This window comes from Pezoporus occidentalis, unplaced genomic scaffold, assembly GCF_034315485.1.
Source record: "Pezoporus occidentalis ecotype Australia unplaced genomic scaffold, CSIRO_AGI_Poc_V1 ctg8, whole genome shotgun sequence".
NCBI lineage: Eukaryota > Metazoa > Chordata > Aves > Psittaciformes > Psittacidae > Pezoporus > Pezoporus occidentalis.
This window is the reverse complement of record NW_026916158.1, coordinates 1,784,981-1,929,159: the sequence shown is the minus strand read 5'-3', so window position 1 is coordinate 1,929,159 and position 144,179 is coordinate 1,784,981. Positions and strand designations below refer to the sequence as shown.

The following is a 144,179-nucleotide window of genomic DNA, read 5'->3' as shown; positions in this document are numbered from 1 at the left end:
TGTAGCTTGCTAAACATCGTAAATTTATGATTTTCTTTATAGTTGTGGCTTTGTAAACAGCAGCCTAATTCCAGGCAAGCTATCTTTTTATTTAAGTTAAACAGGGATCAGTAATGATTTCATGATAGCAAGCAGGGATTTTCAGAGGTGGCTAAATAACAAGAGCATAAGTCAATGGCATAGATGCTCTTCAATTACTTAGAATTGTTTTGAAAAGTTGAGATGGTTTAATTCTCTCTCTATTCCTTCACTACAATCTTTATAGAGTATAAGGATCAAACCTTGGTCCCTCTTGCTCTTAAAATCACTATTATTGGATAGTTTGGGCTTGGGTTTTTTTCTCAGATTGCATTATGCACTGAAAATTCTCACACTTTCATGTCTGGTCTTAAAAGAAATTGCATTTATTTCAAGTTAAGAGCTTGGGATCACTTCAAAGTGAAGGGAATCTAAACCTTGGGAACTCCATCAAAAGCAGTTGAATAGAAGTGTCAAAAGCAATAACAACCTCCCAAAACCCAGAACTCAATGGATGCAGATTTAGGAGATTGACTTTTGCTCTGGTTTTGTAGTACATCACATTTCTTGCTCTTTGTGCTGTTATTTGTGTAGCAATGCCAAAAGATACGACAGGCTCTTAGAAATCTTGAGAACAGCATATTACCAAAGCTTACCATATTGACTAGAATGGTTTCAAGGAAAAAGAGTGAATGAGTTGGAGGCATGGATACCCAACGAAAGTGAGGATGGAATCATTAGACTAACATCTCAAGAAAAAGATGCACAGCTTTCACCTGTAAGTATCTGCATCTTATTTTAAGTGGAGGTCATGACTAGTGACTATTTGAATCCTTCACTGGTCATGAATTTCATAAGTCAGTTTAAAAATCGTTGGAAGTAAATCTGCTTTTTAGAAGGTGTGGAAGAGTGTAGATGAATTCAGCGTTTCCTGGGTAAAGTGAAAAATTTGTTTATCCAACAGTTCAGTAAGTGTCTGAAATAAAAAATAATAGTATCATACACCTGATTTTTGTCATCTTTAATGCCCTTATTGGGAATAATATTAGTCTAAATATATCTGCTGTATGAACAGCAGAAATAGGGTTGTTAGGATGCAGGTCTAAGTAAGAAGGTAAAAAGTGATCTGGTAGCTCCTGAAGGAAACTCTGCTAAGGGCAGAGTGCAAATTATCCCATTGAGGAGGAAAGATAGGAAATACAGTAAAAGCCTGAGTTGGCTAAATCAAGAGCTCTTCACATACTTCAAACATAAGAAGGAAGATTGCACGAAGTGGAAACTAGGTCAGCTGGCTAAAGTCAACTGCAAGCATATAAATCAGAGAAGCTATTCAAGAGAGAGGGAAGGCTATTTGAGGGTGATAGTGAAAGGGCTCAAGTGTCATGCCTTTTGTGTCAGATTTCAATCTAAAGGTCAGCTACAATAAGGTGACCTAATATCAGCACCAACAGGAAAGTGTAAGGAAGAAACAGGTTACATAGTATGTATAAAATGTAGATATTTTCATGCTAGCTGAGCAGGTGAGCTTCGTCCTTGGTACTTAATGGGCTGATCAGTGAACTCCGAGAGCCTCTAGGAGTTACCTGTAGGAACTCCTGAAGGACAGAAAAGTTACCTAGATGATAGAAAATGCAAATGTAGTGAATATATAGAGAGGGTGGCAAAAGTGAGGAATTTATAGGTCACCCAGCTTTATTCCAATTGCTGAAAAGACACTAAAATACACAGACATATACAGAGCAAGCAGTTAACGGTTCACTACCAAAATACATGGTGGGTGAACATCCAAAGGTTTCTGTTCTGATATTATTCTTGCTTTCATTAATCACTAAAACGATGGGCTAGAGTAGCTTACTAAATTTGCAGCTGCCACCAAACTATGAGGACTTCCCAGTGGGGAGTGAGGCAGAGTTTACGAATATACATAACCTACATGGACAGCACCGGCAAAATAAGTTTTGTCAGAAATTATGTGGTGGGCATGGTAGACCACAGGTCAGAAGCAAATAAAACCTGGTGAGCTCTTAAAAAAAAAAAATTGGATGATGCACTAGGATATAAACATGAGGACTAATACTATATTGAGCACCAGGACTATTGTTTCCAGTTGTGGACACTCTACTTCAAATAAATTACAAGTCAAACAGAGGTAGTCCAGAGGAGAGCAGTGCGAATCTGTGGAGGTTGTGACCTGCAAGAAATGGTTGGAGGAGGGGTAATTGAGCCTAAATAAAATGATACTGAAGCATGTTTGTGTGTGTGTAAGCATCTAATAATAGGCAGCACATAAAGAAATAGCTTCTATAAAAAGAAAATATATTTGTTCTCTGCAGCTGTGAAGAATAGGCAGAGCAGGCTTAAACATGATGCAGGTGAGATATTTAAAAACTTTCTAATAAAGAGGGATGTTGATGTGGTAGTGTGAAAATCACTGAAATGAGCCATCAGGAGGCTATGGAATACCAGTGTTAAAGGTCTTTAGGAGCAAACAAGTATCTAATACGGGTGCTTTAAGGAAGATTATTCCCTTGGGAGGCTACAGCTTAGATGACATTATGTATATTTTCCATCTCTTTTATTTTCTTTTTTATTCTACTTTATCTCCTATGTGAGTGTAAAGTGAGTGACAAATTCTAATCTGAGCAATGCAAATCTAAGCACGAGGAAGCTGCTAGTAGCTCCCTTATTTTTCCTGTTGCACTCTTACTCCAAGTACTACTTCATGAAAGCATGAACTATGGAAGTATTTTCTAGTGCACTGTGGTGATGAATAAACAACTGTCTTTCCTTACTCTCCAGGTACAGGGATCCTACTCCTGCTGTACATATATTCCCAAGTATAACATCTGAATAATTTAGCTATGTGTATGATCTGTAGGCCATACCTTTCTACTCTGGGAGAGCATAGCGTAGGGCCAGGCACTGTGTAGTCTTACCACCACCCACAGTGACCACCTAGAACTCTTAGTTTTCCTTTTAGCTCTCTAAGGCTCTTGCAATTTGCTATCAGAATAGTCAGTACAGAAGGTTTAATTCTTGCTTATGCAATCCAGTGGCCAAGATGAGGAAACAGAAAATAAATGAGTTTACTGCTCAAGAATGAAGGCAGAAGCCTTTTCTCCAGTATGGTGTACTTTTGAATAATGGTTATATGACATTTGTCTCCTTATGTGAGAACTGTAGCCTGAAAAGCATTCAGGTTTTAATTATTCACTAAATATACCTTATACTCTAATGTGGCTTTAAGGAGTCTAAAAGAGCCATGAGCTGAACTTTTGATAACTAGAAACACCTTAATTATCTATTAGCCAGCACAGAGTTAGTCAAACCAATTCTGAAAGAAACAAAGGGGCCGAGGACAAAAACAGATAGGAATCCATCCTAGATAATACTAATGCTTCTGGACTACACAATGGGGAAGATATTAGTGAATACCTGAGGCTTATACCCACCTGACCTAAAAAATAATCTTTATCTGGACTAAGCTTGTTTTTCCTCAGTCCTGAACTTTACTTAAAAGAGACTAAGGCTTTGTCAGCAGGTTGAACAAGCAGACGCAGGCAGGGAGGGGAAAGCATTATAAGCAAGACAGCTGTGTCTTCCAGGAGAGGCAGGAATGAGCTGGATCCTTCTTCATTTGGAATAGAGTGGTTGCGCTGAGGTAATGAAATATTTAGATAACACTCTTCTGTGCTTTGGACCCTTTTTCCTAAATTGTGTATTCTTTGGCAAAGAGATAAAACTTCTTTAAAAAGCTGTTTCTTGTCTCCACAGATTCACTGGCAGGCTCTGAGGGGGTAAAACCATTTGTAGTGCTGAGCCCTCTGTGGTCTCCTGTCCAGAGCCAGGACTGTTCCAGAGAGCAGCTCTGGAAGGTGTCATGGGAGGCTAAATGGTTTAATCCCACTCAAGGCAAGGAGACAAATGTGAATTGAAGTACTGTATTTAAGAAAAAGGGAAGACTTCTGGGAAGGATGGCTGACCACAGACTGACAAGCACATTTAAAATGGCTTGGATAGTGGAGTCAGTGAAAGGACATTTGATTCAGAACTTCTTCTAAGGAAGAAATCTGCCATTTCTTTCACACGACCATAGTCTACTATGACTAAGTGTGTCATCTGTTAATATGGTTTTCCCAGGCTCTCCAGGATTAAAGAGGCCTCTTACAGCTTCTGAAGTCTCCAAGAGTGAACTGTAGGTGATCTTGTATTAGTCAGATGCCCCTGCTGTCCACAGAAGAAAAAAGTGCTGCTCAAAGTCTAACACTTCACACTGATCTGTGCCTTTGGAGCAGTCTAGAAGTCTGTGAGTTATCCTTATCTGTACTTGGCTAAAGTAGGGTGGTTTTTAGGTGTTTTTTTGGTTGTTTTTTTTTTTTTTCCCTTGATACCTGTCCTGGGTTCCGCAGTAGCAGTCATGTTTTTCCTTTGTGTTAACTGGTACAGTGCTGTGTGGGATAAAAACCTTAGCCCAAGCCCCACACTTGAAAAATACTAATACAGCAAGTACCGGATGGACGTAAGATATCATATACTGAAACTGTGAGAATACCACATGCTGTTTCAGCCTCAGCACCTCTTTGCATACATCAAAATGAGCTTGAGCTCTCGTTCATTTTGCAGTATCTGCATCTTCTCCTGTGCTAAGCAGACAGAAGAATCTTTTGTGGCCTCTGCTTCCATTTCACTGGGGCAGAATTTTGGCTGCCTTTTGAAGTGGTTCAGTTTGTCACTATAACCTGAAGGGCTCTTCAGGCCAAACTGTGGCATTGTATCAGTCCCATTCCAGGCTTGCTATTGTTAGTGAGCAAGTATGGACAGTCCTTTATTTGGTTAAGGCTGGAGTTCATGTGCAGTAATAACTGTTAAAGTAATTCAGAGTTTAGCAGATGCATTTTTAATTTTAGGGGATAAAACTCTACTGTGTGTGGTAGAAAAGTAGTAGGATGGGAGAACTGCCCCCTGGATGCTGAGATAGGGTGTATTACCATTTATGTATCTACTCATCATTTGTCACTGGCTACAAAGAAAATCAGTTTGCATCAGGTATCTAACTGAAGTTAGGAGAGATGAATCCCATCATTATTAGATAATAGTTCAATTCACTGACCACTAGATGAAGGTTAAGTCTTTAGAAATCCACTATGCACTTCACAGATCACTTGTTAGTTCAAGGCAAATGTGAGAATATCTTCAGAGCCTGGATATGTTGCCTTTATTACTGTTCTTACCCCACCTGCTACTTGCTATTTTGTTGCAGTATCCTGGCAGGAAGCTTTCCTTACCCTGCCTGAAGAATGAATGTGAATGTTCCTCAGGTATATTCTTCAGTAGAATGTCCTTTACAGGAGTATGTAATACTCCACTTCCTGTAATTTGCTATAAGCATAATAAGCATGCATTCTTTCTGAAAATCTCTTATGATCTGGATTTTTCATGAACTGTACATTTTAAAGAAAGAGTATTTTTTTCCTATCTCAGCTATAAACTGCAGATGCAGTTTGGGCACCTTGTCTACTGTCTCCACTGCAATGTGTGCTCTAGCATCGAGAGTTCAGTTTCTCTATCCTAATTAACATAAAATTAGTATCCCAGATACTTAATCTCCCTTCTGAATGGTTGTGTTTTCATTCTACATGGCATTTAGGCAGAAAAGCAACTGTCAAAGTGAAAATCATGGCATCTTTGAGCTGGGAGACGTTTAGCTCCTTTGGCTTTGATACAGAGCCTCCCTTCACTTACTTACATTGAATGTTAGTTAATCCTCTGGTTTCTGCAAAAATGTAGCAAAAATTGCTCATCTCTTCTGTGCTGTCCTGTATGTTTTACATAATCTGAGAGGTTTTAATCTCAGACTGTTTCTGTAAAAGCATGAATAATCAAAGTATGGTCTTTCATTGTATCTCTTAGACTGTTGATGAAAACAATGTTCTTAGTAGTGATCATCCCTTGAGCTGTGTCCCTTGAACAGTAAACAAGATCTATGCTCTTGGCACTTGGACTGGGTAGCTTGAAATGAGCAGGCTTCAGATGCAGTGACAGTTGCCAGTTTAGAAAATCACATTGTGTAAGAAATCAAAGAATCAAGCGGAAGGAGAGGGGTCATTTGTAAAAGAGCCACAATTTAAAAGGCAAGTAACTGTCCTAATAGTTTGCAGCATGTCTAATTGTCTGAGTTATGCAAATAAAATCTTTTGTTTTCTCCTTGTAATCTTACCACCTTGCTCCTTTGTGATCTGCCTTGAGTTAATGTACAGAGACTTATCAAACATACTAAGAGTAACATATTACAAAGTAATTCAGATTATGGACAGTGAGCTGGTTGTTGGGTTGTGGGGTCTTTTTTGAGAGGTTTTGCCTTCTATTTAGAAAAAAAAAAAAGCCTTTGTCGCAGTGGGTAAGACAGATAAATGTTCGCTTTCACTTATCATTATGGGATCTTGGAAGAGTTCAGTCCCAGTCTCTTATACTGTTCTTAGGGGAAAAGCAGAACTATATTCTTGGCTTGACGACAGTGCACTTTCCAAATGTTACCATGGTGATCACCTATGTAACATCACTACCACTTTTCACAACAGCTCAATTTAAGATTCAAGTTGAATATTTCCATGATTATGGGAGGGTAATTATTTCATTACTCAAGGGAAGAAGATTTAGGAGGTAAATAGCTCTTCATTAGTTCTTAAATGATTTCCCTAGTCTTTTTAGGCCACAGAAATGCCAAATATTAAAGTGACAAAAACAGGGGGTCAAATTCTGATCTCCTTATTCATCTTTTCTACCTCTAAGACCCTTCTAAGCAGCCAAGAAAGTCAGAATATGTCTAGCCATTAAATGCTTTTGAAACTTGGAGGCATGTCATGTAGTGCTCAGGCCTAAAGGTGCCCTATTTTCAAAGATGCCGAATTTTTCAAAGGTGTAATCAAGTTGAAGTCAGGAAAAATTGCAAGTTGGATCTCTGACAACCTGATGTAACTTTGAAAAATCACATAAACAAGGGGAGGGAAAGTGAAGCACTCTAAGTTCTGGCCCGTGACTCAAGAATTTCTTCCTTGTTTTGACCACAAATGACAACATCTGTTATGGCTAGGGTAAGTCAGAGTCCATTATCTGCTTTCCTTTTTAAAATTTTGTTATTCTTCCTCAGCATCTGGGGAACCAGGAACTTTGAGTACAGAGTGATTTTGTGGAGACTGTTGATACCTTGTGTCATTGGTGGCAATCTGTAATATATTTTGTGGAGTTTATGTTCAGGTTTAATTGAACAAAACCATCAATTCATAATTAGGAGTAGATTAAAAAAAACAACAACAAAAAAGAAATTATAAATTCAACTGTGAATTTGAAAGAAAGTTAAACTTCTTTACTGCAAAGGGACACTCTTCTAGTAGTTAAATCAGAGTTGAAACATCAAATAGGCTTTGCAAACAATTTAATAGCTTATAACAAATAATTGCCACAGCAAAGTAGGCGCGGATAACAGAAAAAAAATAATTATATTGTAACACTTCCTACTTTGTGCCTTCATGTTACAGAATATGCTATTCTTAGGAGTCTTTCATTAGAGAAAAAAGCTTGCAGATACATCTCTTTGAATCATACTGTTAGTTAGGAACCGAGGGGGGAATGATTCATGTATTTTTTTTTTTTGTCTGCATTTTAATGTTTTCTATTGAAAATAAATTACTAGATTTACATAATCACAATAAAACATTTCAAGAATAGTGGTGCAAATTTTTTTAGATTATGTCACCAGGCTGCCAGTGTTTCAGGACACTACTAATACGTCTAGACAAGCAGCTGTTTGTGTTGTTTTGGCTGACTATCATTGTGTTCCCTTGTTTTTTTATGGGCCAGGGTTCAGCAATGATGCAACTGCGTAATCAAGTGATTGGGGATATAAAAGACACAGAAAAATACTGCAGTGTTATGCTAAATCAGTCTGAGGTAGAACATGGCAAATCAACATTTTCCTGTTTTGTATGCCATTTCTCAGGGATATCTGCCAGAGAGAAAGTAAGACTAGGTCACAGTGGAAAGAACTGGAAAATGCTTAATTTGATTTTCCAGAAAAAATCTGATTTTCCAGAAAAAATCTGATTTATGGAAAGACTTTTTTCAAGACCATACCAGTTTTGTTGGTGCTTCCTCAGATGAAGGGTGATACTGTACATTGCGAGACATTCACTTCAGGATGCTTGCCTGGAAACCTCAAATTCCTGTCATACCTTGGTCAAAATAAGGATTTTCAGGTGAGTGGTTTGGATGCCACAAAGTTTTCTCAATATAAAATACCATTCTACATAGTTATGACTTATCCATTGGCTCAGACAAACAGCACATGGCCAACATCTGCCTCTTGGATAGTCTAAATATGATTCCTGGACTACAGTTGTATCACATGCTCTCTTGAGGAGTTATGCTGGACTCAGAGATTTGTTAAAGGAGTGAGCTTGAAGGGTCCCTAAGGTCAACAGTCAGCATGGCCAGCCCTCGCCAATTCTCTACAGTGGTGGATCCCCACAGGGTGCTCTTGCTGCATCTTGTTTGAGAGCCACCTGTGTTCCCCATCCCTTCAGTTCTTGATTTTCTCAGGCTCTTGACCACTTGGTGTGTGTTCAAAGTGAAAAACTGTAACTCTAGTTGAGACTTTTATAGGCAAGCATTAGCATAGAAGAGTGAGAGTAATCAGATACTGATATACATACTGTAGGTTTCCACAAAAATTAGCTGTTAGGACAGGGGAAAAAAAATCATATTTTATAACTTATTTTGATGTGGCAGCATTGCAATGCAGTTATATTCAGGAGCAGACACCACCTTGAATATCACATTATGATCAATCTTAAGTGCATGCATGTTTACTGATTAACATTCACTTTAAGATGATAATGCAAAGTTTAAATATAGCAGCTACATATAACATACATTACTGCAAAAATTCTGTTCGAGATCAATGCTAAATTAGGAAAGCTTATGAAAGGTGTATGCATATATATGTGTACAGGTTAGTGCAACACATTACAACGGTATACCTATGTTGTAAAATAGCATACAACACAGTGTATTGATTCTATGAAAAGTCACTTGGGTTGGAAAAGACCCCTTAACATCATCGAGTTCAACTATTAACCTAACATTACCAAGTCCACCACTAAGCCGTGTCCCTAAGTGCCACATCTACTTGTCTTTTAAACGCCTCCAGGGATGGTGACTCAGCCACTTCCTCGGGCAGCCTGTTCCAATGCTTGAAAAACATTCTTTTTGGTGAAGAAATTTTTCCTAATCTCCAATCTGAACCTCCCATGGCACAATTTGAGGCCATTTCCTCTTATTCTGTCCCTAGTATGGAAAAGTAATGGAGACGTCTCTAGGGCTACCTAATGTCGCTATGAGCTGTGATATACTGTAGTTATTAACAGTATGTTAATTTCATTTCATATTTTCCTAGCAAGACAACAAGATTCTACCAGAGAACTATACAACAAGACAGAAAAATACAGCAGGAGCAGAGAGATAATGGCTAGTAGGAGAGGAAATATTTAATTTGGAGTGTCTGCTAAACTGAATACTTTCTGTTGTCATTCCTGTGTAAAGTGGAATTTAGGCTGTTTATGCTATTTTTGTTCTGAAGAAGAATGAGTTAGTAGAATGCCGGGGTGTAAACTGAACAAGGTGTGATGTTGGAAATTAAGGAAAGAAAATGAGAAACTCCATACTTGAGTTTGAGTTGCCCACATCCGCTGCTCAGTTCAGGCAAGCAACCAATTTGAACAGAATTCAGCAAATGACTGATCACATGCTTATTACTCAGTATTTTCATACTGAAGTAAAGCATGTAGGAGAGAAATTAGACTTCATTTAACACAGCATTTCTTTCTCAAATTATTCTTCCTTTCATTTCCTAAATTCAAGAACTCAATTTTAAGGTAGCGATGAAATCCTGCTTTATCTTGTCATAAGAAGAGAACTTAATTTCCTACTGCCCGAATTCCTATGAAAAGTTTTCCTAGTTCTCTGTTGGTTAAAGTTTCTTCATGAATGATCATGTAAACTGGCTCATATCTCCACTACATTTTATGTCTTTTTCTTTCCTGTCACATTTTATGATATCTCATTCTTCTTGAGATACTGTAAGCCAGTTTTACCATTTTGTGTTCCAGGACTAATTACATCTTACTGCTTCTACTACTTTATACAGAAAGGAGATCATGACATCCACTCAGCCTAGTTTTATCATCCATAAGAATCCACAGTATTTAATTATCTAGCAGTTTCATTCATTATTTTCAATAGGTTTTTCCTTTCTCTATTAAACATAAAATATTTACAGTTCAGTTACAAAGACATTGAGACTTTCTGTCCCTTTCAGAAAGTTTCCTGACTCTTTTAAGATTCATTCACTTAATTCTAGATTAAATGTTCTTTGTATGCCCTTAATATCATTGCACAATCATTGAAATTATATTGTCATATTAGAAATCTTTCCAACTTTGTTTCTACTGTACGTTGTCTGTCTAAATCGAGTCTACATGCAACAATTCTACATGATTTCAAGATTTTAAAAGCCACATGTTATTGAGGCTTTACACTATCTGATGCCGAAAGAAGGCTTTTTTTCTGTCTTTCACAAAAAATCTCACAGATTTTGCAGGCCAGATTTTGCTTCTTTCTATTTCACTAGCCTCCTTCATATAGAAGGATTTTTTAACAGATCATTGTGGTGCAATAGACATAATGGGGTAGAAGAAATCTTTCCATATTATTAGTCTGTGGCATATTTTATTTTATTCCATCCAAATTTCACTGAGTTAGTAGAAAGTGTTTAATGTTGAAAAAGCTGTTAGGAAGAAGGTGGAGGAGATTAGAAGAATTGTTTTTCATGTTTTCTAAGTAGAACAGCTCACCAAAAGCCAGTGTGAAGACACATATGCATACTCTGTTCTGCCACCAGAATGAGGGTAGCTTTAGGAGTATTTCTGTGTCTTCAGTATGGTGAAAGACAATGTATGCTGCCTGAGAACCACTACTAAAACACTGCTTTACTGCCAGTTTACTTTTTTGGTTGACCTTCATCATTTTCAAACCTAATAGGATAAAAACACCATTTAAAATATTTAAATGTTCTTCAGTTTTAAAGCACATGCTGGTATCCTGGCAATTAGATGCAAATTCTCTTCAGTGTTACAACAGAAGGGAACTCACTCAGAACTAGTTTTAATAATTAAAAAAACATAAAAACCTTTAAGTAGTGTAATAAAATGGTTTTAAATCATATTCATAAGACCTGTGGTAAAAATTTTAGAAGAGAAATGGTGATTTTTATCTTTTCTGTCACTTTAGTATTTTTTAAAAGTTTTCATATCATTTTCCAATTTCATAAAAAATGTAAGCTTTAACTGTGCACACAAAATAATAGAAAAGATTTCTGCTATCTCAATATGTTGTTTAGAATAGAGTATTTCAGTTGAGAGGGACCTACAATAATCATCTTGTCCAACTGTTTAAAATCTGAATACATCATAAATATAAAAAATTGTACGAAGTTTTTTAGGAAGTTATTTGTCAGATTTGGGTTCTGTTTGTTTAGGCAACCCATCTTTATTCTCAGTTATGGTACTGCTGCTGAATGGTTTGCTTTGAGACTGAAGTTACACCTGAGGAGTTCTAATTGGGTAGTGAGAAATGTGGGCAGGTCACTGAGAAAACAAACCCTTTTACTTCAGCAGTATGTACTTCCTTTGTTGCCCATGACAATTTTGCCTATGGAAAACTGACCTTTGTGAATATCAAAGGGAGGGAATAAACCCTCAATTTTTTAAGAAAAAAGATATTCTAGTTTTTTTTTTTTTGGGGGGGGTGTTCAATTTCTGTTTTTTTCCTGGTAAATAAATACTTAACCCAAGGCCATTTGGTTTAGTTGAAAGCCCAGTTTCCCATTCAGACAGATTTGAGAAAAAATTGTGATTACCCATTATGTTGCCACCATGTTAATGACCTGTACATTTTTTTCTCACAAGGCTCTTGAATAGTTGTAGTTACTAAAACAACAGGCATCCTTTTTTCCCCTTCAAGAAGGAATATCCAGTGTGAGTAGAAGGGCCTTCACAAGGCTATCAAGCTGATTTCAGCTGATGGTCAAACAGGTCAGTACTGTCACTGGTTGCTTAACTGATGCTCCCATGTTGCCTGTTATTTTCCTGTAGAAAAATATAAGCCCGTGTGCCATGAAACTACCCATGGTGTTGAATTTATTGCATAGCATAGAGCTCAAACCCCAATTCATTTGCAGAACAGCATGCCTTGTGAATGTCTAGAGTTCTTACTTTACTTTTAGCATATCTTTGGTGTATTTTTGAAGAGAGATTCTAAAACTTAAAACTTTATGCCAAATGTTTGTGAATAGGACGGAATAACATTTGTTCTAGGGAAATAAGATCCCTCAAAGTAGCATTTTTTTAAGAGATTAGGAGCATTTGAATATTTAGATTAATTGGAGTGGATGATTTTGGCACGAAAAAAGAAAAATGAGGATATTGATTTTTTTTAGAATCTGTCAAAATGTTTCATTTTAATATTTTTTAATGAAACTAACTTTTCAGAGACTCATTTCCTGTTTAAAATCAACTTCCATTTGTGGAAAAAGGTTTTAAAATAGTTTATTTGGAAATGAAATGAAGCAATTCAGTCCAGATTGGTGCAGAGTAATTGCTGTTTTGATTTCTGTAATTTTTTTTTCTTGAAATATTTTTATAGCTCTATTTGGCCCAAGTAACCCAGCAAAACAAAAAGAGCTATTATTTGTCCAATTCTGTTAGTAAATTTCATTTAATTACTTGTGATAGACGCTTTTTTTGATTGCAGGTAGATCTGATTAGAAGGTATTTTTTAATGTTCTGCTTATTTTACAGAGATTTTAGTATGCATCATTAAAAAAAAAACAATCCAACAACAACAAAAAACCGAAACAAGACAAAGAGAACAAAAGCCCAAAAAACTAAGAAAAAAACAAAAACCACCAAAACAAACCACCAGCAAAACATTATAATGCCCAGGTGCCCATTGGTAAGGTATAGTAAATGGAATAAGGAGAGCAGATGATTTTATGAAAATTTAAGAATTTTAGCTCTTTCCTATAGCCTGTAGGCCAGTGAAGCTATAATCAGTTGATATATTTGTAGTAAATATTACTTCTGTTGAGATTAGTATGTTTGTTCTGTAGTTAGAAAATAAATAATTAAGATGTAGGCTGAAAAGATTGGGGAATTCATTCTGTATGCAATTAATTAGCTTGTTTGCTGCAGTTTATTTCTGATCAAATAGAAGATGCTGAAAGAAGTCCTTAATATACTCTAAGGGCCTGTTTCTGCCCCAGTTGACATTAAAGGCAAGTTCCCACTGATGTGATGGATGCCCTAATTGCCTGGCTTGACATTGATGGTTTCTCAATTCCAATAAGCTTTGCTCTGGAAAGGATGTTGGGACTAAGTCAGTTTTCTATGCAGTGATTACATGGAAAGTAAATATTTTAAATGGAAGATTAAAAAGTTGGAAAGAGAAAATTTTGCACCAAGAGATTGGTGACTGTCCAGCCACCTTGTTACAAGTGAGAATATGCAGGAAAATTGGTTGCTCTGTGCCCATTTTTGCTGAGGGAGAATGCATTTAGATTTCCTGGGTTTGTTGCTGTAGATTTCCTTGCTGGGAATCCCAGAATTTTACCTAATCATTTTAAAAGTACAGTACTACCTGAAGACAACATGGTTTTTTTTCAATCCAGTAACAGGCTTTTTAACATGGTCATTTTATACCTTGTTTCATTTTTCACCTCTTTTTGTTATTCATTTTATTAGGCTCAAATGCAGCCTTGCTGCACTATGATTCTCCCTTTCTTTTTTCCACATGGCTGCTTGGTTTGCAGAGGATGCCTCCTTACAGATGTGTTCCTTCCCCTGACAAACAATTACCCCTGTTCCCCTCTGCAGGAGGCCATTAGGACATCATCACGGGTTCTGCTAAGTCATCTCACAATCACAGTTTTGTGCAATCACCTCTCATCTGAGTCTATCTAGGCATATGCCATGCGGGGAAACTAGCAGTCACAAAACACAGCACCTCCAGGCATATTATTTGTTATTTTGGTCCAGGAGTGTGACAGATAATGGCTACTGTCTGGAGGTCTCATTGGCTGCAATGACTAGCATCATATGCAGAAAATGCAGAAAAGCTAGGATGAGCGATCATGTCCCTACTTGATAACAACAAAAGGAGCAATTTTGTATTTTCACTGCAGTTAAAAGCACTAAAAAAGGAGACTAAAAAGGTAATGTTTAGAGAATTATTCCACAGCATAACCTCATGAAACTAAATTTATGTTGCATCTGTTCTTTATTAGCTACTGTGTATGAGCTGTGTGTACAAAGAGCAAATGTATCAATAATTCGCTTCATATTTAGCCTGCTTATTATAATGGAGCTAAGTATTTAACACGAGTTTATTAAGAAAATACCATAAAACTAGGCACTTGTAAGCTTGAAGTGTGCAAATTATTAGGAGATGATACTTACACCTTAAAATCCAGAGGTACCAGGTGGGTGCTCCCATGCTTAACTGAGAAGAGCAGAGAGCTCCATTACCGATACACTGTTTGAGAAACTGTTCACACTTTTACCCTAGCTGTTCACACACTTCTTACTTGTGTTAAAAAAATCCTTAATTAAATGGTATGATTTCAAGGACTGTGCTAGACCTTGAAATAAATTCACCCAAACCTGTGTATTTCCTTGATAGAATGAAGCCAGCTGTTTTGTGGAAGGCTTTCAGTCTGTGGAAATTTTACAAACTGCTGAATTACTAAAAGGCCCCTTGATATATGATCTCATGTTGCTTAATAGGCCTCCGATTACTTTGGGGAAAAATGGGTTTTATTGTGTTAATCATATGAAAACGAAGTTACTAATCCCTATCTAATTATGAGGGGGTTTTAAACTTGTAATAATATCCTAATTATTTCCTCTTATTGAAACAAGTCCTATTCTAAAAGTAATCCTCAAGAAAGCATATGGAAACTCTCCAATGAAATATCTTGGCTTTAATTTAATTTACATGGGTTTGAACCATTTTTTGTTGTTGTTGCTTCAAGTGTTATCAATAAGCACTGTTTGGCATTGCACCTCTAATTCCCTTCCTTCCCCAGTAGCCCTCAGAACAGAACCTTAATTCAGGCTACATACAACATGTTTAGTTTATAGTAATATTAAATCAAGTGAGTATTGACTCTCCACAATCCATCCTGAAATAAATCACAGAACAATGCAATTTAAGATTATTTGACTGCTGGCAGGCAGATGATTAGATAGTATAATCACTTCCTGTGCTCTGTCTTCCTCTGAAAGTACTCGGGTTTGGGGTATTTTCTGTTGCGAGGTGAAAGAAATTAGAAAGCAGGAGGGGGAGGGGGAAGGATAAGACTATTGAAAACAGGAAAGGAATAAGAAATGATAAGTCATTGTACAGATACCACTGAGCAACATCTTAACCTCATGGCCAAGTTAAAATGCCTCTGCAGCAAATGAGACAGAACTGCAAACTGAACCTTTGAGTCACTGGAAGGGAAAAAAAACCCCATGCTTTTCTTGCAATGAACTCATCAGGAAGCTCCTCCCTAATTTAGGCTCTAGCTTGCAAAAAATGTCTTATTTTTTTCCTTTTTTTTTTCTCTGACACTATTAGATCAAAACAGTACCCAGGCATTAGACAGTATTTATTAGCTTGTAAGGCCAGACATAATGATCCCATTCAATCAGAACTCATGAATAATTCAGCAATCCCAACTCCACGTAATTTCTGGCTTTACTTTTAAAACCAGTAAAGCACCATTTGCATTGCCTTTTTGAGGGGAAGGATGACAGTAAGCAGGAAAGTAAAGCAGATTTTTTTGTGCCTTTGGTTCTGCTTCTTGAGCATACTGGGCTCTCTTAGAATGCTATCTCCCTTCCCTTTTGTTCCCTCCCATCTCGCAGAACAAAAACAACATCAGAATAAATATTAATCATGATACTATTGAGAAGATGCTGTACACTAATTGTTGTCAAGAATAGCACTACCCGTATTTATAGAGGATTTTGTAATCACTGCAATTTGTTCAGTATTGTTGCTTACACTAACTGCTATGAAGCAATTACAGGTTTTTCACTTTTTTGTTTTAAAAGAACACCCACACTCTTTCTCAGGTTTCAGGCAAACTTGCAAATAATCTTCTCCCAACACACAGTTTCTGTGAAATTAAACTTTCTTTTCTCTGAAATTTCTTTTGCACTGCTGAGCTGAACAAGCCCAGGCCTATGCAGTACCTCTGATGTTTGTGGAAAAGAACTGTGTTACGCATCCCACTGAATGGGAGACACAGGATGCATCTGAGGTATTCAGTATCTTGCAGCCTTTCTTTACCTCACCTGCTCAGCTTACTTGATATCTTATTGTAACAGTATTTTGCTTATATTTCGTGGCAGATACCTCACTGCTTTAGTGAATGTTACTTTACTGAACACCTCATTGCTTCTCCAGTTCCTGCTGCATAGCTGATAAAGATTTCTTCTGTGAGATTTTGCTGTTGCTTTATATAGCCACTCTCATATTTTATGTCTGCTGAATTGTCACAGTAGTGACATGACTATCATGTGGCTTGGTCCCTTTCTGTCCACAGAGTGGTTCTGTGATATGCCTACCAGAGAGAAAAGGTTGTTGTTTCCAGTGATGCTCCCATTGTGCGTATTAGTGGGATTCGTGTAAAGTAGCATGTTCCAACACCCACTACAGCAAACTTCCAGTAACCTATTAAAATATTCATTAACCTGCTTATTTATGTGAGCTTCTGCAGAGATAGGAGGATTAGCGATCTCTTATTAACAGATTATATTTTTGTTAGAAAAAGTCTTGCTGAACTGTGGGAAGGAGGAAGTACTATTAGAAAGAGCAAAGGCATTCTGATCCTGTGAATAGCACTCTAAAAGAGTACATGAAGTTATATCAACATTTGAAGAAGGCAGCAGCATTCTGGCCCCTTTTGAACCAAGATGTTTAGAGCAACAGCTCTGCAAGCTGTAGTTTAAGAAAAGACTGTCAATAAATCCTGAGGGACTGCAGATACATTTGTTAACTTCCAGTGTCAGAGTGAGAGTGTTTGTGTATTCATGTCAGTCATTAATTAAAGGTCTCTTGGGAGATTTTAAGATCTTCATCTTAGATCAGTGAAACTGTAAAGGACAAATTGTAGTTTGCAAATTGCCATAGAGATTGAGAGTAGTGAGTGAAAAGGATGTTCTGATATCATTGCTTTCCTCATAGTATATCCTAGTATAAGAAATGCTGATTTAAGGGAAATCATCAACCAAATATTTACAGTGCTAGTGGAAAGGCTGTAATGGTACTTGTACTAACAGTTGGTGCTGAACATTTAGTAACAAAACCCAGCAGGTAAGTTTAGGGTGAAACTACCTTCAGTTTAGCAAAAACTAACATAGCAGTCATGAACTTTTCCATCAGCATTTATCTTTGCAGCAGAGTTTGAAATTAAAGTATAAAAGAAACAATACATATGTAACTGAATGTTTAGGCTTGTCCTTGTATAGAAGAGGACCCTCTGATCAGTCCTCAGAGGAAGCATCGGTATTTGCACAAAAGTCCTGGTACATAGGAATATAAATAGAGTGAATGCAATAGGCAACCAAGTATGAGTGCCTGAGTGTTCTGATGAGCTCTAAAAGTAGAATATGATCTCTACAGTGGTGCTTTTCAAGCTGAGGACCCAACATTCATCGCATGAATGCTGTGTATTTTGCTTCAACTAGCTCTTTTCTGGTCCTGTGGGCTGAATGCCCAGTAGGAGCTGATGTACAGTAGGTGTATTCCCAGTGCATCTAGTTCTAGTCTAGTTTGTGGAACCTGGGAAGGCCCTGCAATGTGAGGCAAAATGTAGTGAATTGGGATGACGAGGAAGCAAAATGAGTTCCGGATTTGAAATAAGATGCTGATGTAGACATACCCTCTGACATTCTGTAATGCTGGTAGTAGCTCTAAGTGGTGTAACGTTTAGGCAGTTGCCACTGAAGTCAACAGGGTTTTACTTGTATTGATGTTTCTGAGAAAGGGGATCAGATGTTAGATTTTGTCAAAAAAGCAGAGTCAGGCTTAAGTCTGTGTAAATTTACATGTCAACACATGTGGCTCTGATTGCCAAATTGGAGTCTAAATGTGCAGCCACCAGATGTAATTCAAACCATATTAAATAGATCTGTAAAATAAATAGAGTCACACGTTTCATCCAGAGATGAATTTAAGCAGTTGCATCACTTGGTGTGGGAAGTGCTTATAGCTTTAAAATAATCACAACAATAATGTGTGAACAGAATCCAAGTGTGCTATTTTGCTTATTGTGAGCTGTATAATTCGGCACACAATTATCACAGCATTGCTTGCTGCTACAGGCTCTGCTTAGTAATGGATAATGATGTAGACATAGCCTGGCCCAGGGAGCTTGCAGTTGAAGTGATAATCCTAAACATAATTATATATATACCTAACTTCACATGTGAAGCCTGTCCAATTGAAGTCAGTGGGGCACAAAGGTGCGCACAGTTGATCAAGCATGTGAGTAGTGATTTCCCAGAACAGGACTTAAATCTTCATGCTCCAAAGGTTAATTATAATATTCCTTGAATGTCTGTATATGAGGTTTTTCGCTTTTTATTCGGTTTTATTTTATTTTAGTGGCTTGCTTATGGTGGTTTCTGCAGAACTAGCACAAGTTTAAGAAGGGATTTAGAGTCTTGCTCCTGACCCGTATAACGCCAGACGTATCTACTCCGCCACCCCGTTTCCTTCTGCAGTCTTAGATTACTCAGGTTGTCCTGCTGTGTGTATGAGAAATTCTGCCCAGCATCAGATCATGCACCAGGAGTTACTTGCAACAGTTTTATTTCTAGGACTTGCTGCAGCAGTTGCAATCAGTGACATGCACCATGGAATGCAGAAGTAAAATAACCTCCAGCTTTCACAGCATGTTCCATTTCTCAGAGTCAGAGTTCAGCATTTGAATGTGCTGATCTCTTGCAGGAAGTCTGACTTAAGCAAAGTTATGTTGTAAAGTCCATTCAAACTCTACTAATAATGTCTTTAAGCCTTTGGAAGTTAAAACCTGCTCCTGCTTCCTCTGAAGGCAATGGGAGTCCAGCAATTGAGTTCGTTGAGAACAGGATCAGGCTCTAAGTCACTAAATGACATTTTCCATGGTAATAATTAACAACAGCAGTTTTGAAGCTAAAGAAATTAGTAATTTTGTTTGTAATGCAAGTTTCAAAAATTGCTGGTGGATTTAGGAGGAGAATCAAACAATTATCTGAGGTATGTTCAGGGATGACAAGCTCTAAAATCAGGACACATCCAGAGCTGCAGGCTGAGTGAGGTACTGTAGGATGGATTAAGAACTATCAAATGCTGTAAGAGAAAGGTAAGTATTATTGATTGGGGGTGGGCTAGGAAAATAATATGCTAATAAGGTGCATTACACAGATCTTAAAACCTGGCAGATACATTTTTCTAGTGGAATGTCTGTAGTGTGAGGGGTTGCAGAAGATACGTCTGAAAAGAGACCCAAGGGGAAGTTTAGTCAATCTTGGATGCTTTCTAAAAATGTTGTCTTGCCTTGTGGTTAAATAATGAATGCAAATCTCCTTTCATGGATTTAAAGCTCTGATTGCTGACATGGGAAAACCAGAAAGTTGGAGGGGGGGGCATTCTCTTTTGTAAAATAACACCAAATGACATGGAAATCTCTTTGTTCTCGCATATGAATTTATCTTTGTTTTAGGATAAAAGGAACACCAGATGTGACCAAGACTGCATTAGTGGAGGAGAGCTGTGCAGAGCACTGTGGTTTTCATTTGTTAGGGTTATTGCAAGCATTTCCCTTAGTGTCTTTCACTGAACCCCAAGTTTTGAGCTTGGGGTTCAAGAAAATTGAAAAACATACTCAGATTTAGGAACCGAGCTGTGCTGTGACATGTACAGAATTGCACTCTGGCTATTCAGTTGAGTTTCATTAATTCTGGTAGTCCTTCTATGTGCAAATTTATAACATCACATGAAGTCAATCATATGTTGAATAGTTTCATCATGTTCTGTTGCAAACATTTCGCACAGCTCTGAAGAAAAACTTCTCAAACTGATCATATCACAGTATCACAGTATGCTAGAGATTGGAAGGGACCTCGAAAGATCATCTAGTCCAATCCTCCTGCCGGAGCAGGAACACTTAGATAATGTTACACAGGAATGTGTCCAGGCGGGTGTTGAATGTCTCCAGGGAAGGAGACTCCACAACCTCCCTGGGCAGCCTGTTCCAGTGTTCCGTCGCCCTCACTGAGAAGAAGTTTCTTCTCAAGTTTAAGTGGGACCTCTTGTGTTCCAGTTTGTACCCATTACCCCTTGTCCTGTCATTGTTTGCCACTGAGTAGAGCCTGGCTCCATCCTCGTGACACTCACCCTTTATATATTTATAGACACTTATAAGGTCACCCCTCAGTCTCCTCTTCTCCAAACTATAGAGACCCAGCTCCCTCAGTCTTTCCTCATAAGGGAGATGCTCCACTCCCCTAATCATCTTAGTTGCCCTGCGCTGGACTCTCTCCAGCAGGTCCCTGTCCTTCTTGAACTGAGGGGCCCAGAACTGGACACAATATTCCAGATGGGGTCTCACCAGGGCAGAGTAGAGGGGAAGGAGGACCTCTCTCGACCTACTAACCACCGCCCTTCTAATACACCTCAGGATGCCATTGGCCTTCTTGGCCACAAGGGCACAGTGTTGGCTCATGGTCATCCTGTCGTCCACTAGGACCCCCAGGTCCCTCTCCCCTACACTGCTCTCTAACAGGTCGTTTCCCAACCTATACTGGAACCTGGGGTTGTTCCTGCCCAGATGCAGGACTCTACACTTTCCCTTGTTATATTTCACCAAGTTATTCCCTGCCCAACTCTCCAGCCTGTCCAGGTCTCGCTGGATGGCAGCACAGCCTTCTGGCGTGTCAGCCACTCCTCCCAGCTTAGTGTCATCAGCAAACTTGCTGATAGTACACTCAATTCCCTCATCTAAATCATTGATGAATATATTAAATAATACCGGTCCCAGTACTGACCCTTGAGGAACTCCACTAGTTACAGGCCTCCAACTAGACTCAGCCCCATAGACTACAACTCTCTGGCTTCTCTCCTTCAGCCAGTTCGCAGTCCACCTCACTACCTGGTCATCCAGTCCACACTTCCTCAATTTAGCTGTGAGGATGCTGTGGGAGACTGTGTCAAATGCTTTGCTGAAGTCAAGATAGACCACATCCACCGCTCTGCCATCATCCATCCACTGTGTTATTTCCTCATAAAAGGCTAAGAGATTGGTCAAACATGATTCCCCTTGATGAAGCCATGTTGACTGCCCCTCATAACCCTCTTGTCCTTGATATGCCTTAAGATGGCACCAAGGATAAGGTGTTCCATCACCATATGTGATACTATACTAAATCATACAGTATTTTTTCCTATTCCTAGGATGGTGGTTTTGCCTTTCCAAGAATGCAGCTTTGTGAGAGATTATGGCCAATCTTTTTGCTGTATTGTTTGTTTCCGCTTTGAAAACAATGGGAGAACCCACAGTATGGCCATAGTAAACTAGAAATGAGGGATCAGCCCTTCTGTGGTTGTTGCCCACATACATAGAGCATATCTGAGACAACTTACTATTTCTTAGGAAATAAATTATCTGCTGCAAGTTACCATCCATCAGCTGGCTGTTAGTAATTGCTTAATATGTTCCCAAAACTGTAGAAATCATAAGATAATTTAGGTGACATCCTCAGTTGATGAAGATGACCTGTTATTCCCAAGTAATCTTGCTCTCCGTCAAAAGAGACACTATCTCCCCAAGGCACTTGAAAATGTAATACAATAATACTTTACCTGATTAAACTAAGTAACTGAGTATGAAGTAACTTATATTACATGAGTTAAAAGAGTCTATTAACTGCTCTATTATATTTCAGCCCTCATTAGCAAGATAATTCATCATACTAGAAAACGTGAACTGTGCTTTATGAATTAGTGTAGTAATATTCTGCACCTGATAGTTATTAATTCTACTTCAGTCTGTTTTATCATAACGTTAAACTATTCAATGTTAGATGAGACAAATAGAAGTCCATTTCATGTTGTTCTGAGGTATAGTATGTAAAACATTTCAGGATAATAATTAGATATTGGATGCTACTATATTTTCAGAGGCAGAGCTAGTGATTGCTTGAAAATGATATTTAAATGACCCTACTCTGCTTAGAAACCATATAGCCTGAATTGTGCCATCCACTGCTGCTGGATGAAGCTGTACAAGAACATTTCTTTCAATGAGAAATGACACTATTTTTGTGCTGACAGTCTCTGTGTAATAATAGTGTTAGGTTTTGCCAACAAGCCACAATTGTTGCTAATATGACAGTTTGTTGAATTGTTGAATTTTGAATATAGAGTAATTGAAAATGTACATTACTGTGGACTTCACTGGGTAAGGCAGGGGAGGGTGGAATTAGAGTTAGCTTCTGGCTCTACTCTTGCTTAAATGCACATGATGCAGTTTTGATTGTGCAAACAATTTTTTAATCCAGTCTTAGAAGGCAGCTGTTTACCAGCAGTTAGCAGGAAGATTATGCTGGGGAGATGATACAAAAATATTTATATTGACTTAAATTGAGATAGATTGCTTTAGCTTATTCCACATGCTATTTCTAATAATATTGAATGTTGGTAACAATTTCCCTCTGAGAAACCCAGAATTCCTTATAAGCATTTTATGAATTTTCTTTTGTAAAACAAACCATGGTATATCAGTGTTGCAAGTACAGGAACACATAGTAAAGTAACTGGTGAGAAGAGAGTCTAGGTTTACTGATCCCCCTCTTTAGCTTCTCTGTTGGGATGCTTTTTCCTTTGGGCTGTGACAGAGTCAAGGCAAAGTTTGATCTGTAGATACTGCAGTATATGTTAAAATAACGTGGCACATTTACTGAGGAGATGCCAAAATTAAGTATGAATGTATCAGAACTTAGTGAGCAAGAGAGGGCTCAATTCTTGCTCTCAGGGACTTGAGGCAAATTCTCTATTGAGTCATACCAGGTTTCATATGGATCTACCCTTGGTTTCTACAATGCTGCTCATGGTGTATACCAGGAAGCTTGGGAAGGGAAAGAAATGATGTGGTTTTTCATGTCTGTGTGTAACACAAAAAATACACTCGTCTTACATTCTCTGCCAAGCATGGAGGTCCTTCAGGTACTAACCCTCTGCCTCCCAGGTTAGCTAGCATCCACATTTTATTTCTCACACCATTTCTGTATTGTCTAAAGCTTGTTTCTGTGGTGAAATTTGTCTTTTGCTCATCTTTATGCTTGGGACTTTAAGGGAACAACAGCTTAGAATCTTATGCTTGCCCTGTATGCTTGCCAGTTAATTCCCTTATTCCAATGTTTTGGAGAGGCTGGTCAGTCTTTAAAAAAGCATATATGGACAGTCATGCCCATCTTTAATTCCCTTACTTTCCTGTATCAAGTTTTTAAATGAAATTGAGTGCTACTCTGCTAGTGTTACCAAATAAAGAAGCTTCTCCTTAACTGAACTATTATATGCTATGGTGTCATATGTTCAAAAAGGGGCCATTTATAACTAATATAACAAATATTGTGTCATTTTTTTTCCTTTATATTTTGCAAAATATACTTCAAGAGTTATTTTGCCTACATTGTTAAGTATCTCCATCTAAATATGGAGAGGTATCTCAAATTTATTCATGGTTCATGTCACAGAATCTTTTTTTCTTTTAAGAACTTACATTCCTAAACATAAATACAGATCTTTTTGATCTTGGTTGAATTTGGAGTAGCATTTTCTGCTTATGAATACCACATTGTTTAAAGGGTAATCATTTGTACACACTGGAAATACATAGTTTTTGATTGTGTTTTAGATGCTTCTGAGATTAGAGTGTATATCAAAGTCTCCATAAACGATCTGAGCTACAGAGCTGTGAAAAGAATGGATTTTCAATTTTCTGAACAAAATGAACCACCCCAAATTATTTTAGGTCAAGTGAAACATTTTTCCAACCTGAAATGTTTTTTTAACATCTTTTTGGTTATTAATTTTTGTCAGTTTAAAATACTTTGTGTGAAAAACTCTAACAATGCTTTCAAAATCATTGAAACAAAGTGATTCAAATTGTGTGTTCAGAATTTAATTTTTTCATTTTTTTTCAGCGCTGCCTGGTGAAGAGGTCCAAGTTTGCAGATAGTTCATCAGACCTCTGACTGCATTTCCGGATGAATAAATTATTTATCTGAAAAATTTTAGCCTGACATACTATTGGCAGAAATTCAGCCTGGTGACCAGTGATTTTTCTTTCTTCCAGTCAGGACCCAGGAGTGAAAGGTCGTTATGGCTTTTTTTTTCTGTTTACTGACTCCAGGTAGGTGCTTCTTTAGCTGGTCTAAATCAGCATAGCTCTGGTGGTTTTATACCTGCTGAGGAGCTGTCCCTTCTTGTTCATTACTAATTCTTTAAACTCATTCTGGCTTGATTTTCAGTTAGTTCACCTTGACTTATTGTCCTTCATTATTTTAATATTCATTTATGTATTTGATCACCTGCTGACTCAATCATTTTTGAGCCCTCGTATTTCATTGCAATAACTAATTTCAAACACTAACAATCTTGACTTTTCTAATCATTGTTTACTTTTTTTTCTCCTTTTTCTTTTGGTGTCCTCATTAATCTTCACTCACCAAAATTTTTTTCTGACATTTCAACTTTTTTCATGATGATGATTATTAATTTACATTTTGCTTATTTAAACTCATTCAATTTCTTTCCCTTATACCGTGAAAATTGCTGTAGAGTCCATTAAAATCCCTCAGCTAATTTCTGGTGGGTTCTGGTGGTCTGTACGAGTTCTTATTGCGAGAGTAGCATTTCTTGAGGATAAGTAATTCTGATCACCTTTCTTTGTTTTGGAACTGGCAGCATACATGAGCCAGTAGAAAGCAGTTAGAAATTTTGAACTGGAATTTCAAATGGAAAAATAGTTGTTTTCACTGTTTTAGTTGTTTAATGATGTTTTTGCTACTGCAGCTATTCTTCCTCCAAGGACATACTTCGCTGCAAACTTCTGATTTCCACCAGTACAGAGGAGAGATAGGGCAATATTGTTGGTGAAATGGTGCATCAAAGGTAGTCCCATGTATAAGATGGATCTTTGCTTTACACAGTGAATGAATTTCTGTAGGTGAGTGCTCTGAAGAAGAGAAAAACCTGCTACCTCATTTTAGCATTTGATGGTGAATAATTTAGTAATACTGATAGTCTTCTAGTTCTGTGAATATTTTATGCTAAGCTTTGTGAAGAATTTGTAACTTCAAGCATAAGATCAGCTTGAAAAAATAGTTTTTGTTAGGTTTCTCTGAATATATGCAAGTCACTATTTTGTAGCTACACTGTTACTCATCTGGTGCAATACACATCATAGTTATAAGTTAAAAACAATATTGTTACAGTACCCATTTCATGTACTTCACTAAAGAAAATCTTATTAGCAGTAGATTGACAGACATTCTTGATAATTTTGGACCCAGTCATTTAATTGCTAGCTATTTCAGTTTATCTGTAGTAAAATCAGTGTGGTGTGAGTGAGAAAAATTGAAGTAAAATCTTATGTAATATTTCACCTGAGATTTTTGTAGCATTTTAACTATGGCACTTACCTTAAACAGCTCCACAACAAAGATCAAACTGGTTTAATTCTGAAGTTATTGTTCCAATTTTCCTTTTGAAAGTGCTGATTGTTGAAACTTCAAATGTATCTGCATCTTATAAATGCCTGAGAACATAAAACCCAGCATGCCTAAAATCTGACTTTGGTGCTTTTATTGGGTAATATTTCGTGCTCTGGGTCTGATTTCTCACTCTGGAGCTCTCCACTGTAAAGCTGAATCAAAATCACAGATCAAATGCTGCTTTGGGACTAAAAGGGTATGCTGACCGAAGCTTAGAGAAGTGTGTGCAGAGGTGCTAGTCTCTACCTGTACAAACTAGAACTAACGCTGGCATTCACCTGCTGGAACAGTGGAATACACTACTCCTTACCACCAGGTACACCATGCTATAGAAAAAATCAGTTCCCCCCACCAAGTATTTTCAGAATGTTTTCTTTTTTGTTTAGAACATTTCTGTTGTGAAATGTTTCGAGATGATGAACTGCTGCTTGAAGTGGGAGGTAGAAAATTCAGGTATGGTTTTGATCTTGGTGGGGGCCAGGAGTCAGGAGCAACTGCTTCTGGCAGAGGTGCTATTCTGATTTTGGTGAGAAATGTGGGCTGTGGGGGTCCTAGCTCATGGTAATAGCTTGTATTCTTGCATGTCAGAACTGCCTGGGTTGCAGTAGTCCCTAAAGCTCAGGCTGGATGTGCCACTGTGGAAGGTAAGGTCTGTTGTCCGGGGGTCTTCTGGCTTTAGCTAGATCTGAACTCACCTGGGGATGCTGATGTCCAGCAGCCTCAGCCTTTGTCAGATGACTGGTGGAATCTTCTCTTTCCAATCAGCAGCTCTGGGCTGCATAGGTGAGCAGCCATCTGAGCCTGCACAGTGAGGGATAAGGGTTCAGTGACAGCCTAATTTTTGCAGGGGCTGCAGCAACCAAGATTCCCTCTCTCACCCAAATTCCCAAAACATACCAGCAGTTGAGGAGCATATCTTCGATTTGTGAGAGGCAGTAGCTCCCATGTCAGGCCACTCTGCTGTGCTTTTAGAAACCTGCAGAGACTAGTGGCTCTCCCAGGTAGCTGCAGGCACTGAAGCTACAGCTCTCTCTCCCAGAACTGGCAACTTGCCTGTCTTCCAACACAGCAAGAGATGGGGCAGCGTACCACATCCTCCTGAGAATAGCAAGGACCTCTAGAAGCAATGATGAAAACATATCTTTCTAATAAACTGACTGCCATTAGCAGTTTTCATTTTGAGGGTCTCTGGTGCTATGTAAAAGCCTGAATTATATTTAAGCATATTTAATAATGGTTAAAAATATCCAAGTATTTTAGTCTGTGCCTGAGTGATGGACTGAAATAAATCCTTGAGCAATAGTAAGTGTGCCATGAGAGTATAGGCCATTCCCTTTCCTCACATTGAAAAAAGGGCTTATAGTAAGTTTTTTTCAGTAGTAAAATATTTGTTCTCACAAGCCAGTGCAGAAACCATTCTAATTAGGACATGGCTGTTTTGCAGTTGAAACTGCTACCAGCAATTTTCAAACATCGTTGTGTCATCTCCATGAAGTCCAAAGCCTTATTAAAAAGATTTTCCTCGGTGAGGCAAGAGGTTGAGTGTGATCTTTCTAAAATCCGGCTGAAATGCAAATAAATCCAGATTCACTAGACTTCAAAGAAGTCATCTGGTACTGCCAGCCCAAAGAGAGTGATTGAAACTTTAAATAATGTTTGAAAGGGCCAAAATGGGAGCACAGAAGTAATTTTGCTTTGCTGATCCGGTAGTAGGAGGGGCTGTTTTAGGGAAGACAAAGCACCACCAATATCAGAACATATGAAGGCCAGATACAGTATCTCTATCTGAGTACCATTTACTCACCTGCAGGAATCCCAATTAACTGGAATTACCACCCCAATTAAGCAGCAGTCCTTGCCATTAAGTATCATTAGGCTTAATTTGGTTCCCTGGGAAATGTCCCGATTAAGCGGATTTCATGATTAAGCACCTGTAATAAATGTTTTAGCTTACATCTAAAATTCTTTTTTATTTCATAGGATCTTATCACTAGCACCCAAAGAGCAACTAATATGCCAACTATTACTTTTGTAATTTTCTTTTATTAATTGCCTTGTATACACTAACTTCTTATCTTGGCTTTGCAAAGTTTTGACAAAGAAATCTTTATATTTTTGCATAGTAATTTTGTTATGCAAATGTATCCCTGTATATCTCACTGCTCATGCTCTCTGACAGCCTGAATAATACTTTACCAGTATTTCTTAAGAGAGCAGCAAATCTCACATGAACATCAGCCATATTTCAAGGAAGTACCTGATTTGCTGTACTTTGGAGGAAGTTTACTTGGAAAGCCTTAGTTTTCTTCTTGGTGGAAGGATAATATTTCATGACCAGAAACAGGTTTAGAAAACATCTCCAATGCCAGTCTGTTCAAATGACCATGCATTAGGTATTCTTTCTCTAAAAACAGGTGGTAACAGATAAACTGTGTTACAGGAAAGATCTCTTGCCTGAGTCAGTGGCCTAATTTAGGCTCCACATCATAGATGCAGCAGAAGACAGAAGTACCCAAGACAGATGTAAATAAGGGACAAGATCAATCCAACCACAGCAATCCCAGTGCTTTGCTGGGGTTAATTTACTTTACAACTCCTGAAATAAAGCCCTCTAGAGGTACTAACTATATAATGAGAAATGGAGTGAGGAATTGTGGGGTTTAATGCTGCAAATACATGAAGAGCTAATACCAGCTTGTGGTAGCTCATTGAGATGTGTAGTCTACAGACAGAAAAGATGACCAAGATCCTTTGCAGTATAAGCTGACAGCTCCATATAATCATGGTGTCAGATTTGCAAGATTTGCCTTGAATAGCAAGAACAGTGCATTTGCCAAAGAAACTTGGTATCATTGAAAAGCATGTATTTGTGGAGCCCAGAATATGTTTTTTTGGAAACATTTCTGGTTCACTGACCCTCCACTAAATCCAAGGCTGGAATCCAAGAGATTCTCAGCAGGGATTTTGGGCCTTACAGCCAAAAGCAAATTTATACCGACTTTACAGTGAAAGTCATTAAATGGTCACAAAACCACTTCACTTCTCTAAAGGAACAGTTTAAATTTACTTTTTTTGCTGAATTTAAATTTACACATCAGATAAAAGAGAATATGTGTGTGAAAAATCTGTTAAAAGTAGTCAAAGAGAGAAGCAAGGAAAAGGAAGTGGAATTATTTTTCCAAGAAATCAAACTGTAAAGGAATAGAATGGAACTGAATAAGGGTCTCCTTTAAACAGCTCTCTCTAATGGTAATGCATGACCAAGGAATCTTTATTGCATGTGTGAAAGATCAAGGGGGTTTAATCACAAAATAATGATGGGAACATTCTACATTAATGTGTAGGGTCAGAAGGCACTGAAAAAAATGGGAGTTTCCTTCATGGCATTATGTACAGAGGGTTTAAACTTCTTGAGCTTGTGCCATGTACACATTCCTTAAGTGGACAAAAAAACGATGAAGAGGTCTTGTCAGGAAGGGAAACACTTCTAGAAAGAGTTATAAATATAAAGCAATATGTTTTTTGTTCCCAAAATGCTATGGAAAACATACCAAAAAGAATAGAAACTGTTTAAAAGTTTTCTATCCTGGCTCGCTATCCCCTTATTTTCCTCCAATCCAGGTATTCCGCAGCAGAAATAATGTGATAAATTTTGGCACTTTCCTATCCGTAATCCTGCAGTTGCACTGGTCAGAGAAAAAATATTCAGATTTATAAATTGCTTAAAGTAGGTTTTTCTTTTGATGTGTGAACTCCTGTAAATGTTAATGCTAGGTCTGGGCTTCAAAGGAGAAAGTACCCCTTGCTGTACTGTAGAGTTAAGACAGAAGAATATTTAGGAAATGTAAAAACCCATCTGGCTTGGCACTCCTGCTATTTATTTGGTTTTGGAGCTGTGAAGAAAAGAGATAATTAGATCTCTCCCATCTATATAATTTTACATAGTTTTTCTGCATACTGAAATACAGATTAGTCAAATTCTTTGTGTTTTCTTCCTTGGTTGCCTTAGTTTCTGTGTCAACTTTCCCCTCCTCCCCCCCTACTTATATGTAAAATAAAATAGGTCAATACTTCTCCAGCTGGGTTGTTTACACTGCTCATGTAACCGAATTGAGAGATGGATCACTGACCAAAAGGCTACCTGCACTGTGTGCTTGGAGTATGCCAACGTAAAATTTAAAAAGAAATAATTGTAAAGATTGGTACTGGGCCTAGGTACTGTGAGTAAGCAGGTACCTGCTTCCAAAGAGGAATTTTATGATCTTTTCGAAAAAAAAAAGTGTTTTTTCATAGTGTTTATCCTGAGCAACTTCAAGCTATATGAGTGATTTTTTTAACAGTTCCAGAGATGGTACTTCAGCTGTGACTGCAGATGTGTATAGATGCTTCCTACTGACTGAATTGCTTCAAATGTAATAAAATTCTCAGGAAAATTAAAGGTGAGGCTTTTGAAATAATTTCCTTAGCTGAGGCCTGTATCTTCCACAGTCATGAGAGGTGTTCTGTCTGCATGGGGAAATGCACAGGCATTTTCCTCTAACTTGGACATTACCCTCTTTTAGAAGCAGTGCTATAAAGCTGTCTAGACTCACTGAAAATAACCAGTAAAATAGCTTGCCTGGAATGAGTCAGTATTTTGGCCAGCATGCTAAGTAATATTCTAATATTTCCAGTAAAATAGCCAATGAAGGACTTCATATATCCTAAAGAGCTCTATTAAACAGAAAATTCTTCAGATTTCTGCCTTCAGTTATAAAGTCAGGCTGATTTCTGAGACCTCTGTATGCATCACCCATGAGAATTTGCATGTTTGCCATCAATCAAGAGCGTGTGAAAAAAAATATTTTACTTGTAAATGGAAGACTTAGTGATCAAGAGAATTGTATCAGATTAGAAATTTTTTTTTTGCTAAATGTTGTGTATTGGACTCTTCATGTCCTATTTTATTCTTATTGTTTGCTATAATATTTTAATAATAGCATGAACAACGTGATGTTCAAATGCTTGCATGTGTCTTCCCCCCTACTGATGAACTGACCTCAGTCGTTTGAATCCTGAAAAAGAGGCCCCTTTATTATTAGTTTTGTTCTTTCACATGGTCAGAAATCCTCCTGAGGAGAGAGCTGGTATCTGTAGAAAGCATCTGACTTCTAAACAGATTGCAGGTTAAAGGAGTTGCTTGGACAATAAAAATAAGTAGTCATTTATTATATGCAAATATAACAAGTTGGCACAAAACCCATAACTTCAGTCAAGTAGAAAATAATGCTATAACAGATATGTTTTTTGAAGTTGCTGTTTAGCTTCATATAAGGATAGAAAATCTCCTGTAGCTCAGATGGGCTTATTTGAAACCAAAGCTTTTGATGTTATAATGTGCAGTCTAAATTCATTAATCCCTCTGTTCAAAAAAAAAAAAAAAAAGTGTCTCTTAAATGAGTAATAAACATAATAATGAAAATAACTGGCAGGAGAACATGAGTTACATCACACTTAGTGTTCCAGCTAAAGATGAAAATTAACTTTGGAAACACAGGTTACGCTAAATGAATTTAATTTGTGTTTTGATACAGAATGTTTAAACATGTTGTTATTTCTGGCACCAGGGCTGATAGCTATTAAATGAGAACATCTAAGAACATCAAAGGAACTGGACCTTTTATACTCTTCAGCACCCCCTTGGAGATGTTTATCTGGGCTGTTATCTGGATCCCATACAAGCATCGAACAATGTGCCAGTCTCACCAAGTTACTCTCTTTTCCCAAAAGTTCTGACGCATGCATTTCCTGCACAAATGTTCCATATTTTAGAGTTCACTACAAGTGCACAAATAGAAGTAGTTTGTACTAACAGACTTGACTGTAGATACTCAAAGTTTTTCTTCTATAAAGCATTTGAAATAGAAAAGAAAACTTCCTTCTGTTTGACTCAAACTAAGTTTCCAGATGTCAGGGTCAGAGGTTGGAGATAAAAGTATCAGGTTTTGGCCTACTCTAACTAGACTCCAGGCCCAAATGTGTGAGATCTTCCCTGGAGGGGGTTCCTTTTGTACTGGTTCATTTTTCTTCTTTACCTTCTCCCAGTAAGAGGTCCCATTCCATGCTGCTGAATTATGATACTTCATCTCAATCGTTAAGACACTTAAAACTTGTATTTACTATTTAACACTTGGCTGCAAATCAAACCTTTTAAATATCTCTTTTTAAAACTTTTCCACTTTTGAAGGCTGTTAATTCTTTTCTTCCTGGGGCTTCGGTGACTGTGTGCGGGTCCTGTCGGCTGACATTACAAGACTCCTGCTCCAACTTTGCCAACAGTGTGCAGTAAAACAAGAGGCCTTAAAACTGACACAGAGACTCAGAAGATGTATAAAGGCTACAGGATATTAGCCCTGCTCTCCTCTTGGCATGTTCACTGGCTTTTTGGTTTGTTTATGTTTTTCAGCAGCTGAAACTCTTCAACTTACCTGAGGTTAAAAACACACTCCACTCTGGTGTGCAAATGAACAGAGGGGCCTGGAAAGTGAGTCAGATATTTATTAGTGTAAATATTGGGGTTTAATACAATAAAATGAAGATTGTGAGAACTAATTGTAGGTATTAAGGTTCAAGTCTAACCCATTTCTGGTCACAGGGTGAGTACTTTGGCTAAAACCTCATGGCTTACATGTGTGAAAAAAGCACCCTTCTGGTCACAGAGATTGTGGACCCAAGAGACCCTGGAGGCATTCCTCCTGCACTCCTTCTCCATGGGGAAAGATGTACCATTTGGTTACTGATTCTGACTTCTCCAGTCATTCTCTTCCTCTCTGCTTCCCTAGACATCTGCGTTCCCATGTGGCACACAAATGTGAATGTTCCCCATGCCTTCCCCAGCAGTGCTCTCCTGTCTTCGCTCGTGGAAGCATGCCAATTCATCCACATTTGGCAAAGAAGGCAGAACAGAATTTAAGAGGTGACCAACACTGTGGCATTCAGCATGTAGTTTGAAGAGACCAGATTCTTAATGGTGGCTTCAGAGCTGTAGTTTTGCTCCCATGACCTCTGTTGAATCACTCCAGTACATGGAGCAGGAAACAAAAGTAGATCCTTCCCAGGTGCTAAAGGAATGACCAATAAAACCACTGAAGATAGTTGAACTGACACTTGCAAATGAATACCTAAGGTAAGGAAGTAAAGTCACATGCTATATTCCAGAGCCATTATTTACATTGGAACAAAGTTTCACCTACAAGTGCCAATTGTTTCTACCTTAGGGCAGGATATGAGAAAATGGAGGCAGACAACACCTTTTAGGTTGCCAGGTTCAGTCCCTTGTCACTATTGGGTTTTCTCCGTGTGTATTGTGTGATGCTTTGTACTGTCTGGTTTTAAACCATTCAGACAGTAGGCACTTGACTATTTCCCTTGGATGGTAATGTTACAGCAGTCTGAAGTGTGCTTATTTTTTCTATGAGAGGGCAATTAGGGAAAGTCAGATTCCCTAGAGAAATGAGGCAGTAGGAGAGTCTGCAAGTTATGGTTGTGTGGAAAAAAGACTTTTTGTAAGCTGTCAAGGAGTTCCTTGCATGAGGGCAGTGATTCAGAAGCCAAATCAATGGTGAAATCAGTGGAGGAAATGGCTGCTGACAGAGCAGAAACATTGAGGGGAAACTTCACAAATGGCAAATCTAGCGTGGGTTCAGGTCAGTAATCACTAACAAGTTGGTGTGGTTGTAGAAATAGGATTTCCTGTAGATAGGGGACTGTCACAGTGGGACTATGATAAAGATGAGCTCAAAGAGACAAGAAATGGCCAGACATACAGGAATGAAAAATTTCCATAGTAAAATCCTGGGATCAGGATGTGCTGGAGTCTTGCTGGTAGTAAAGCAGCAGTAGTTGTGGGCTGGGGCAGGGAAGAAAGTCTGGGCTGGATAAGATGCAGACAAGGAAGAAAATAGTTTTATAATGAGACAGAGCAATATTTGGTATACTGTGCATGCATTAACATTGGTAAACAGGATTATTGTAATTGATTATTTTGTTGCTGCTAAAGCAGCAAAGAGATTTCTTGTCTGTGTTGCTCTATTGCAAATGCACAAATTGCTCCTTTGTGTTATATATTGCGTTATGGTAGATTCATTTTCATGAAGGAGCCCACATTTTAGTAGTTTTTGCAGCTGCCATTTTATGCTTTGCATGTTTACTTTTTGTGTATGAAAGTGCCCGAATGGCTGTTTTTGCTTCAGATGACTTGTCTGCTGGTTCATTTAGTTTTGGTTTGAAGTAAACCCACACTTGTTTACATGTGCTTTTTTGACTGAATTTTGTTTCTCCTCATTTAGTACCATTGTTCTGATTTATTTTATCCCATTCTGAAATGATACAGCTTCCTATCAGGTATTTATGTTTGTAAACTACCTATAGGTCAACTCTTCTGGAGATTTTGCTGCCTTGACCTTTGTGAAGTCAGAGTATTATGTGAGGTCCAACACAAAGCCACATGATCCCCTCCTTTTGTCCACCAGTAAACTCACATAGGAGTTAGTGAAGTAACCAGAGAGCTCAGAAGAAGTTGAGGACAAGTTCAGTATCAGTTCCTGCATCTCAGCTAAAGGAGCAGTTCAGTGCAGTGCTGCCACTGCTTCATACTTTTTTTTGGTTAATGAGGTCAAAATCATATATGCTTCCAATAATATTTTAAAAATTAACCTGGAGCTTTTGAAAGTGTTGGCTCAATTCTTTCTGAGGCCCATATGACATAAAATATTTTAAAATGCAATATCTGTTTTGTTATTAGGTTTCATAAACTTTGTCCCTTTACATATTTTTCTGTTCTAAGATCTGCTTTCAGTCTGTTACTAAAAACACCTGCCAGGGGTTATAGTCTTCTCATGTATCATTGTTAGGGCAGAGATTTCAAAGCGAACACCCTCAGATGACTACCTGACAGTGAAAAGTGAATAGAAGATAAAGTAAAATTCATATTTAGAAAAAAAAAATTAATTATTTGGGAGCTGACAGTTCAAAACATGACCCTTGTGGCCACTCAGAGAGAATCTTAATTGTATGTATGGAAAGGTTTTGCTGAGTCCTTTGACAGGAAAATGCTTGTGAATAGCTGGGCCATGTGCAGTGAGTGATCAGGATGAAAAACCGAAGTGTTACCTGCAGAAGCACTGCTAATGTTGCTCTGGGACAGAGCAGAGAGTGAGGAAGCAATAATGATGTAAGCTGAGCACTGCCAAGGAAGAGCTTGGATCTGTGAACAAAGAAACCACTTGCAGTTTGATTCCTGCTCTGCTTGCTCTCTGATAGTGTCAGGTACTGGAGGTGATGTGATTTGCCTAACAGTCCTGGGGTTGTATTTGGTGTTTTGCATCTAGAAAAAACAGCTTCAAGCAAGGTGTTATGCTGGGGTTTTTTTTCTGGCAAAGTTTGCATATTGAAGAGAAAATATGTTGTTGCTTTTCACTTCACTCTCCATTTTTACTTCCACTGCTTCTAATGGAAGTTGCATATGTAAAACTCTAAAGGAACTGGGGTAGGCCACATCCTCACTAACATGCAGTCAAAATAACTCAGTAATTGATATCACTAAATTACTAGGGGAAATTATTGATTCATCTCATACATATATATGATATATGTATTTATATAAATTATTTCTCTCATATGTTTCTATGTGTGCTTGTGTCAATAACTACTTTTATTTTCTTTAAATTGCCATCAAAGTATCTAAGTTTTAGACTTCCCTTGACAACAACAATTTTTTGACAGGAAGACCTGTAATGGGGTAATGTACTTTCTGTTTCTTTCTTTCCTCTGTTCCGCAGTTTTTATGTAGTTTTAAAATACATTAAGTATAATTGAATATAGTAGCTGTAAGAGAACCAATAAATACTTGAAATGAAAACCTACAGTTTGATCATCTCAAAGAGAACGAAGGAGAAATACACTCAACAAAGTCTTTTTGCAGATTTGTTTTTGGTTTTAAAGCCACAATTTCTTCCAGTTTGTTTTTAAATAAAAGAACAGACTGTTCCAGATTTCGAAATAAATCATGAGGTCACCTGAAAAAACAAACCTTCCCCCCCCCCTCCCCCAAACAAAGCCCCTCTTAACTCTTGTTTCACTCCCAAAATGTTTCTTTTCTCAAGCTGGACAAAATCTATTTTGAGACACCACGACCATTCTGATTGTATGTTTTAATAGTGCTGTGGTTGACCAGCAGTATTCATTTGATTATACTTGAAAAGGCTTTAGAGAGTCTATGCAGACATCTAAAAGATATTATTTGGAGTCATCTTTTGTGTATATCTGGATTCTAGCTGTAGTTTTGCTTTTCTAACTTTGGAATAACTCCATTAAGGTCAACAAGCTACTTCAAATTTAACATATTTTCTGATTTTATCAACTGGTTTTTGGTATCTTAGCAATTGCTGTAGGACTCGAGATGGCCAGAAGGTTGTCATTGACAGCAATTACTGTTTGTTATTGGTGTACAGTACACAAAGGGGTTAGTTAAGCTACTGCCCTCATTGGGCTGATTTTATAAAAAAACCTGAAGAATATTGTCTTTTCAGCTCCTTTTCTGCCAACTTCAGTTCTCCCACACTTGCCCTTGTGCTCAGGACAAATAGGATCAAATAGGAAATACATGGGGCAATAATAAAAACATAGATAGGGAATACATGGGGCCAGTGGGGAAGAAAGTGGATCTACCAGTAGCATTTCCAGGATTTAGTGTCAGTGAAGCACAGTAACTTCCTACAATATGAATTAATTGTCAGAATTGGACTCTCAAAGAAATTATTGAAAAAATTTGCTTAGTTTCTGCATAACCATGGCCTAGAACATGGCCTACTTTCTCCACTAGATACACTGGTTTCGACTGAACTGTGTGAGCTTGGTGAAAACACCCAAACTTGATCAATAGACTTCAAGTGGCTAGGAAATCCTTCAGTTATTAGATAAAGAAAGATTCTGTAGGTTGGACTATTCAATGACTCATATCAAATAACCAGTGCTACTTCTGCCTACACACTTTTCTTCCTGAACTCCCATAAACTGTGGGTAAAATCCTGTCACCACTGAAGATCAGTCAAGACATCCATGGTTTTGAGATGCCACCTTGTGATCCTGACATATATTAATCATATCTTCAGCTGCTTTAATCTCTCACTGGTGGCAGATTTTCCAGGCCCCCTTCTCAGAGTTTAACTATTTGCCAACCTCCTTTTAGAGTATGGTCACAAAATCTTTGTTAGTTGTAAACATTATGTTTGAAAATTTTGCTGGATTTGCACAAGAAACTTGGTCAGTGAATCAGAGATAGTTGTGTTTGCACATGCTTTGTAGGTGTTTATATCATGGGAGGGGTGGGGTGTGAATGTAAGTGCATGATGCACAGTGGACAAGCACTCAAAGAACCCAGCAGCAATTCAACCTTGTCCATGATATGCTGCTTTCTCCCCCTCACCACCTGACATGTTATCAGTAAATCTACCAATTAAGTACAAGTGTATATATATTTTTAAAAATCAAACTAATTTAAAAGTAACTCTTATAAAGTTCAGATGGAGCTATATGAGAAATGTAGTAAAAGTGTATCTGTATCTTTATTTGTATTGTAACTATATTTTAAAGTAAATGGAACTAAGCCATTTCCATTAATAATTTTCTGCTCAATAACACAGTGTATCAATGCATATAAACTCAATGAGTGACTTTAGGCTTGTGTAAATGGGTACGTTCCAGTCAGAGCTTTATAATAATTTTCATAATTTAAATGTTTTCCCCTGACATTTAGCAATTTTAAATGTAGCCTTTAACTGAATTTTTAAATTAGTATGGGTTATACTTTAATTTCATTAATGATCCTGATAGTTTCTGAGTGATCCCATTATATTAATTCTTTTAACACTGAGTTATTTACTCTTTATTTCTCTAATTTTCTCTGGGTATTATTCCTGACTCATTTGCAGCATCTAACGGATTCTGCTGATACACTGAAAAAACAAAAGGAAAATTAAATAGCTGCCTATTTCAGGCAAACAAAATGTTCTTACAAATTAGTCTGTAGCTAAAATATGTGGAGCAAAAAGTTATTGTGGAAAGAAAGAAAAATCTTTTTATGATAAGTAGGATCTACAAGTTAAACATGAAAACAAAATGCTATAGATACAGTTTTGCAGCTCACAAATGCTGAAGTAAATTAATAATCTAGGGGCTTAAATCTTAAATGGCTTTTTCAACTCTATAAAAGGATCTCTGCAGGCTTTACCCATGTTTACAATCTACCACCAGCTACCTGACTGTATAAAATAATAGAGAGAAAATGTAAAGGGAAAAAATGTACAAGGAGCTTTTATATCTAAATTTGGGCCAGTTTCAGTGAGGCTGGAAATGCATTTGGCATTTAAAAACCTTGTGGTTCATAATGTGTATTCTTCTCAAAAATAGTTTTTGTAATACTAGATTCTCTAAATGCTAGATGTCTTTATACAGGAGAGGAAAAAAAAAAGGGTATTAAAGACAGAAAAAGACTGGACAGCCAAAAAAAAAAAAATTACATTAATTTTTCTAATTGAAAGAATTATTTCATCACTCTGTGATGCGGCTTTCAATAACATACGCATTACTAGCAATAGATTATGGGCTGAGAATTACAGCTTTCTCTTTGACTGTGCTGTGAAAAAGGCAGGGATGGTTTATATGGGGAAGACTCATGAAGACTGGGACAAAGAATGGATCCTGCTTGTCCTTCATTGCAAAAATATTTAGCTGTACAGCTTTTCCAATTTGGGTATCAGGTCTTCCTCGAGTATTTGCTCGCCCAAGCATTTCCTCACTTCTCTCCAGTAGTGGCCTTCCTTGCATTACTGCTCCATCTTGAACCTAGAAGTTTGCTTTCTTAATGTCACCTGTATTCTATGTAGAAAATGCAGCTGTTTTGTGCTAGAGAGGAGGCAATAACTGCAGTCCAGTGTTGCTGTGGAGTGGAAAATTCTGGCCTTTGAATAATAAATGCTTAGTCATTCTCTTGAGTAGTCTGTCTTACAGTTCACAGTCCAGTTGCTGCAGTCCTGCTCAAAGTCTTGGACTGCAGGCCTCAAGAATGCCCTATCTGTGCAGCTGATACTGTCTTAATTCATGTGATCTTCAAGAGATAATATCTGTATCTGTATCTGTAAAAATATAGCTGTAAAGCATCATCCAGGAGTACAATGCTAGCTTGTTGGCTCCTCTACTGTCATAGAGTTTTGAAGTTTGTTAATGGTAATGAAAGTGAAAATGACTCCATCTGTTAAGAGAAATGTTTACTCTTCTGTACTAGGAAGCTTGCATCTCTCTGCAGCTTATTGTCAGCTTTACATCAAGCAGCAGGGAAAAGAAAGAATAAAAGTCAAAATGAGCTGAAAAATACCTTTCAGGCTGATTTACAGAATACAATATATTACTGAGAATGTTCTGCTTCCTTTGATGTTATCCAACACACCATACTGTGCATAGTTTATGGATACAAGAGGTAGGTGATTCTTAGAAAAATGCATGCTCTCCAAACAATAACAATTTGAACAGATTAATTCCAAACCCTCTGAAATTTACTCTCTGTACACAGCATATTATAATATTGATAGAAAAATACAAAAGCAAACAGCTCGGAGATATCTGAATTTTGTGCTTTGAATTTAGGCTGATACTGCCACTGAAATTGAGATTACAGAGTTTGCAAAAGAGTGAAGAAAAATACCCTTCACAATAAGGTAAGGTCAAAGACCTACTCACTTCAGGTCTTGATTTCTGCAGGAGGGCTCCAGCTAGATGCTCAGTTTTCCTGCAACATAACGTATCTGGTATTTGCAAGGAATCTAGAGCATACTGAAGTAAAAACAATCTTCTGCTCCCTTGTTGCTTTCCTTTTTCCCTGTGGCTTTTTGGACCATGTAGTTTCTCTTCAGAAAAAAATAACAGAGGGGAGATTCTAAATAGCTATCCTTCCTTTAGGATGAGGCTCACCTTTTCCCCTTCCTGTTCTGTATCCTGCTATCCTTCAAAGTGAAGGAGTGGTATCTCTGAATTCTTTGTTATTTAGCAGCTGTGGGAATTGAATTCATTTTGCCTTGAGTTACAGACAGCCCTTCTCATCACAGTCGCTAAAACCTCCTAATTGTTAGGGTCTGTACCCATCCCAACATGCCTGAGGAAGGGCAGTCATTGACATCACTGAGACACAGTATGACCATAAGAAGTTATCTGAACTGCGGGACTTAAGTGCACACCCAGTCTGTGATCCGACTCGTGTGAAGAGGGATTCAAGCTTTTGCCATGTGGTGGCTGCACTCTAGTTTTGGAGGGAAAGGTGACCCTGGAGCCAGGGTGGAGCAAGTCTGGCTAATGAGTGGACTAGTTGCTCAGGGAGCAGCACAGTTTAAGTGACCTGGAGGTTGAGCATCACCAGAGACTGATGTCCGAGGCACCAGTACTTTCCATAAAAGCACATAAGAGGACTTTGACATCTGTGGGTGGATGGCGCTTAATTCTAAACAATTCTGGTGGCTAGGGTATTTCACTGGGCATCATTTTACTTCAGAAGGAAAAGTTACTTACCTCCAGCCTCTGCATAAACACAGTGGCTACTGATCTGTCTTCTTAAGGAATGATAGTGAGCCTCTATTGATCCTAAATCAAAGCACTGACCTGCCCAGGATTGTTTTAAGGTGTGTCTGGGAAACTTGCAGATCAAACACATCAGGGCTTTCAGAGACTGGGAGGGGTTTTCTGGATTGCACTTCAGCGCTGAGGCCCTATGTACCATGAGGTGCAGGATCATTCAGTTGCCTCCATATAGCAGTCTAGGGCCATTTAAGGAGCCTTATTATTTTCTGCTGGCCTCAAGAGGCTATTCCAGGGAGTTGTGGTATTTGCGTGTCGGATATCATATCCACTATCTCCATGTGTTGGAGACAGAGTGATTTTTAGGGAGTAGAACTGAGTCCTAAATAATCTGCAAAAATCAACATGCTAGAGGCAAGCCTCAAATGTACTTTCTCTAAAGCCTAATTTAGTCCATACCCCAACCACTAGCCAAGTTGTTTTGCTCCTTGCCCAGAGTTTCTTGTTCAAGTGAGAGGCTTTTACTTTGCTGCTTTTCAGTGCTAAGTAGCTGAATATCCATTTCATACTTGATGTCTGGAAAGCCCTAGAAATCTTAATGCTGTGATCTTTGAAGCCTTACTCTCGTCCACTGCTTTTCATTTCAAGCACTCAGTCTTCTTTCACAAAGGACCCACAAACTGTAGCCAGAAACAGTCCTAAGAAAGATGAAGCTAAACTGATCAACGTTTTCTGTTTAGTGGTGACTTTTATCCTCTCCTTTCTGTTATATTTCCTCTATCAGGTCAATACTCAAAAGTAGATTTAATCCTACTGATATTGACAAAATTAGTTTCACAATTACTGACTTTGGATTTCACACATGCATCACCATTTGTAGGATAAGGCTGTAATATATTGAACTCATCAGAGCAAGAGATTCTCTCTTGTTTGCAGCTTGCTGCATAAAGAGTACTATAGGTCTGATCCATGCCCTTCTTTTTTTGTCAATATTGGAAAAAAATAATGTATTATGGAAACTGTACATAGACTTTACTCAATAGAACTGAATACAATATTTGAGTATTTTGGAGAAGTTTCATAATGTCTGGGTTTTTGTGCATTTATACTGTCAGCTGCTAATACAGCATATCAAGTTTTCATTATGTGTAGCTCCTGAATGCTTGGAATAGGCTCCTTAATGAAGTAAGCAATGTATTTTGATTGACAGCTAAAAAAAAAAAATTAAAAGTCTATTATTTTGTGTTGGTTGTTCAGGGTTTCTTTTTTGTGAGACATCTCCTGAATCTGAAAGGCATTTGGAAACTTGAGATGTGCCTGAAATTCAATGGGTGTAAGAAAAATTACTGAGTTCTCAGCATTATTCCTGTATCAGATTAGTTTATTATATTTGAAGTTTAAATTTTAAACAATTCATTATCATATTTTGATGATTCCCACAAAAGAATGAAAATAAAAAGTGCTTATAAACAAACATACACTTAAATTTTGGCAGATAAGTCCTTCTTAGTTAACACTTCACAGAAATTACTTGTATGTACTTGACAACAGCATACATTTTTCATAAATCTGATTCTTGTGTTCTCAGGCAAAATATTAAGAAAGAACAGCAAAAAGGAATATGCCAGAGATGACATCTTGGCAAACTCACTGAACTTATTATCATATACAGTAAAAACCTAGAATATCAGCAAGGCATATAACTTTGGGTCATTCTGTACTACTGTTTCTGCTGATCCTTAGACTATGGCCAGATGTGACCTTTTTTTCTCCTAAATGCGTGACTAATGTAGCACATCCTATTGGCCAACTGAGCCTGATGTTCAAGATTCTGTTACCTGTCAGTCAAGTGATAACAGTTGTCTGCCCCAGATTGAGTCCTGAAAACTTTCCAATTGCCAGAAATACTTTATTAAGTTCAGGGTGTTTTGGACCACATTTTTAAGCTTCACTACTGGTTCCTCCTTGGATGATGGGTCACTTAGACCCATTTTTTGCTATGTCATGAGGATATGTAATATAATTAGTGCACTAAAAACAAAATTTTGTTTTCCTCTGGTCTCATTTGTAAGTGAGGCATTACCCAAATGGGGGTGGTGGTACAATAACCTCTGATCTTGTGCTGTTGTCCAAGGTGTACTGCTGCTGCAAATCAAATCATCAGCAGAGAACACGTCCTCATTCTACCCAGGGGTACAGCCACTGCTTTTAGTAGTCTGAGCTGTGCTTAACTGGCTACAGAAATAGCCTATAATCCAGGATGTGAGAGTAAGGAAAAACTGGTATGTGACTCCTAAGGGATTCTAGTAACATGGGTGAATAAGAGAAAAAGGTGGGTGTCTTAATGCGTGCAGATCTCTACATATCATACCACCTGCCAGAACACAATGAACATGATATTGCTAAGCATTGAAAAGATTTATCATGCAGCAGCCATGAAGAAAGTATCCTTGCTTCTCAGTTTGGTTGGAAATTTGGAAAGGTATTTATATCTGCACCCTCCTTTTCGTAATGGTGTCCAGTTGTGGATTTAGGGTGCTTATTTTAAGAAAGCATTGGTGTTAAACAGCTATGGTATAGACAGCACCATGTACCATACAGATGTTCTGAATCCCATCAGTGCATATCATGCAGCTAGCAAATACTACACATCAGAAAAAAAATTTCCACTATCTGTTGTATATAAGGTAATCTCAGTTTTTGCTGAGTTCATCCTGTCGCCTAACTTTTTGTAGCACAAATTTACATGATGTGTAGGTACTTCAAAAATAACTTCTAAATTTGTTTTGGCTTTGTTTTATTTAAAAGCTTTCTCAGATTGCCCAGGCATATTTTTGTCCTGTATCACCAGCAGGACTCAAGCTCAGAATATATTATTGTTTTCTTGATGTGTTATGTGTTATCCAACATCTGCTTTCTTTGTCATGCCAAATCCTTAAGCAATATTTTGAAAGACCTGAAAGATATTTTAAGTAGTAAACATCTTCTAGTAACAATACTTAATTTCATCACTACTCTTAAAAATTTCGTCTGCATGTTAATTGCTTTTGAGTTTCCATACGGTCTCTCCATTAGTATTTAGGATTTTTTTTTTTTTTCCTTTTTACTACACACCTCATGTAGCCAGTGCCATAACATTTAGAAAGATAGTTATAAAAAGGTAGTAATCTTTGTGATTTTCTTTCCCTTACTGCCTTTAGGCCAGCCTCTTGAACAGAAGAAAAACTAAATTGTTAATGCATGGGAAAACAAATACAGTGATTTTATATGTACTGTAGTTTGAGTTTTTCTCTGTAGCACTCCTTTAAAAACACTATTGCATAGTTATCCTAATTACATGGTTGCTGTCTGGCCAGCAAAAGAAGAGTTCAACAAAATAAGCTTCAGCAATTCTCTGAAGACTGCATTGGACTTTACTATTATTTTCTCTAGTTCTGACCTTAACCTAGGACTGAAGGTTATCTAAAGGCAAAAATAGCCTCAATGCTGTCTACTCTGAATTTCCTGCAGTAGTAAATGTTGTTATGTTTCTGCTAAGTTTTCTACAGAGACAGCCTGAATTTCTGTCCAGGACCTCTTTTTTTTTCATAACCTGGGTTAGGGTCTGGATTTAAGATCTGTGGACGCCACATCCCATGTAAAATTTACCAAGCGTTATCATTCATGCGTTCATTTCACTGTTAAAAGGATGCCATCTTCTGCCAACTTTCGCTTGGAAGTATTTAGCTATGCAAGCCTGCAGAGAAACACAAGGGATAAAGAGCTGGTTTTTGCTTTTTGACAGTTCATTTTCTTCCTGCCTACGACGTGTATAGATCTGAGGCTCACAGGTGGAGCTATAGGCCATTGAGAAACATGATGCTCTAGTGTCCTTCTCACACCAAAGCAGAATACAGACCCTCTTGACTGGAGGACCCATTTCAGCCCACTGTGAGCAGTCCTACTTCCAGATCCCGGCCCATCCATACAAGAAAGACCAAGTGAGTGGTGAGGTGAGCAGCATCTGCTGATTTGCTTGCTTGTCTTTCATTTCAGCTTCCCAGAAAATCTTGGCTGGTATCAGATGCCAATGTTTTCCTGTAAATGTTCTATTTCTGTCACAGGATAGAAGTTAAAAATTAATATTCTGGATGTAATTGGTGGATCTTTGGGGGAGAAGCAAGAGACTTGTGCTTTAGGATAGCATGGGCTGTTAACTCTGCCTAACTAGCGAGGCAAAGTGTGAGCTGAATACCATGCTAAAATGACTTCTGCTTTCAGACCGCTCAGAGCATGGGCAGATCCTGTTTGCTCCAAAAACACATCAGAGACTTAACTTGTAGTCTGAGAGGAAACCAAAAATCTATTTCTGTAAATTAAACTTTCACATTTTTCCTTTCAAGTAGCCCAGAAGTCAAAGAACTCCAGCATCCAGACAGCTGAGTTTTCTTCCAGAATATAATTTTTCACTTCTCTGAATTTCTGTATCACTTTCCAAAAAATAGCCAGGGAGCTGGCTAGGGGAGAAGAAGGAAGAAAGAATTTCAGGAAGGAATGAAAAACACAGATTAATATCTGTAAAGCTGGACTACTGTACTTCATAGTACAAGCCAGCTTCGAAGCCAATGGACATAACAAGCCTAACTATCCCCTCAGGGGAATTATAGGCTGCAAAGTGAAAACGGGCTGTGTGATTATGTGTGTGCTGGAATCTCGGGTAGTGAGGAAAGAGAGAGATGATGCCTTGTTTAATAAACATATGCTAGAAGTGTGAAAGCTGCAGTAATTTGGTTTCTAAGCTCTACCCACATCTCCATTTCACAAATTGTCTCTTTCATATGGATATAGAGTTGACCTTGCAGGCTCTTAGGCTTCAAGAGAACAGGGTCGCTCAGGGCCCAAGTCACCGCTCAACCTCCCCCACACATACCCCAGTTATATCTTTTTACTATCTCTGCTGGACACCACACCTTTCTGTAATTATAAATGTCTGCTTTCTGTCACTTCAAAGGTTTCCCAGCACTGGGAGTCCTTCTTCAAAGACTTTACATTGCTGAAGAACCTCTGTCATTGACAGGAGGCCTGTCTTTGAAGTTTTTCATGCCATTTATTGATTTCCTCTTTTTAGGATGTTCATATTAGAAAATATTTCACTGTTTTTGAAAAACTGTATATTTTTATGTTGTTGAGGGGCTACCTCTTTGAAGAAACAACGCTGTTGCAGCAGTGCCTCTCTATGAAGAAATCTGATAGTCTGTCTGCTGTTTCTTTATGTCCCTTGAAGCTCTCATTTTTAGAAACTTCCCCTCTTTGTTTCTTTTCTAATTGTAGGTACTATTTTAGGTATTTAAGTCAGTGTGAAGCTGTATTATCAATGTGACTAGGCCTAATTATAGGTCCTATCAGTGTACTTAAACTTTTCATTGCTTAATATCCCATTGGATTAGTGATAAAAAAGTGAAAATAATAACTTTGGAGCAAATTAAAACAATTTATGCATATTTACATGACAACTGTTTGGAATGGTGTTATACTGTTCTCACAAATCTGAATTTTCTAAAGTGTATGCATAAAGGCAACAAAATTCTGCAGTTTTTAACAGGAGGATGTCTTGAATACTTTCAGGTAACCATCATTAACTCTTTTCCTAAATTGATAAAAAGATTTGTGTGAGCACCCACTGTCAGCTTCAGTGAAAACGTAGCATCAGCAAAAACTGCTTGGAGAGTGATGTGAGCAGGCATAGCACTAGCAAATTCATGGAAGCTGCTCTGGCAATTCAGCTGAGGCAAATAATGAACACCTGATGGGCAGAAAGGTCTTAAATCTTAATCTTCTCTGATTCTGTTCTAATGGACAATTTTGAGTATAATGGGCAATTTTAATAGCTCACATTTTTGGATACTCAAGTTACATTAAGTTTTTGCAAGTATCTGACTTTTTTGGGGGGGAAGGGGGAGAAGGGGAGAGGTGGTGGTTTGTGTTGTTTTTTCTTTTCCTAGAGGCTTGACTTGAATCCCCTTATCTATTCCAAGGATACAGGCTCTTTTTGTATATACCAAGGGCTTTTGTTGGCATTATCTGCAAAATATCTTTGAAAATTAAGGAAGTTTGGACATTTCAAAGGAGAGACGCCTCAAACCAGCTGCCACTTTGCTCATTTCAACCTTTGACACTATGAAGAGTTCCAAGGACTTGTCTTCTGAAAGTGTTTACCTTGTAAGGTGGCTTCCTGGGTAGGGTAAGTTCACATTGCTCATATATTCTTAAGAGGAAATTTTTGACCTTGGATTACTTCAAAGATCTGACAGATTCTCTCCCTACCCATTCCCCCTCCCCCCCCCCCCCCATTTTGTTCAGTCTTCTGTCTTTGCACATAGGTTAATGCAGGCCTTTTGGCTTTTAGGATGAAAAGCTAGTACTGCCTTATTCTTTGCATGCCCTAAAGTATAGTCTGCTCTGATTAATTGAGAAACAATGAAAATAACTGCCTGGGGTACATATGTGATTGAATTGAACATTCTTAAATAACCATAGTGTGTTTTAGAACAGAGAAGTATTTTCCCCTAGTGGTAAGGTTGACTTTAGATATGTTTAAGTCTGTCTTTGAGTGTCACTGGCAAAGACTGCAAAGTTCATTGTGTCTCAGAAACATGCTGTTAACATGGAGCTGATCCCTGTGTGCACAAGAGATCTGACAATTCTGTAGTCACAGCACATGTGGATTGGCCCTACATCACATACACAGTGAATCTTTTAAAATAAGGAAGCATTAGATCTGTTGTGTGGGGGGGATATATGCAGAGAATGCACTGGCAGTGCTGCGGATGCACAGGTTGAGATGCATGGTATGTTTTGCAGAGCTATCCTGCCTACCCCATGTTTTGTATTCCTGTGCTCTAGAGGCAAGCAATGCAGAGCAGGCATTGTCTCAAAAAGTCCATGTTTCTAGGAAACTACAGAGTCAGCTTGGCTGTGTGACACAGGAACTGGTGAGTGAATGACTGAAGCTGTAGATTTAGCAAAAAATCATTGCAAAATTATATGTGTTGCTGAAACACTTTGAGCTGTCAGGTATATTTAAAGGAATACACAGCTTTCAAATGCAGAAAGGTATGTTTTATCATTCATACAATACCTGGGCAAACAGCCAGATATTTATGGCTGGGTTTATTGTTTTATCCCACAAAGTTTTAAAAGATCCATTAAGTAAAGCTTAAGTATGGCAAAACTTCTGGGAAACTGACTGATATAAGTGGCATGGAGTACCCACGTCCATGCATGTCATGAGGCAAATAAAAAAAAAATCAGCCTCAATAAGACACCCTGAAGTTAATGTCATTACACTGTGGCAAATTGTGATCCAAGTCTGCAATTTGTTGCTGCAACACTTCTATTAAGACTTGTGATATCATGCTCTCACATTCCTCTTGTGATATAAAAATAAATTATAAAGTTACTCATGGATTTTCAGTTTATGCACAAGCCATCTTCCTTTTTTTGGGTGTTACTTATAATGACTAAAGAAAGACATTCTACAGGTATGTTGCCAAATTAAAAATCCAGCTCCTCTGCTGGAGCCAGGCAATCTACAGAAGAAAGCATGTATCATCATGTTATTACGATAAAATAATTCAAACTGAGGAGCTGATGTTGCCTGGACTAAATAAATTTTGCTTTTTGTAGGGGTTGCACCAAGAGAATTTCCTGACTTCATGCTCAGAGACAGGAGGTTATGGTTCTCCACAGATGCTTTAAGTGCTTTATATCTCTACAGTCTTAATTTGGCAGGTTCTGCTGAAACTACCCGCAAAGGTGCGGTTCCTGAAGTTATCCTGATTTCACAGTTTGCTTTACTAAGGTAACAGATTGACTTCTTTTGTAGCCATCTGGAACTGACTTCTGTTGTTCATATACCACATTGGGTGGACACTGTGGTAGACAGGGAAACAGTAACTTCTTATCTTCTTGTACAGGTTTGTCATGTAACTGTGTCTTCCCTACCTAAATTTTCTGAATATTGTCTAAAATAGTTTGCCTAAATCTAAAATTATGGAATTGTACTGCTTTACTGCTACTCTTCCTAATAAAAGTTATCCTTAACATTTGGTAGGACCTTTACTTCTTTGGTGTCTCCATCTGGTGCCAAAAGGACTCTTCACTTCTATTAATTTTCTGGGCTTATGTAGCACAGAAGTGCTTCATACTGTTGTATAAAAGAAATGACCAATTCTTTCTGTATCATAAATCTTTTTATAAGCTTTGATGACACTAGCATTTTATGAAGAAGGAAATTAATGTAAATGAGATTAAATTATTTTTTCCTTCTGATGAGTTGTCATTGACATTTCTTGAATATTAAGGAAAGAGAGGAAGTGAAAAAGTTTGGGGTATATTATTTATCCCATATGTTTACAGTTTGCGTAGAATAATTATATAAAGGATGGATGCTTGTAGTGCTCTTCTCTGTGCATCATTAATGTGATACTTCTTTCCTTGTCACTAGATTTAAACTGTAGCATTGTAAGACAAACATCCTCCTTCAGCTGCTTCCATTATCCTGCATACTATTATAAAATGAGAGGAGAATGTAGTACTTTATCTCTTTATATATTGTAAAAATAATGAAGAGGATAATTATCAAGGCTGTAGTGCAATTTCATGGCATTGCTGTCAGTTACAAACTGCTTGAGCGCATTCCTTTGGTATAAAATGTCAAGAAAATCCCATGATTGAAATACAGTATTCTGATTAATTTCTTTCTATTATTAATTTCATGGGCTGTGTCTGTGCAGAATACTTGCTAATGGTTAATAAAAAGAGAATGAAATGCCGACAGTCCAGTTTTAGCTTTTAAGTTGTGAGTATCTTTCCATGCCCAACCTTTCATTGTGCTGATAAACAGAAATTAACAGACTTAAAAAAAAAAGTCAAACGAAACTTTGGCATTCTGTGAAGGGCCTTTGCTGAATATCTGTTTTATCATCTCTCTCTTCACAAAGTCAGTTCAGAGCTGAATGTTTATATTTGTAACCTTACTGGTATTACCAGTTTCCTGATGTGCACCATTTCTACTTGTAACCGTAGGGTGCAATGTTGTCTGAAGCCCTCTTCCTTCTTTACACTGATAAATCATAATATTTGTTACTTGGTCACTGGGCCTATAAGCACCAGTAAGAATGATGCTGTTTGTATAAATACCAGCCACTTTCCTGATTTTTCACTCACCTAAATTGCAGTAATAAAAATTCAAAGGGATGTCTCCATCCAGATTTATCACTTTTTTTTTAACGTTATAAAGCAGGCTGTTTATATGCTACCAGTGGGTGGCAGCTAGCTCCAGCCTGAAGGTGGGCACTTGCTTCTACTTAAATATCTTGCTATTAAGAAATGCCAGTGCAGTCTGTGCAAGTTTGTGCAAAAAACTGAGAGCTTGAACACCATATACATAGAAGCTAAAAGAAGGACTGCAGATCTTATTTGAAGGGAAAAAATTTGAGGGTAAAAGCTCATGTTTCAAAACTAATGGCACCCTTTCCCAGTTTTATCCTAGACCAGGTGTTTTTACTAGACTTCTTGCCATTTTGCATTTCTTTTGAGAAAATCATAGTTTTTCAAAATCCTCTGCAAAAAATCATTAGCATTGATAAGTTCTGCTTTCCACACATGACACTGCCTCCTGCAGGCTAGTCTATAAGTACACAAAATAATTATGGCACATCATAAATAATGAATATACCTATCAAGGTTTTGCAGGATTGCTTGTGACATGAACATAAAACATTCTGAGAATAGGAGAGGAAATTGCTTGGAATTGGCTGTTGAATTGTCTGATTTATAGAGAGGAAGTTGAGCCTGGATTTGGGCCATGCAGGACATTAGTTAATTCTAGAGGTTTGTGCCTGAATGGGTTTAACTCCACTCTGGGATAGACATTTGTGAAAAGAAATCAAATGTTGCTTTCATTCCTCTGCTGCTGTTGCTGCTGTGCTGCAAATCCTCCGAGTTCTTCTAAAATCACTGAAATAGCCAGCTGTGTACCTAGAATGGCTGGCAGCATGGCAGGGAGCTGCTGCCAGGTATTCCTGGTACGTTTGGCAGCTCAAATGAGGAATGAGTTAATATCTTTTTCCAGGGCTCAGTGTTGCATTTAAGCAGAATCCTGCACTGGAGGGAGCTGCATCCCTTCAGTCATATTGCCTCAAGGAATCATGTCTCAAAACACAGAAGCCCTACTAGGTGTCCTGGCAGACTGAAGAAGGTGTTGCTTTGCTGCTCCACTTCAGGGGAAGAAAAATCTTCCTGCTAATATAATCAGCCAGTTTTGGTAGCCAAAGCATGGGCAAATTTTTGTCATGGTCCTGCTTTTTTCTTGCTGCTTCTGTCCCACATTTGTGTGCAGAAGTAGAAGGCATAAAAATGGACCTTGTTCCTTCTCTTGTCTGGTAGTAATAAATCTGTGGGACATCTGGACATCAGCTGGTCTTCAATTTGGACTGTGCAAAGAATAGTGAAAAGTATTAGATGTCAATTGGAAGAATGTAATTTTACAGGGTCATTTTCTTGTTAGATTCATAAATGAAAATGGTGGTGCATACAAACATCCATTTTATTTCCTTTTCACATGTGGCCCATTTAGTCCAAAGATTGGGAGGAACCAGAAGCACTTGCTTCTGAAGGAAGTAAAATATCTCTACCATCAATAGTTACAGGATAATGTGTCCTCAGAATGTTTTTCTCTAACATTCAAGAGACAAAACTGAAATTCATGTATGAAGTTTATATCTCTCAAAGTTATTATTGTCGTAGTCCAGCAGTATCTTCATGTTGCATCTAGCATGTTCAACAAACATTTCAAAATAGTTTGGGAGAGGATGACCTGGACCACCTGATTTTCTAAAGGTCAGATGTTTGTTTTCGTTAAACTAGTGCAGTCTGGAGTCATGCTACTGCAGTGACTTGATTTGCTCTTTTTTGAAAGTGATATTATGGAGGAAAACTAGTGTCCAAAGGCACTGCTTACTCTTGAGTGGTGGGAAAAGAAAGAATTAAAAAGACCCTAATTGCAATAATGCCTTAAGCAGGGAGCTAGATTTTGGTAAGAAACTCAAAAAAAATAAAGGATTCCAGCTTGTAAATAGAGATTGTATTAGGGTCTGATTTGAGAGTGCAGTTGGAAATTCATTACATATCCTACCATAAAACAAATCCTGAAATCAGTGAGGTTATATGGAATGGTTCTGTGATCTGAGCGTGGTATGGTGTTTGCAAATGACTGTTCTGTGTATTCTGCTTTGCCAAGTTCATTTTAAATGATCTTCAGTGTGTTTCAGGCTTGAAGTGCTTGGTCATTATTTTTATCTCAGGGAGTCTGTTGATTTTATGATCTGCATTCCCCTTATGAACTCTTCAAGTCTAATTTCTTTGCTTACCTTCAACTGAGGCATTTCATAGTTATACAAATGTGTGTTTATCTCTTTCTCTGCTTGAGGCTGTTCTAAACTGCCAGTATCTCTTGGAGGGCTAATTTCAGTAATGTGTAACACTCCAAATGCATCTGCAAAGATGGCAAGGGACGGAACAGCGAAAGCACTCTGTAATACTTTGGGAAGGGAATGCCAGTGAAGAATGGGAACAAGAATGTCAGAAAAGCCAAAGATGTCGTCTACCTCTAACAAATTCCACATAAACTTATATACAGACTGTTCTCCTGGCATGCAAAGGTAGTTATTTGAAGGACTTGCTCTGTATATGCAATTTATAACAAAAGTCACTATCTAAATGGCCCTTCTGGATCTATTTCACTTTCTTCTGATCTCAGCTTACACAGTGATCCTCTTTGTGGATACAATTTGCAGTCGTCAATTTCACTGATTCTATTTTGTTTCTTTCAGATGCCATTAAATGCATTTCTTTGAAAATGCTGACTGCTTTAGGTGTACTGTTTGATCCAATAGCTGGTACCCTACCTCACCATCTGGCAGTTCTGCCCTTGTGTTCATGAAAGAATAGTTTATCAAGAATGAAAATAAAGAATTTGATGTGTTATGGGTAGCTTTTCAGGAATCTCCATGTGAGCAGCTGGCGAGATAGCTGATCTGTTTTTGTTTATGCAGTTTTGGAACAATCTCTAAGTATCATTTAGTTCTCTTTTTTATTATTTATGACCAGCTTATGCAAATAAATAATCACTTTGACCTTGGTTAGACAACTAAAGTGGGTGGGTAGTACTTCGCTTTAGATTACTAGGTGCTGGAATGGCTAAGAACTAAGCAGTAGTAGGTTTTCCGTCTTTTGCATTCATACAAACATGGAGTGCTTAACACAGAAGAAAATAATTAAAAATTAAAAATAAAAAATGCCATGGCTTACTCTTGGTGCCCCAGAAGTGTCCATTGTAGTTATTTATAGTCCAAAACCAAAGTCAATGCTTTTCTTCACTCTGGAACCCTGGAACCTTTTACTGCTTGATATTTTTGTCTTTGCTGTTTGTGATGCAATGGTCAGTAAACCAGCTATATCTTGTAATTTCTATGATCTAAATGTTCTGTTATACACATAAAATGAGTAAATGTACATAAGTGCATACAGAAAAGAAGGAAGCAGAAATTTAAAATAGTGAGGTAAAGTTTTGGTACAAAGGTCTGTATAGCTACAGGGAAGGAAGAGTATCATCACATAGCTTTCACTTTTAAATTATTGTTTTGAAGGAAAAGAAATGAGAATGATCCGATACTAAAGCAACAGGATGGTGAAATTATCTAAACATTTGAATTTTCAGCACGCCTTCATACAGTGGTAAAGCCCATATCTGGAGCCTGTATTCTCACTTTAATGATTATGACAAGATCAAGAAATTTGATATGAAACTTCCTCATAAGAATGACTTTAAGAGCACAGCACTAGCTGTAGGATAGCTGCAGATGGGGAAGTATGTCTTTCCAAGTTCAGCATTGTTTTAATGCTAAACATGTTTCTTCTCTCATCTGCCTCGCTCAGCTGTATCATCTGTGCCACTGTGTTAAGAGTTGGCCTTAATAAATACAAATAAAATAAAATTAGACCCTTGCTTGTAAAATCTGAGATAACTGTAAAACTGGGATGTAACTGCGTGGCTCTTACCCAACCTATTGGGAATGAGAAAGGGTCATTTTATAATTTCTTCTTAGTATTTCTATTCTGGTTCCAACCAAAAGCTTGAAGATAAAAGAATGGAGAGGGGAGGGAGGGAAGGAGAGTGTTGTCCCATATGGATTGAAACATTACAAAATACAAGCTGGAGTCTGGCATTGCTGCAGTCCAGGTAAAACAGCAGGAGCTATTGTAATACAGTGAGAAGGATTCAATAAATCTGAAACTGTTACAGCAGCAGTGGGGTACTTTCAACATAATTCCTATTTCTTTGGGAACAATTTTGTAATTGAAAGTATTTATAAAGTAACTCACAGAAAGAAGTAAAAGTGGCAGTGTTTTCAGTTCTTAACTAGTAATCACAATCTAGTTCAATTCAGGGTAGAACAACTACAGTTGCACATGAGAAACACAAGATAATTGAACAGAGTCTGAGATGAGAATACTGAACACCTTGTATTTCTAATTGCATCCATCTTGTCAATGAACAGAAACTTTAACTGAGAAAAAACTTATTGTGGGAATCACTAGCAACAAAGAGCTGTCTTATGAGCCTTAAATAGACAAATATTATTTGTCATAAATCAAATTTTTTCTATTAGTTTGTTAAAGTGAAAATAAATCCATCGGTAGAGCTTCTTGGAGCTACAGATGTTTTGTATAAGTCAGTGTTTTCTTCTGATAAGGAGATATGTAATAACATTTTTTCTATACAGAATTTTGGGTTATGCTATAATAAAATTAATGTAATTTAGGCCATATTCAACAAATTACAGAAAATTTTATTAGTATATTTAGAGCAGTTATTAATTAAGAGTAAATCTTGGGTTAAAAAATTTGAAGATGAAAGGCTGAGGAATTGATAGCAAAATAATAGTGAGAAGGGGCTGAATGATTCAACATGATGAACATCTTTTGAGAAATACTAGATGACTTCCTAGACAGAAGAGATTGGTAAAACCTTAGAAAATCATATGATGTGACCATTGCAAATATTGTTGAAAATACATGGTAAACAATGATGCCACTTATTTTGAAATATATCCCAAACTGCATTTGATTTCCCTCTAGTGAGACAAAGGCAGAGAATGGATGATGAGATGATGTAAATTGTATGAAACACAGAAGTGTAAAAGAGTATTATTTATTGCATGTAAGTATCTTGCATCCAATTTCACAGAGTAGGATATTACACAGCCTTGCTATCTGAGCATTATAGCTCTCAAATATTGGGCCAGATCATGTGTGGTGTGAGAAAAAAAGGGTTTTATCCACTTGCTCCGGTGTGTTATTCTGCCACTATCTGAGTAGAAAGGAGGGAACTGTTTCTTCAGATATGATCACACCTTCCTTCATAAAATAGAAAGATTTTTTTAAAGAAAAGAACAAACAACAAAAAAAAACCCACAAAGAAATAGTGATTTGATTCTGCCTCTCCAATTTACTCTGCAAAATTGATATGCTGAGCCACTGAAGGGAGAGTAGTGGGTAAGCCAGGCTAGAGTATTGGGACTCTCCTCCCAGGTTAATAAAATCTGACATTACCATTTCCATCCTTCATCTTAAAAGTTTTTTAACAGTGTTGTAGGGTCACTGTCTTGGCATATTGGTCTTCAGTTTGATTGCATTGCATCACAAAAACCTCCTAGATAGTGGTGTTTTTAAACACAGACTGGCTAAAGCTACCCCATCAAATTGGCTAGTTACACTATATGCTCATCCAATTTCTGCATTACACACTTTACAGAAGAGTGGGCAAGGTCTCATCTACCATATCAGCCTCTATACGCTACAATAATTAAATCCAGTAATAAGCTTGGATGCAAATGTGACTAAATTTTGTAAAGAAAAAGCTTCTGATGGAAGAGCTTATTCATTGCCCTACAGCTGAATCCTGTTTTCACAACTCTGTGTATTCACTTACTTTAACAAACCAGCCTGAATGATGGGAGAATCGGAACTTGTCTATAATTTGATTTGTTCCTGGAGTCTGGGGGTACAGCTATTCCAACAGCACGGATTACGTCCTTTTTACACATGGAAATTGAGCAGAGGAGCACAAACTACTTCACAATAGCTCCCCTTGTGGACAAAGTGATTTGGAATAAAAGATACTTTAGTCTGGAATAATTAGTGCACTGATTATTCTAGAACAGAATAAGTGCGCTAATTATTCCTACAGTGTCCACACAGGGACAAACAGAAAGCTATTGAATAATGGCTTATTCTGCAACAGCTATTTTGGTCTATTTCCTCATATAGGCAAATCCTATTGGTGTTGTCAGCAGGTAATGAGCGTATAGATGGAGAATGTGGATGGATTGCATTAATGATCTCTTCCCATTAGTGTTTCTTTGTGCTTCACTTTTGTGTGCTTGCAGAGTTAATTGCTTAAAACTCCCTCTTAAATCAGACACATTCCTAATCCTAACTTCCTAGTTCTTTATATATAGAGACCCTCCAAACTCTTTTGTGGGTGATCTACCACCAACCAGCTGAGAAAATCAATGTTCATGTCTGACTGTAAAATTGCTGGTTTTCACTAGAATGTTTTTGTTTTTCTGCTAGGTGTTAAAGGCTGTGTTATGTGGAAGACCATTTATACGTTTTCCCCAGGATTACTTTGAGAAATAGTTTTGCAATCATTTGAAAAGCTACTGAAAAATTCACCCACGTGATTATTGTTTCAAGAAGACAGAAGATCCATCTGTATGGAAAGCTGAGGGAGTTACTGGTGGAAGGGTAAGAGAAGGGTCTGTTACATCCTGCACTATATTTCTGTCTTGTACTAAAGTAACACTCAGTATTCAGGCAGCACTTCATAGCTTTAGTTCTAAGCATGTTATCACCCAGGTCACATAACCATCAGTATCAATACTAATGTCTTTGGATTACTCTACATGGGCCCTGTGAAGTTTAGACATGCACATTTTCCTAGAAGAAAAATTGTTCCTCTTCTGGCATGTGAATGACAGAGAACAGCTTTCACCGGTTCTCTCTGAAGGGCAGAGAAATGCACTGGTGGTGCAGGGAGGAGAGGGACCTCACCCACTAACACCAGGTGTCACAGCACTTTGACCTCATCAGGTACACAGAGAAGCCAGTATTTACTTCCAAACTGAAAATGAGGACTCTTTTAGGGAAAGTTTTCAAAATGGATCTTAAGCACCTAGTTTGAGCCTTCTGAAGGTGATCTGAAACTGTATCCTTAGGAAGGGAGATGCAAATAGTTGCTGTCTGTTTAAAAAGCAATTGCCAGGCAAACACAGCAGACTGTTTGTCTAAGCTGTATGTAGTTTCTGTTTATGTTATTGTAGACACTGTGGCCTGAATGTAGAACTGAAAGGAATAAAACTCATTTTCCACTTCTCACACTAACTTCCTGTATGAACTTCAGCAACTCAGCCTTTTGAGGTCTCGGTTCTGCATGGGTACAGTGGGTTGAAGATACAGCCTGTAGGTGAAGCATGGTTTAATATACTTACAAGCAAGTCTGTTATGGGGCAGTTTTACCATTTGAAGGCAGGTGAGTTGCAACACTATGGTTGAGAAGCATAGTGGGATTGTGCTATAGCGACTGAGGCCTGCGTGCAGTCTATACGCACAGATTAATGCTTATTGCATTACAAAAAGTTGTTTGTAAAAGACTATTATTAAGGTACATGAGAAAATAGCCTGAAAGATAGCACTGTATCTGTTCCTCTAAGACAGTATGGCCTTTAAAAGCATGTTTTACTCGGTGACTAAATTTCCCCTACTAAATTGACTACTACGTTCCCAGTTAAAATCAGGTTTCACTGGGCATAACCTTTTTCTGATACTGTGTCATAAAACTGTAATTTAGGTGATGCTAGCTCACAAACAAGAGTTAGCAATGTGCCCATGTTATGATTTCAATAGAGCAAATTCTCTCATCACTGGTGAAGTGCAGCCTCTCAAGTGAGATGGTCGGTGATAATATTTAGAAATCTGTATTCATGTTAAAAGAGGGGGGGAAATATGAGTAATTTCTTTGTCTCTCCTCTGTTACTGTGCAGTTCTGCTTCTCTTGCTTTTGTGCAGTGACAATGGAGCAGGATGCAGATGGGTCCATAATTGGAAACATTCTAAAAATATACTTTTGATGCCAAACATTGGAAAAATTTCTCTTTGTTTTTCTCTAAATTTCTCTTCATTTAGAGGTAGAGAAATGAGCTGTTTGGTTCAATAGTAATACAGGCAATAGAAAACTATTCTTATTCTGATCATCTGAATAAAACATTATACCATAGCAACATAATGTCTTAAGTATACCATGACACTTTGTCCCTGAAAACTTAAGACACTATACATATTTGCAGCTGCAAAACTGCTCATAGTTTGTTCAGCTGAAATAACATTCTGAAATATAGCAAACCAACAGATTCTCTTGTGAAATACCTCTCTGATTTGCAAAGGTAAACAGAAATGTAAGTAACTGGAGGTTGGCTCATATTACATCCAGACAATTTAGGGACCTGTCCCAATCTTTTGTACTCACTCTTTCCTTCTAAATCTTTTATGATGCTTAAGGAACAATCACTTTCTGTATTTTGTCCATTACATGCACTCAGACCCAATCTAGGCAACTATGTGGGTTCAGACTTTCTCTGTAAGACCTCACTGAGTGCTACAGAATAATTTGCAGTTCCCTGTCCAGACCTTTGCAGAGTCACACATTGTCAGGAATTTTAAAAGATACTCTCTGTATTTGGGGAGGCCCAGAGATAAAAGGGAGCTAATTTTACTCTTCTCCTTAGGAGTTTACCATATGAGGTTTCATGTCCCTGGATGCTATAACTTAATCCAGGTACTTAAAAGCCCAGGATTGTTTAGATGATACTGCAGCAGGGACAAGGGAACAGAAGGTGGCTGACAGGGAGGAGGAAGGGCAAAATGCATCCTTGTTATTTATAACACAGAGAAAGCTGCAAATTTAACCAAGTGTTTCCTATCACATGTGTTCTCTTTGTGTTGCTAAGTGCAAAAATGTTTATAGTTAGGTCCCCAGCTGGAACATTATTTAAGACCTCAGAGAAGAGATGAGGGTCAGACTCTGCACGATATTCATAGGTGTGAAGCTATCTTCACACATGCCTCATAGGTGTGAAGCCCTACCAAGCAGTCATGGAAATCTTCTTCCACTCCATCCTCTTGGTAACATTACACATTTTTATATAATCAGGCCTTAGGGTGCCACAGATTCCTCCTTTGCAATGCTGCTGAGCTTGGCAATGCTGCTTTTTTCTGCATGAGTTTTAACTTGGAGAGAGGGAGGCTGCAGAACAGAAACAAAAGTGACTTAGAGCATCATGGGCCTTGTGGGAAACCTCTTTGTAAAGAGTTCTGAATGATCAAAAGATCAGAAGTTTGCTTTACCTACCTAATTACCTGCAGAATCTAGAATTACAAAAGAGAGAGAATTTTCTCACTTCAGAACAGAAACTTTTATTTGATGTGGTTAAAAGTTCTAGATCTGCTATTTTCCTATGGGCATCACTGGTGGGCATTCCAGTATTGCTTGTCTTTGGAACGTATAATGTTTGTACTACTTTTTAAAATAATTTATCAGTCATGGAACTAAAACATGGGGCGGGGGGTGTTTGGGTGGAGGTTGGTGTGGGTTTTGGGGTCTTTTTAAAAGGAAATATAAAATCTAGTCTGGAATGAGCAGGAACACGTGACATTATGTGGCTCAGGGAATGCGGGCCTCGTCCAACTTAGGCAACCATTTCAACAGTTGCTTGTGTTTTGACAGATCCACAAAAGCAAGGCAAGGTCAGCCATTCATAAATGATTATCATATTTTCACAGAAATTCTCAGTATCTTTGTGAAAGGCTTACCATGAAATGTGCATTCACTAAATACTCATCCTCATTCTGGCTGAACAAATGCTGATGTTTTGCCTTTTCATGGAGTCAGCTGTTTTTTTTACATGGTTTCAATAGAGATACCATTACCTGAGCTTACAGTTAAAATGAGGGAAAATTATTGAATATGTTTTTTGTGAGCTGGTGAGTATAATTTGAATCCTCCCAGCCTTTGAACTCCATTGATGAACTCATTTGCTGCTGTGCCACTGTAGTTCCATCTCCTGGGAAATGAATGTACCCTCTTGAGTTGTCTGCATGCTGGGCAAGGAGCAAGCAAGACTAACATGCTGCCACCCCAGCAGCGCTGCTCGTAGGGGTAACTGGCACTTCCTGTTCTATGCCACCATGGCCAGAGTGCACACAGTGTACAGGTAAGAGGAAGGACTGTAAACATGGAGGTCAAAGTTTCTTGTTCTGTAAGGGTCACCACCTTAAACTTCTGTGGGGACAGGTGTCTCTGAGACTCAGTTTTCCAATCTATAAAATGAGAAACATGCCCAGTGTGTATTTAGAACAGGTTCAGTAGTTCTCTTTCTGTCAACTATTCATTAACCTCAGCTAAAACTTGCATCTGACAAGAGAGCCGCCTCAATTCAGCTAGACTGAAGGCAAGCAGGCCAGATAGAGTGAAGGCAACCACCTCCAGCAATTTCAGCAGGCTGACAGCAGTGCTGAAAGCTAATCCCTTTGACTCTGCCCTGCTACAGGCTGGGAAGTAACACAGTTTGATGACAAGCTGATAGGGAATAATTCTGATTGTAGCTGTCTGTGCTGCACAGAAATACACTCTGGAAGTGTTTATATGGATGCCACCTGAACTTGTGATAAAACAAGGTGAGACAGTATGAGGAAGGGTGAAAAAATCTGACCTAATACAAAATGGTGGTAAATAGTGCTAATCCCATTTTAGCACTTGTTTTAGTTTTCCTAATTCAAAGATCTAATGTTTGGGGGTTAGATTTGGATCATCTAAATTCATAGCTTTGGGTCAAACCTGTGAATCATTCTCTGTGTTCAGGCGTAATTCTTTGTGTCTGTGTTTTTAGGGCAGCATTTTTTATTATCTGAACTAAAGGGCTAGATTCTGCTTTAAATTGCATTGGTTTAGACTTCTAAGGATTCTGCCGAACCCAGTGCAGTTGCTCCAGATTTATACTGATGCAAGCATGTACTGAAGTCAGCTCATAAATAACTTAGATTTGTGTGTTACTTTCTGAAGAATTCAATGATATCATAGTCTACATCTACACTAGGAACCTGGGAGCCTGTTCTTGGCTACATCCCAGCTCTTCACTGGAGCAAGACCTTGGCATTCACTGGCCTTTCTCCCCTCCTTTTCCTTGGAAGGGAAAGCTGGGGAATGTGTGCTGGATGGAGCTGAGGCACATTTTGACAGCTGCTTGGTTTGATGAAGAAACAGTGAAGACCTCAGGGCACAGGATGGCACACAGTGGCACATACTCAGAAATGCAGCCCTACAATGACAGCTTGTGGTAAAACTTTCTGTGAAGTGTAAGGTCTATGAAATGTAGAAAACTTGGCCGTTGTGTTTTCTTTGAAGCCTTGGTTAAGCACATGCAGCAACTAGACACTGGCTCTAAGAAAGAGTGAGGTTGGGAAACGGAATTAGCCCACCCAAGACCTGTCCTTCCCCTATGAGCTTTGAATTGTGACAATTCCTTGGTGAGCAGTCATTTACTGCAGAATATTCCTCACCTGCTGTCACCTTACCCAGGGTACAAGCAGTGCCTTTAGGTATAACTGACTTTGCCAAGCAGCACAACCTCAGTGCAATTATGGAGAAAACTTGTGAACAGACATTTAGAAAGTTATTCATTTGTGTATAACCTCACATAGAGTGGAGAATTCAATGTGTGTATAAAAATGTATTTTAGGTTACCTGAATGGTACAGGAGTAAACTTACCTGTTGAATACAGGTCACACAGAGGCTCATGCAGCTTGTGGGAACAAAAGATCTTGGCAAGTTATGGGGAAAGAAAAATGGAAACATAATGATGAAATATGAGCAAAAACTTTGGTTGTGATGCAGCATGAGGATGGTTCTTTTTACTTGGAAAACAAAGGTGAGGTTAATTCTTCTGCGGTCCCATGGTTGCAAAATGGTATGTCTGTATTTCAAGTGATCATCCCAGTGATGTCATGTCTTGATTTCTGTATAATTGCTTTGAAATGTTTAATTTGATCAGTATTAAATAATCTTCTGAATATAAGACTTTCAGCTTTGTTATCCACTAGCATTATTGTTTTCTCAAAGCACCTCCCGATTTCAGTGGCCCACTAATTCCAGAACCAAACAGGGTAAACTGGGATCTGAATGCCTTTCCCACCATCCTAAGTGTAGATGATTTCTGTTGAACTTAGTGTTGAAAACCTTGAGGTTGGGATTCTGATCATAAACCATGTTTTGTTCCATAGGCATGAACTAAAGCTCACTGAAGCTTCATTTGTGGAAAGCTATTTGTTTGTTGAAAATAGAGTTATTCTGTTGTTTCTGAAAGAGAGCACAATGCTGCACCAACTTGGAAGAGTAGCTTGCTCTTTCACTTTCATGCTCTTTAGGGAACTAGGGTGTTTCTTGTGTGAATTTAAATAACCTGACTACAGATTATAAGATTCCAGTTCTTATTCTTCTGAAGTTCACTTTTTCTTGTCTCTGAGGGGTCACCTGAAGTACTTAGGAAATATGATTGCTTCAGTGGAAAGGGGACTTCCATAAATGTGAGGAAAGAGAAGACATTTATTGTGTTTGTCTAATAAATAGTTCTCCCTCATGCATAAGATAAAGCTTTGTAAATGTAGGGAATGCATAATTTCAGTAGTAAAATGTCCTAATTGTTTTGGCATCGTCAAGGTGTATTTTATGAAGGTGGATATTGTTCCAGTTCTTAACTCTGGTTTAATTCCAGGAGACACGCAGTCTGTGTCTTTTTGAATTTCAGTGTTAGTCTTTCCTTTTCATAGTCAACTTTTTTTCCCTTTCTGAAATGTGTAGCTTAGAAACGAGGTCCTTTTAATGAAGCTTTTGAGTCTCACAAAATATGATTAATCTGATTAGTGGTTCAGACTCTTTTTATGCTTACATTAACTAACACAAAGAGCCCCCCTACAGGTTAAAGTTTAAATGTGGATTACCAGATAAAGCTAGTCCTGACGAGGTTTCTATGGTGCAAGGAAAAATTGAATTTGCCTTTCACCTCATTTCAGCCTTTGTCATCCTGGTTTTTGCCCTTCTCCCTCATTCACAGAGAGGATATTAATTTTGCAGTAAAATCTTTAAGCAATTATGCAGATAGCTTGGAAAAAGCAACACACAAATACAATAAGAAAAGCTTAACTGAAAAATGGACCCCAGATATTCATTAAAAACAGATGGCAACATTCCTAGCAGCATAACTTTGGATATTTGGACTAAATTTGTATTAATGTGCCACAACCAGATGACAAAAATGAACCACTGTCATATGATTATATGTATATATTGTACTTTATATTTACAAAGTAGTGAAGTATAGTAACTAGTCCATGAATGTCTTTTTTGATAAACAGCTAAGAAAGGCTATCCTTTCACTCACAAACACATCCATCTTTAGATAGCACTCCTCTGTGGGAGGCTTGCCTTCAATTTAACAGATAATGAACTTCTTCAGATGAATCAGAAAATTGATAGTGAAATGAAGTTTAGTATTTTGCAGTGCAGCATCTACCAATACAAGGATGTTTATAGTTTCAAAATGTGGTTTATTAAAATTGCTCATTTTTTTAAATTTCTTATCAGTCTAGTAACTCTAGCTAATTTTTATCCCTAATCACTTTATTTTGCAGATTATTTTTGTTATTGCTCTTTCAGAAATGGCTATAGGAAATTGGAGAGAAATAGCACCTGCAAATAGCACTTAATTAAAAGCATGATTGTATACAGGGGCTTCCCACCTATTTCTCTCTGAACAATGAAGATGGAAAAATGTTATATTGGGGGGTTTCTTGGGTTTTTTTTTTGTTTGTTTTTTGTTTTTTTTTGGGGGGGGGGGGGGCGTGTTGTGGGGTTGGGTTTTTTTTTTTTTTTTTTTTTTTTTATTTGGCATGCTTCATATGATCTAATAAAGCACAACTAACACAGCACACCAGCCAGGGCAGACTACAGTTTCCCCTCAGTGAACACACATAATTCCCATTACTGCTAATGGGAAATGCGTGTCCCTACACAGAGGCAAGAGGGATCTTATATGTACATGTCATACATATGAAAATATATGGCAGGGAAGGAGGTGTCTAGTCCTGACAAATTGCCAGAAGGCATTTTGTTTTTCTGTTAATTATAGTAATTATTTATCATGCATTAAAATAGTGCCCTAAATTTGCATGGCACTGTGTGCAACACAGATAAGCTGTATTCACTGCTGAAAGCAACATACAGTGAAAAGATGACAAAAAAGCACAATGTGAGGCACTGGTGTCTCATCTGGAGTAACAAGAAGTCGTGATCCACTTCTTCCAGATGAGGATTTTAAAAGATTCAAAGGGCAAGAGAGATGTCCTGGGACAGGGGGCAGTGCGAGCACAGCCAAACAACTCTCCTTTGCCACAAGTGAGGTGAAGAGTTTGCCAGCAGCCCAGGGAATTGAAACCAGAGGCTGGGGAGTATCTGCCTACCCTCCTGCTGGGAGTGGTGGCATGGGCTTTGAATCTGGTCATGGATGCGAATTAGCAAGGGCATCAGAACAGGCAATGTGCCCACAGTGCAGGGAGAAGGTGAACTCAGTAGCAGCTGAAAGGCAGGGCTGAAAGAGAGAAAGCAGCAGTATACAAGGTAAAAGATGAAAGAGTTTTGGCTAAACCAAATGGAAAGGTAGGCAAGTGTTATAGAGAGCAGTTTATCCAGGAGCTGGAGCAGAAATTCTTTTCTGCAACAAAGAGACAGGGACAGTAATGGTTCAGGGCTCTTATGTTAATTCTTGCTCATGTAGCCTTAGCCTTTCCTTTTTGTCAGTTCTGTCTAGAACCAGGAGAATGTAGTTTTTATCCTATTTGTAAATATGTTTTATATGATCATACATCTCTGCGTATATTTTATGTGTGTCAGATTCACTAGAGGTAGTGAATCTGGTGGCCACTTACTATAAGCTTTGTGGAAATTGTTAGAAAGGGAAGATGTGCTATCATTCCCACTGCAGCAAAGGCTTCTTCAATACCGGCAGTCCTTGCAGGACAGAGAATGTCCCACCTGGGGCAGCACGTTCCATTGGAGCTTTGCACCTCCTGAGGTGCCAGGGAATCTAACTATGGGCACAAAGCCAGGGGAGAACAGGCGTCTTTCATTCTGCCGCTTCTGGAAGTACTTGTATTGTAATTGAAATTTAATCTGAGTTCATGAAATGTTTATGAACCTGGAACAATTGTATAAAGTTTCAGTCAGTTGCACTGCAATTTCATTTACATATTTATTTTTGGGAAGGAACACAGGCCTTCAAATACTGCAAAAAGGAACATTTTTTTCTTATTTTTTTTCTTTTTAAGTTTGAACTGGTCTAAGGTAGGTTACTGGAAACTCTTGGGTAATCCTCAGGATTAAGAGGAGCTGCTTGGACTCCATTTTCTCAAAAGAAGTAGCTACAAGCTTTCAGCCCTGTGTTATCTTTGAATCAGTTGAAAAATAACTGATGGCAATAACCAGTGGCAGGCCTCCCAGATTGTCAGCTGAAGGCTTCGTTATGTATTCTTTTCCCCAGAAGGATTACCCAGGAGAGTGCAAGGGGGAGTGCAACTGCCTAAGTGCTGCTCTAGAGACGCTGGAATGTGTTTAATTCAGCAGAAGCTGAAGGCAGTTAGAAAGCTACACATTCATTTCCATAAGGAAATAAACAGCAGGCAGTGATACAATCTGAAGACTTGAGATTCTGTGGCTTCTTGAGCTGCTCCGGAGATGTAGGTAGTTTAGAAAAATCTCTTGACCTTTTCAGGCTTCCTCCGCCATGATGGTTTATATGTAGCTGTGTAAAACGATAGGTAGTTTATAGCTTGCCTTCCCTGCGGTGAAGCTGATTTACGACACGCTTTGTGTGTAATTTGGCTATAAAGAGACAGTTTTACACCCAGCTTTTGCTTTTTGGCTATGATGAGGACTGTAAAAATTCTGTGATCCTGGAATGTGCCTATTCTTAAATCATTTCTTCTTGAAGATGCAGGACTTGCTGAGACTGGTGGTAGGCTGAGGTAATCCACTGACCTAATATCTAGACCTAGACTGATCAGATAATCTTCTGAATGAATGCATATTTATTTTCCTGAGTCTATGGAGTTATTGTGTTTGAGCCAGTCCTGACTTCCACTCAGTGGAAAGATTGGGCAGCTGCTTCCCTTCCTTCTCCTCCTCCTTCTCCTTCCTTGAGGTCACTAGTGCTTCAACTTAATCATGCATTGAAAGATCCTGAAGTAGCAGGCCTTGGCAGAAATCTTAATTATTTTCTGGAAGGTGGACAGACACACATCCTTATTTCTCTGCTTCATCTGTCTGGCAGATGTATGTATGTAACAAATCTATACATCTAAACCTTTTTCCATACTATCAGCACAAAGTGAAATTCCCATAGTTAGCAAAGCACCAAAGCCTCACGGCACCCTCTCCTGCTAAGCTCGCCTATATGGGAGGAGCAACAGCATTATCGACACTGGGCTACCTCTGCTTGTCCTCTGTTGGGTACTCTGACCTCTTGCAGCATAGCCCTCAGCTGAAAGCCTGCTTATATGGCTCTGACAGCTGCTTACACTACTGATATCAATACTGTCATACTCTGGGAACTGGATCCACGTGATAACTCCTTGCAGCCACCTGCAATCAATATCCATTATCCTCTTACCTTATAGGGCACAGTGCTGGTGCTGAGCTGACCACTCATATTTGGGACCATTTGGTTGGTAAGGTTAGATAACTTGGGGGGATAATGTCCCACGTTCTCATTAGCTCAGGATAGTAGGCAGGGGTTTTATATTACATGAGCTCAGTACTGGACAGCTTGATCTGTAGGAAGGCTTGGAATAGGATCATCATCCACCATGGACCAAGAAGGACCAGCACTCAAAGCAGACTGAATTGCTTCTCTTTTCTTCACATACACCTTCCATCCATCAGAACTTCTAAATTTCTATCCAGAGAACTAATGTGGTGGGTGTCTCATGAACCATCCTTAAGAATCCCAGATGGCAACTGCAATTACACCATTATTACTGTGCTTAAATTTTAGTATCTGTTTAAAAAAATTAAAATAAAAAATAAAGTTAAGGGTCTGCTTATTAGCAGGTATTTCCAGGACAGCAAAACAGAGATGCATTGATTTTGGAGAAGAGTTCCAGGTTACTATTAATGCTGACATAAATATACATGCAAAAACCTAAGCCCACTAACCTGAATATTCATTAAATTATTGCCTTGAATAATAGATATGGGAAGAGTGATTTATATTATTGAAATAGAATAGAAATTACTGCAACACCTATGTTATCCTTCTCATTTTATATATATACACCTACAGATTTTTTACATGTGTAATGACAAAAATTATATCTATACATGGAGAGTATGTGAATCTGTCTCCCTGTTCCAGAGGAGGAAACTGCTGTAGGTTCATTCATCCTGTCCTGTTTGTTAATTTAATAGAAAAGTCAGCCTTTACAAAAATAATTTTCAATACGATTGTTTTAAGAAGGGATTTCTTAGATGATTTTGGAGACAAACTGTTTAAACCTATTTGAATCTGTCACAGTTAGGATAATTGATGTTGATATTACTTACAATGTTTTCAGCTACAGTTTAGAGAAATGGACATATGTTTTATATTTGTGACCTCATAGATTTACAGTTAAAGAGGTCAGGAGCAGAATTTGAAATTCTTTTCTTTGTAATACAAGTAAAAAAAATCAACTCAGTTATAGGAAAGTTTGTCCAAGCAAGCTCTATTGCTGTCAAGCTAGCAGTGTATCTTTCTTTCCCCTCCCCCAGACGGTTGATTTCTGGGTTTGAGGTTTCTTTCTATCTTGGCTTTCTTTTTTTTTTCTGTTCAGTTTCATATATTCACATTTCTCAGCTGATGTTTCTTATTAAATTACAGACACATGTTGAATTCAGTCATTTGAATCATTAAATCTCACAAGTTGGAGTACAGTTCACTTCTGTAAGAAAAATCTCTTTAGATTCTTTAGGACAAAAAGCATCATGTATTTGAGTTCTCCGAAAGCATTTAATAAAGCATGAAAAGATATGACATCAATCCCACAAAAACACAAGGGCAAATGAATGATGTTACTGTAAATCTTTACATCAATCATGCCCAGGACTTTTGAAACAATATAGTTTTGTTTGCATTTCAGAAGTGACAAACAACTCTTCTGACTGGCTTAACATAGTCACTTTCCATTAGTCAAGACCAGAAGCAAGTCAGAATTAAAATGTGGCCCTTGGTTGCCAGGCAGCCGAGTTGTCTTGACATGGTGGTTAGTTTCCTTTTCATCGAGTGACAACAGTGAAATGAAAGAAGTTTTGAAAAACTTGATAATGGTTTTCAAAGGAGGAGGATAATTGGTGGGGCTAGCTTGTGCGGCTCTGTGTGGAAACTTTCGTCTGCAGTAAGAGAAGACTGTCACTAAAAATTTAAACTCTTGTACACAAACTTGACCTGGAATCTTCTCCAGGTTTTCACTGGTTCATTTGTAGAACACTTCTCTCAGCACAAGGGGTGCTGGGATGAAAGCGTTAGGACAGATGGGTAAAGCCCCAAAGGAAGAAAAGAATCAATAGTTGTGATTTAATCCATCAGTGAAAGGGAGGAATTAAGTAAAATCCTTAAAATGGGGAATTTGTAAAAGATCTTTTGATAGTACCTAGAGCTGAAAATAATTTATCATCTGATCACTGTTAAAGTTAATGGCATTTGGACTTAACAAAGCATATTTTTGACACATTTCGCCAGATACTAAGCAATTTTCCTGCTGTTGTTTTTGATATTCTGTAGACAATAGATAACTTAATTCAAACAAATTTTCCTGAGATGACAAAAACCTAAAGCATAACAGGATGATTGCGAGGTAAACTTCTGCTGCTGATGTTAATGCAAAAACTAACGGGACTTTAATATTAATAATCAGATAAGTTTATATGAAGTAATATTTGTGTTAAACTGTTACAAAAGTCAAATGTATGCATAGCTGTCCATATCATTCATTTGTTAAAAGAAAAGGGAGGGGGGGGAGCTCAGTAAAATGTACCCATAATGAAAGAAGGGACCAATTAGGGTTGGATTAACATTCATGGTTATTTACAGTTGTTTTTGTACTTGTTCTTGTGCTCTGACTTCCTAAAATTTCACAACCCAAAGATTTAGAAAAATGGGGTTGTTTAGACGCGAGGTGCAATGAAGTGGCTGCAGCCATTGTGCAGACACCACCTCTCTCATTATACCCTCTCAATCAACACTCGGCACACAGGAAACCGCAATAAAGCCCATCTGCCACGGTTAATCTGCAGGCAAACCCACACCCATGTCTGTGCCCGTTACTCTCCAGCCTTATTATTCTCAGATCCAAAGCTTCATAAGGGATCAGCCAAAGTCCATTAAAGTAAATAATAGCTAGAAATGACAGGCTTAGCAAGGATTGGGAGGAAGTTGAAGACCAATCTGAGCTGTGAGCTCTGATTAATAGAGAAAAGCATTAGGAGAAAAGGGGAGAAAAATGACCTCAGCCTGCTCCAAAGAATTCCTGAACCTTGGTTGTTAGGGCAAGTGCTACCATCTGAGACGTTAGTGATCCTTGAATTTCCTTCACTTTGATGCAGCTCAAATGGGAAAATTTTGAAGGTTCAGCAAGGCCCCAGACCTCAGCTGGAAAGCCGTCTGGAGTCAACCCTGTCAAAATTCTCTTGTGGAAAAGAAAGCCTTTATTAGCTAGATTGCAACAAAAAAACCCACAGCCTCTAATAAGAAGAGAATGCATGCTATAGATTGCATATACATTAATTATTAGAGGGTATTTAATTGTTCTCATCTGTATCCGAATGTGTGCAAAAGATCTGTTAAAATACCAGCCAGAGTGTGTTAAAAAAAAAAAGCCACAAACCCTAATACCTTCTCTTACTGTTTACCTTTGTTCAACTTCATTTTTAATAGATGATTCAGTCCATTGACAAGTGATAGACTGCCCTGTTTGGAAGGACTGGTAGATAGTGTTGTTGGTCACGAGGATGTTGCATGTAATGTTTGCTCTCCATTATCTCAGCTGTGTGTTGTAGATGAACAGATTGTAAAGAAACCAACACCAGATCAACCCTGCACAAGGATTTATTTTTCTAGTGCTAAAAAAATCCCTGCTTTAAAACCAGGAACTTGAACAGTTGATAATATTTTCTGATGTTTCTTTGCATAAATTACCTATCTCTCTTCTGAGTGTATGGTTGCAATGTGTTTTATTTTGATTACTGCAGAGCATGAACAGTTGTTTACTATTCATCCTCATATTTACTTTTAATGCTTTGTAAAAAGCCGTTGTGCAATTAAGACAGTGCATGTGCCACTGCCTCTTTGCAACTTCAGCTGAGCAAAAACCTGACAATAAGGAGCCTGTAAGTTATTTTAGACCTAGCTAAGGAATCAGTGTTGAACTGATCAATCTCAGACAGCAGCCCAAGCAAAACTATTCAGAAACATCTGGTGCTGTGGTACAGGTGTTTCCCTGTCCCTGATGATTTGGAGTTGGGGAGGGAGATATTAATGATCTCAGTGAGGTCTTCTTGTCAGGGCAGCTCATGGGGTGATACCTTCCTTCTAAAAGTTTATGTTGCGGCATGCAGTTCTCATAAACAAGTTGGAGAGGATGGTGGTTAAAATTATGACACTGCCATGATATTGCTGATAACTTAGCTGATGCTCTGTTCATGTGCACGTGATGCAATTTTCTTATTTTAATCTTGAGTAGAACTAGAAATGACCATTATGAAAAGACAAAATAGATACTACCAACAGCTGTAATTGCTTTCTACACTGCTCAAGGATGGGCAAAATGCACTGTAAATCAATATTAAGATCTCTACATATGCAGGTAGGACAAAAAGGACATCATATAACATCATTATAAGAAAATCCTAATAAAATTTGGACAGGATGAACATGGAGTATGTGTATGTGCAGCTAACTAGTTCTCTGTAGTTTCAGTTGCTGTCTTAGGAGAAACCTGTATAAAAACATACTTCCATAGGAAAAAGAAAAAAAAAACACACCAAAAAACCAAACACATGTATTTTGGAAAACATACTGACAGTTTCAGCATTTTTGTGTTGACCATGTAGGAACTATAAGATTGTGAAGAATGAAGTAGCACTGGCATTCTTTCAAAATAAGTAAGCTACAGTGACTCTTTTTGTTCTGAAATTAAGGTGATGTGTTTTATTTGGAACATTGGGCCTAACTGCTCAAACTGTGTGCCTTCTCAAACAATTCCATATTAAAAATTAAAAATATTCCCATGTTCATGAAAATGTACATAATTTTCAGTGGAGTGGAAGCAAATAATATTATGATGCAGCTTGTGCATAAGGTTTTGTAGTAATTAAATTGCAATGAAATACGAAAATGTTGAATGTAAGCAAGATCTGTATGCCACTAAATATTCAAGACACTAAAATAACAAAAAAAAAAAAACAACAAAAACTGGATATGAACAGAAAAAGCAAGCAAAATGTTATGCATACCAACTTCATATTAAAAGGAACAAATAGCCTCCTTTGCTTTTTTGAATTATTTTAAAAGCAGCACCATGATATTGCAAGATAATGCGTAGAAAGTCTGCATATAAGGTCCAGCTTCAGCTAGAACATTGTAATATGTCTTTATTCAACTATTAACTTCCTTTTCTGCTTAATGTAAAACAGCCTAGCATGCCATGGTGTACATTTGTTGTTGCCCAAGGTAAGTTTCCTTTTGACCATACTCAAAGCTACCAAATGCAGTTTTCTGTCTTCATCTTCCCACAGTATTAAAAGCAGAGCATGGGTACCTTGGTTAGTTTTCTGTACTTTTCATCACTGAAAGCACTGCATTTCCACATCTACTTTTTCTCTTGTTTCCAAGTACAAGGCTGCCTAATACTAATTATGTGCACACTACCTTCCTCTAAAAGCTGAGCCTCACACTGGAGATACATTTGGTTTTGAATATAGAACTCCCCCAATGAATAAGGAGGAGCCGGAACTGTTCAGCAATAATGTTTGCCATTTGTTTAATGAAGGTATAAATAATAGTATGAATTTGAACAGGGTTTGGAATTCATTAGTTTACAAAGGAATAGAAATAACGATCTCTCTGCAACATTCAATCAAATAATCCATCAATCAAAAGAGTCAGTTGCTAGAACCAAACACCTTTCTGTCTGAGCCTATATTAAAAAACAAGAAACAAAAACCAAAAACCAAAACAGATTGTGGCACTGAATCCGTATTGCTCTGTTTATTGTACAGGAACTCCAGGTTATGGTTTCCTCTTATTTTGTTGGTCTCCCTTGGATATTTTCTTTTGCTCTTTGTACACTTAAATATATCTGCAGCTCAGATATTCCTATACATTTCATTTATTTTACTCAAAGCTCCTTCTTCCTTACTACAAATATTTTTAATGAAAGATGTACTGTAGGTCTTCTGCTTATAAACCTGAATTTGTGTGTGCAGAGACAGAGATTTGCTTAATTTCAAAATACACAGATATATAGAGAATAACAACTTGTACACTTCCATTATCTTGGATGCAGTTCACCAAAAAGCAGTGGGTTTTTTTTCCTGTAAACTCCCAGGAGTTTGTGTTTTCTGTAACACAGCCCACGGAATGATGTCACCTCATGTTTTGTTTAACACCTGGCATGTTGCAAAATGCCATATATGTTACACATAACTGGATAGTTTTAACAAGCAACTGTCTGGGTCTCTTTCACTGTGGTGCAAATGTACAAACTGGAATTCTGGTTAAAGTTTACTTCTTTTAGTGAATTTCTGCCAGAAAAGCAAGTGCTGGTAGATGATAATACTGTATTTTTAATAGAAACCATATTCCTCCCTCAGCGAATAAATCCTGCATGAAAATGTAGATCTATCATATCCAACCAAAAGCTAATGACTGTAAAATTTTCTGGGCAACCTTTGGCATAATTTGGGGAAGTTAGGACCAATTCACTGGCTATAAGGCATCTCTGGCCTTTAGGTTTCCTAGCATTTTCGACACCCATCACCTCAGGAAGCCAATTCTCACTTTGCCCTATTTACGTGTCGCAAAAAAACCCATTTCTCATTCTATTACACTGCAAGTGGCAAAGGCAAAGCCCTTCTCTTCCATTTTTCCCTCCTGTTCTTCTTTATCCCCAGTAGCAGAGAGCTTGCACAGGGCATTATTGCTAGAACCATTAGGAGTTTTTGCATGTGCTCCCTTCCTGAAATAGAAGGAAAATATAAATATTTGGCCCTGAGATAATTTATTTATATGGGAATAGAAATTCGTTTTAGAGAATCCATGTCAAGGACTCCCATGAGTCTTTTAGACACCCCAGGATTACCTCCAAGAGAGCAAGGACTTCATTTCTACTGTAAACACGCTTGCAGTTCACCACAAACATGTCAATAACAGTAACAAATAGCCCTGCTATGTCTCATACATAGAGAGCCAGGGGAAGTGCGTGAATGCTATTTTTAGAGATGAAGCAGGAAGACTTGTTTTATTTAGTGAATAACACAAAGATTAAAACAAATTTATTTTTTTTTTTAAATCATACACAAGTGGGGGGTATAAAAAAAAATCTGTGGGAGTAAAGGGGAAGAAATCAGAGAAATGAAGTGTCATTTATCCTCTGTTATCTTACCAGTCTGTGTTTCTTTGGACAGTAATCACGGGACCCAGATGCTAAGGGTAAGTGATATTTTCCCACAAGCAGTTTCTGGCTCGTTGGCAGCTTTTGTAGGCAGTTGTGCTGGCAGCCTTGGAGCTGCCTCTGGCTCTGTTTTGTGGCTTTGCTCTTGATGGGCTGCCTGGGCTGCCCTGGGCTGCTGGATGCCATTTCCCTCTGTCAGCCCGTGGGCTTTCTGGAGCTTTATACTGCACAAATCCCCTGTGAAATGGATAAATGTGCTCTTCTGAGGCAGAAAGGGAATCTGTTTCCTGGCTGTTGTAGACATTAGGTGAATTACTACTTCAGGTACTCAGAGCAACTTTGTCCCTTTTGCAATTTTTAGCTTCCCTAAGCTGTAGTATCAGTCAAAAACACACAGCTAGGTACAAGCCCAAGTGTTAGTCCTAGCTTCCCCTCTTTATTTAGCATGTGTTTTATCTTTCCTACTGCATCTGTGTTTTTTTACAAATTCTTTTTTTTTTTTTCAATTGTACCCTATTTATGCTATACTAACAGCACCACAACATCAGAAAATAAATGCGGTATCTCAAATATGACCATACGAGAAAAAAAGACGAGTGCTTTACTTCAGGCAGAAATGGCAGATATTTTCCCCCAGATTACCTGTAACTCAATCATGCTTTAAAAATTTTTAAAAGTATATAAAATAAGTTACTTCTAAGTCATTCTGCATATTCTCTCTGGAACATGTTGATACAACTATCTTAAAATGTTTTTAAACATTATTCCTTCTGTTAGATACGTATGTTGCTATGCAGCCAATATACAATATTTCTTTTACATATGTATTATTTTCTTGAACCAAATTGGAAGAATTACATTTATAAAAGAGATTTATAAGTAAGACTCTTGGGCTTTTTAATAAATCAGGGAATAATATTATACATGAGTTTGTACTGTTTCCCTTTTTGCCCATAATGTTCTACTTCATCTGCAGCTGTATTGAAAAAAATACATTTCTTGAGTAGTTATTAACTTCTCCTTTGTGGCTTTCTAACTTCAAGTTTATTAATTCTGGATTTCTCATTATAATCATTGAATTGCATATTTGTCAAATGATTACAATAAAAATTCAGAAATTCTATTCTAGCTTCACCTGCAAAACCAGATCTGTAGGAGGTTCTCCCCGTGCTCCCTCTGAGTGCTCTATGCACTTTCTAGTGTGCTAGTTACAGAAAGCTGTGAGATCACTTGTTAGATTTGCACACTGTGTATCATTTTAAAATTATTTTTGTCCATGGAATCATTTCCTGGAAATTCTTATACTAAAAATATTTATTAATTGGCTGTTCATACGCTATTTGTTTGGATTTTTACATAGAAATAATGAACTCACTAGAAAGAACAAAACAAAAACACTCTCAACCAATTTGTGTGAGCTCTTTTACACTTTGATGTCACCAAATCTGTGTAATTCTATCTCCATCAGGAAGTAACCACATACCAGAGATTCCTCTATGAAATGCTTAGAGTCCATATTCCTAAAAAAGTACGATTCTTTAAATTTATTTTTATTAGGCTGATATCAAAGACCACTTTGGATTTCTTGGCTGTTGTGAACTAATTGACAATATTTTTATTTACTATTAGATCTGAAAGAATCTAAAGGAAGAAATTTTCCTCTTGCAAAGAGGTGGTCTTGTTTTTAATTTGCAACTATTTTTTTTTTTAAATGTTTTAAGCCAAACACAGTATGAATGACCAGTAAAAGCTATTCTAAATCAAGGCATATTTAAGATATGTTTTTCCTCTAATCCATTTTTATTAATTTACTTTCAGAACACCGTGGCTTGTTATAAAATCTAATTCAGATGACCTATCCTTACTGGGTTTCTGCTGTTTGAAAATCTGTGTTCATTAACTAGTGTTTCCAGGACTGGACCTGTAGATCATGAGCTTTTTGGCCCATGGATTTAAAAATCTGGTATGAAATGGTGTGAGTCCAGTGGAAATTGTAATTTTAAGTGTTTCCAGCTTTTCTGCATAGGTGAGCTTGTAGTACACACAAAACCCCCAAACAGACAAATCCCACCAAAGCAAAACCAAACCAAACCCTAGTAAAAGCAAGAAAGGCATAGTGTCTAGTGTTAGCCATGCGCCGTGGGCACAGTTGTTGGACGTACCCCTAAACCATTGCTGGAACACCACTTCCAAAACTGAATCCCCTTTTTTTAATGAAATATTAAAGGACAGTATTAGTGCGTCATATTGTCCATCCCCATATCCAGTAGCTCCTGTGCTTTCCTCACTAAACTGATGTAATTAAACAGGATTGTTCATTTTCCTCCCTGCAGTGCATCAGTCCTGAAAAGTTTCTTCAAAGAAACTCTCAAACTGGAACTGGTGCAGCTTTGCAGAGTGAAGCTCTCCCTGCACTTCAAAGCAGAGAAAATCTTCAGCTGTCTGGAGCCCGCTTGTCCCAGGAGGTGTCACTGTTGGGACTCGAAGGGTGAGCTCAGCTCTGCTGTTTATTTTTTAAAGGCTACATTGACCATGAGGTAGGAATTGACCTGTATTACATCTCCTTCCCTGCCCCCCGACCTTCTGGAGAAAGATAATCAGAGGTAAAATTAGCTGGTGGCTTATATGGAGATGTAGGCAAATAAAAATTTTACAAAAAGACAGTGAAAGCTGGGTACCTTAAGAAATAAAAGCTAATCCAGGCTTGTTAAAATGGGGATTTTCCTATTCTTGCAGTGCTTGTATATTATACTGAGTCAGGAATAACTTTTCGTGAATACTGGTGAAGGACAGATGGATTTGTGATGCAAAGTTTATTGTATAAATGTTAAGGTTTCACTAAATAGTAGTCTCTTAAGCTATTTGATATATACTAAATCCTTTTCTATTAAAAAAAAAAAAAAAAGAATACTTTTAGGTCATCCAAGGGTTGAAAGTATTCTAACTGTAAGTATAATGCAAATAATGTGTGCATTCCTATGGACTTATTAGAGACTGCGGACTTTAAAAAAAAAAAAAGTATTAAGATTAGGAGTTACCATGATGTGTATTCTACACAGAAAAAAAAAAAACCTTAATAAATTAGTCTAAGGTTTTGAAGCAGCCTACTACTCTCAAGGTAAGTTGCTTCCCTGGTGAATTATATTCACCATTAATATTTTGCGCTTTAGTATTAATGTCTCCTTTCAGCCTCCAACTTTCACCGGATCTGTTATTTTTCCCATTTTCCATGAGTTTTGTTGTTAAGAAGTTTCCTATCTACTCAGCATTAAGTTAAAATCTAGCAAGTCTCATTTTCTGCCTAGTAGATATTTCTTATTCCCCTGGCTTGCGGTTGATAACTAGAATAACAAGAATTAAATAAAGTCAGTCAATTTAGTTTTAAGTATCTTCAAACTCACCCTTTATATTCTTGTTTAAAGGATACATCAGAAAATCGTTTTTTCCCAGCTAGAACTGCTGATATTAACACAAAGCATACTGGCCATAACCCAATATGTTAAATTTTACCTAAATGGGGGATTTTAAAGTTCTTTGTCTTTATGTTGTTACTGTGGAAAGCCCAGAGAAGCAGGGTTCCTCTATCATTCAATAACTTCCTTTTCTTGTGCGTGTGATTTAATTTCTCTGAGCTTTGATGTGTTTTACTGTAGTCGTGAGAAATGCATATATAAAATGCCACATCCACACGAGAGTTTCAAATTTAAATGGATTTAAGCCCCAACTTTAAGGGGAGCCCTGTGCACAAAGAAAAGTGATTACCCGTTAATTTTTAGACCTATAATCTTAAAATGTCTCAAAATGTCATAGAGGCAAATACATCACAGCCAGGATAAATCTTTCTAGTCTTCTTACTTTTTTAAAAAAGCAAAGTTATACTGTACATGATCGCTTCAAAAAAGCACAATTATCCTATGTTTTTTTGCCATATATTTATCAGTAATCCGTTCTGTGTGCAACTTTAAGATAAAAGCTTGTAGTTATTCCACTGCTTGCTTTCCCAAGTCACTTAAAAACGGAAAAATTGTAGATGGAGATGCTGGCCAGTAGAGGCCTCTCTAGATTTGCCTTATGATTAAGGACTCTTGCCTGCCTGGAATCAGTCGCAGCAAGTGAAAGTACTTGAAAAGATTCTGTTGCGTGGGGGGGAAAGATCACTTTTTAATGCCCTTTTAACTTGCAAGATGTTGATTAATGTTGCCCTTTACATTAATGATGTTTCAAGTAAAAGAAAACAAATTTTAAATGGATAAATTCTATTGAGGATGCATTAATTAAACAGAGACTTTACCATATGCTGTGGCTGGAGTGCTTGCTGGCCTTTCTGTTGTTGTTACCTGTGTAAAATCCACCCCATCCTCTACATGAATGCCCAAGCTGAATAGCCATTTGAATGAAGGCTTTAGTTTGATTCGCCATACAAGGGGTACTGTGTCACTGTGTTTTCTTTCTAGGAGTCACTAAGTGATTTCTATATCTGTTGTCATGGTGATATAGCAAAGCAGGGGAAAATGGGGGCAACTCTGGGCTTTCTCTACACCCTCTGCACTAAGAACTAAGATGTTGTTAGCAGGCCTATAAAACATTGGGCTTTATCTGGGCCTTCTTTTTGTTCTCCGATTGTCAATAAAACTCATTTTAAGGGTAACAAGGACATCTAAATGTCATCTGTCACAGTGTTAGAGAGATTAAGTTTGTTTAGGAACTTGTGCTGGACAAAAGGCCACTATTTGTTCTGTGATACAAAGCGATGTTGGCCATCAGCAATCTTGATTTAGAAGGAGGCCGCATGGAGCATCCAGGAAAGATCAGCTCAGTTGCAGGTGATAGTAAGAGGCTCCTTGACATGACAGCATTTAAAAAAACACCAAAACAAATATGTTTTTGAGTTGGGAGTGTTTTTATTGGGGTTTTGTTCTCTTGGGGAGTTGTGGGGTTTTTTTTGTTACTATCTGCATTGTAGACTGCATTACTGGAGTAGCTGCATAGACCTGAGGTAAGAAAACAGCCATTGACAACGGACAGCCTGTTTAAAAACATGACACACACACCTGATAGTCCTTGAATGAATAGAAAAAGAAGAGGGAAAGAAGGTTTTTCATGAAAAATCCAACAACAATAGGTGCTGCATTAACTCAGCATTTACTCAATAATGAGGCTAAATGGAAAGTACAGATTAATGAAGACATTGGTGTTATTAAAATCAAATCCTGTGGTTCATATGCTTTTCTTAATAATGAGCATTGTGGCTATTGGAGAGGAAGAACAGGATTTTTTCTATTAATTTGGCACACATCCCAGATCTCATTCAACCAGAACCTATCCTGTGCAAAATGCAACCCATGCCCTTTATGTTCCACAGTCTTTCCGTTTAATATTTGTGTTAATCCAGAAAAAAAGGTTTTTTTTTTTTCAAAGTAAAGAAAAGCAAAGGGTGATCTTTGAGCCTAGATATTAATTAAATAAGACAAAACAACCGTGTTCATTTTAGCACAAAGGTTTGTTGAAAAATATTCCTAGAAGGGAGATGTGATGGTGTTTATTGCACTACAGCTACATTTAATTCTAACATTTATGTTTGGATAGTAACACAATGCATAATGCTGAGTGAAATCTTTTGTGGCTTGTGTATTTACTGAGATCTACAGTAGTATATTCAGAATGTGTATCTTAAGTGGTAAAAATATTTTAATCTCATTCGATAAGATTGATGTAGGTCCAACACCAAACAAGCAGGATTTGAGATGCAGCTGAACAATGGAATTGGCAAAGCTGAGTGCTCATTTTGCAATATACTCAACGTGAAATATTTGTTTGACATGTGGAAGGAAGCTGCATAACTTACTTGGTGGTCGGTTGCAGGAATCATGGTAATATCAGCTCCTTAGTGAAGTATTTCCCATTATTTTGACCCAGCCATTTTCCCCAAGGGTCTGCAGAGTGAATGGTGGAGGCATACAGCACAGCACAGGAGAGGTGACCCATGGGAAGTGAGTCTTTGTCCTCCTGGATGACTAGAAGTGAAAAACATGAAAGAATGCTGCTTCTCAGTGAATTAGACCTCTGTAATGAGCTATCCCAGATCAATCCATCAGCTTGGTTCTGCATGTGGATGAGAGTAACTCCGACTGAAGAAGTAAGAGCTCCCAAAGCATGTTCTGTTAGCTTCTGTATTCCCTATATCACAAGGCTGCATTTATGATGAAATTAAATGCAAACACCATGGTAAAATCCCCCAGAAGGAAACCTTGTCAGGTATTGGGAGGTATATCTTCTCATCCCCTCTCTGGGTGTCTCACAGTAAAAATCAAACGTGCAACTGGGTGTATAGTAAAACCCACTAGAATATTTTCAGCCTGTGGACCCTGTTTAAAAAAAAATAAAAAATTGCTTGCCTAATAGCTAAAAGGTGGTGTTGAGGTTGTTGCTATAAAGGATGGAAACCACCCTCAGTATTTACTGAAGGCCTGGCATCCTTCTCTTCCACAGAGGGCAGCTGAAGGGTGCCCGATGGGAGATCAGCACTGCTCTCTTGTCTCTCTATATCACTATGTCCGGGGAATGCAAAATTGTGGCAGGGAGCCTCTCTACCACCTACAGCTTCCTCCTGTGAAAGAAGCTTTCCCATCCAAGCAATTTACATGGTTTTCTGACCTTTCTGTGACCAGTCTCTTGCAAATTACTTATTACCAAGAGGCCAGAACCCAGGCTTTAGTGTTCAGTATTGGAATCTTTTGGGAGGAAAAAACCTATACTGCAAGGACGTTGTAAGAAAAAAAAAATAGTGTTTTTTTTTCTTTGCAGGATTCTTTATAAACTGCCACTCTCCTGTTTTCTATTATTTTAGGCATGTAGTCTGCTATCGTTCAGCTATTCCCCACTCACTATGAGGCCAGTCTTGGTCCAAAAACCAGGTGATATGCCTCCCTCCTCCTTGCTCTAACTGGAGGAGAGTTGCCTCAGTTTTCTTCTCCCTAGAGCAGCAATTCTAGCATTTATGAAAAGTTCATGGGACTTTGTTGGACTCTTGTGCAAAAAACAGTTCAATGACATGAAATGTCTTCTGACTGTGGAGCAAGCTAAGACAGAAGAATGAGTGAGTGATTTTTAAGACTCAGGTATTTGATCCCTGCCTGTTTATTTTTATGCATAAATTTAATTTTTACATTTTTTCTGTCTGCCTCTGCAATGACAATTCTGTGCAAGCTGTCACCTTGGTGTCTATGGGACAGCTAAGTGCTACTCAGTGTGAGAGAAGGGCTCCAGAATTAGGCCTCAGTTAGGAAATGTTTTACGGCCATGAAAAGCCTGACCCCTTCTCTTGACTTTACAGAAGTTATTGCTAAGTATTATTAGACTGTTCAAACTGGGACACTCGTAATAGTGCTGGGGGCAGAAAGTGCTCCATCTTCAATAGGTGTTTTGTATTGGTAAGGTCTCCAGGAGCAAGCTAGCGGCCTTTGAGCTTCCTGTGTGCTGTTGGGAATAAGTGGGCAAAGATGCAGGGTGAATTTTCATGTGCATAGAGAACTGCTTCATCAGGGCCTGGATGCAGACACCCTGCCTTGCACTGAGAAGCATCTCCCCTTGTGCAGTGTATTTTTAATGGCGTGAAGTAAAGCCCAGAAGAGTCAGCCTTGCTGGTTGGTGAGTGCCTTCAGCATCCACTGAAGTGAGCAAGAGCAAAGGGCCTTTTCCCCCAGTTGGCAAACTTAGTGTTAAGTAGAGAAATTACCTGGTTGTACACCAGAGACTTGAAAGTTGTGGGAACATTTTATGTGTTTTTAGAGCAACTGCTCAGAAATTAAAAGGGGAATAATAAAATTACTTCTTCCTATTCTTATCTGCCACAGATATTAGATGTGGTTATATATGGCAAGATGATTTCTTTGGTAATACTTGTTTCAGTGTTATTCTTGCTTGTGGTTTAAATAATAAAAGAGCAATGAATTAACTGTCTAAACTGGAAGGAGAAAAGTGCTGCCATCTTCTATTGAAATAGCAGGGAGTCATAAAATATTTTATTTTCATTATTATTATGACTAATGATTGTATAGGGGATGTGGCTGTTCAAACTTCCTTATTACTAAGTTTAATGTTACATTTACAGAACCAGCCCACTTAAAGAAGTTACTGCTATTTAAAGTTAATTCTTAAAAATAAGAGAAAAAATTAGCAAGACAGCAAAAATGAGTTTTATTATATTTTTATAAGTGTTCAGTTACTACGAATTGCTAAGATTTGTAAAGATATTTGAAGATGAAAAGCCCTATGTAATATTATTATACTGGCTTGGAGAAAGTAAAGGCAAAAAACCCAGTCATCCTGCTATAATCCTTTTAGAAATTTTAACAAATCCAATGGCTTTCAAGTAGTGGAAATATTTCAGAAAGTGCTACCACCACTACTGCTGTTGCTCCAGGCTATATTATCATATACCATAGTGTGCATGGAAGGAAAGCTTAACTAAGGTCGTTCTAATGAATTTTGAACAGTTACATAGACCTAATTTGACTTTCTGTCCTGTATGAAAGGCAACCTCTTCATGCTGCAGCACCCAGCAGAAACCCCTGAGTCTCCTTATCAACCTCATCTGCATTTTTCATCATCTGAAAGAGCTGCAAGTAATGCTCAGTCTATGAACTCGGTGCACGTGTGTGCTTTTTCCATCTTCAGTACAGGGGCCGAACAATAGGATTTTTCAAACTGAAAGGGACTGAAAAATGTATTTTATTCTGATATCTCCACTTCTGGCTCCATTTTCATGCTCTCATTTTTGTCACCAGATTTGAATTCTCAGGTACAAAAGGATAGCAGTTTGCCAAATTCCTTTGTCAGTTCTCTCCTCCATTCACAAGAGAGCTGCAAGGCTCTAGCAGCATTCTAGGAAGCTGTTTCGCTGTTGTTGATTGAAAGGACAGGTTGAAATCCTGACCTCATGAACTCCCATCAGCAGTGCAGGGAGTGAGCCTTGATGCCATTGCACTCTTGTTGCAGAAGCCCCACCACCTGGAGGTCCTTTCAGCCTCATATCCTTCCTCCTACAGGTGCTACAGAACAGAGTATGAAAAACTTTTAATAGCTAAACACAATGCACTGCCCAAGGAACCAATTCAGAATGTCTGAAACTAAGGAATATCCCGGTGATTTAACATTCCTTACAAAATATTAATTCCCATTCTTTCTAGTCACTATGCATATTCTTCGTAGGAAGTTGTGGTAAATTCTTGCTCTCAAAAAATCAGTGTTGGTGAGCTCCAGAGCTGCAGGAAATGAGAATTTCTAACTGCAAGAAATGAAATACAAAAATTAAAATAAAAAATTTTCAAGAATTCCCAGTTGCTATTTCTTGGTGCAAAATGTTAATTCCTGATCACTGAAATACTTTGAAAGCATTTGAGTGTTTATTTTTTTTATCTAATATGTGATACAATAAAAGAAGTTGAATCAACACATTAAAGATGAAATGAAATATTTCTCTAAAAAATGTTTGTTAGATTTATATTTATAGGTATATATATGTTAAAGATACTTTATTTATGATGCTTCCATTTTCAGAAGCACTACATTACACTTTACAGTGGAAAACTGAAAAAAAAAATGTATTCAGCTGTCTATTATAGTTTAAATATGAAACAAAAATAAGTTTCTTTTTATCACTGTTGTGTTTGCCAGCTTTTCATTTCAGTAAATCCCTTTTCCTTGGGTGAAACTTTTCCAGCTATTCAGTTTGGAAATCTTTTCCAGCTATTCAGTTTTCATACATGGATCATGGCCTTCTTATATGTCTCCTTTCTAATGTAAATAACCTTTTGCTTTCAACTTCTCTTCAGGTGAGGGGGTTTGGTTTGAGGTGTTTGGGGTTGGGTTTTTTTAGGTTCTTGGCAATTCTTTCCTTAATTATCTTTTTTTTTATCAGCTCCCCATTTATCTCTGCATTATCCCATTTTCTCAGAAGTGATAAGAAATAATGCTGGATTATTTTAAATGGCTTTATCACTGATAAAGTCATTTAATGATATTTTTATTTCTGCTATCATATTCTTGCATCACATTTGCTGTTTTTTCACTGGAATTCAATACTACCATTCTTGATGTTTATGTCATCTGTCTTTCTGAATGGATGTTTAAGTGAAAACATTTTAAAGTTCACTGGAAAATAAAAATTAAAAAAAAAACAACAAAAAATCAAAATCAAAACACAAAACACTGGAAAATATATTTGCACAGTAAAATACATTTATTAGCATGGTACCTCTTCACTCATCTAGCTTACATCTCTCCTAGGGTGAACCATAGCCATCCTTGGCTTTTGAAGGTATTTAGCAGCTCATGGTTTCATTTTAAAATCCTAAGCTCCTAAACTCTTCTCAGTTTTTTTGACAGGTCTGCAAACCTTTTGACAAACCTATGCAAGGTTTGTGTAATGAAACCAGGTGCATCTGCATTGCTTTTGATTCTGCAAGTAGCACATAGCTATTATTTTACTCAAGTCCCCAGCACCATTTTGCTTAAATTGCTCTGCATTTGTATGCTAGCTTTTTGCAGTTCACATGTCTGCGTGTTCTTCAGGGTATACTGAATATTGCCAAGCTGCTAAGATGCTTAATGAATTCTTATTAAAATGTGACTGTCTTCCACAGTCTCATAGGAAATTGCAGAAAGACTGAAAACAAGAGTGTTTGAAGGCACCTGTGTGTGAGACTTAGAATAGTTTTGCTTAGCTTAATACCTCCAACTCTATTAGGAGGCTGATCTTTTCTAGTTTCCTATATCTTCTGTGAAGGACTAGTATTCCAAGTGCACCAAAGCAGTAAGCAGTAGCAAATGCACCAAACTCTTGTGTCTGTGGCATCTTTGGTCTTCCAGCTTCTGCAAAGGGAGATGTGATCCAGATTATAAAAAGCCTATCTCCTCTGGGGAGAAGAAAGGCTATGCACAATCCACTGCTCTATCCGTTCAGTCCCTACAAATCCTTGCAAAGGCCTTTGAGATGTTAGTAGAGTTTCATGTGATTTGTAGAACGGGATCACCAGTATCTGACTGTGATTCAATACAACCAGCCAGTAATCTTCGTTCTACCCCGATTCTTAGAGTAGCACCAAATAAATGGGAGAAGAGAATTTTCACTATTGTCTTCAATGTGATACACTAGATCTTTGGGGACCTATTATATAGCAGATGTTTCAGTGCTGCCATCCCTCAGACAGTGACTTGTCCTTTGGTAATGAGGGGATTTCTGGATGTGGTGGCTACTTTGCTTTTTTGTCTTTTAGTGCTTAAGCCTACAAATAACATTTAATAAGCAGTTTACAGAGAAACAATATAACATATTCCTATGAGTAAATCTCAGTGTTACAGGTATGGCCAATCTTAAATTCTCAATCTTGGTTCATTTCATTAAGTATTCATTTTAGTGGCCTTTATCACATATGCACCACTAAAATTGCATGATGCTTTGGTTTCCTTGTCTGTATTGCCATAAAATAGAGTTGTTATTTCCAAGTACCAAACATGAAAGAGCTTCATGTGTGGATACTTTTATTATTTTGGATCTTCGTGCCTTTGCCTACTTTCTATTTGTAACCAAGTTACTCAATGTGGCAATGTTTTAGTTCTCATCTTCCAACTACTACCTTAGTCACCCTGATTCTTTCCTAAATATTCTGTGGCTTTTTGTGTGATCTCTTTTCTTTAAATAATGAATCCAAAGGGCCTGATCCTAGATTTCCTCTCTCCAGTGGCAGCTCAGGGACTTGCTTGAGATTAAACACAATGTCAGTCCAGTGTCTAAAATGTCTATTGCTCACTATTAAGTCCTCAGAGCTGTCCAAAGAATTACATGGCAGCACATAGCCCCAATTTCTAAACAGCAACAAATGTTGAGCAAGAAAGATTTGAGAGCGCTAAATTATCTTGTTAAATTAACTGGAACATTTTAATTTTTACTAGAGTTGAGTGAGCTTGAGTAAATATGACGAATTGGAAGCTCACTTCATTTAGCAGACATCAAACACACACAGAACGTTGCCCAATTTAATTTAGCCCTGCCAAGCTGGGAAAATGTTTGTATAATGTTAGTGAACAAGAAAAGGGCTAAAATTTACTCTCAGTTGAGAATGCATGCATAAATTCCCTTGACATAAACTGGTGGTGTGTGTGTATGTATGTATGTATATATATCATAAAGCTTCCCTTAGGGAAAATCCTCCAAACACCTGCAACCAGAGAATTTGTGCTACTATGAGTTATTCCTGATGAAGTCAATAATAGCTTTGCCTATTGTTCTAAATGCAATATGTAAACTACTGTCTTACACCCCAAGGTTTATCTCCTTTTCCTCTACTGTCTCTTATCAAGCACATACCAGCACAGTCACTTGTTCAGTCATGATCAGTAGAGTGGCTGTTGGCTTTTTTTTTTGGCTTTATACCCTGAGCTTAATGGGCACATTTTGTGAAGAGTGAGCCAACCAGGTAAATAGCTGCTACTATGGAGCTTAAGAGCTACAGCTCTCAAATTAGGAGGTGCTTTTTGTCAAATAGGTTGCTGTAGCTCTAATATTAGTAACAAAACAAGGGCTTTTCAGACAAGAAAAAAATCTTTAGTCTGACTCTGTATCACATTTAACTCTGTTGCCTTGTCAAATATGTCAATGTTCATAATATACAGCAGCATTCATCTGTGGATGCAAAAGTGCTTTATAAATATTACCTCTTGAATAGTTTTAATTTATACTTAACAACCAGGTTTGTGAGATGCTACTTGAAAAGAATTAGAGCAAGATATTTAGAAAGTTATTATAAATAAATTATAGTGATTTATTTGCCCTTTAGAAGGGTGTTGGTTTGAGCTCCAGAACAATGCTACCCAAGTATGCTTCAAACATGCTTTTTTCCTCCTTTTGTTTTAATACCATGCCTGCATGTATCTACATGCCCCTTTCATTCCAGTTTCAGCTTCTCTGCTGCTGTAATTGGTAAGCATCTTCTGGTACTAGGATCAAGGTACACAGGAGGCAGAATACAACCCTGCATAGAGGCATTACGGTCTCAGATTCATACAACAGGCAAAAAATAGTTGTCCTTTTTATACAACTTGTTTATGAAATTTTATTACTTTTTCTCATGCTTCAGAAACATTAGCTAGAAACATTACTAAAGGAGTTCCTTGCCTTCAGGCTATGCAACTTCTGCCGGTGTTTTAAGGCATTTTTATTGGATTTTTAAGCAAATTTGCTTTGAGCTGTTTCATTTTACATTTTCTGAGGACAAGGCTGTAAGGCTGTTTGCAGAAGCACAGACACATGGTGTGAGTTTTAAACTGGTCTGTGAAACACAGTGCATTAGGATGGCTTGTACTGTTACCTGTCTGGAGCCAAAGCAATAACAAGTTACTTAGCTGCTCACTGATAACAAACTGTATAGTGATTTCTAACCTTAATTTATGAGCTATTTATTACTTAAAATTATTAGGCTTTGTGAGTATCCCATTCGCTCAGTATAGCTGTAAGAAATGTTATTTTTGTGTTAGAAGAATACATTGAGGCAAAGAGAAATGAAGGGAAGCTGCAGCAAAATTGTCTTTGGTGCTTTGGTTCTTCATTTCTTCATTACTGTGTTCTAGGTCTTAAGTGTCACAGCTGGTACATACTCACAGCATTGCTTTTTGTTTTCTGAGAACTGCAGGTTAATTTTTCCCTTTGGAAAATCAGACTTCTGGTGCCCAAATCTGGGTTCTCAAACTGAAACATTTAAAAGCAGAGTTCTTTGGGTGCACATAGGCAGTGAGTGAGGAGTGAGTGAGTGAGAAGGAATTTAGACTGCATATCAAAGAATGGTTGAACCATGTGAAGTTGTTGCTGTGAAGCACATTTATTCTTGCTGATGGTTTTGTGAGGGTGCTCTTGCATACTGAGGAAAAACACAGGGACTGCTCATCCTTGGAGCTCAAGGCTGCTTTGGGTGGGTTTTTTTCTGGTCTAGGATAATGATGAGGGTATTTGGGATAATAATTCTGCAGACACCTGGGTTGTGTAAGAAGGCTCCCATTCAGGTACATAAGCCTAAAATAATTAGATGTGTTCCTAAAGCTGTAGGTAAACATTTGCCTTCTGTTTTTTGAAAGCAGATGAACTTACTAGACCCACCTAATACTCCAGGGTTATGTCCTGCCCGATGGGTTGCCACAGAAGCACTAAAACTGTCACACACAAAAGCACCACAGGACTCCCACCATCAACATGAGCTCTCTGCCTGCCTCTGGTGCTAGCTGTCAGAACTGCTCCATCTGAAATCCAGGTAAAGAATCAGCAATGCTATATACTACAGGATAAAGGCATAAACTAGCTTTGTAACCCTGGGCAACCTGGATGTTTGCTGACTGACAGTGTGAATGACAGCCCAGTTGTCAGTCTAAAATATCATCCTCTAATCATTCCAGATGTCACCGACAAGATGATGGCTACTAAAATGGGGAATAATTTGGGAAAAGTCATAAAGCCTATTATCTCCTGCTGAAACCATTTCTTTTTGCCATTTCTGAAGTCTCTGCAAAATAGATCCAGAATCCTATATGTAATATGCAACTGGTTTATTAAGAGAGAGTGGCTACTTAGAACTGCATCAGGTACCCCATTACATTCCTTGGGAAATCTGCCCCCAAGTTTTCCCTTGCAGACAGGTTTGAAGGACTCCTTCGTGTCTTGGCAGGTGACTCCAATCCGACCATACAGTGTAACTGAAATGTTTCATCTGTTCCAAAATACAATAGGGAGCAGTCGCTCACACACATACTAGCAAATCAGAGAAAGAGGATGAAGTTGTTCACAGTGACAGGAGTGTAAAGTTTCTGGCTAGAATTCTTACTAATATTTTTTATACTTAATAAAGAAAGAAACATCTGAAGACATTGTTAAGGCATTTCCATTCTTGCTTAATTTATTCAATTGCATTTTAATTTCAGTATGAAGAGAGGACTATATTCTGAACTTCAGGCTGAATAATAGACTGCACATCAAGAGAAAATAACAAATTGAAGGAGAAAATATCTTTTGAGAAGAACAACAAAATATAGCAGAGGAAGCAGAGGAGGGGAGGACAGAAAAGGCAGAAAATAATGTCTATATCTTGAGCTTTATACTTTGCAAGCATAGTCTGAAACGCTGAAGTCAGAATATACTTTGTCATGCAGATAAAACAAAAAATGAACCTACAGACTGGTTCATTTTACCAGGCTGTTTCAGCAACATAAACTGGAAAGCATTCATTGATCATTGTGTTAATTCCTTCCAAGATACAGTGGAGGAGATTCCAGACTGTGAGCCAGAAAATTCTATACCTCATTCATATAAAATATCTCAAAGAATACACTGAAAGATTGCTGCTAAACTTTGCTGAAGAGGACAAGAGTATGCTAGGGGCAGCTGTTAAAAATCTGCCTATCTCCTGTATGCTGCATTGGGCTTGATTATGCCATTTTCAGTCACACTGGCCAATAACTGACTCTGATTAATTGCAGTGAAAGCAGTGGAATAATATATGTAGTAAGGATTCATTGAATTAATTTTAGACAGAAGAACTAACTATAAGTCAGTTGTCTTAATGAATAATTTCTAATTGCTTGTTATCTACCTGAACAATTCTAATACAGTCATTATGGCAATGTGGAGGCAGGGAAGACTCCCACCTTAGAAAAGGTAGATTTTCTTATTGGCAGTTAGATTTCTATCGTATATAATGCAAATACATTTCTTCTTAACTAACCAGCTCCCCTTGCAAAAGTTTTCATTTTATCACATGGTAGTTCCCAAGGTTTTGATTGTCCGAAGAGCAGCTTGAATCTGGCACCAAATGCTCGAATTTCCAAACAATGTTTTGAACAGTTTTATGTAAAATGTTGTGGTGAAAGATTACCCTGAAGCATCTTCCCATATCAGGTTAGATAATATTGTTACCTGCTTCTGTAATATTTTTGCTGTTGCATTGTATCATGCCTTACTTCAGCTATGAAAAGCTGGGAAACACAAAGCCTTGGTGGAAGCCTGTGAAATGTTGGAAAGTTGATACGGCTCCCATAGAGTATGAGACAAAGTCCATGAATGCTCTTGGTAATGGAGCAGCCCAGAACAACTTTGCATAAAGTATTTACTTCAGCTTCTGTGCAAACTAATCTTAATTCTCTTTTGAAAGTTTGTATTTTTGGTATTGGTTCTCAATAGCTGCAAGTCCTAATTGTAATATGCCTGTGTTTCACTGATAATGTGGGTATATACATGCATGTTTTTGTGCATTTACATGTTCTGGATTCCTTTAAAATAATAGAATAAATAAACTGTTATACAAAACTACGTGGATTTTATTATTATGATACCCGTTTTAGCTGAAATACATGTGGATTTTTTTTCTACTATGCTTTCTCCCTTATGTCCTGCTAAGCTTAGCTAACAGAAACAATAATGTAATGGTAACCAGTAATTCTTTTCTTAAGCTAAAGTTGACATATGTGCTCAGATTGTAGGAATATAAAATCAGGAGGCTATAAATTCTGCTCTTCCTTGGTAATCAAGTCCTGTCTGATAGCAGAATTGTTGCAGTAATTCCACTGCAACATAATAAAGTTTGAAGGCATTAGGGAATAGAAATGTGTGAGTGTATGTCTGTATATACATCTGTGTGCTCTGAAAAACTTGTTTTCTGTAGACAATTCTGGTTAACCTCTCTAGTGCTGTATATCATAGTAGAGGGGGTTGATTTTCTACAAAACTGTACATTGATTTTATGTTTATAAACAGGTTTGCCATGTCGACAAGAAAAATTCACTAAAAATAGTGGGAAAAAAATGCTTCTGCTTCACTCTTTAAATACAGCAGAAGTAATCTGTTATTTCACAAGATTGGGTGGATGTTTTGTTTTGTTTCAGAAACTTCAGTAATTTTATGTTTTCTGATAAAGTTTTGCTTAGACATTTGCTGTTGGTTACAAAGCTGAAATGCATAGTGAAGTCTCAGGTTGTAAAATCACTTAGAGTGGAACTTAAATCAGTGTTTGTATAGTCTCTCTGAACCTATGAGTCTTTTATAGTTCTGATCTAGATGGAAAGTCTGAAAGGAAACACCAAGCCTGTAAGAAGTAATAGTAAACAGCAGAGCTTGAAAAAAATATCTGTGAGGAAACAAAAGGCTATTTCAGTCAGTCAGTTATTACACTTATTGCTGGATACTGCTAGCAGAAGTTTTAAAAAATTTTTTCTCTTCCCTCTGATATTTGAGCTACCCTTTTCATATTATTCCATTGTTTTGGTCAAAACACTAATACCACAGCTCCAATGAGTCTAAAGCAACTCTAGGGCTGACTTGCATTTGCTGTTGATTTTCTTTAATGACATTTTAAAATTATTAAAGAATGCTGTTTGTTATCTTTCATCTAAGAATGCTGTGCCCTTAACTGTGGTTTAATTCCTCAACAGTATGTTTTAGTGCCATGTTTTGAACTACCCATTGTACATACCACTCAGTTTGCTATAGCCATTGCATCTGTCTATGCTTCCACAAGATCAACAACTGACTAGCCTTCTGAATACAAAAAAAAAAAAGTAAAAAAAAATCACAACTAAAATTATTATGATTTGAACTGCATTACAACTAGTTATGCTTTGGTATCCCTTAACTAAACTTAACGTAGCCTATAGGTCAGCCTTCAGTGACCAAACAATTGCATGGGGCTTTGCAATTCCTTATGCGGATTAAGAATCTGCCTCCCCTGGTTTGGTCCTTGAACCAGCACAGTACAATGACTGCTTTTGTAGAGAGTTGCCTCCTACGCTTTATTCATTGATAATTATCTCTGGTTTGTCCCATGCTATCCTTTGACAATAGTAACAGGCTAGTGACCGTAAAGAGAGGTCCATGAGAAAGCTACCAGATATTCTGGTTTACAGCAAGCTTCCACTGCAGGAAGTCCCAAGCATGCTGCCAACCAGGTGGAGAGGTACAGCCAAGCAGAGGGATGTCCAAACCTGGTTGGTCTCCTCATCCCCATGCTTCTGCCACTGGCCACTGCTGGAGGCAGAACTCTGCTTGAGGCCTTTGGTCTCCTCCAGTCTGGTTGTTCTTATGCTAAAACTTTTATGCTGTGCTTTGATTTTTCTTCTGTTTTCTGCAGATAGTTAGATTTCTAAAGGATAAAAGGACTAGAAGAAAGTTTTCTATTTCTTTTCATGCTTCTGTACTTCTCAGTTTACAGTCTCTTCACTGCCTATAATGAAGACAGAAAATGAAATAGAAAGCAAATATGGTATCCCTGACATCCTGAGGCTGCTAATCCAGCCAGTCACAGTCTCAGTCTCTCATAGCTCAGTTTTCGCAATAGTTTTAGAAGCATTTTCTGCAGCCTTGGCTCTCAGATATCAGAGCTGATAGAGAACTATGGGAAATGAGTTGGTAACTAGTAATCCCTATGGCAGCATATGCTTTTCAATTCACATATTTCTTCTGTGTGACTGAAATTAATGCAAAATTTACTATTTGTGTGAATGAAATTAACATCTTTGAGCATCGTAAGCAAACTTAAAGGACTTATATATTTATTATTGAGGACAAATCTGGCAAAATAATAGGGTCATAGAATGGTTAGGGTTGGAAAGGACCTTAAGATCACCTAGTTCCAACCCCGGTGCCATGGGCAGGAATGCTAACTAGACCATGTTGCCCAAGGCTCTGTGTAACCTGGCCTTGAACACTGCCAGGAATGGAGCATTTACCACTTCTTTGGGCAACCTGTTCAAGTGCCTCACCACCTTTACAGTAAAGAACTTCTTCCTTATATCTAACCTGAACTTTCCTTATTTAAGTTTAAACTCATTACCCCTTGTCCTGTTGTTACAGTCCTTGATGAAGAGTCCCTTTCCAGCATCCTTGTAGGCCCCCTTCAGATACTGGAAGGCTGCTATGAGGTCTCCACGCAGCCTTTTCTTCTCCAGGCTGAACAGCCCCAACTTTCTCAGCCTGTCTTCATAAGGGATGTGCTCCAGCCCCCTTATCATCCTTGTGGCCCTCCTCTAGACTTGCTCCAACAACTCTATATCCTTCTTATCTTGAGGACACCAAAATACTTGGATTTATCCTTAATTTTTTTTTTTTTTTAATTTTAGCTGTCCTGTTTAAGCACTGTGCTCTCCTGTGAAGTTTGGATAGCAACATGCTTAAGCACTTTGCTAATGTAAATTACAAGATTGGATCCACTGCTATAATGTATGGGTTCTTTTTAAAAATGTGAAGTTTTAACTCTTTTTCCTTTTTTAGCAATCCACATGTTAAGTATGATCAAATACTTTAAGTATTTGGTAGTTCTCCTTGGATATGTATTGTATTTAAAGGTTAAGTTATGCCTTGATGAAAAAAATATTTGCCTTTAGCCATTCATTGTTATTTTATCAATTGCTTCAAACATGAAAAGCTTTTTTTATTTGGTTGAGGTTTGTTTATTTCTCAGTGCTCAACTTTTCTGTAGTTTGCACCATATGCCACTTTGGTATTATGCATTACAGTCAGGTTTGAATTTTGGCTTCTCTTTGGAGTACTTTACAAGGAGAGAGATTTTACACACTAAAATGCTTTCCGTAGAACACAGCTGTGAAAAGAAAAAGAAAAAAAAAAAATGTGAAGTAGCTCAGTCTATACTTTGTCTCCTTAAAACATATTCCCTTTAAAAGGATTTATGTAATTTTACATAATTCTTTTGGCAGGACTGTTTATTGCCCAGCTGGGTGAAATTATTAATGTACCTCTCAAGCTGCATTTTCAAAGATCAGTAATATATATATATATATATATATATATATATATATATATATATATATAAAAACCTCTTTAAGGGTCCTTGATATGTACTGTTTTTATTGGAGACCCTTGTTCCACTTCAGCCAAAGGATGACACAAGATGTTTACTTAAAAAAGAGTCTTTGACATCCTCCTGAGAATGTTTTGATAGAATGGCATACATTTGGTTACAATTAGTAAGCCAAACAATTTGCCATTGTTATCTCATTGTGTTTGTCTAGAGCCTGTAAGGAGTTTCAGAAAATATCCATCTCCCTGTTTCAGTTAACTGATTGCATGTTCAGTAGGATTATCCTGTTTTATAAAACTCCCTGTCCTTTTAGTTTTACCAGAGAGATTTTACAATAGGGCATGTGGTAGAAAGCAAAAGGGAAATATTGGCACAGCTGAGCATAAAGAGATATTGTAGTTGTATCAAGGCTAATATTCGTGTATGTGGGAAAAAATACCAATGTGTTCCTGCTACTTCTGGGTGCAAGATGTTATACCCGAGGGCTGTAAGTAATAGTTGCTGGTGTGAAAGTATTCACAATATCAAGTGCAGATGAACACTTCTGGAGCCAGCTGAAAGCTGAGTTAATCATATTTTAACTTAATATTTGAACTTGTACTCTGGTATTATAAATGATGGGTGACTTAATTTTATTCAAACTTTATTAACAGTGTGATTAAAGGACTCAGATCTTTATCTGACACCTTGTCAGTGTTGTGATTTATTTGCTTATTTGCCATTTTAATGTAATCTAGAATTTCACTTTTGTGTGCTAGTTGAAATACATCTTTCTCTTGAATATTTTACTTTCTAAATAGAAATTGAAGAGTCTTAGCGAAGATCATTATCTTTTTAAGCAGCAGGCATATCTTGGTGAGTACATCCTATATTGCTTACAATTGTTTGGTGGTTACATTTTAAGCTGACTGTAACGTGAATTAGTGTCTATGTCACAGAAATTCCCTGTGCAATTATTGCCCCTTGAAATTGCTGCAGTTCCAGGCTTAGGCCTGATAGCAAGAACTGGTGCTTCTGTGCCTCCTTTAATCATCCTTTTTCGTTTATACTCTTATTGGAGAAACCACTGATCACAATTCCTGTAATAGTAGGTACACACTAGCAGCAGAGAAATGCAAAGCTTGTAGTGCTATTCTGCTTGATAAACCTGTGTCCTTGAAGTGTCCTGCCTGTCAGACTGGAAAAGTCATGCTGCTTTTATGAATTCTTGGTGGGAGTGGTCAATACTGAATTGCATAATTCCCTTTTGAATTGTATCTTTAACAAAACAATCCTTGAAAAGGTCTTCTAGGTTATGGATGGGTGCACAGGAAGAAAAGGGTAAGAAAGAAATTCCTCCTCCAGTGCATGGCTGGAGAAGAGATGGTACCTGAAGTGCTTTCCGCAGTTGCAGGCTCGGCTCCCTTAGCCAAGTGGGAAAATTCAGACTTGCACAGAGTTGCCCTCTTGCTGTCTTGCCCCATGCTGCCCTCTGAGCAGCATTGCAAGAGGAGTCAGTGTCGTGGGTCTCTGCACCCCTGGCACACAACTTGCATCTTGGCCAACTGCGCACCAACACTTCTGTGCAACAAAATCACACTGCCTGGTGCCTCCAAAATTGAAATTGAGAGTTTGGGCCCCTCAGCACATGTCAGAAACAAATTCACTCTTTTTCATTTCCTTCTCATCAGAGCTAAGTTATGTCAGTTCATGTTCTCTAGAGCAGTTTGAATTCAATTTAGCTGGTAATTAAGTTACTTTGTTCAAGTGAATTGGATGCTGCTAGGAATGTTTGTTCAAAGGGTTAACTTAACCTTCCCCAAGGTTGTAATGGACACTGGAAGATCAAAAGCTCCTCCAAACTCTCAGAGAAAAAAAAAATAAATAAAAACTGCTTGCTTTTACAGTTTCCAGTCAATGTCTTCCCTCTGGAAAGAAAGTCTGTGTTTAGCGTACTTAAACTCACAGTACAAATGATTCATTTTGTCTCTAATCGTAAACATAATTTGTCTGGTGTTGCAGTTCTTTAGATTTATGCAGTAGACATGTTTGTCAGAGTATTTGGCACCAGTGACATCATCTTTGTTGAAATGCCGGACAGCGTGATGAGTCCCAGATGTTACTCACCGAAAGCTAAAAAAGAATAAAATATAAAGATCAACTGTAACAGCTATGGAGGTAATAAAAAGTGATCCTGTTTTCTTCTAGTATTCAAAGATAATTATTTGTATTTTTTGAGGTTTGTTTTGCATAAATGATCGGGAATTGTGCTGAACACTCTGCATGTGCAATGTAAGGGGAGACTGAGATGTGACTTTGGATGAACACTGAATAAAGGGTGATTTAACTTCATGATTGCACTATTTCCTTTGTGCTTTTTCCAATCTTTTACATTTCACATGTGTAGATTACAATATATGCAGAATATGTGTATTGAGAACCAAATGTGCCTCTTTCTGAATGAACTACAAGGATTTAACGTGTCATTTGGAAAATGGTCATGCATGGTTATGTCAGCACATCATATTTTCTAATGTACTGTAATATGACATGCCAGTGTAACCAAGAGTAGCACCATTTTCTAATGACATGTCATGTCTGTGAAATGTAAAAAGGATGTGACTTGCTGAGAGTCAGACCTGGAAATGTTGTGGTGCTGCTGTTTGTTGTGGGGTTTTTTTTTAATTTTAAAATAAAATCATTCTCTGTGCATTTTTTCCATCTGCAAAAGTAGTTTTCACAAAAGTCTGGGTTAGGTGTTTTAACTGGAAAGAATCATAAAGTACACAGACATGGTTTCATATTAACTGCGTATCTACCCAAGCATTTCATATTGCCTACCTAAGGTAAAGAAAGCATTTACAAATAATATGTACATCTATCTAGAGCATCCTCAGCACTACATAAGATAGTCACAGATAGTCAGGCATAGGTGCTCCCTTACTTGCATACCAACAACAAATACTTTCTTGAGATCTTTCTGTCGTCTAGATACTGTTCACTGTCATGAAGAATTCCCATATCCACAGTTCAAAAACTGACCTGCAAAATGCTTACCTAGTTGTCAAATTTGTTTTCTTAATTTACTGCAGTCATTCTCTAGGCTTTATAGGCATAAGAAAAATTGTATTAAAGCTACAGGTAGAAAAATGAAATTTTGACTTTTTATACTGGAGTATTGTATCCTATAAAGATTAATAATCAGATGTATAATGCATATATCACTGTCTTCAGACTTCACATCAGAAGAAAATACAGAAATACACCAAAATTTAACCTTTCTTCAGTTCTTCTTAGTAGATTATTCTTCATCTGCTTACTTGGAGTAAAGGTTTTGGAAGTACTTGGCATTAGTGTCAATGTATGTTTTCTAAAACCTCAAAGAAGAGGTAGTGATGAGGTCTGTGGGGTTGGGTGGTGGTGCAATTTTCACTAGGCTGCTCAGTTTCAAGCCAGCCAGACCACAGTGACATTGCTGAGTATGTGGAATTTAGTTTGAAGTTATGTGAATTTCTCTTGCCTTTTTGTTCAGGCTGCATACTAATTTGGGAATAAATATTAAAATACAAGCTTATATTGTTCTTTCTGTTTATAGGACTCAGTTTATATTCTGATGTTGATACATGAAGAATATGACGGTTTGTCAAGGGCTCCTAAAGCTGTTAAAACTTACAGGTAAGTCTTTCAGATACCCTTACTAAAACCAACATGTGTACAGGATTTCGCTAGATCTCATTTTCAAAAGCACTTATGTTATTTAGGGGTCTAATTCACAGTTCTGAAAACAGCTTGGATGCTCTTCAGAACTGTGGATACTGACCTTCAAAGGGACATCTAAGCATCTATGGTCAGATACTGAATGTAAGAGGAACCTAGGAGGATTTTTTTATAGTGTTTCATCACCTCAATCCCTTTGAAACTGCTTTAAACATTTTCCTTCAATTTAAAAAATGGGGCATGGATTTCTAAATCCTATGTGTAGTTATGAAAATATTACCTGTAATTTATTTAAACCTTGTGAATACCACAGGAAAATGGTGTGTTGTGGATGTAGTGCTATAGCAGAAAATGCGTTCTATGAATTTTTGGATAAATCCTGTTTTTATCACTCATGTGTCATTTTGGTCATTACTTGCTGAGCTGTACCATTAGAAATTTGGGTCAACACAGGCCATGCTTAAATTACATATGAGATGACCCAAATGTTTAAGGCAAGCAGGTATAATTCAGCATCACTTTAAGCAATTCATGCCACTGAAGTTCAACCCCATAAAAGTCCTACATCTTCCTGAGCAGAATTACTTCACCTTCTCAGATCTTTTCTCACATCTTCTCATATTAGTCAGGACCCCTTACCTTCCCATTCTTGGATTATCTGACTGGCTTGTGGCGCTGATGCAATTGCTGTCTCCATATACACTATATTATTAGTCCTAAAACCATAAAAATTTCACCTGAAACACAAACATACCTGTTACAGATAGTGTGTGGAAATACTGAAGGAGAAAATCTCAGGGGGAAAAACAAAAAAAGAGAACTTTACTTAAAGGTCAGCAAAATGTACCTGTTTGTTTCATGTGGTTATAATAATGCAGTATCCTATCAAGTAATAAAATATCACACAACATAATATATCTTTGGTATGCTTTAGTGTCATTGGTGGTATGCTTTAGAACAATTAGCAGGTATGGAAACAGAATAATTAGCATTGCTAGTTTTGCTTTTCTTTTTTTTTTTTTTTCTATTATTCTTTCATCCATTTTCAAGCTGACATTCCCTTTCCTATGTCCAGAAAAAACTGTGCTACTACACAGTGGCAAATGTGTACTGCATGATTAAAAGTCATGTTCAGAGCTACTGATTACAAACCCAGTGACTTCTTACAGGGCTGCTATATCTATGCCAAACTGCGTTATCAGACTCTCTGCTAGCGCAGCTTTAATGCAATGGCTTTTCATCGGTTCTGTTTAAAATACATGGGAAAACATTTGCCAGAAGCCCTGCATGTGATGTTGAGCACAGACTTTTCAGCTGTCTCTGTATTCTTAGAAAGGTGAAAAAGCAATGGCTTAACACTCTGTACTACCCAAAGCCTGATTTTTTGTCTAAGGTCACCTTATATTTGTAGATCTTGGAAAATTAACATGAATATTTATGATGGCATCAAAAATCAAGCAGCTGCAAATTGTTTACAACATTTTTAAGAATATGAAACCAACTTCTACTGTACATCAAATACCTCTGTCAGAACTGGATGAAAATCAAAACTCTTTGGTTACCTTTCCTATCCCCTTATGTACCTGAAAATTGAAAAATTATCAGTAGCACAGTTTTAAAACACTAATGTGTGCTGTATAGATAAAAGGCAAAACTTGAACAAAAATATCAAAATAATAATTCTAAACACTGCACATGAAATATTAATTTGAATGAAATACTAATTTGAAATATATGTCATAAAACCTTTTATAGGAAGGTTCTACATTCCAAATGTAGAATTACAGTCTGCCAAAAATTTCACCTCCTTATGCTTTTTCCCTGCTTTAAAAAAAAAGTTCTTCCAGATACATATATGTATATTTGAAAAAGTGTACATTAAAAATGTGTGCAATATTGGCTTCAAATATTTGTTGCATTTGTCTTCTACAGAACCATGATTTGCAATCTGCCACAAATTTAATAGCTAGCTGAAGAAATACATGAAGAGAAATAGTGCTATCTTTGTTTAGGCAGAAGTAATCAATTTAAATCTTGGCACTACTGGTAAATAGGTATTTAGATTGCATTTATTGTATGAGAACATCAAAACACTTAGTTTTGCTCAAACTGGAGGAATAATGTATGAACTTTAGATGAGACACACTACTTCCCTAAAAATTAATATCTTATATGAAAGGGAAAACTGTTCATCTATCTCTTAGGACTAATTTTCAGTCTTTGTCTTGCCAAGTATTGCCATCCGCAGCAGTGGTGACAGCAGCTTCAGCCTGCACAGGCTCACATGTCACAGCACAGACATTTGCGTACAACTTGTGGTATGTGGATTGCAATTTGGGAATGACTGTATTGGAGCTCTTAATCCATTTAAATACAACTGTGCAAATAAATAAAGGGTCTGATTTAGAGACTAGTTTCACTTTACCTCTTTTTAGGAGGTTTCACATTTTCTGTATTTAGTTTCTCCAGTTCTTTCTAACAATTAAATGCTACTTGTACTATTCCTCAGGTTTTTGCTGAAATACTTCTGACTCAGGAAGCATGTGGGATTTCAGGGTCCCCCCATTTCATGTTTTAAAGATAATTCAAAGACCTCTATGGTCAGATGTACCCCTCCGCTTTGCAAGAGGATCTTTGTCAACTGCCATGTAGTTCTTTCCGTTCAATAAGCTGAACAATAAACTGTTCCTTTTTCTGCTGCCCAGTGTTACAGACTGTCAGAAACTATCAGTCCCTGAGCAGCACTGCATTACAATTTAATAAAGCTCCTACAACCAGCATGCAAGACTTCATCAGAAGGCAAAATGCTAGTCTGAGAGGATAATAACTATGAGACGTTCTTTTAATAAGGACCATTTTTAAATGTTAAGAATGACTCGTTTTAATTGAAGGAGAGGAAAGGAACTCCTACCAGGAGTTAAAGATATCCCCCAGAACTCTCCAAAGTCTTCAAATTGTCTTGTACAGAAATGCCTGAGAATCAGAAATGAACAAAGGTTATGAAAAATTTCCAACCATCTTACTGTAAAGTTCATCTGATGAGGTTATTCTCTTCTGCAGTTAAAAATTTGGCTTTAGTTTAAAATAAGACACCTGACCATCCTGTTTACTGAAGGCAAATCATAAGACTCATTTTACAGACGCAACTTTTGCTGGGTTTGTGTAAGCAGGGATGCAGAACAATTACCATTCAAACCATTCTTTTCAATCTACTACACAATATCCACCTGTTCTGTCAGACAGCAGGAATGTGCCACAAATACAGACTACTGCCGTGACAGCAGCAGGTGTATGGCAGCAACAACTAATCAAATCAGCTGAATCGGAGGTGTGAATCACATTGCACTTCTGTGCAATGAAAACGAGCAGAAAGAAGAGAGCTAAATAGTTGTGAAATTTTGTTTTGTTTTATTTGTAAGAACTTGCTTTAAATTATAGGCAGTACAACTGGAAAAGGTAAGAAAAATAATGATGAATTGAAAGGAAAATGACATTTCAGCCTTGCTGCAAAGGAAAGGCAGACTGAGATAGGTATAGGAGACACCCATTGTAATCACTCTGAGAAAGCGAAGCATGGGTTTTGATTTTCCTAAAGAAGCAAATGCAAAAGAACTCTTGTCTGTACCATATGACTCATGATGCTTCTTTACTAGGCTTAAAGAGAATTGAACTTGAGTAATAGCACTATTAGAGCTCTTTACCAGGAGCTAGTTCCTGTGGTTTCACTGGGTCCAGCTGCTGATGACTCACAGAGGAAGTGCCAGAGATTAGGTGCACAGGGAAAAAATCAGAACAGCTCAGAAATAAAGCAAATCAACCAAGCATTACCTTTTGTGCACAATAGAACAATGGCTTAACAACTAAGGTTCAAAATGATCCATCTTATTCCCCTCATTTGTGCTATTCCTGTTGGAAAGACCACCAGGAAACATGTGAACCACTGTGGAATACACACTGTAATCAATGGAACATCTCAATTAATATTCCCTCTTGACTACAGCTAGAACAATACATAACATCAAGCAGTTTAGTCTCCAGCAATAATACCTTTTGTAAGATCAAGAGGTCTTTCCCTTGAATTAAGTTTTAAGTGAGGATTTTGAAAATTAGGTATTCTGCATAACATACAGTGTAGGCTACAGGTTCCTTAAGTAGTAGCTAGGTAAAATGCATACAGGCTGAGTTGTCATTAGATATGTTTTTATTACTGATTTCTCCTTGGCAAAAGTTGACATTGGGTTCCCTGTAGAAAAGAGTTAGTCCTCCAACAGGCTTTGTTACAAGCAAATACATCCAAGTTTGTATAAAATTTTTAAAACTGCCTCTAATATTCAGTTTTGTGCTACAAAAAAAAGTGTGTCCCCAGCAGCAAAAAGTGAAAATATCTAACTTAAAAGGTGAAAGCATTCTGGATCTTTACTAATGTACAGTAGCAGTGCTGCTGTCGGCTCACATCATTATAGTCTCGCACACATAGCTCAGGGGATGTTTTCTTAGAAATTGCGAACATTTTAGGCTCTAAACTCCTTGGGGAAGAGTCCTGTCTGAGTTGCTATAGATTGATAAAGCAGCTTATTACAAAAACATAAGACTATTTTGATTAGATTGTGCTATTTCTTTAAAAAATGTTTGGAAAGGGTGATGTACTAAGAACATAGGAAAACATACTGCAAATTTTGCTAGGTCAGCGATGCATCCTTGTTGTTAAAAATAAATTTTAATAGATAATTTAAACTACCTTCCACTATTTCCCATAAGAATTTCAGAGGTAAGATCAGTTAGTGATTATACAGAGATGCATTTTATAAACATTTGCTTCAGTGATTAATATAAAACAGGTCACAACCATCTCTTTAGAATATTAAGTAATGCACTTCACATGTTTACCATCAGCTGGCATTTCAAACCCCACAAGGTGACTGTGTGATACTGGTACATGGTCTCTGAAACACAAACTGTTTTGAAAAGGCCCAAATACACTCAGCCATAAGCACTTCAAAAACATTGCCAGTAGGAAAGGTGCTTCTGCTTGTGCTTTCCTATATGGAAAATAAAACATGAATTCAGTACATGAATTCTGTGTTCCCCAAGCACCACAGTATCTGCAGTAAGCAATAATGACTGCATTTAAGATAATAATGCATTGTGCATATATGATAGCTACTTGGGTGCAGAGCAGCAGTGCGCTGCACTGTGGGTGGCCAGGGTGTGCATTGGGTGCTGTCACGGCTATCCCAAGCAGTGACCTGGGGCACCCTGGGCTTTAGGGAGAGCTGCACCAGCTGTCTTGAAAGGCATGAAATTCCTCTGCCCTGGCTGCAATCACATGGCCTTCATGCACTCAGAAGCGCATCGATGGAGCAGGTCAGTTCATTTATTTTCCTTTCTTAGAAGTCAGTTATTTTACGTTTAAATATTTTCATTTCTCTCATCCACGTTTACTCTTTGGCGCATATGTGAAGATGAAAGGGATGAAGCCTTGTTCCTAGCAATGGCATAGATATGGATTCTGGAGGAAAAAAAGGTGAAATGACGTTAATATGCATTAGAAGTTGTTTATTTGATACTGTTATACTATCCCTTTAAGATATGCTAATATGAACTGGCTGTCAATACAACATCACTTAGTTGGTTTTTGTGTGGACCTTAGAGCACAACAAAATTATTAGTACATAAATCTCTACTAATTTACTGTAGATTATGATTCTTTCATCAACATGCACATATAAATTATACCATTAATCATAATGATTTCTTTCAGTATTCATGTGGATGTAATATGTAATTTCTTGGGAATCCCACTGTAATTTAGCATGAATTAATGTCCACTTATTGGAAAGCACTACCTACATTGATATTTCTAGGGGAAAAAAACAACAACTGTGATGCATCTTAAACTACAGCTTAAATGACCAGGGTGCTGGTAAACAACCACCAAAGAAGCATCACTGCAGGTAAAGGAAAGTTGTCTTAAAGGCAGTTTGTTTCGAAGCTCATTAGGCCAGATGGCAGCCTGTCTTCTAGGAGCACATAAAGCACATGCGAGGGAATGGGGGGGACGTCTCCTTCACTCTGCCCTGGGGAAGTACAGTGTGAATACATGGACTGAGGGGAAAGCTGAAGCAGAGGGGCACTGCTAGACCCTGGAGAAGGCACTGCAAAACCATCTGCTGCAATTTTTGACAGAGTGGAAGCAATAATAGCTACATCATTCTTAACAGGTAAGACTTTCTAATTGGCCACAACAATAATTTTCACTGAGAGAAGCAGTAGTATTCATCCATTTTTCTGCAGACTATATTTTTCCAATGGATTACACTTGGAGGTGTCTGGCCCATAGACTGAATAGGTGGAGGACCCATGAATGGGCTGTTTTGGCCTCAGTTTCCTCTCCTAAGAAATGCAGCTGCCTCCTTGAGAAGTGTTGTGCCCTTTCTGGACATGAAGTAGGAAATTACTTAATCTAGCTAACAAATACATAAATGGAACATACATATATACATGCATGCTTCATAAGTGAGACAGTGAGGGGGAAAAAAAGAAACTTCTGACTATAACGAAAGATTCATTAGGAAAAATGAACTAATCAGTGCTCTCCAAGGAGAAATTCATTCTGTTTAGGAGTCCATACCCTCTGCTGCTGCACATACTTACTATAATTTATATTATTATTTAAATCACTGCGTAAATTTTAGATACTTTTTAAAATCAAGTTAATGGACCATACTTTACTGCTTAGCATCATTTATATCAAGAATTAGTGGCTGTGGAGATAATAGATGTGAACACAGAGGAGAAAACACAAACAAGCAAATATCATAAAACTAATCTGTAGCACGGGCTTAAAATACAACCACAGAAATGAGTCCTTGGAAGAGCTGTGTGTTTCGTGGTACAGGCTTTCCTTTCAGCTCTGTGCACTCCTGTGCTTAAATACAAGGTATTCTTGAAATCACTTACCACCCCATAGGAAGCCAATCCTTGCGCCAACCTATCATGGCAATATTTATTCCACTGGGAAATGCCTCCCTCTCCTCACCTTAGGTACAAAAGAAGATGAGAATACAGCACAACTTTCCCATAGCCATAAGAGGAAGCAGAGATGGCAAATTAAGGAATTCTTGGGGAGAACACAGGCATCTGTAAAGACTGCTTAGGAACTGAAGAAAGGGGCTGAAACACTTTAAACAGACACAGCCTAGAAACAGAGAAGGAAATGGAGAAAGAGAATAAGTGAGAGGGAGAGGATCCTGGCAGCTGAGATAAATCCAGGACCTTCTGCTGTGGGCTCATTAAAAGGCAGAATATATTCCCTAAAAATGTCTTACCTGTACCAGGCAATAAAACAGCTGTGCATCATTGCTTCCTTCGGGTTAGCTGTGCTGTATTTTATTTCTCTGCATGCTCGCAGCAGAGATATTTTGACAATGAGCCCAGTTGCAGAAGCTTTGATACAAAGTCTTTCTTCAGAAAGACTTCAGACAGACCCAGATTCCTGTCAATGTCATGCTGAAGCTCATGTCATGAAGCCATCTATCATGCTGCCACAGAAACAGGATGGCCAAAAGAGTCATAGCAGCCACAGGGGAGGAAGAGATGGATCCTGAGAGGTGGGCAGTATGTGTGGCAGCAAGCAAAATTGGGACACATATAGGGCAAAGGCCAATGTTAGCACTTCTTATTTTACTGTACTTCTCTAACTTATTTTATGATGCTCCTGAAAAACAGAAATTTAGGTAAAGGGAGAGTGATATAGCCCTTGGAGTGCTAAACAAAAAAAAAAAGAAACAAACCCCAACTAAGTCTGAGAGGTCTGAGAAGGGAAATCTGGAAGGGGAAGGTCAAAGCAGGGATGATACGTCTAGTCTCACTGGGGAAAATGTCACTTATCCCATCACAGAGGAGTGAGTCGGTGAGGAGGGTAACAAATTTCTTCAGATTTGAGCATTAATTTTGTATAATTTAATTAAACATTGTCTTCCAATACAAAAACAGCTTGAAGCTGAGAATGCTTTGCTTTTGCATCTCATGACTCGAACTTGAACTCGTCCACATTCATATTCCCTCACTTTCAGTCTGCTTTCTTTCTGCCTGACTTGTAAACTTTCTACTCAGTAAAAGTTGTGAGGTTTTTCCATATAGCAAATGAACCTCCAGGCATAGGCCCTTTGCTGCTGCCACAGTGCAAAGACAGATGAAAAAGTAAGCTTTTATTAACAGAGACAATCTTGGGTCTCTGGCATCTTACAGCAAGCCCTGACAAAGCAGCTGTAGTCAAAGTCTAATATTAAACACAGAAAGCAAATATCATAAACAAGATATTGCCACCTCCTCTTTGCCCTGGCTAAATTTACGTTCTGCCAATGGGACAGTGAGAAAAGCTGGTTTACCTGTGTTGTGATTTATTCCTTTATTTCCTTTCTTCAGGAAATGCAAGTCATGTTTTATAAAGCTGTGTTTTACATTGCAGTTTAGAACCCACAATTAATTCCTGGAAGTGATGTTGCATAAAATTGTTTTTCTTTAAAAAAAGAAAAACCCTAAAAATGCTGGTTTGGTTTGCTCATTTCTGGTAACTGTAATTGTCTAAATGATTACTGTACCTATATTATTAGTTGCTACCCGAATGACTTCCTGCATTGCTTGGTCATCTGACAGTTTTTTACAAGCATTTTTATTGCCTATACGTAAATAATTTTCTTTCCTGATGAATTCATAAGCTGCTGCCTCAGACTCTCCCTATGTATCATCTGTGTATAACTCAGGGTCTGAAGGTAAGTGGGTAGATTGCTCACAGCAACGCATTTCATCCACATCCTTTGGTTTCAGAGGCAGCATTCACTTCCAGCTGTCCAGGAGCACCTCCATTACCCAGCCTTGTGGTAGAGCAAATAGCATTCTGGCCTCAGTCTTCAAGCAGTAGATTAGTGACAGCAGTAGGCAGACAACTTTTGTCCCCAGGGAATATTAGAAATCTAGAGCTAGAAATAGATGGATTAACTGAAATGCAACCCAACCTCTGATCTACATTATTGCCTCTCTTCTTTATCTCACAAGGGAAGCAGAGATAAAGAGTGATAGACACTGATAATGATGGAAGTCCGCGATAATACACCGAAGTGATAAACTTCTTTGTGGCCCTCATTGTGCCCAGTTGTCTTCAGCTGGTTATGAGCTCTAGCCTCAAGCTATTTACACCATGATCAGGCTAGTAATTAGCAAAATGTTTAATATAATATAGAAGCAATTAGGAGGTGATAACATGCAATTAAGATGTGTTTTCAGATTAAAGATTTTATAGTGCTCTCTTTCTTGAAAAGATAAAGTGCCTATCTCAAAATGTCAAACTGCAGTGATTTAATCTGAGTTATTTTCAATTAATATGCATGTATTCTTGCGATGTGTTCACCGTTGTTATTGACATTGATAAATTAAGCTCATCCCAGCAGAATTTATCCTTGAGTCGCTCTATATTTCCTGAATGTCAGTTCTTTATTCGTATTTTTTTTATGCCTACAAGCTGTGCACGATCTAACTCTAAATCCCTAGATTCATCCCTGGGATTACAGTAATGTGTCAGTCTGAGTGGAACAATAATCTGAAAGGGCATTGTTATAAATAGTGTGTTAGAATATAATTGTTTGTCATGTCGTTTCTCCCCTTTAAATCCCTCTGAGTCCTGTTTAAGTAATTTAGACAGCTAGAATGACAAGAGCCTTGAGACTTCACTTATAGAGTTGTCCAACCAGTCTTCAGTCTACCTTGTCTTCTGAGACTGTCTCATCTGCAAAGTAGGAAATGCAAACAACAGATGAGTTCCAACTACAGTGCAAATTTGTTATGAGATTTTGCTCAGGCCATTTATAGAACAATGTAAATGCTACTCATACTAATTTTGCCCTAGCTAGTCTATACAAGTGCTTAGACAATAGACATTAGGGTGTTTCTTTCTTCATTAAAGAAGTTAGAATCCTAGAGAACTGCAATTCACATACTGTAGTTCAATGTCTGAAGGCAGAGATAATTTTTTTTCTTTTAGAAGCTTTTTGATAATTTTTCTAATAATAATATTTTTTAAAATAGATGAGGCAGGAAAAATACCTTTTTTTTTTTTTTTTCTTTTTAATGGAGCCAGCTTTTTAGCAAAAGCGGTAACACTTTCAAGGAAAAATTGCTAGAAATGAGAGCATCCTATTAGATCATCCAGTCCAGCTTCTGGATCCTGTAGTGCTATTTCTTGTAATGCATTTTTCTGCTCTTTGGTCCTCTCTATTTTTTTTAGACATGCAACAACAAATATCAGAGGATTTACATACAGCACATATGTTGTAAACATAAAGGTTTTCATGAATCTATTCATGAAACAGAAAGGTTTTCATGAATTTAACAACTATTTCATTTCTTATTTCTGCTAAGTACTTTCCCCATACTTAGTGCTAAACAGTTTTCAAATATTTGTGTTTAGGTTTCTTCTCTTGCTCTTTCTTCCACCCACTAAAGTTCTTCCTTGTGATACTTGGGTGATAAAAAGGCAAGTTAGCTGAGAGTTACTTCTGAGCAAAGCAATTTGTATTTGGTTTTGTGTCATCCAACTGTGATTAAACTCTTTGGAGACCATGGATTTAGCAAAGTAAAATGATACAACTCATCACAGCTTATGCTGACTGGCCAGTCGCTGTTATCATTTGGTCAGCTAACCCAGTTCTTCAGCAGACTGTTTGAACACATTGAAATATTGCCATTTGGCAATCCCTGAGCTACTGTTAGTCAAATTATGCATATTTGATTCTTACCTGTAATATTTTTCATTAATTGTGCAGGCCAACTTCCAGCCTCTCAGTGTCTCTCAGGTAAGTCACTTGGGTCATAGAACAAAATGGCACTCTTGAATGTTAACTGTGAATATCTCCATGTCTTGTCCTTCAACTTTACTTCACAGAGCTTTTAAAAGACAAGCAAAGAACAACCACAATTAAACCAAGCTGCCAAAACCTGTGGAAGTGTCTGCTGGCACCGCTACTCATTATACAGATTAAGTTGTTGACTTTCACATATGTAAGTGATCTGAGAAAAGCTGTGTGAAGTATTGAAGACTCTCTTTTGGCAAAAGGTAAAAGGGAAAAAAAAAAGTACTCAGAGCTTCTTCTAAAATTTATTAGTGAATAGGTAAATATCTCACTGTGCCTAGGCCAACGAGAAATCCCACCCTAGGAGTGAGATTAGCTTAATTTGTCTAATTGAACCCGTCAGTAACAAGGCCAGACAGAAAGCAGTGACAACGTAGCTATCAAGTCCTAATAGCGTGGTTTGTCTAGGATCAGTATTGTGGTTTAAACCCAGTCAGGTAACTCGTTCAGTCACTCCCCCCCAACTTCTTTCCCTCCCCCTACTCCTGGAGGGATGGAGAGGAGAATCTAAAAGAATGCAACTCCCACGGGTTGTGATAAGAACAGTTTAGTAACTAAGGTATAACACAAATCACTACTGCTACCACCAATGATAATAATGATAAAGGAAATAACAAGGGAAGAGAATACATCACCTCACCACCAGCCAACCGATAACTCGCCCCCCCAGCCCGACCAAGCTCTGACCCATACCTCCTCCAACCCCACAGTCTTCCAGCCCTTCCAGTTACATCCTGGGCATGACGTGCTGTGGTATGGAATACCTCTTTGGTCAGTTTGGGTCAGGTGTCCTGTCTCTGCTTCCTCCTGGCTTCCCCTCCTCCCTGGCAGAGCATGAGGCTCACAAAGTCCTTGGCCAAACCAAAACACCATTGTTATCAGCTCTGTTCCCGAGCTGAAAGTCAAAACACTGCACTGCACCAGCTACCAAGAAGGAGAAAAATGACTGCTACTGCTGAACCCAGGACAAGTATATAACCAGCTATGTCCTGTCTATGCAGAAAGTTTTGAACCAGAAAGAATTATGGTATTTCCTTCTCCTGGTCAATGGGGTAATTCTGTAAGAGTAGTTTTGCTCAGTGGACCATGGCTGGGTACAGGACTTGCTAGGTGCCCTATACAGAGGGATGGCAGCAGTGGGTGTAAGGTGGAGTCTGCAGCATGGGGAGCCGGCAGGGATGGGTATCACAGCCTGTCACAGCCTGTGTGCTTCAGCCAATCTCATGGTGGAGTGAGTTATCTGGACTCCAGCATCTGAGATTTTGGGAGGATTTCTTGTATGTCTGGAAGTGAGTAGAGCAGTCAAAGTCACCTTTACAAAGATCACCCCATTGTTCATCCTGAAGCTCATGATGTCTCTGACTGTCCATGATTCCCTCCCTGAACAAGTAGTGCAGTAGTCCAGAGGTATTAGCAGAGGGAGGTAGTAACTCACGTTGTAAAAATGCATGATAGGAATAAAAAAACCTTAATGTTGACAGTATAAGACTAATACATAAACAAACATAGCAGTAACACAATGTGTTAGTGCCACTGGGATATTAACTAAGAGGGGTATTTCTGTGCTGGATTTGCCTCTAGCTACAATTATAAGACCATTTGTACAGTATATTTTTGTTTAATATTTTTCTTCACAGGCACTCCATCAATGTCATATACAGAGCTTACTGAATTATGCCACTCACATATTTAATAACAAATAATCCTTCCAGGAACTATTATGGATTTAAGTGTGATTATAGTAAGGATATCCAATAGCTACTTTAACTTATACAAACATCCATTTTGCAAAGCTGCAGACTTAATTATACTATAGCCTAGATATGTATTGGTTTCAGTTGTGCTTCTAACAAGTTCTTTTACTTTTGACTAAAAATGATGTGCATTACAATTTTCTCAAATAGTGGATGTGATTATTATATTATCCACACACAGATGAGAAATGTGGCATTTAAAATAATGTTACAAATCGTGCTAAAGTGAGTTTTGGTTCTGCTTCTCTGGGTTAATTTCTACATTGGTGAAATCAGAATCAGGCCAAAAAAGAAAAAAAAAATCACTTGATCAACAATGTCAGCCAGTAAAAGAAATGGTTCTTTGTTTCTTGTGTTTGTTTCTCGGTTTTCACATTCATGTAATGCACATTTAAGAAAAGAGGAAAACAGATTTTTGCAGATCTACCTTTGAACCTTAGAGTTGCTTTACAACACTTATTGCATTACTAACAAGCCACAGGTGTACACTACAGGAGCGGGTGAAAATGTAATTGAGGGGTATGATGACAGTTAATTGTCCATAATGTATTTATCCCAAGATGCACTTACGCATCTGTTATATATTTAGGTATTTGTTACTAGTAGCTTTGGTGATACTTAAGCAGAGGGGCATCTATATCTAAAAGACAATAAAAAAAGAAAATGCTATCAAGGGGCTCTAAAGTGGCAAGACAAAGAAAGTTCGTCTCTTTTTCACTGTCTCTGAAATGAATAGGCCTATTTATTTCAATGGGATTTTTTTTTCTTTTTCCCACATACACCATGTTAAGGTTTGAGTACAAAAACACTTGACTCCTGTTTCTGGGTGTACTACAGGACTGAATTACTTGATTACCTGCAGGCATTTTAGGAGTGATATATTTTGATATTTGCCTTTCTAATATAGTTTCTTCTCTGTTTCAGCTTATTGTTGTTATAAAGCAGCTTTGCACAATAGATTAAAGTAGTGTCTATTCACCCATTGACACTTAGAGGATTTATGTGTGGGAGTAACCCACAAACTTCCCCTCCTCTTTACTGCCTCCCTCCATGCATGCCTTGAGAATAGATGTGATAATTAGTCATCTACTTTTATCTATATTTGTATGCCTTCCAGACATTTAAGATGGGAACAAGTCCCTGTATTGAAGTGGTGTCCTGAATTCGAAATGCAGTGATACAGCTCACATGACTTTGGGAGATTATCCATTTTCTGGGCCTGCTTCTGCTCTCTGTGAAGTCAACAGCAAAACTCCTGCAAGGGTCAGCAGTGAGGAGAGCCAAACCTCAAAAAAGGAGGTTATTTCTTTTGAGATTGCGCAGTGGGAGTCAAATAACTGATATGAAACTGCATATCTTTAAAATCCAGTGTAGATTAGATTAATAACAGCATCAGTTTTGGGTGATGGTTAATACCAAGCAGACACTCAGTGAATAGCTCATGCTTTCTAAAGGTTTCGGTGTAAATGGACAAGCTGTATAAGGGGAAGGCTCGCACCGTACCAGGCAGTGGCAGAGTTGAGACCCTAACCCAGTTATGCAATGCATTACGCTCCTTGGAAAGTTAACTTTGTAATCAGAGTTCATCTTTCTTGCCATGAAGCTGGCCCTGCGTTTGGATTTGCTTGTAAAGACTCCCATCAAATTTAACAGGCTTTTTAAGGGGCAGTAGTCCCACTACATATAAGATTGGGGTCTCTGTAACCACATTATCTTAAAAGACCAGAACTCAGTTCATATCAGAAGCTGTTTACTCATTTGAAATTGGCTAAACATTAGCATCTTAGAAATATTATCTGAAGTTGCTGAACGCTGATATTAACCTGCTGCATGCTTGGACTGCTCTGATAAAAATGCAGTTGCTGTGGTAATTGTTATATTATGTTCAGAAAAGTGCCAAGAATATAATTGCTTGCAAAATGACTGTGCATTTCAGCTTTAATCTACATGGCAAAACTGTTTACTAAAATTAAAAAATAAAAAAAAATCCAAGTCTTTGCATAAACAAATATATTCAGAAGTAGACTCTTTATTAAACTTTTAACACCAAACTTATGTTTATAGTGTATTAACCAGACACTATTTATAGTGTCTGCTGTTTGTTAAAAACAAAACCAAAAAGCACATAGCATCCAAGAAACCCCCCAAAAAACAACCCCCCCAAAACACAACAAACCTAAACCACCAGAGGATGATTTCCTTAAGAATGTTTTCTCAGGTATGTTCAGAATATTAATTAGGCCCATCTATTTCTGTCGGATAATAACAATGTCCAAGAACTGAATAGAATCTGTGACCTGTGAAAGGGCCATTCATATGCTTTAGTCTGCCTTAGCGCATTCCTTAACAAGTGAACATAGACCTTTTTCATAGTCATCCTAAATGTTTCAACTGTGTGTTTCATGGTTTGGTTCTTGTGTCTCCAAAACACATAGCTTTTTTTTCTTTCTTTTCTTTTCTTTCTCTCTCTCTCCCTTTTTTTTTTTTTTTTTTTTTTTTCAGTCTAGTGGGAAGTATTCCATGCTCTCCTCATTTAAATGCTTATGCCTTTATGGTTATTTTTACTGCCATACCTATGGGGCTTCTTACTGTACTGCCTGTAGCTGAAGGAGATTTTAAAGGAATTAAATTTTTTCAGTTTAAATCTTCAGGGGCATACAACAATATCTTAAACAATTAGCAATAATTAAAAAGCATCTATTCGAACTACGTAAAAAGCAAATAGATGTAATTTAAATACAGTAGTCAGGCCTAAAGGTTTCTTGCATTAAAACCAGGAAGGGTTTTTCTTCCTCCTCACCCTCCTTTTATTTTAGGCAACTTTTCAGCAGTTACTTTAAGTATTTTGTCAGTTGTTTGGTGACTTCCAACATGTGAAATCAGTTTGTTGGTTCAGAGCATTTCCCTGAAAGTTTGTGTTAAGCATTACCAAAGCCTCCACAGGGCTGACCTAGGTAGTCTGCTTGGTTGCCTAAACTGAGAACAGAGGTTGAGCTGCTTTGGAAATTTAAGAGCCTGCTCTGTTAAATGCAACCGTTGTGTTTCACACACTGACTATGAAAATATATCTGCAGTACAGTAATCTAATGGAGATACAATCCAATATATGTAATTGCTGTATAACCCAGTAACTATAATAATTATAATAAATAGTAAAATGACATTAGAAATATTTTAAGGTCTTAGAAACAAATCCTACCATCATAAATTGCTGGATTTGCTGTAGTAGCTGTCTTTTGGTGCAGTGCTGTATGTGAGCAGAGCAATCTTCACAAGTGGCACAAGTGCCTGGAGCAGCCTCTGCTGCTGCTGATCACCAGTGATGGGACTCCAGAAGATAGCTGTGGTCAGACCTCAGTCAGACCCCCTTCCCAAGGCAGCCCCAGTCCATCCTATGATGGTTGTAAGGCACACTTGTGAATTGATGGAATTGAGACATTTTAATTTGTGCTGTAATGACCAGATTAGCAAGTTCATCCCATCCCTTGCTTTTCATTGCTCGTTTCCCTCCCTCTCTGTTCAAAACTGTGTTCAATTTTTTCTTGAGGATTGAAAGCACAAAAAATGCTATTGGAGTACAGTGCCACTCAAGTATTTTTTTGTAGCAATTTTGAGTTAAAGATGCTTGTCCTTGCCTGATCTCTCAGTCCCACAGCACACAGGTCATTGATCAAAAAAGAAACTTATGCTGACATATGGAGGAGGCCAGTGTAAGACAGACAGGGACAAAGAAGAAACAATTGGGCTAAGGCAGAGCAGCAACTACTTGTTCCAGCAGAGAGTGATGTCAGCAGAACTGCGCCTTTCCTGGATTGTAATCAAAATAACATAGACTTTTAGACTCAAATTGAGAAACTTGTACCTGCATAGTTTATCAAGGTGCCTAAAACCACTTGGATTCGGGTAGCCCTCTTTTTTTTTAATTTACCCAAAAGTGTATATGTTTGACTAATGTGGTTTGGAGTTGTTTCAGCTTGGAGTCTGAGGACATTTTCATAAGGGGATGAAAGGGAAGGGATAAATTCTAGACAGTTTGTTGTAAGTGCCAGAGAAAGTGACATCTATCTACATGAGCAAAATTTCTAACAGCACCTCACATCCACTGGAAAATGCTTAAGAGTCCACAAATAGAAAAAGGTTAAAAACTACTGACCTAAATAATTGGTTCAATTTTCAAGAGTGCTGAGCATCCAACTGTTCTCATTGATTATAAACAGATGATGATAACGAATAACAGCTCCCATAGTTGATGAAAGGCATCTTTTCTGGGGAACTTGTCCACAGATGCTTAGAAAAGGGATACATCTAATACAAGTCTTTGATAAGGAGGAAAATTTCTCCCTTGGTTGTCTATTTTATATGCATAGAGTACACAAATATTTTTGCTTTCACACTATCTTGTTTTTCCTTAGAACTCAGTTTAGAATTGAACTGTAGCAGATAAGAGAAAGCATAAGACAAGATCTTAGTTTCATATGTGGATTGTATGCTGCTTCATGCTTCAGTCCTGAAGCTGCTTTCATATTTACTGTATTATTTGACCACCTTTTTTAAACTTAGTATATTCAAGATCCTATAATATAGGGAAGTTAGAAAAATGTATGAGTCATCTGTTCAATTTTATACCAGTCTTAGATCTTTTTTTGGTTACTACATCCAACAGGTTTTGTGTTTTGATTCCATATTGTTGTGGTAAATACAGAAGAGTTGTGCTGTTTGCTGGGAGGAAAATTGCACCAAGTGTTACCAGGAGAAAACTGAAGCTTGCATTTTAGTTGAAAATTCTGGACACCCTCCTTAAAGTTTTTGGTTTTGATGTTGATTCATATACTTCAGATCTCTGGGCCTTTAGAGCTTTGTTTTAATTAATCTTTTGAAAGTTTCTACAAGATTGATGTGGGCAATGAATTTAGTCGGTCTTGTTTTGCAGTGCTCTAGTGCTTGTGGCAGACAAGAATCCAAGCTGAAAATATGTGAAGTCCTCTTGTCAGAAAGGCTTATGAGTCTATTCAAAATATCTTCATTCTATAAAATAATATACTTTATAGATAAAATAGCCTTGGTCCCTTTGTCAAATTCAATACTGCTCTGATGCATCAGTGTTTTGGGTAGCTATTGTTACACCACTTGTCAGCAATGAAAGAAGATTCTTGCAAAAGAGTGTTTTCCAACACTTCTCATAATAAGTGAAGGCATTAAGTTGTAACACTGACATTCGCTGGAACCAGTTTAAGTTGTTCACACATGAAGCCATCTGATCCATATTCCACCAGGAGAGTATTTGTATAAATCTTGATTAAACCGGTAATCTATTCTCAGGAACTTTTAAGACAATGAAATGAACACCTTCCCCTCAAAATCCACAAGACCACTATTTAAAAATAAATATCCTAATCTTGCATGTTTGGATCTTTCATGGTCATTGTCCCATTTTCATGTGAGATGTTAAGCTTGTCTACATGAGCAATACTTAGCATAGCACACACCTCGCAGGGTTGCTCACTGTGCCTAGTACATGGCAAGTGGCAAAGTAGAATAAGATCTGGAGTCAGTGGCCCACTGTCTGAGTCATAATGGAGTGCAACAGAAAAAAGATGCTCAGAAGGAGAGGAGGTCTCCAAGCAGCTGCTAGTCATTGTGTCCAGCAAGTTAATGAAGCCATGCTATGGGCAAGGGCAGCAACAGTTGTGCAGGTACTGCATTGGCCCTCTTCATATTCTGCTCCTTTTAATGACACCAAATGCACTTAAACTCATCAGTTTCACATTGTAACATAATAGCTAAAGTAAAGGGAGGTTGTTTAATAGATACAGATCAGCATCTCCACTCAGAAGAAGGAGCCAGAAAGCCAAACTTGGGGAATCCTGGGGGCCATAGAAATGCGAAGGCTGCTGAGAACACACACATGCAAATGGCAAATTTGATTACAACGATGGGCTGTCTGCTTTGCAGCTCCTGGAAGCCCACCCTCAGCCATAAAAATGCAAAAATAGTGCAACAGGCAATGTGGCAGAACAGGGCGCTCTGTATTCATTCACAATTAGGTGTTCTATTCTGTTGTCACCAGATGCTGCCACGCACATTACACAACAGAAATGGGATTAGCAGGAATAACAAAAACCTGTCAAAGCACAAAACCATGGCCTAGTAGTCCTGACAAATTAAGCAGCCTACAATGAGTGCCAGAGCATGAAAATCACTCACCCTTCCTCTTCTATCTCTCAGAGGTAGGCAGTAAATGCCTTCTTAAAGGCAGGCCACCATGTAGCCAACACCAGAAGCAGAGGAAAAAGGGCATTTTCATTTCTCATTGAGCATAGATTAAGGACAAACCACCTGACTGGTGAATATCTGAAAGGCACATTTCATTCTGTTAAATACAGACTTTGCATGTTCTTGCTATGTCCTAAGTAACCCATGTTATAAATGCTGTTATACCTACCAATGGATTTCTGTACATATGAGCTTCCATGGAGTGCTGTTAGCATGATTTGTATCTGCGTAATGCAAGATCAAACAGGTCTAATATTGATGCGAAACTCGTTTTGCTCACCATATTCATGCTGGTAGGTCATTGCACGGGTTGCTGGAGGATTCAGAAGGTGAGAGAAGACTATTTGTACAGAAACTAGCTCCAAGGCTGGAAACCAGATGATGAGTTCTTTGTGTATTGCTCTGGGGCAGCTGCAGTGTTTGCAGGTTTTTAAGATAAGAACAGGAAACTCATGTCTGCTGTAGCCTGTTTTACTTATCTTGATTTTAATAATGGTGTCATTAAGCTGAGCAGCCAACTGTGCTTGAAATTTCTCTAGGGCTATATGACGAGCTGCTCTTCATTACCCAGTTGTCCACTCTGCATCAAACTCATGTCAAAAGCGGTGACTTGTAACAAGCCTTTTTATGTGCTTTTTCAAGGCATCTTTTGGTTTTGTGGACTGCCTGTCACTCATTCTGCCTTAGTATTCTCCATAGATGTTGATCAGTGGCCACTCTTATTAAATCTGTATAGTTCTTCAGTTGGAAAATTTTTCTCCCAGCCACTCTCAGATGGTATTTACTGGTCCTAAACTTGGTGAACTATTATTCTTGACATAACATCAGCTGTATGGTTCTTCATTTCTGCTATGTATGATTTCTAATAACAGAAGTGTATGGCCATGGCAGGGGGGGTGGAACTAGATGATCTTAAGGTCCTTTCCAACCCTAACTATTCTATGATTCTATGACATCAGCTGTGGGGAAATGGGAGATAAGTAGCTCGAAGATCAAAATCTTTAGGCAGCTTTCTAGATCACACTTTCCCAATGCTCCTTCCCCCACTGTACTTCATCCTCACTTTTCTTCCTCCCTAAGGGACGGCAGATAAGTCACCCGGCTTTAGTGCTGCTGTAAGTTTAGATGACCAATTCAGCAAGGGTGACAAATGTTACTTTCTTACCTCTTTCCTGACCCCATAAGATTTTCAAGATTTCTTCTGGGAATTACTTACAGAAGATGTATTTCTTCATCTGTGGCACAAAACCCATTTTTCCCCTTTATTTCCGCCCTCAGAGAAAGTCCTTGGAGTAATAGATAAAATGTCAGAAATAATTAAGAAAAATACTGATATACACTGTGACAGAGAATTATACCTTTTGAGATGGTCATTGCCATCATCTGTAATCAGTCTCTTGATAGATATAAATACCAGCTTTATCACTTTGGTTTAGATGGTGATGTGTTGAATCAATGTTGATGAAGACTATATTTTGGCAACTTCAGTTAAAGGGAAAGAATAGTTTCAGTTGCAAAGCAGAGGGTGTAAATTCAAACTAGAGCAAGTAATTGACACAGAATACAGACATTCCTTTATGTAGGATCTATTTGATCCTGTTCATAAAAAAAAATCTTATCTTTTTCATTCATAATTTTTCTTTTACTTACTTTCACATTAAACATCTCTGTGCTTGGCAAGTAAATATCTCTGTGTAAGAGTGCTTAGGCAGCAATATGTTTGACATATTAAACACTCTGAACATCATGTCTACAGTGGCAGGCAAGTGTCAATGTCTGAAGTCAAAGAGCTTATTCGTTTTAATGTAGGTTCTGGTTCACCTTCAGGAATTTCCTGTGATGTGGTGACTCTATAGTATATATACTGATATTGTCACAGCCATGTTCTATGGTACATAAATAAATAAATAAATAAATAAATAAATAAGAAGTGCTAAGGGACCAGAGACCTTTCCTGAGGCATATCTAGGAAATCTGCAGCCTTGGAGATAGACAGCCTTGGATAAAGCCTTGGGCATCCTGAGTGAGAAGACTGCACTATGAAGAGAGTAAGAAAGTGAACTAAAGGGGGAGTGATTTACAAGGTAGCAGAGACATTGGCACGTGATAATTGGAGATTTGATGTCAGCATGATAGAAAAGGAAAATGCAGAGGACAAGAAGAGCTACAGGAAGAAGAAGAGAAATTTCATGAAATATGAGGAAAGATGTACAGAGGGCAAATTTGCCTGAAATAAACACAAGGCAAAAGCTGATGCTGCTGTGGTGCTCTTGGCTGACAATAGTACAGTTCTGTCCGCAGAAATTCTGTCTTGTCTGTTCTGCCAAGATGCATCTGTGGGTCATGAGGGAATTGGCAGATGTAGTGGCCAAGCCATTATCTATCATATTTGAGAAGTAGCAATATGGTGCAGTTCTTGCTGACTGGAAAAGGGAAAATATTTTTAAAAAGGGAAAAGTGGAAGAGCCAGGGAACTACAGAGCAGTCATTCTCACCTTGATGCCGAGCAAGATCATGGAGCAGATCCTCTTGAAAGCTACGTGAAGGCACATAGAAAATAAGGGGGTGATTGGTGACACCCATCATGGCTTCACTAATGGCAAATCGTGCCTGACAAATTTGGTGTCCTTCTAAAATAAGGGGCCAAGACATTGGTGTATAAGTGAAAAGTAACTGGTGTCATCTACCTGGACTAGTGGACAAACATTTGACACTGTCCCACGCAACATCCTTGTGTCTAAGCTGAAATGGCACGGCCTGGATCGATGGGCCACTTAGTGGATGAGGAACTGGCTGGGTGGTCACTCTGAAATTGTTGTGGTCAACAGCTTGATGTCCAAATAGAGATCAGTGATGAGTGGTGCCCCTCAGGAGTCAGTATTAGGACTGGCACTGTTTAATATCTTTGTCGTTGGCATGGACAGTGGGATTGAGTGCACCCTCAGCTAGTTTGCAGATAACACCAAACTGTGTGGCTTGGTTGATACGCTGAAGGGAAGGGATGCCATCCAGAGGGGACCTTGACATGCTTGAGAGGTGGGCCACTAAAAACCTCATGAAGTTCAACAAAGCCAGGTGCAAGGACCTGCACCTGGGCTAGGGCAATCTCAAGCACAGCTACAGGTTAAGCAGAGAATGGATTGAGAGCAACCCTGAGGAGGAGGACTTGGGGGTGTTGCTTGACAAGAAGCTTACCATGACCCAGCTATGTGCTCTTGCAGACCAGAAAGCCAACCCTGTCCTGGATGGTATCAAAAGGAGTATATTCAGCAAGACGAGGGAGGGGATTCTCCCCCTCTATTCTACTCTGGTGAGATCCCACCTGGATTACTGCATTCAGCTTTGGGGGCCCCAACAAAAGAAGGACATGGACCTGTTGGAGCGAGTCCAGAGGAGGGCCACAAAGACGATTAGGGGGATGGAGCACTTCTCCTATGAAGACACGCTGAGAGAGTTGGTCTTGTTCAGCCTGGAGAGGAGAAAGCTCAGGGGAGACTGCAGCTTTCCAGGACCTAAGGAGAGCCTACAAGGAAGCTGGTGAGGGACTTTTTATAAGGGCATGTAGTTTGATAGGACAAGGGGGAATCATTTTCATTGAAAGAAAACAGATTTAGATTAGACATTAGGAAGAAGGTCTTTATTGTGAGGGTGGTGAGACACTGGAACAGGTTGCCCAGAGAAGCTGTGGATGCCCCATTCCTGGAAGTGTTTAAGGCCAGGTTGGATGGGGCTTTGAGCAACCTGGTATAGTGGAAGGTGTCCCTGCCCATGGCAGGGGGGTTTGGAGCTAGGTGATATTTAAAGGTTCTTTCCAACCCAAAACATTCTATAATTCTATGTTTCCATGAAAAATTTACTTTCTAAGAGCTTGCTTTCTGCTTGGCATAGAGAATATATATCTAGTGAATACCTATGCCCAGGAGCCATGTCTTTTGGTGCTAAGTGGCTATTCAGATTATTAGGAATTTATGTCCTTAATAAAGAATCTTTTTGTCCTGCATCTTAAAAGAAAGGGTTATATTTATTTTCAAGGGAAATGGATCATGACTAGATTTATAGTACCATGTACTCAAAGATCAAATTGCATGACCACAAGCATTTATATTTTTATTGATAGGAAATAATATAAAGGAGCAAGAAGCTTAGGTACAGCTTAAGTGTTGAGGATTTATCTTTTCCAAAATGCATTAGAAAAGCAAGTGGACTTGGAATGCCAGTTAAAAAGCTAGGATCACACACCATAATTTATTACCTTTTATATTTAGGTAGATTTGAAGTACAAGTTATAGTGCCTGCAAGATCAGCTTGAACTGGTCTGCTGTATTTTATGATGTACAAAGTAGCAATTGGTTGCATAAGGGGCTAGAGATTTGGCACTAAATCCTCTTCAACTTTTAAATGGCACTCTGTATTCTTTGATTTTTTTTTTCTAAAAAGCCTTAACAGCTATGTCTACATAGCAAGTAGGTACCTTAACCTGCTTTGGAATGGATCTCCACATTAAAAGACTTGAATCTACATGCAGACCTCTCAGTTCACTCAAAACCAAGTTACAGACCTTGGGAATTCTGGGATATTTCAGCAGTGCTCAGGGTCAGAGTTCTTGTGGTCTACATTAGACTTAAAAATTAGCTGGGCCCAAAATCCTCAGCAGGAGCACAATCGACAATCCCTTAAACCAAAACAATCTAAACAAAGTAATCTACTGCCTCAAAACCTTTCTATAAACCCCAGATTCTTCCTGAAATTTTTCTAGAGTTTTCTTGGCGTGATTTGACCTCTCTTTTTCTCTATCTTTAAATTTCTTTTCTCCTTGTCTATTCGTTCAAAGCAACAGTGAAGGAATTATCCTGGTTGCACCACAGTTAGAGTAAGTCTGATGACAAACAGTAGCTTAATGTTTATTTTGATTATGCAGGCGTGAAAATCTGTCGAAGCTGACTTGGGAAGTCTGAATGTTACTGCCTTCATAGAATTCTGTATCCTGAAAACATGGAAATCTCCCTGATGTCTGAGGTGTGCATGCAGTTTCACATTGTGCGATATGTGAATAGCAGCTAATATGTGCATCAGGGAGCTGAAGAGTACATTGTCTTTTCATGTAAAGGTATTAGCAAAGTACCCAGAACTAAGTTCTTCAAGCAGTTAGGAAAGCTGATGGAGCATAGCAGAGCTGGAGACTTTTCTTTTTGTTTAGCAGACCGTGTTGTGTCTGGGCTCAGCACACACCCAGTAAGTACAAATTGTTGGCATCACCCAATAATTATTGTTATATCTGGAAGACTGCCTGTCATGTGGATAGCTTTAGTGCACAATATGATGTGTGGTATGAAACAACTTTTGTATTTTTTCAGCCAGAATACAAACCAAAGAGCTGCAGAGCATATCTGTGCAGAAACAGCCAAGGAGACCTGGCAACCCAACAATAGCTCCTGGTGGTGCAAAACCTGGCTCTGCTGGAGCTTTTGAAAATGTCCCATCTCCTCACTTTACTGCTGGCTCCACAGAGCTTTAAATCAGGCACTGCCCAGCTGACATTGAGAAGCCTGAGTCTGCCTTTGCATTTTAGCTTGGATCAGGAGCAGATTTCTAAAGCAAATCTTGTGACCATCTTCTCTGTTTACGCTTTTGTTCATGTTGAGGAACTGCCTTGAGTACATGAACTGGAATTCATTTTGGATAAAAGTGAAACAGAACATGTGCTCTAAGACTACCTCTGACACACTCCAGCTAGAAATAGAACTCAGTCTGTGGGGTTAAACAGCAGAGAGTCCAAAGTCAAAAAGAAAAAAAATCAAAATCCAAGGAACCACCTAAGGAACCTGAAGGTGCACAAGTCCATGGGACCTGATGAAATACATCTACAGGTCTGAGGGAACTGGCAGATGAAGTGGCCAAGCCACTATTCATGATACTTGAGAAGTCATGTCTCTATGGTGAGGTTCCCAATGACTGTAAAAGGGGAAACATAAACCCCATTTTTAAAAAGGATAAAATGGAAGAGCTGGGAAACTATAGACCTGTCAGTCTCACCTTAGTGCCCAGCAAGATCATGTAGCAGATCCTCTTGAAAACTGTGCAAAGGCACATAGAAAATAAGGGGGTGATTGCTGTTGCTCACTAATGGTAAATTGTGCTTGACAAATTTGATGGCCTTCTGTGATGAGGTTACAGTGTTGGTAGGAAAGGGAAGAGTGACTGATATCATCTGCCTGGACTAGTGCAAAGCATTTGACACTGTGCCACACAACATTCTTGTGTCTAAACTGGAGGGGCATGGGCTTGATTGATGGGCCACTCTGCAGATAAGGGATTGGCTGGGTGGTCACTCTGAAATTGTTGTGGTCAGCAGCTTGATGTCCACATAGAGATCAGTGATGAGTGGTGCTCCTCAGGAGTCAGTATTAGGACTGGCACTATTTAACATCTTTGTCTGCAACAGTGGGATTGAGTGCACCCTCAGCAAGTTTGCCAGCAACAGCCGCTGTGTGGTACTATCAACATGCTGGAGGGAAGGGATGCCATCCAGAGGGGACTTTGAGAGATGGGCCACTACAAACTTCATGAAGCTCAACAAGGCCAAGTGCAAGGACCTGCACCTGGTTTGGGAAATTCCAAAGCACAGCTACAGGTTAAGCAGAGAATGGTTTGAGAGCGACCCTGAGGAGGTGCGGATCTAGCATGTAAAAATGTGCTAAGGTTGACAGCAGTGCAAGTAATCAAATCCTCTTAATATAAGCTCTGCTTGGTCTCCCATATGGTTTTTAGTGCCTGGTAATTGTCTGTGGACCAATTTCCCCTGCAGTGTATATACAGTATGTATGTATATATAAAGGGAAAGGAGAACAGCAGCCTCTCTTGGTGTAGCAGACAATGGCTAAGTAACACTGTACTAGATAGATATTCACCCTAAATTAGGCATAAATCATTAATCAAATCTTAGAAATAATGATACTAACTAGGGGAGTGTGGCATGAGAAAAGAAAAATACATTTTGTATTGTTTTGTTTCAGCTGTTTTAACAATACTTTTTTTTTTAAAGAGGACTTCATGCTATTTGGATTGTTTTCATTGAAATGTGAAAGAGATGTATTCGTATGCAAGTGAAATTGTATTTAGGGTTTTTTTCCTCTTTTTGAAAATCAAATGTACTTAGTACACAACATAGGATTTACTTATGACATTGGGACATCAAGCCATTTTTGTAGAATTGCAAGAAAACATGAGAAAACAAAGTTTGCTATTAGTGCTGTTGGCAGAACTTTGAACTGGTGAAAGAGATACATTCCTTACTATTCAGATGTATTTCCTTTCTGTGTTAATATATGATAGCTATGCATCAGTTCTATAAGTCCTTGAAAGGTGTGATATTCACTTCAGTATTTTAAAATTAAGTTTGATCCATCTTAAATTTCAGCATGAGTTCTCATTGGCAGCATGATGTTAATAAATCATCAGAGCACCATTGATTAACTGACTTACTTAAGATTGCAAAACCAGCAAGAACTTATACTGGGCCACAAACCCCACTCTATGCCTTTGCCATTAAGAGAGCTAATAATTTCCCACTGACAGATTATTAAGTTCTCTCTAGCCCCGGAGTTAATATGAAAAATATTTAGAAGAGGCTTCTGGGCAAAGAACTGGTCAGGTCTGGTCCAGATCACAGCAAGCTGTTCCAGGTGAGGCAGGCACTCAGCTTCTTCACCTGAGAAATGGGGGGAATTATTCTGGTCCTTATAATGTGGTTACAGATTGACTGGGTCCCATTCCTTTCAATCCGTTTTCTACTTCTGCTGTAGGATAGCATTTCCCAAGTGCTTAACCAATTAGACTTCAGTCTGACTTTTCTCATTACATGTTTCTCTGCTCTCCATTCCCTGCTCACCTTTCTTTGATGTTGCATTTTCATACATTATATTCCCCACATGCACTTGTACAATTCAGACTATATTGACCTTATTATAACTTTCACTATCTTCATAATGAACTGGCTCTGTTTTCTCATTGCATGTAATGGAAAGAAACCCACTGTCAAATAGCAACTATTAATAGCATGAATTTCTCCTCACTAAACAGAAACACTCAGATCTGCACCTGATAAATTTAGTAAAATTTGATCTAACTCTGTCTCCTTCAAAACACCAGCTTGGAATCCAAATTAGGTTTTAGATTAGAACAGTCATCAGGACTCTCTTTCTTCTAGGAAAAAACAGAAATATTTGCAGAATGATTCAGCTCATACAAGATGGATCTTAAAACACCTTAAACAGGTGAAGATATGTGAACACCCTCCATGGTGAAAAAACAGCCATGGACATCTGGAGTCCTGACTTGGTGCCCTTTACAGAAGGAACATCTACACAGGCCATATTCTTCAGCCTGTCAAAATGGTAATGCAGAGAAGATATGAAAAAGGATTAGAAGATCATGACTGCCATGGAGATAAAGAAGTGCCCACTATTTTTTCAGATACCAGAAGTGTGGACATTAAATGAAGGCAACATTCACAGCCTCAGAGGAGACCATGGTGGTTCTGCACACAGCGTGTAACTGAGGATTACCTGCCATGAGCCTGTGTGCTGTGGGCATTTATCCTTTATGGGGCTCAGTGAGCATCTGGAGAAGTCCACAGAAAAGAAATCCAGCAAGGACTGCTAATAGGAAGCCTGTGAAGTGCAAATTTTTGGAGGCTGGCAGGGTTTTCTGGGTAAAAATCACTAAATGTTTGCTCCTTTCTTGCATTATTTCCTAAGCATCCACTCTTGGTAATTGTCAAGGACAACTGGGCTTGAATGCATGTCTTGCACAAACTCGTAAGATTTCTCTTTTAATCTTTTCTTTAAAAAAAAAAAAGGTTTTGGGGGTTTTTTGTTTTTTTTTTAAAAAGGGTTTTTTACAGCCCTTATAGCCTTAGCTATCTGCCTAAAGCTGATGAAGTGAATCTGTGCCTCCATTCTCAATGCCTAATTGTGGTTTGTCCATTGTAACATTATCTAGGTGTTCCTGCTCCGGCAGGGGGATTGGACTAGATGATCTTTTGAGGTCCCTTCCAATCTCTAGCATACTGTGATACTGTGATACTGTGATACAGGAAGGTTTGTTCAGTCCTGCTAATGGGCCTGCTCCTGTGAGCTGAGTTGCATGTTATGCATTAGCATTTGCTAAGGTAAAGTTTCTAACACAGCATTAAATTGAGTTTTAAACAAATGAGCTGATAGAAATGTCATCCAAATGATCACATTTCAGTTCAGCAAGACTGGATTTCTTTTCATTTGAGAGAGCCCTGATCTTATTTCATGTCTTCCCACTGGATTTTTATTTCTCCCAGTCGGCAGTGTAATGGGTTACATTCTGGTAAAGCACACAAATATTTGCTAACTGCAAACCATCATGTTTCACTGGTTTCAGCTTTTCAGATTGTTATCTGTAACTGTTATTACTATACTATTGTAACCACCACTTTTTTCCAGATTGAATGTGCTGCTATTTGAACTCTGATCCTGTGGATAGAGCATGAACAGCACCTTTAGTAGGATGGCAGATGCTGTCTGTTAAACAGTACCATTTAAATGCTCATAGTTTCTTTATATCCATTGACAGCTGAAAAAAGAAAATAAGCTTTGGTCTTTTGCTAATGGATGAATTGTGTGAATTAGAATATTTAACCATTTAAAGCATAGAGTTTGTATCTGCAGAGTTGTTGGGACTGAATTTCTAATAACTTTTTTAATTGGAGGCTAAATTCAGGTTCAACTGGGCAGAGCTTAATAACTATATAAACCCCTAATCACACCACTAGGCAGATCTTGATGTGTCTTCAATATTTAATTCAGTCAGATATCCTTGAATAATTCAGTGATTTTTAATTAAAGAAAATAGGGTATTTAGTTGATTTTTTTAGGCTGGGGAATATTTATCAACATGATTCCATGCATTAACTCTTCTCTAATATCTTTTCTTTTGCTGCTTGGTATTTTATGGCTTTTGGATTCTTTCTTAGTTACATATTTTTTCTAAAAATGAGGACTTTGATTTATAAATGTGAATGTGATCAATAAAAACCTATGCCTTCAAAGTGCCCTTATTTATATTTAAATCCTTCCTCTCACCTGCTGTTTGTTGCTTTTTAGTTATTTCACCAATCCCACTGGAGCTCAAAAACTTTAGCTGGTCCTCTGTAAACTCCCAGACATGTTCTTTTCCCATGTACTCTCCTGTCCCTGCAGCTTCTGATGTAAAACAGATTTAAGTTTGTGTAGAGCAGAGGTCAACATGAAAGCTTAAAACAAAACAAAGAAAAGCTGGCATTCAGCTTTTAGCTCTGGTTCTTATTATAACTCAAAGCTCTATTATAGTAATTTAAAAATGGTAGTATTGTTCTAGATCCATAACCTACCCTTCACTTTGACTGAATTTCTTAATGACTATGATGCCCAGTTTAGATTAACTTCTAGAGTAGCTGATGAACATCTGGATGAACTGCAGCCAGTTATGCCATGATGGTAAAATGGCCAATTATTTTGCAAATTGAACTCTGTGAAGTTTGCATATATTTTGCTTTAGGTTATGGCAAAGAGTGAAGCTTTGAACCCATTTCTCCCATTCCTGAGTAGTTATTTGCACAATCATGACCCTAGTGAGCCTTTGGCATGGTTAGTAGGAGTAGTGGCTTCATGAGATCACTTCAGTGATAGGTTTCCTAAAAGTTTATTGCTAAGTACTTCAATTTTTCTATTTTTAAGCAGAACAGCTTTTTTAGTTCTGTAGTTTTGTGGTAACACATCTCTTTCTGAATGTCTTAGTAAATAATCATGAGTTGTATTGAATGAGGATTAAATACTGCATGCTATGGCTCAATGTGTTAGTACATTCACCAGTGTTGTATATATGTACCCAGCCTTCTACATTTTTCAGTGCTTAATCAGATGGAAATAGCAACTGGAGGTGTAATTCAGTGTTGTGCTTAAGGTCATTAAACCCTGTGGTAATGGGTAAATCCAGACCCTGCTGTGGCCTTATAAGGCAATTTGGCAAAGAAACCAGTGCTATTTTACAGAGCCAATGAGCGTTGGACAAGGACTGAATCCCCATTAAGGGATGAAGCCCCAGTGTATGAATTTTCTGTATTTTAGCTTATGTGGAACATGTCTAAGCTACAAGGATTTATACCAAGCACCTGCCAGTCTCTCCTCTTCTAGGGAGAGGTATGTACTCAGAACATCCCTAGAGCTGCTCCCTGGTGCACTCCAAGAGTGTTTGTCTTTCTGCGCTTCAGCTCAACATCTATCTTGAATGTAAATTTCTGTGGAAAAAGTATTTTTCCCCCAGGAATATCATTTGTGCAGAATGAATCCTGAGATGAGGTAGGATATAATCATAGAATCATTTAGATTGAAAAAACCCTTAAGATCATCAAGTCCTGTAATGAAGTTATTCACTGTAGTAATTAATTATAAATCAAAACAGAAAGCCTAATAAAAGTTCAGGCCTTATCCTATTGTGGCTTAGAAATTAGACTGAAGTTAGGATTCAAGAGGTATCTGCAACTTCATGGGAGTTCATAAAAGATTGTAGTTGGTATTCTGCCCATAGCGAAGTCTGAGACTAACTCTCAGCTGTGAACTTGGTTTTAATTTAGCACCTCCTTTGCTGCTGGATAAATGGGGCCACTCTTTCCTCAGTGGTCATTTATTGCCCCTCTGGTAGAGGTAAGTTCTTTGTGCAGATGGAAGATGGGGTAGAATTCAGAGAGCAGATAAAAAGGCACTGGTGAAATGGAGTCCTCTGAAAGAGTAGAGGGAGGAGGTTTTATGCCTGGTAGCTAAAAAAAAAATGTGGCCCTAGGGCCTTCAAATGTGTTTGATTCTTATGTCTGCAATAAGGAATTTGAGCTCTTTGAGCATTTTGGGGAAGGTCAGGTGGCTAATTTTGAAATTGTTTGCCACAGCTGTGTAAATCTTAGAGAACCCTGTGAGACCTTGAATGCAAAGTACAAACTTGGGAGAGCTGAGGGGGACATTGTAAGAAGCAGGACTATTGCACAATAAAACTATCAATGGCAAGGGAAAGTCATTTGCAGATGATTCTGAGATGGAAGGAAGGAAGGAGAGAATGAACTTGCATGAGCTTTGTATCTAGGATGCCATGGGGTATTCAAGAAACAGATATTCTCTATAATCCACTGAATATTTAAGATTTAAATAATTCTAGAAATTTCAATAAAGGCTACGGTTAACCCCAAAGTGCTTAAAAATCATTAGTTCAGTAAAAAAAAAAAAAAAAAAAAGAGCTGTAAATGAAAATAAAATAATAAAATCATAGAATGGTTTTGGTTGGAAGGGACCTTAAAGTTCATCTGGTTCTACAACCCCTGCCATGGGCAGCAACACTTTTGACTAGACCAGATTGCTAAGAGCCCCATACAACCTGGCCTGCATACATGTAATGCATATAATAAAAGCTAATGTGTCACATTTCCAAACATTCTCTGATATTATTAAGGGTTACAAATGTTGTCTTTTTATTGATGGACTTAATATATTGCATATCCTCCATTGCTACAGACAAACACCAAATAACTGGGGCTTACATATAAAGTCAAGCAGTAGATATTGTCTAGGCAGTCTTTTTCCTCCAAACTGTGGGAATCTGTCTTTACTCTTATTTCCATATTAATTACTCATCCACATTATTGTATGCTGATTAAAGCTAGAAAACTAGAATTTCCAGGTCCTATTCCTAACCCTTTTGCACTAAAATATTGAAAGATGTTTATTCATAATCAAGACTTCTTTTTTTTTTTTTTTTATGATGAAATCACCAGAAAGATATACTCTGGTTAGAGTTGAAGGTGATTATGTTCAATGTTGTGTATGTTCAGTGGACTTGTTTGGTCTATGTGGCAGGTTACTAGGTGAAAAGAGGTAGGTAAGGTTCATATTCTGCACAGCTCTAGAAGTTAAGCTTTGTATTTCAATGGACTTGCAGTTCTTCCTTTGAAAATACAAGATACACCCCTAAAACTACTGCAGGTCTTCCCTCATCTGAGTATTAGATCACATGGCTGTTGAAAGAAATAGGAAATCTCAAGACTATTCATAGGCTAAATTTCCATCAATGTCAAGGATTCAGGTAAGAGTTCATGTGCTAGTGAAAGCTTTAGGATGCCTTATATTCATGGCATTATTGTATAAAAATATGGCAATGCATTGCATTTTGTCTGCTGGAGAGTCATATTCTGTCACATATTGCCCTTCCATAACTGCTTTAGAGAGGTTCACCAAAATAAGTAGGGGTATTTACAGAGTATTGACTGTTTTCCACTCACAAGCAGGACCCTCATGGCACTATCCCCCCTGCCCCCCGCAGGTTGAGTTACATAGGTGAAAATCCTGTCTTCAGAATCTCAAGTTTCAAGAAACTTCAGATTGTGGATCATTTCACTTCCTTTTCCAGTGATATGTCAAGTCCGGTATTCCAGTGTGAAATACTGATGTGACCGACTGCCATAATGTAATGTGTTTAACCACCTCAGTGATGCATCAGCTGAAAGGAGTTCCCAAAGGTTCAGCTCATACATGCATACACCCCCCCCCCCCCAAAAAAAAAAAAAAAAAAAAAAATAAAAAAAAGGGGAGAAGAAGTTTGGGGAAGTGGAATATAAATGTTTTTCACATAGTTTGGCACAAGTTCAAGTATAAGTAAGTTGTAAATGTTCAACCAATTAGACCACTCAATTGTTTAACTTATAACTTTGAAGGCAGATTATCTTTTCCAGGAGAAAAGCTTCTCTTAACCAAGACCTTTTATCTTAACTGCTCCAGAAGGAAAATGCTACATTTGCCATTAGACATGAATAGAGGTGCAGGGGAAAAATGTGTAATACCATGATTTTGGCTGAATTTGGGGATTTTCATGGGGATGGGCTAGTTCAGCATTTAAACTCCCAAATTATACAAACACAACCCCCTCCAAAAAAGGAAAAAAAAAAAAAAAAGGAAAAAAAACCTGTTAAAACAATAGAACTAGTCATCTAGTGAATTTGTCATAGTTACTGTTTATAGCAAATTCAGTATTAATTGCAGGTAGATTCACATTTACAGGTTGAAGACACTACATGAAAGCCTATTAATTTCTCCCAAACTTTCAAGTACCTTTCCAGAGTCTCATTTTAACACTTGTTTTATTTGTATTTAAGTTCAAAACCTGACAGTTCCCATACAAGATAGAATAGTCTTCATAAATTATCAACAGTGACTTCACAGACATTGGGAACCACAGTTGGGTGACTTGGCTGGCATGTGGGTGTGAAGACATGTGAATATGAAGATACAGAAAACTGAGATGGGAGGGAGATCGGTACCAGGTGACTAGACACCATGCACTGTTCTATTTCTTGAATACCACTTTCCTACTCTGTCATCAGGGGGGAAAAAAGGTTATCCTAAACATTCTTTCCTGCTGCAAGGGCAGAGCATGTCTGTCAGAGAGCAGGACACTGGTGGGTTTGGCAGCCACACAATGGCACTAGAAGCAGCAGTGAGACACTGGAGCTGGAGGTATGTCCCGTCTGTGGAAGAGAAACTCACAGGACAAATTAATTGAATGCACTCTATGTGGACAAACCAGAGCTGTCTGCAGCCTGGGAGCAGATTGGAGCAGACTGTGGGTGTCTGTTGACCACTGATGAAGCAACAACCAAAATACTCAAACAGAAAACTGAATGCATTTACTCTCTCTCCTGTTGAACGCAGGCTCTGTTGGCTGTAGATGGAGTTTGGCTGAGCCCTGAACATGTAGACCAAAACTAAATCATAACCAGTCTGTCTGAAATCTTGTCTGCCAGCAAGCACAACAGAAATTATGTCTGTACAAGTGCTGCTGACGCTGAGTTAAGATGTATCATAGCAATGAGCTGCCTCACTAATTCTAACTGAACACGAGAGTCTTAGCTTGCTGCTTGTGACTATATGTAACCTTTTCAAAGCACGCATATATCTTAGGAGCCTGAGCATCATTGAAAGTCAGACAGCTGAAGGGTGACTAACATAAGCAACAGTCTAAATGCAGTGGGGTGCCTACAATGGTCTCATAAACATCAGGGCTCTCCTTCTACTCAAGATTTGGCAGTCGTACTCTGTGGAAGTTCCATAGTGACTGGTTGAGTGTTAAACAGTGCTTAGTTGGCCAAATATGGCTGGTTTTTGAAAGAGCCAGTATCTGATAATTTTTTTCAGCCACCCGTCACCCCTACTTGCTCATGCCTGTTGATCTTCTCTGGGACTTTGCACCGTCCACATGATGTTGGTCTGTAGGTGTGTGGTGTTGCACATACGCACCATGTGCTACCCAAGATGATGGTGAGTGTGGAGTGCTCTCACAAAGTATGCAGCATGCCAGTTATCTCTAGTTCAGTGAGGACTGGAGGGTTTTTTCCCTCTGGATCTTTTACATGCAAGTCAGGCTTCACATAGCCCACAGTCAAAAAAAAAAAAAGGAAAGAAAAAATCCTCTACTACAGAGACAAATAGCAACATGTGGCTGGAAGATAACAGAAATGTACATACAAGTGCAAAAATTAAATATGGAAATATGAAAATGAGGGGGGTTTATTTTTTTTAAGCAAGAGAACTGATTCACTTGTCATTGCTGGAAATTACATGGGGCTTTATTTCCTTAGCAGCCCATCTCAGAAAAACAAACTAGAAAACAAATGTCCATAGATAAGAAGCACCATCACAGTACCCTGTCTTTTTGGTTGGCTTCATCAGTGAGAGCCTTTTATAAAACTTTGCAGCCAGTCTGAAAAACAACAAAAACAAAAAAGATAAAGGAAAAAGAGCACATTAGAACAAAATGTGTAGAATACAGATGCACAGTCTTCCTGCCTTCCCAGCTCTGTTTCTAGTCTTACTATAATGTCACACCTTCCAGAGAAAGTGGATTTACTTTAAAACACTGTCCTTTTTCTCAGCTCCTCCCTCCTTCCATGTTGCTTTTCTCTGTCCGTAGCCCGCATCTTTGCCAGATATTTAACATACAAATGATTACCTCGGCTTCTAGGAGGCTCTGCCCCTGCTCTATGGTGGTTTAAACAAGCTGCCTGGTTGCTGCAAAAAAAATCAGTGTGCTCAGCAACGAGGATGGCTTCTCTGAGCAGCATCTAGCTGAAGTTTACAGTTAAGAGCTGCCTCCAGGAGCAGCAGAGAGATAGATACAGACTCTAGTGTTAAAGATACAGACTGCTGGGATCACTCTGTTCCTTCTCCTTTTAATGAATCGGTCTGTATTACAGGGAAATCATGTAAAAAAACAGCCATGGTCCTGTAATTTTCATTAGTCCCCAAGAAATCAAGTTATTGAAGTATTCCTCAGTAGGGAAGAAAATTGTCTAGGCTTTTTCTTCTTATGCAAGGATTTTTTATGAATTTTGCCCAAACTGCATTCTAAAGTGCATGGAACTGGGACTTTCTCCCACCAAGGGCCTTTATTGTGTAAAGTACAATTAGAAACCAAGGCTAATTTGAGCCAATAGTCCATTATATATAGTACAGTGATAGGGAAACATGCTTTATTTTGAGGTACTGGCCTGCATGTGGAAGCAATCCTGACTTTGGAAAGAAACATAGGCCCATTTTGTGCATACAGACACTAAATTTTCAGGATGAAAAGTTAATCAGTGACCTATTGAGTTTACTTACCAGAATACATCCCCAAAACTACTAGTGCTCCAAATCTGAAGCTGCATTGATTGCCTGTTAAAACACCAGAAAACACATTTTTTAATAGGTAATTAGATTCAACATTACATAGTAAAAGTAACTTCCCATTAAACAACCAATAAATAATCTAAAATTGGGATGATTTATCAGTCCCATGCTATACAACAGGAGCCTAATGGCACCCCAGCCTTTATGGAGGGGAGCAGGGCTCTGTGGTGCACCAGGAAAGGCAGCAGATATGCTATTCATTCTTTAGCTATTAGAAATAATTAGGGAATCGTGATGCCATCTCCTTACCATCTGACTAATAAGATGTGCTTCAGATCATGCTGTTATGAAGACTGGAGAAGGCAGGACTGTAGTTAAACCTATAGTTGTACATGCCAGCAATGCTCAGACCTTCAGAGCAAAGTAGTTCTGACCTTCACTAGCTGACAAAGAGCCCACTCCTTTATTTGTGTGTGTTGTAATATCCAGACTCCAAGCAAAGTCAAACACGAGACAACCTCAATGTGCTTGGTGAGCAGGGAGTCCTTGCTAGTTCTGCCCTTGCTTGGCTCTTCTCACTGTCATATTCACCAACATTTTTGTTTGATGAAATAGTCCCAGCATGCAGGATGGTGTGACTGCAACACAGTACACCCAAAAGAGGCTTGTGTTTAACAGATCAGTGCCTGACAGGCTTCCATGTATCCTGCTTTAACAAGGTGCTTATGACCCTAAGCAATAGGCATATGAACACAGAAGGCAGTGATTGGAGACAGAGGATTATTTGCTTTTTTGTATTTCATACAAGTCTAAAGGAAAGAGGTTTTCCTTTCTCTTGACAGAGTAGTATCCTTTTACTACACACCATTTTCTCTTTATTGTCACCCTGTTCCCACAATTTGTGCTCTACCTTGCACAGATATTTTCCCTACTTGTTTCCTCTACTTTGGGACCTTATTTTCTGTGCTTTCCTCTCTTTACGTATACTTTTTTCCTTACAGTGCTTCTCATTGAACTTTTTCTTTCACTTGTCTAGCTGCTTTCCAATTATTTTAATTTTACTCTCCAGAGAGTGCCAGTATTTTTCCTGGACTAGTAACAAACCTCTGGTTGACCACTTCTCATCTTTGAAGAGTGTCTTTTACCATCTCAGCTATACAGATTGAGTACCTTAACTTACCTTTATCATCTGACATACAATTCTTCTAACCACTCTTCATGGTTTCCACAGGTCAACTGGTCATATTCAGAGACCCTGGAAAGGTAACCAGCTCTAAAGGTTCATGCCATCTGCTCATTTGCTGAACAGGAGACTGCTGAGTTTCATCTCCTCCCTGCCACAGTTAACTCCAGGCATTCATTCAATATTCAATGAGTCAGGGGGAGATATGAGGTGATTGATAGATTATTTTTCTTCAAAGGGTGCACAAAATGGTAAATTAAATTTTGCCTATTCCTGATTGGCTCCAGAGAGGTGGGAAAGTGGAGATATGGACACCTCCATACCTTCTTGGAAGATTTCAGTAGTGAGAGAGGATTGGTCGGGTCCGTTCTGTTATTTCCCCATGATGCTATGAGTGCAGTGGGTATAGCATAGTGCAGATTACTGAGAGCACTGGAGTAGGTTACCCTTCCCTTGCTTGTCAAGGGCTTGGTGGATGCCTTCTAGTCAAACAGCACACACTTTGAAAGCAAAAACAAGTCAGACTCCTTTTTTAATGTGCTGAACATTGTCCTGGGTTCAGCAGTAGCAGTCATTTTTTCCCCTTCTTGGTAGCTGGTGCATTCCTCTTGTGGAATGTGGAGAGGTTGTAAAAAACACAGAATTAACACACAGTAAGTTCATATCTCATATTAAATAGCTGCTGTGCTAGAGAAGTACATATACACAAATATATGTTAATGTTCAAAAAATATACAGATAGGAGGTTTCATGTGACTTTGTTGTCAAAAGACCCACAGAATAATATCTGTCATTCCAGAAATGGGATAAAAGATCAAAAATGTTTTCATAGTTGCAGAAGTAATAAGGAAAAGTCTGCAATCTTTGCCTGATTGCAGCAGTAACTCCTGGCCTTCACTCTGTATTTTAATTGAGAAATGTGTTGCTGGTTTGGTAGGAGTATTTTCTTGTCTTGATAATATAGTCTTTGATAATTTGTGGGAGGTCTTGAGCGGAAGTCTTCCACGGGCATTGTAACCAGAAGAGTTTTACCATCTTTTATGAGAGCAAAATGGTCTTTGTGATATTTATTCAGTTCTTTGCTCTTTTTTTTGGTAAATCTTTGGAGTTATCTATTGTTTAAAAACAAAACAAAAAGCTAAAGCAAAACAAAACAAACAAAAAAACCCCACACTTCCTCTTCTCTAGTTCTTATAGCTTAAAAAAAAAAAAAAAATCTGTAAATATAACCCCAAAATGATTAAAGATGAGGGATATCATTAGGGGAGGGATATTATTAGGAACACTGGAAGGTGAGAATTGTTATATTGTATCAGGGAAGTGGTCTATATATTGCAGCACCAAATCTCTGGCAGGAGCCAGGGTCTGACTATTCAGTTGAAGACACAGAATTCTGTAATAGCAAATGGGGACTACAGTGTTCCAGGCCCAAGTCTCCTCTTGTTTTCCAGAAACTAGTTACCTGTTGTAATACTGGAGATCCTTGTATTATACAAACATTAGATTTCTGTAACTGTTCTGTGGGATTTAATCTGACTTTGATGAAATATCATGGTATTGCATATTGAGAGCCTAAATATCCACAATAACAAAAAATGGGGTTTCCTTTTATTGGTTTTGAATTTGCATCTCTTTACTGTCACTTCTTGTCCTTGTGTTACAAAACAAGAACAGAAGTGCTAGATCTATATTCTCTAAACCAGCCACAGTTTCACATACTTTTTATCATGTTCCAGAGAAAGCTGTGCTATTGTTTTATACAATGCTAGTAGTACCACAGTACTTCAAACAGTTTTGTGAAATGCATTTCTTTATTCCCACTATTATAATTTCCTAGGACATTAGAGAAGATCCTGACCCAAAAGGTTGGATTAAGTTCCCTTCTTCAACAGCTGAGGTCAGTGGCTCCTGACATTTGGTTTGCACTTCTTACTCAGTTTGAGACAGGATACAAATAGACACCCCCAACCCAAAAAGCAAACAGGTCTTGGAGGCAGCTGTTTCTGCTGTTGTGCCCCTAATGAGTAAGCCTTAACGAAGGTAATTTCTTTTCTCTTATCCATTATGTAGTATCAAAACCTGAATTCAAAACTTTCTGTAGTTTTAAAAGGTCTTCCCTTAGTTCTGGGGTTTTGGAATAAACTGTGCACCTGATACTACTCAGACCCTAATTACTGTAAGTCAGGTACTTAATTATTTCTACATGAAATGCAAAAATATCTATCATCTGACTTCCATATAAAGGTGGAGGGGAAGGAGCCACAAATAGCTTGGGTTACTCGAGCATAAGGTATTTTTATTCAATTGAGCCCTTTAGTTCAGATTAGGATCATAGCTTCCTTTGAATGTACCAGTTACTTTGAGTTCTTAGTTCAGTGTTGAAAAACTGACACTTCTAAACATCCCTGACAAGTTCAAATAAAATCCATTAGGATCTTCTGAATTTAAATCTCACTGGAAACTTAAATTTACAAAAATTCATGTCTACAGTGTATATGAATCTTTACAGGAAAACAAGAAAACGCATTATGGCAGCATGGGAAAAGTCCTATTTATATTTTGATTCTTAATATTGGTTGAAGAAGAGCTGTATGTTATAGCAAACAAATTTGTAATGGAAACTGAGGAAACAGTGAAAAGATTGTGCTTATCATGAAGAGTGATATGTGCAATTTTTCTTCTTATATTTCTGTGTAGTAAGAGACAATTGCATCAGTGTCAGGTTCTGTTGGAAGGCTATTGATTGGTTTATTTGTTTGTGCATATATGATAAGGGAAATACAACATATTTCTTTATAATTTAATGTTATGTTTATAATAATAAACTACACAGTTATAATGCTTTTACTCCACTGGCTTTATAAAAATATCCAGTGTTTTAGCAGATGGGTAAGTAAGTCAGAACTGACCAGCAAGGAAAAAAAAAAAAAAACAACAAACCAAACTTCTCTAAAACTAATACATCTCAAGGAGGTTGTAATTATTTCCTTCTCTGTGATTTACAGCAACATATTGAAAGTTAATAAAGATAAATGTAACATTTACTGAGTAAGAGATTGTGGAAGGAAATAAACAAACGTAGGGTATAGTGCATCTAAGTGTAGTGCATCTAAGTAAACACAAAGGTTGTAAAACCTTCAAACTCAAATATCAAGAGCACTGCAAATTAATGCTGCACACAATAGACCCTTTGGAAGCAAACTTAATCCACCCCCATGTATCTACATAAGGGCCGTGCATAACAATGCATGAGCTGGATTTCCATTAGAGTTTCCTCTGCAGGCTGTCAGTTGTTTGAAGAAATAACAATTTCCTAGGCATGAAAGCTTTTTCAGAATGTTCCCACTGATGTGTAATAAAAGTGACTTTACTTTTTTTTCTTTCCCCCTCTCCGTCAGCCCCTCCCCCCGAGATGTGACTTTGGCGGGGAGGAGGATGGACTTAGACCTTCGGCCCCCTACCAGTTTACCTTGCCTGGATTATCAGTGCAGGTGTTAAAATAATTGAAGGTGTGGTAGAAGATACAACCCCTAATAGCTTTTCCTATATGGAGATTACCTAGGTAGAGAATGCCAGAGTACCTGAAGAATAGGCATGTGAGTACCTTATTAACATAGCACCATTCAGCGGCAGCTGCATATCTGAAAAAAAAAAAAAAAACCTTTAAAGAGCCTATTCATCTATGTTAATGGGCCCATTGCACAGTACATTGTGTGGGAAATTAAGTCTCTGGCTGTGAACTTCCTGTGCTGTGCAAGCTGCCTTGACTCTTTTTTATTGCTTCAGTGTTATTATCTCCTCCTGGAAATAAAAACAATCATGTTCTCACATTTGAGAAGCCAAAACATTCCCAGATAACAAACTGGTTGAAAGTTTCTTTTGTTTCCCTTATTAAGTGAAAAAATATGTTTTGAAATTAAAGTAAACCCTAAATTAACATCAAAACCCATCAAATTAGCTGAGCTGTCATGTGCATGACAATGTTGGGTTTTCTTCCTTTTTTTCCCCTCCCCTGTAAAATACACAATTTAAATTGCTTTCCTATTTATTGTTCCTTCCTTGGAATTAATTTTTGCCACAAAATATGTTAATTTATTCAAATGAGACATGATTTTTGAATGTTTAACTGGCAAAAGAACTGCTTGCTTTCTGAAAGACTGAGGTAGAAAATAACATTTTTTTTTTTAAAGCATTTCTCCAAAATACAGCCCCTTTCCATTTTAGCACGGAGTGGACCAATTCTTTAGAAGTAGATCTGGAAAATAAAAAAAAAAAGAAATTTTTCTTGTTCAACTTATTTTCAAGTTCTGCCATGGATTTGAGAATAATATATGATGTTGTACAGCCTATATCACCTTCAAGAAACAATTATCATCAAATATTTAAACAATTTGTCATCCTTTCTTAATGATCTGTATGCTGCACATTGCATCATCGTCATCATTATCATCATTATCTTCATCATGCTGATAAAAGAAAGGACTAATGATCAATACTAACTGATTACAACTCAATTAAGGAGGATCTTTTCAGTGTAAATTTTTTTTAATCTTGCCTCTTCCAGTTCTTCTGCATTTTCAAGTTAACTTAATACATTCCACTATTTAACATGTTTAATGAGCATACTGGAATATAAGTAAAATTGTCATTTAATGTTCTTTATTGCTTCCATGGTGCATACTCAACTTCCCTTGGACAACACTAATATACAAAGAGCAGCCCAAAAAATCCAAACTCTTGCTGTTAGAAAATGAGAGTTCTTGATGTAAATTGCTATAGAATTTAGCTCTTCAGATAAGCAGCTATCTAGAAGCACTGGAAAGATGGCTAGGAAATGCTTCAAATTAGTTACCAAGCAGTAGAGAGAGAGGAAGAAAGCCAGTGTGGAAGGAGCCTCCTAATACAAATCATCACTTTATGCAGTCTGTTTGCACAGACTTCCCTTGCAGCCATCCTGTTATATTTCTGCAAAATTTTATCTGCAAAATTTTTTGGGCAAGCATGGCTTGGTACACACAGTACCTTGCTCTGTTTTCTATGCTTGATAGTGCTCAACTGTGTTATCATAATGCAAATTATTGTTGTTGCTGGTAGCGACAGTGCTGAGTGCTCTTCGGGTATCTGCAAATCTGACAAGTGGTAATACAGTAATATCAGAGAGGAAATCAATATTTCATATTAGTTAATGGTTTAATTATGGAAATCCTTCCCTTAATGTCATTTGTTAACTAAAGTTACCATAAACTATGTTCTGTTCAGCTCATCTTTCAGTGGCACTCTGAATTACACCTTCCTGACACTTAGATATTGGAATATTAAACAGATTTCTCTTTCCAGTCCAGTCCAACACTTTGTTCACAATGGAGGCCATCTGGGAATGTTTACCCATTAATGCTCTGGGAGGCACTGTTAAGAGTTTGCATATTTTAAAAAGTCAGAGAAAATTAGAACGGCAGGAAGACCAACGCATTTCACTCTCATTACATCAGTAGATTTGACATCCACATTATTACTGTTTCTCCAGTGGTATTTTGTATTGTATTTTTTCCCTCTGCCCATATACTTATTTTTTAAAACTACTTGCAGCTTTTCTTGCTTTTTTTTTTTTTTTTAAAGACTGCCATTTTGCAGGTTTTATAGGATGTTGTTGAGAGTTTGAAAACATACCGTGAAGTTCCAGGCTAGCCATTCCCATTTAATCAATTTACACAGCAATGTTATTTTTATATAGCAAGTATGCTGTTGGCATTCAAGAATCACAGAGAGGGCAGTAATTTGGGTGCAAGCAAAATTTTTTGAAACAGTTCCCTTAAAGATAATTCAGATTAATGGGCCATTTACAGTCTTGCTAACTTGCTAACTGGGTATGTGCTCTAGGTAATCAGGGTGACATTACTGCCGGCACAAAAATGACATCTCGTCATCAGAAATTTTCTTCATTGGCACGGAAAATGCCAGGCACATCACCTCTGACTGTGTGGCCACCACATCTATTAACCTTATTGATTTGGAGTCATGCTGTGCCACACTGGAAAACTACTCCCTGCTGAAAGACTCAAGTGGATCAATCCTGAACCACGAACAAAAACTCAATAACAAAATGTAGTAGGCACCTTTCTCCATTAAGTATTCCTCAAAGTAAATCACATTAGAGAACATCACCATGAGGAGCTTCCCTTGGGATTCTGTGATCTCCCAGAAACTAACATCGAAAAATAGCAAAAGGAAAGGATGTGCATATTGCTAAAGGTACTTTATATCACTTGATTTTGTTATCAGATACTTCCCATAATGATATTTTAATTTTTTACTGCAGCTCCGTTCCCCTTTCTAAACCTTAAAAATCTAACTTGCTCTTTGTTTTTAATGATGATTGTGGCTGGTAAATCATCCAGTGACAGATGATTTTGAAAAAGAAAGTTTTCTCTCCTTTATGAACCCTTCAGCATTTTCATGTATCTATCAGCATTTATTTTTGAGAGCCTCTTTGTGATGGGGTTTGAAAATGAAACAAGCCATCTAACTCCTGTCAGCCTCATACAGTTAACAAAGAGGGCAACAAAAGGAGTTCCAGAGCTTCATATTTCTTGACAAAAGATAGAGGACTGCAGTAAGTCCCATTCATATTTAAATGTTCCTGGCTTTGGAATTAAAAGTCCATCTTTCATGTTACCATTTCCATTCCTTACTTTTCTGTTGGTGTTTGCCAGCAGTGAAAACTATGTCCCAAACATCAGTGTGAGTCTGAAGTTCAGCTTGCAGAACTTCTGTTCCTGAAAATCTTCCTTGTCACAGATGACATAGGCTTTCTTAAAGAACAGTTGACATTGTTATAGCTTTTAAATGTCTTGGAAAACTTATTTAGGACAAGAAAAGTGTGAGTACAACCACTCTGTACACATGTGAGCAATGACTGGTTATAGCTGAGTAAGCTTTATTAAAGCCAATGAGACCCCTTTCATCAGGGAACATTACTCACAGGAGTAAGGGGTACAGAAAGGGACAGGATCATTTCTGTTGCTCAGTACTGTGACAACATTATTTTTCCAAAGGTCTCATCTTAAAACTTGACTGCTAAAACCTACAGGCGTAGAGTTTAATTTTTCATTTTAGTGTTAATGAATAGACCAAAGTTCATTAAAAGTGCTCCTTGTTCTGTGTTCAGTCATGCCTAACGCTCTGTATATTTATCTATATTACATATTTTGATATTTTCTCAAAGAAAATTCTGCATTATAGGAAAAAAAAGGAAAAGAAAATGCAGTGATGTATTAGAAAATATTATCAGTTACTTGGAAGAAAGTGATTTCTCAAAGCCACATAAAAGTCTGGAAATTATTCTTTTTATTCCTTAGGAAATAACCCTGGGTTTCTAATTAATATCTCGAAATTAAGGCCATTTATTTGAAAAACTGAAAAAAAAAGACCTATATACACTCCAAAGTTCAGTGTTTGTCCCTGAGCTCTAACATGGGATATACTGTGTGAAAGTCTGACATGGGATACACCATATATCATCTCTATTTAGAGCCCCTAGGCAGGAAGTATGGAAAAAAAAAATAATCAAAATTACTGTTTTTCTTTACTGAAATCCCTCTAAGGAATTCATTGGAATGAGTTCTGTCTGCCCATCTAATTGATAATTATTTAATTAGCAATTTATAATGATAATGGGATTTTACCCCCCACCAGTCCAGCTTGTCTGTAAGAAAAATATAAGTAGACAACCTTATGTATTACTTTACCACTTTTGGCTGTTGGCACAAGATACTGTGGGCCAGTGTTGCGATTCCCTACAGTTAAACCATAAAAGCAATGTATTCATATATTTCCTTTGCCCACAGTGTTTCCTTTTCTCATTACTGTGGGTGACTGGCATTCTCACAATGTGTGTGGGTGCACAGGCTTGTTGTGTCACCATGGACAGTTCTAAGAGCAGCTTCATTAGTTCTTTTTACAACAAAAGCTAGGGTTTTTTTCCTGCCTTCTCTTTCTTTCCTTTAGTTGGCATGCGGGTTGAATTTTTCCTGGACCCCCTGCTTGACTTTTTTTTTAGAGCTCCTTTTGAACAGTGCAGCAGTGTGAACACTAGGAATTGTAACTGATAGACTGTTTGCAGGAGAACTCATGAAAGTTCTCTTTGTTCACTTCACATCAACCAGGTTTATGCAGACCCTCCCCCACCTCAGCCAAACAGGGAAAAGGAAATCCACTTTTAATTATACATTGATGGGAATCACTGTATAGTGAAATTGCATCAAGTGGAGAATGCCCACTTTATACTCTTTTATCTAAGAATCCAAAAGAACCACTGGCGTAAAAAAAAAACAAAAAAGGATATGCAAGCATAGACTCCCCAATATATAGCCAGGCCTGAATAATTTAAATCAATTTGCCAACTCCACTTCCGGTCCTGTTAAAAATTTTCAGGAGGAACTTTGCACTGTGAGAATGTCTTGTCTTTAGACTTTCAGCCTGGAAGGTCTTAATTTTGAGACTTTAAAAATAAGCAAAACCAAAAAAAAACAAAACAAAAATTCCCCAAAAATTCTTTTTGATGTTGAAAGGAAGAGTTGCAAGTGTAAGGTATTTTCAGAATTTCATCTGAAGATATTAATGCTCTTTCCTCTTTTCTACACCCAATTCAAGGAATTGTGTGGAAGAGTCCTAAGGGCAAAAAGAAGGGAGATCTGTCTGGTGGCAAAATGAAAGGATTACACAGCCTCCCAAGAAGTGTGAGTAAACAAGAGAAGCACTCTGTGTTGGTTTATGACGTTGTGCCCAGTGAAACGAATAGAAAAATTTTCAGCAGTACTACAGGGACCTCTGAGATTATAAATCATTTGAGTAATCTGCTAATAAATACATAATGTTTATTTTCGTAGACTTTTTAAAATTAATATCTCAAGATACCATTAATATAGTGACAATACAGGGTATTCAGCTTTACTGTGTATACTATTAAAGTTTACTATGGTTATATTTGCCTTTAGACTCTTCCAGTACAGAAAGAAAGTATTGGTGGTTTTCTTAAACATTCAGTCAGGAAAGGAACTTTTTTGAAAATAATCTTAAAGCTCACTTTTTGCAGTCCTTGTTTTTTAATATTTCCTGAGAAGAAAATGTTAACACCCATGAAAGAAGTGTTGTGAAGACCAAAGAAAGAGCAGTCTACCTGGAAACAGTTTATGATACTGCCCTTACAAGCAGTCAAGAAAAATGTTAACTGAGGACATAACTAAGCAGAGTCATGTAAAGAGACTGGGGGAAATAAGAAAAAATCTCTGTGGATATTAGGAGGCATTTTGGCCTGCCAAATGAAAGAAGCCAGTCAATGTTGATAAATCTCACCTAAGAGAGGAAATCCTGATTCTACCAAGGTCAAAAACAACCATGCAATTTGGTCTTGCAGAATTGCCAAGGAAGTGTTGTGCTGTCGATGGCCCATGCCTTAGGGAACCTAATCTAAGCACTACCTGAGAAAGCCCTCTCCAGTTTCCAGCTCTAGTACTGCTGTACACTCCTCTGCTTCATGATCAAGTGACAGATATGTGACTAATAATCCTTTTGTCCCCATTCAGACTGGGATTTCTACTCCAATCTCACCACTGTCCCAGATTTTCTTCCAAGAATTCATAAAAAATCCGTTTATTTCTTCCTCGGCAAAAGTTGCACAAGAGGAAAGCATGTGAGTAAAGCCTGGAAGGATGCGGAGCAGAATGAGGCAGAGATTAAAAATCATGTTGCCTTAAAGGAACTGGCTTGTAACTAGTCTGTGACTAGTCTTCTAGAGTATCCAGTAAACAACAACAGCCATGTACCTGACAAGCACCCACTGAATTCCATTATTTTCCTCAGGTGCAGTTCCCCAAGTTATCTGCAGAGGTATGTAGTGACAATTGAAGTCCAAAAAAAGACCAGGAGTTTTCCAAAGCTGCTTTTTGTTTGTTTAGTTACTTACAAAAAATATGAGCTTTTAATTCGAAGGTAAATCTGAATCTAAATTTATGAGATTACATGAGTCAGTCCATCAAGGGTCTGCTAAATCAGAATGGGAACAGCATAATTTCCCAGATGTTCATAGTTTCAAAGAAGTATTAAGGAGAACAGAAGATATTTAACAGCTAAACACAAATTCCTTTGGATTTTTTTGTTTGTTCGTTTGTTTCGGGAAAATTAAGTCACCTTATGATGTTACACCACATGAGGCAATTTGAAAAGGTTCATTAATCCCCAAGGAAAGAAAGTAAGGAATCTTAGAACACAAGATCCCAAGACTGAATCTAAAATTATTCAGAATAGACAGGAGGTCAGCTTCCAACCAAATGAGCTTTCACTGTGGCCAACCAACTAAA

The 144,179-nt window shown here is 38.0% G+C and overlaps 4 long non-coding RNA genes across 6 annotated transcripts; 2 read left to right on the top strand and 2 right to left on the bottom strand.

Moving 5' to 3' along the window:
• Positions 1–19,369: 19,369 nt before the first annotated feature.
• LOC134155745 (uncharacterized) lies at positions 19,370–27,147 on the bottom strand. The gene is made up of 3 exons (XR_009961706.1): positions 26,835–27,147; positions 26,633–26,738; positions 19,370–19,512 (listed from the first exon to the last, which is right to left on the bottom strand). It is a non-coding gene; the product is annotated as an uncharacterized LOC134155745 (long non-coding RNA).
• Positions 27,148–42,673: 15,526 nt separating this feature from the next.
• Positions 42,674–95,451, top strand: LOC134155607 (uncharacterized). 3 transcript variants are annotated; one of them, XR_009961638.1, is made up of 6 exons: positions 42,674–44,530; positions 46,553–46,736; positions 47,379–47,509; positions 48,204–48,493; positions 87,614–87,752; positions 95,301–95,451. It is a non-coding gene; the product is annotated as an uncharacterized LOC134155607 (long non-coding RNA). The 3 variants fall into 3 exon arrangements; XR_009961639.1 differs by lacking the exon at positions 42,674–44,530 and having other exon boundaries at positions 46,449–46,736; positions 48,403–48,493; XR_009961637.1 differs by lacking the exon at positions 42,674–44,530 and having other exon boundaries at positions 46,449–46,736.
• Positions 95,452–96,874: 1,423 nt separating this feature from the next.
• On the top strand, positions 96,875–124,752 carry LOC134155877 (uncharacterized). The gene is made up of 3 exons (XR_009961756.1): positions 96,875–96,953; positions 120,848–121,161; positions 124,136–124,752. It is a non-coding gene; the product is annotated as an uncharacterized LOC134155877 (long non-coding RNA).
• LOC134155707 (uncharacterized) lies at positions 105,546–116,708 on the bottom strand. Its single transcript, XR_009961688.1, has 4 exons — positions 116,210–116,708; positions 108,864–109,185; positions 107,789–108,306; positions 105,546–106,779 (listed from the first exon to the last, which is right to left on the bottom strand). It is a non-coding gene; the product is annotated as an uncharacterized LOC134155707 (long non-coding RNA).
• Positions 124,753–144,179: the final 19,427 nt, after the last annotated feature.